General features: G+C 39.8%; 1 protein-coding gene, 1 non-coding gene and 1 pseudogene across 2 annotated transcripts; 1 reads left to right on the forward strand and 2 right to left on the reverse strand.

Annotated features, from left to right (window-relative positions):
* Positions 1–2,267: 2,267 nt before the first annotated feature.
* On the reverse strand, positions 2,268–2,633 carry LOC111545508 (annotated as a pseudogene).
* Positions 2,634–43,784: 41,151 nt separating this feature from the next.
* LOC113225110 (WD repeat-containing protein 70) lies at positions 43,785–101,625 on the forward strand. The gene is made up of 8 exons (XM_031935417.1): positions 43,785–43,884; positions 47,142–47,226; positions 48,968–49,106; positions 66,989–67,089; positions 68,734–68,813; positions 70,783–70,899; positions 72,711–72,873; positions 101,434–101,625. Exons 2-8 carry the CDS (start codon positions 47,216–47,218, stop codon positions 101,519–101,521), a joined length of 699 nt encoding a protein of 232 aa, XP_031791277.1. The 5' UTR covers positions 43,785–43,884; positions 47,142–47,215; the 3' UTR covers positions 101,522–101,625.
* LOC111545604 lies at positions 46,436–46,542 on the reverse strand. The gene has a single exon (XR_002732502.1). It is a non-coding gene; the product is annotated as a U6 spliceosomal RNA (small nuclear RNA).
* Positions 101,626–131,742: the final 30,117 nt, after the last annotated feature.

Consider the following 131,742-nt stretch of genomic DNA (forward strand, 5'->3'; position numbering starts at 1 on the left):
TTCTTCTTTATTAGTCTTGCTAGCAGTCTATCAATTTTGTTGATCTTTTCAAAAAAACCACCTCCTGGATTCGTTGATTTTTTTTTGGAGAATTTTTTGTGTCTCTATCTCCTTCAGTTCTGCTCTGATCTTAGTTATTTCTTGCCTTCTGCTAGCTTTTGAATGTGTTTGCTCTTGCCTCTCTAGTTCTTTTAATTGTGATATTAGGGTGTCAATTTTAGATCTTTCCTGCTTTCTCTTGTAGGCATTTAGTGCTATAAATTTCCTTCTACACACTGCTTTAAATGTGTCCGAGAGATTCAGGTATGTTGTATCTTTGTTCTCATTGGTTTCAAAGAACATCTTTATTTCTGCCTTCATTTCGTGATGTACCCAGTAGTCATTCAGGAGCAGGTTGTTCAGTTTCCATGTAGTTGAGGTGTTTTGATTGAGTTTCTTAGTCCTGAGTTCTAGTTTAATTGCACTGTGGTCTGAGAGACAGTTTGTTATAATTTCTGTTCTTTTACATTTGCTGAGGAGTGCTTTACTTCCAACTATGTGGTCAATTTTGGAATAAGTGTGATGTGATGCTGAGAAGAATGTATATTCTGTTGATTTGGGGTGGAGAGTTCTGTAGATGTCCATTAGGTCCGCTTGGTGCAGAGCTGAGTTCAAGTCCTGGATATCCTTGATACCTTTCTGTGTCGTTGATCTGTCTAATGTTGACAGTGGGGTGTTGAAGTCTCCCATTATTATTGTATGGGAGTCTAAGTCTCTTTGTAATTCTCTAAGGACTTACTTTATGAATCTGAGTGCTCCTGTATTGGGTGCATATATGATTAGGATAGTTAACTCTTGCTGATGAATTGATCCCTTTACCATTATGTAATGGCCTTCTTTGTCTCTTTTGACCTTTGATGCTTTAAAGTCTGTTTTATCAGAGACTAGGATTGCAATCCTTGCTTTTTTTTGTTTTCCATTTGCTTGGTAGATCTTCCTCCATTACTTTATTTTGATCCTATGTATGTCTCGACACATGATATGGGTCTCCTGAATACAGCACACTAATTGGTCTTGACGCTTTATCCAATTTACCAGTCTGTGTCTTTTAGTTGGACCATTTGGTCCATTTACATTTAAGGTTAATATTGTTATGTGTGAATTTGATCCTGTCATTATGATATTAGCTGGTAATTTTGCTCGCTAGTTGATGCAGTTTCTTCCTAGCATCGATGGACTTCACATTTTGGTATGTTTTTGCAATGGCTGGTACCAGTTGTTCCCTTCCATGTTTAGTGCTTCCTTCAGGATCTCTTGTAGGGCAGGCCTGGTGGCGACAAAATCTCTAAGCATTTGCTTGTCTGTAAAGGATTTTATTTCTCCTTCACTTATGAAACTTAGTTTGGCTGGATATGAAATTCTGGGTTGAAAATTCTTTTCTTTAAGAATGTTGAATATTGGCTCCCACTCTCTTCTGGCTTGTAGAGTTTCTGCCAAGAGATCTGCTGTTAGTCTGATGGGCTTCCCTTTGTGGGTAACTCGAGCTTTCTCTCTGGCTGCCCTTAACATTTTTTCCTTCATTTCAACTTTGGTGTATTTGCCAATTATGTGTCTTGGAGTTGCTCTTCTCGAGGAGTATCTTTGTGGCGTTCTCTGTATTTCCTGAAGTTGAGTGTTGGCCTGCCTTGCTAGGTTGGGGAAGTTCTCCTGGATGATATTCTGCAGAGTGTTTTCCAACTTGGTTCCATTTTCCCCATCACTTTCAGGCACCCCGATCAGACGTAGATTTGGTCTTTTCACATAATCCCATATTTCTTGGAAGCTTTGTTCATTTCTTTTTACTCTTTTTTCTCTGCATTTCTCTTCTCGCTGCATTTCATTCATTTGATCTTCAATCGCTGATACTCTTTCTTCCAGTTGATCGAGTTGGTTACTGAAGCTTGTGCATTTGTCACGTAGTTCTCGTGTTATGGTTTTCATCTCTATCAGTTCTTTTTTTTTTTTTTATGTGCCATTTTAGTTTTCATTAATAAAATAGAAACCTATACTCAGACAACTGCTTTATTCTTGCATCTAATCTGACCATATATTGGAGTAGCAATTCTTTATAAAAGGACGTAGGTGAGAACTGTCAATATATCAGTTCCATCAAAACCTCTAGGTTGGAATATCTTAAAAAGAGTAAATTAAATATGAGAAAGCACAGAAATCTCTCCCTCAAACAAGAGGGGCGTCCTTTAATAGTCTTTAATATAGCTCGTTTGCAATTGTATGAAAATCCATCATGATCAATCATGTTGCACAATCCCTAAAGGATAAAACTGAGATAACTCATGGATAATTTTCACAACTTCATTGTAAAGTCCGAGATCAAAAGGATGGTTATCTTCTTTAAACTGGACATAGGATGTACAGAAGATGGTGGCCTTGGCGGTTACTTTTCCAACCACTTCCATAATTCCAGAGATTTCTTCATCAAGGGGTTCCATCAACTCGATGGTTCCATTTTTTCCTTCTCCATCTGAAAAAATAAACATTTTTCCAGTGGGATGAATCTTTTGCAGCCTCCCCACGAAGCAGACAGGCTTGTCGATGAACTGAGCTAGCATGCCGGCGTTGATGCGCGACCTCGGTAACTCCATCATGTCCACCATGATTATGGTCCAAGACTATCAGTTCTTTTAAGGTCTTCTCTGCATTGATTATTCTAGTTATCCATTCATCCATTCTTTTTTCAAGGTTTTTAGTTTCTTTGCACTGGTTACGTAGTTCCTCCTTTAGCTCTGAGAAGTTTGATCGACTGAAGCCTTCTCTCAGCTCATCAAAGTCATTCTCTGTCCAGCTTTGTTCTGTTGCTGGTGATGAGCTGTGTTCCTTTGGAGGGGGAGATGTGCTCTGATTTTTTGAATTTCCAGCTTTTCTGCACTGCTTTTTCCCCATGTTTGTGGCTTTATCTGCCTTTGGTCTTTGATGATGGTGACATACTGATGGGGTTTTGGTTTGGGTGTCCTTTCTGTTTGTTAGTTTTCCTTCTAACAGTCAGGACCCTCAGCTGTAGGTCTTTTGGAGTTTGTTTGAGGTCCACTCCAGACCCTGTTTGCCTGTATCAGCAGTGGAGGCTGCAGAAGATAGAATATTGCTGCACAGCGAGTGTTGCTGTCTGATTCTTGCTCCAGAAGCTTCGTCTCAGGGGTGTACCCCGCCGTGTGAGGTGTGAGGTGTCAGTCTGCACCTAGTGAGGGATGTCTCCCAGTTAGGCCACTCAAGGGTCAGGGACCCACTTGACCAGGCAGTCTGTCCATTCTCAGATCTCAGCCTCCGTACTGGGAGATCCACTGCTCTCTTCAAAGCTATCAGACAGGGGCATTTACCTCTGCAGAGGTTTCTGCTGCTTTTTGTTTAGCTGTGCCCTGTCCCCAGAGGAGGAGTCTACAGAGGCAGGCTGGCCTCCTTGAGCTGCAGTGGGCTGTACCCTATTCAAGCTTCCCAGTGGCTTTGTTTACCCACTTATGCCTCAGCAATGGTGGGCACCCATCCCCCAGCCTCACTGCCACCTTGCAGTTAGATCTCAGACTGCTGTGCTAGCAGTGAGGGAGGCTCCGTGGGCGTGGGACCCTCCGGCCAGGTGTGGGATATAATCTCCTGTTGTGCCATTTGCTAAGACCTTTGGTAAAGCGCAGTATTAGGGTGGGAGTTACCCGATTTTCCAGATGTTGTGTGTCTCAGTTTCCCTTGGCTAGGAAAAGGGATTCCCTTCCCCCTTGCGCTTCCCGGGTGAGGCGATGCCTCGCCCTGCTTCAGCTTTTGCTGGTCGGGCTGCACCAGCTGACCAGCACCGATTGTCCGGCACCTCAGTTGAAAATGCAGAAATCACCCGTCTGGTGTGTCACGCTGGGAGCTGGAGACTGGAGCTGTTCCTATTCGGCCATCTTGTGCGCCCCGCACCCCCCGCCCCCGTCCCCGAGTGATTTTCTTAATCCTGAGTTCTAATTTTATTGCACTGTGGTTTGAGAGACTGTTTGTTGTAATTTCCGTTCTTTTGCATTTGCTGAGGTGTGTTTTATTTCCAATTATGTGGTCAATTTTAGAATAAGGGTAGTGTAGTGCTGAGAAGAATGTAAATTCTGTTGATCTGGGGTGGAGAGTTCTGTAGGTGTCTATTAGGTCCACTTGGTCCAGAGCTGAGTTCAAGTCCTGGATATCCTTGTTAATTTTCTATCTCATTGATTGGTATAATATTGACAGTGGGGTGTTAATATTTCCCGCTGTTACTTTTTGGGAGTCTGAGTCTCTTTTTTGGTCTCTAAGAACTTGCTTTATAAATCTGGGTGCCCCTGTATTGGGTGCATATATATTTAGGATAGGTAGCTCTTCTTCTTGCATTGATCGATCCCTTTACCATATTGTAATGGCCTTCTTTGTTTCTTTTGATCTTTGTTAGTTTAAAGTCTGTTTTATCAGAGACTAGGATTGCAGCCCCTGCTTTTTTTTGCTTTCCATTTGCTTGGTAAATATTTATCCGTCCCTTTATTTTGAGCCTATATATGTCTTTGCACATGAGGTGGGTCTCCTGAATACAGCACACTGATGGGTCTTGACTGTTTATCCAATTTGCCACTCTGTGTCTTTTAATGGGGGCATTAGCCTGTTTACATTTAAGGTTAATATTGTTATGTGTGAATTTGATCCTGTCATTATGATGCTAGCTGGTTATTTTACCCATTAATTGATGCAGTTTCTTGATGGTTTTGATGGCCTTTACAATTTGGTATGTTTTTGCAGTGGCCAGTACTGGTTTTTTCTTTCTGTATTTAGTCTTCCTTCAGGACCTCTTGTAAGGCAGGCCTGGTGGTGACAAAATCTCTCAGCATTTGCTTATCTGTAAAGGATTTTATTTCTCCTTCACTTTTGAAGCTTAGTTTGGCTGGTTATGAAATTCTGGGTTGAAAATTCTTTAAGAGTGTTGAATAGTGGCCCTCAGTTTCTTTTGACTTGTAGTGTTTCTGCAGAGAGATCCGCTGTTTGTCTGATGGATTTCCCTTTGTGAGTAACCCAACCTTTCTTCTCTTGCTGCCCTTAACATTTTTTCTTTCATTTCGACCTTGGTGAATCTAATGATTATATGTCTTGGAGTGCTCTTCTGGAGGAGTATCTTTGTGATGTTCTCTGTATTTCCTGAATTTGAATGTTGGCCTCTCTTGCTAGGTTGGGAAAGTTCTCCTGGATAACATCCTGAAGAGTGTCTTCCAATTTGATTCCATTCTCCCCATCACTTTCAGGTACACCATCAAAAGTAGATTTGGTCTTTTCATGTAGTCCCATATTTCTTGGAGGCTCTGTTCATTTCTTTTCATTCTTTTTTCTGTAATCTTGTTTTCATGCTTTATTTCATTAAGTTGATTTTCAGTCTTGACATCCTTTCTTTTACTTGATTGTTTCAGCTATTGATACTTGTGTATGCTTCACGAAGTCCTTGTGCTGTGTTTTTCAGCTCCATCAGGTCATTTATGTTCTTCTCTAAACTGGTTATTCTTGTTAGCAATTCCTCTAACCTTTTTTCAAGGTTCTTAGTTTCCTTGCATTGGGTTAGAACATGTTCTTTTAGCTCAGAGAAGTTCATTACTACCCACCTTCTGAAGCCTACTTCTGTCAGCTTGTCAAACTCATTCTCCATCCATTTTTGTTCCCTTGCTGGCGAGGAGTTGTGATCTTTGAGAAGAGACGTTCTGGTTTTTGGAGTTTTCAGCCTTTTTGCCCTGTTTTTTTTTTCTTTTTCTTTCTTTCTTTCTTTCTTTCTTTTTTTTTTTAATCATCTTCGAGCATTTATCTACCTTTGGTTTTGATGCTGGTGACCTTCAGATGGGGTTTTTGTGCAGACGTCCTTTTTGTTGATGTTGATGCTCTTCCTTTCTGTTTGTTAGTTTTCCTTCTAATAGTGAGTCCCCTCTTCTGCAGGTCCGCTGGAGTTCGCTGGAGGTCCACTCCAGACCCTGTTTGCCTGGGTATCACCAGCGGAGGCTGCAGGACATCAAAGATTGCTGCCTGTTCCTTCCTCTGGAAGCTTCATCCCAGGGGGGCACTTGTCAGATGCCAGCTGAAGCTCTCCTGTATGAGGTGTCTGTTGACCCCTACTGGGAGGTGTCTCCCAGTCAGGAGACATGGGGGTCAGGGACCCACATGAGGAGACAGTCTGTCCCTTAGCAGAGCTTGTGTGCTGTGCTGGGAAATCTGCTGCTCTCTTTAGAGCTGGCAGGCAGGAACTTTTAAGTCTGCTGAAGCTGTGCCCACAGCTGCCTCTTCCCCCAGGTGCTCTGTCCCAGGGAGATGGCAGTTTTATCTATAAGCCCCTGACTGGGGTTGCTGCCTTTCTTTCAGAGATGACCTGCCTAGAGAGGAGGAATCTAGAGAGGCAGACTGGCTACAGCTGCTGTGCTGAGCTGTGGTGGGCTCTGCCCAGTTCCAACTTCCCAGTGGCTTTGTTTAAATTGTGAGGGGAAAACCACCTCCTCAAGCCTTAGTAGTGGAGGGTGCCTCTCCTCCAACCAAGCTGGAGTGTCCCAGGTCAGCTTCAGACTGCTGTGCTGGCAGTGAGAATTTCAAGCCAGTGGATCTTAGCTTGCTGAGCTCCATGGGGCTGGGAAAATTTCAAGCCAGTGGAATTTAGCTTGCTGACCTCCATGGGGGTGGGAAAATTTCAAGCCAGTGGATCTTAGTTTGCTGAGCTCCATGGGGTTGGGAAAATTTCAAGCCAGTGGATCTTAGCTTGCTGAGCTCCACGGGGGTGGGATCCGCTGAGCTAGACCACTTTATTCCCTGACTTCAGCCCCCTTTCCCAGGGAGTGAACGATTCTGTCTCGCTGACATTCCAGGTGCCACCGGGGTATGAGGTATGAAAAGAAACTTCTGCAGCTAGCTTGGTGTCTGCCCAAATGGCCACCCAGTTATGTCCTTGAAACTTAGGGCTCTGGTGTTCTAGGCATCTGAGGGAATCTTCTGGTCTGTGGGTTGTGAAGACCATGGGAAATGCATAGTCTCTGGGTTGGACTGCACCGTTCCTCACAGCAGGGTCCCTCATGGCTTCCCTTGGTCAAGGGAGGTAGTTTCCTGATCCCTTTCGCTTCCTGGGTGAGGCAACACCCCACCCTGCTCCTGCTCGCTTTCGTGGGCTGTATCCACTGTCTAACCAGTCCCAATGAGATGAGCTGGGTATCTCAGCTGGAAATGCAGAAATCACCGACCTTCTGCATTGATCTCACTGGGAGCTGCTGTCTGGAACTATTCTTACTCAGCCATCTTGCCAGCCACCCCGGCCTTCATTTTTATAGAGGCATAGTATTAAAGGAGTGAACGGCTACTTACTATGAATTTCAAAAGGGTAATGAGAGGGTCTTTTATCTCTGGGTAGTTCCCTCTCCATGTCATTTATACATCATGATTTGGAGAGTTTGGCACTAAACTTGTCTTGATAATGAAAAAGGTTGAGAACCGTTCAGCCGATGTCACCCTGGGCATCAGATGCATATTGCAGTTCAAATCCTTTAGTCTTTGCCACTGGAGCAGGACCATCTGGTAAGATTGTACAAGTTGTGCCCTGTCATTAAGACCCTTGATAATCTGACTCCAGTAAGTCTTCTGTGCCTTGCCTTTTACTTTTCTATATTCTATCCAAACAAGTCTGTATAATGTTTCGAAACCATACCATGTACTTCCCCTCCTCCATACTTTTGACTCCTACATAATAAAAAATACATGTGTAACTTTTGACTCGCAGAAATTAACCTCTAGTAACCTATTGTTAACCAGATGCCTTACCAATAAATAAAGTCAATTAACACATAATTTGTATGTTATATGCATTATGTACTATCTTCTTACGGTAAAGTAAGCTAAAGAAAAATGTTATTGTCATTAAGAAAAACATAAGGAAGAAAAAACATATTTATTAAGTGGAAGTGGATCACTATAAAGGTCTTGCATCCTTATCATCATTGAGTAGTTTGAGGGGGAGGAAGAGGAGAGAATTTGGTCTTGCTTTCTCAGGGGTGGCACAGGTGGGGCAAAATCTGCATATAAGTAGACCCTGGAGTTCAAACCTGTGCTGTTCAAAGGTTAGCTGTAGATGCTAGTTTAAAAAGACACATATTCACAAAAGATACCTTTTTAGTGGAAATTCCATTATTGACAAACCTGTAGTCATATATAATGTTGAGAAACAGCAGCATGAGTATTAGGCTACCAAGCAATTGGTTGTCATTTCTGAACACAGTATGCAGTTTCCCACTCCTTGCCTTAGAAAATAATGTTCCATCTGCCTAGAATTTGTGTTGCCCCTTTCCTTGCCTGGCAACCTTCTAGTTATCTTTCAAAACTGCCCTTAAATATTATCACCTCTGTAAGGACATTGCTGTCCCCTAGGCAGAATTAGTCACTTCCTCCTCCCAGTCTGCCTGTATGAAAGCCCATATAGTACTCCTGCACTCCACTGTGAGGTCCCCTAAATAGGTGCCATCTATTTAGCCCCAGCTTCAGAAGTGCTTAGGTGCTCCAACTGTTTAGAGAATGAATGAGTTAATGAATAATACAGAAACCCCAAAATGATCAAAAGTCCAGATTTTTGACAGGAATGATAGGCTAACATCCTCCCTTACCTAACCATTTGCCAGTTGTGGTTTTTGTTTTGTATTATTTTAATACAAAATTAAACATTTGAAGTTTCGTTTTCAATGCTTGTCTGAAGTCCCACTAGAAGACCATTTAATTAAAGGGAGGGCCTGAAGAAGGGGCCTAGGCAGTTTGCATTTGGGCAAATGCAAATTAATCCCTGATCTCCATGCTAGAAATGCAAATTAATCCCTGATCTCCATGCTAGAAGGTTCTCTTTAGTACTAATCATATTTTCTGTCTGTCGGAGGAGTCTCAATGATCTGTACACAATTCATTCTATCGTTTTCCCTTCAACCAGTTCTTAGAAAATGATTTACAGGAATGTTATTATTTAATTTATTGAGGGAAAAAGAAAACATGTTCTACTTCCCCAGTGGCATATACTATATATAGATTTTAAGGTAGATACTTCTAGAGTCAGAAAATGGATTAATACTTCCTAGCAACATACTGCAATGAACTAGTAGCACTGACATTTTTGTTGTAACTTCTTTGTTATTAACTGTGGAAGTCATAATTTGATATAGATTTTTATTCCATGTTTTTGATACTCTTGAAAATGATGTTTTTAATTTCAGTTACTAGTAGATTTTGTACCTGTTTTCCTGTTTTTTTATTTTTATTTTTTTTATTTCTACTGTTTGTTACTTTCTTCCTTCTTATTTGCTCATTATTTTCTAATTTCTTAAAGTGGAAGCATAGGAATTTTATTTGAAATATCTTTTCGAATGTATACATTAAATGCCTTAAATTCTTCTCTAAACACTGCTTTGTATCTTAGCTCAGTCTTTCATAACAAAATACTGTAGACTGGGTAGATAACAGATATTTATTTTTCACAATTCTGGAGACTGGGAAGTTCAAGATCTAGGTGCCCCCAGATTTGGTGCCTAGTAGAGGCCCCCTTCTAGCTTGCAGAGGGCTTGCTGTCTGCATCCTCATGTGACTGAAAGAGATGGAGTGGAGTGGGGAGGGACAGGCTCTGTCTTCCTCTTCTTATATGGACACTAATTCCATCATAGTGGCCCATCCTCATGAACTCATCTAAATCTAATTACCTCCAAAAGGCCTCACCTACCTCCAATGCTAAAACATTGGGTGTTAGAACTTCAACATATGAATTTTGGGTGGCACAAGCATTCAGTTCATAACAGCTTCCAAAAGTTTGATATCTTATGTTTATGTTTTCAGTGAGTAAATATTTATGTCAAAATATTTTCTACTTTTGTGATTTATTTTTGAACTATGGAATATTTAGAAGTGTGCAGTATAATTTCCAGATATTTTGGATTTCTAATATTAATCTGTTGATTGTTAATTAATCTGTTAATTGATAGAAATCAATTGCTAATTGAGTTCTATTTTAATCCCATTGTAGTTTGGAACATAATTCCTATTATTTTAAACTTTTAAATTTATAATGATTTGTTTGTTGATCCAAAATATAGTTTATCTCAATAAATATTTCATTTATACTTAGCAAGAATATGTATTCTGTTTGGGGATAGAGTATCCTATCAATATCAGTGAGGTCAAGTTGGTTGATATGTTGATCATGTTGGACTATATCTTTACTGATTTTATGTCTTATTTTATCAATTACTGAGAGAGGAATATTGAAATCTCATCTATAGTTGTGGATGTGTCTATTTCTCCTTTCAGTTAATTTTTTTTTTCTGTATTTTAAATCTCTCTTATTGGGTACATACACATTTAGCATTATATCTTTTGGCTGAATTGACCCTTATATCATTATGTTACATACCTTGACTCCTGGTAACATTTCTTATTCTTTAGAGCGTCTACTTTGTCTGATATATAGCTTCTCCAGGTTTCTTTTGATTTGTATTTGCCCGGTAAATCTTTTTGTGTTCTTTTACTTTTAAACTAATCTTCAGTAAGTTTTTTAGAGATGTCTATGGTTGACTCTTGCTTTTTAAAATCTCATATAACAACTTTTGCTTTTTAATTGAAGCATGTAGATCTGTGTTGTCCCATATATGTAACTACAGTTTGCCCAACATATTTTCAGGTTCTGCATCTGCAGATTCAACCAACCACAGATTGAAAATAATTCAGAAAAAAATATAATACAACAATTAAAGAACCCCACAAATTAAAAAATAGAGTGTAACAACTATTTATATAACATTTACATTGTATTAGGATTATAAATAATCTGGAGATGTTTCAAAGTGTATAGAAGAATGTACATAGGTTACATGCAAATACTATACCATTTTATATATGGGACTTGTGCATCCTCAGATTTTGTTATCCACGGGAAGTCCTGTAACCAGTCCCCACAGATAGTAAGGGACAACTGTATTTAAATGTAACTTAGTTAAAATTAAAATTTAGTTTCTTAATCACAGTAGCCATTTTTAGTGATCTCAATATATGTGGCAGGTGGCTACAGCATTGGACAGTATGGCTCTAGAACATAGGAGGATTTACTGCCCCTTGTCTTGATGGCAGCTGAATGTTGCCTTGTGTCTGCAGGGGGTCAGAGCAAATGCTTTCTTTGTCTCTGTGAAGGGATAGGGTATAGGAGGGCTTCCTGACCCTCTGTCAGTGGCAGATAGTTTTTGCCATATATCAGAATGTAGTATCTGGCCTGTGGCCCTGAGCCAAAGCAGTGCTTGCCACTAGCAGATAGTTTGAAGGACTTCCTGGACAGAGCCGATTTATCAAGACAGAGGAATTACAATGGAGAAAGAATAATTCATGCAGAACCAGCTGTGTGGGAGACCGGAGTTTTATTATTACTCAAATCAGTCTCTTCGAGCATTCGGGGATCGGAGTTTTTAAACATAAGATAGTTTCTTTTGCTGTGCAGAAGCTCTTTAGTTTAATTAGATCCCATTTGTCAATTTTGGCTTTTGCTGCCATTGCTTTCGGTGTTTTAGACATGAAGTCCTTGCCCATGCCTATGTCCTGAATGGTACTACCTAGGTTTTCTTCTAGGGTTTTTATGGTATTAGGTCTAACATTTAAGTCTCTAATCCATCTTGAATTAATCTTCGTATAAGGAGTAAGGAAAGGATCCAGTTTCAGCTTTCTACTTATGGCTAGCCAGTTTTCCCAGCACCATTTATTAAATAGGGAATCCTTTCCCCATTTCTTGTTTCTCTCAGGTTTGTCAAAGATCAGATAGCTGTAGATGTGTGGTATTATTTCTGAGGACTCTGTTCTGTTCCATTGGTCTATATCTCTGTTTTGGTACCAGTACCATGCTGTTTTGGTTACTGTAGCCTTGTAGTATAGTTTGAAGTCAGGTAGCGTGACGCCTCCAGCTTTGTCCTTTTGACTTAGGATTGTCTTGGCAATGCGGGCTCTTTTTTGGTTCCATATGAACTTATAGCAGTTTTTTCCAATTCGGTGAAGAAACTCATTGGTAGTTTGATGGGGATGGCATCGAATCTATAAATAACCTTGGGCAGTATGGCCATTTTCACGATATTGATTCTTCCTATCCATGAGCATGGTATGTTCTTCCATTTGTTTGTGTCCTCTTTTATTTCACTGAGCAGTGGTTTGTAAAAGAAACTACCATCAGAGTGAACAGGCAGCCTACAGAATGGGAGAAAATTTTTGCAATCTACTCATCTGACAAAGGGCTAATATCCAGAATCTACAAAGAACTCAAACAAATATACAAGAAAAAAACAAACAACCCCATCAAAAAGTGGGCAAAGGATATGAACAGACATTTCTCAAAAGAAGACATTCATACAGCCAACAGACACATGAAAAATTGCTCATCATCATTGGTCATCAGAGAAATGCAAATCAAAACCACAATGAGATACCATCTCACACCAGTTAGAATGGCAATCATTCAAAAGTCAGGAAACAACAGGTGTTGGAGAGGATGTGGAGAAATAGGAACACTTACACTGTTGGTGGGATTGTAAACTAGTTCAACCATTATGGAAAACAGTATGGCAATTCCTCAAGGATCTAGAACTAGATGTACCATATGACCCAGCCATCCCACTACTGGGTATATACCCAAAGGATTATAAATCATGCTGCTATAAAGACACATGCACACGTATGTTTATTGCGGCACTATTCACAATAGCAAAGACTTGGAATCAACCCAAATGTCTATCTGTGACAGACTAGATTAAGAAAATGTGGCACATATACACCATGGAATACTATGCAGCCATAAAAAAGGATGAGTTTGCATCCTTTGTAGGGACATGGATGCAGCTGGAAACCATCATTCTTAGCAAACTATCACAAGAACAGAAAACCAAACACCGCATGTTCTCACTCATAGGTGGGAACTGAACAATGAGATCACTTGGACTCAGGAAGGGGAACATCACACACCGGGGCCTATCATGGGGAGGGGGGAGGGGGGAGGGATTGCATTGGGAGTTATACCTGATATAAATGATGAATTGATGGGTGCTGACGATTTGATGGGTGCAGCACACCAACATGGCACAAGTATACATATGTAACAAACCTGCACGCTATGCACATGTACCCTAGAACTTAAAGTATAATAAAAAATAAAATAAACATAAGATAAATGTAAATGTGGAGTGCTGATTGGTCAGGTTAGAGATAGAATCACAGAGGATCAAAGTGAGGTTTTTCTTGCTGTCTTATGTTCCTGGGTGGGATCGCAGAACTGGCTGAGCCAGATTACCAGTCTGGGTAGTGTTGGCTGATCCATCAAGTGCAGGCTCTGTAAAATATCTCAAGCTCTGATCTTAGGTTTTGCAATAGTGATGTTATTCATAGTAATTAATAGTGATTTTATCCCTAGGAGCAATTTGGGAAGGTTCAGACTCTTGCAGCCAGAGGTTGCATGACCCTTAAAATATAATTTCTAATCTCGTAACTAATTTGTTAGTCCTGCAAAGGCAGAATGGTCCCCAAGCAAGAAGGGGCTCTTTTCTGGAAAAGGCTATTTATTTTGTTTCAGAGTCAAACCATAAACTGAATTCCTTCCCAAGGTTAGTTCAGCCTACACCCAGGAATGAGCAAGGAGAACTTAAAGGTTAGAAACAAGAAATCAGTTAAGTCTGATCTCTTTCACTGCCATAATTTCCTCAGTTATAATTTTTGCAAAGACGGTTTCATTAGAAACAAATTGCACTTATGAATAGCCTTTCAGAACATGGCATATTGGTAAACAACAAAGCTTCAGTGTTTTTCCTTTAAAACTCGGGTGAGCAGGAGAGTTTAAGGGAAGATTCTGAGCTTGTGGAGGTAGCACAGTTTTACAGATAAGAAAATGTTTTCCAGGATAAAGGTAAACACTAAATACTTCAAAGATTTTTTTTTTTAATTTTAGATTTCAACTTTAGATCCCTAAGAAAGACTGATTTGTGTTCATTCCCAAAACACGTTTGTCCGCCCAAAGGAGGAAATGATCTGACCTGCCTCAATTAAAATGGTTTCAGTGCATCCCTGTGCTTGTATTTAATGATTTACTAATAAATGAGTTACAACATCTTTTTATTTCAGATTAAGACAGTTTCTTTTGTCATGTTACGTTAAGGCAGTCTCTTTCCTCCATCAGCCTGTTGCTGCAATGTGGAAATGAGGGGTGTTAGATCTTTTTGTTTATTAGGAAAAGCTGGAAATCCCTAATTTTTTGAATGCCTGTAAATTGTTGTAAATTCCTGTTCATTTCTTCCACCGTCTCTCTTACTCAAATTAAAAGTAAATGACCCCAAGTATAGTTGGGAGTTAAAAAAGATAAATGAAAATACAATTTTATTTCTTGTTTTTCTCTGACATTGTTTTTATGGTTTTTGTTGAAAGGGCTACATCAGTAGGATCAACAAATCTAGGTTTTTAACAAGGAAAAAGTGTTATTAAAATACTGAGAATATGAATTACAGTGTAATCTTCTTGAAGGCAGAGATTGTGTTTTATATCCGTTCCTACAAGCACAGCACAATGCCAGGGACCCAGAAGGCAACCAGTAAACATTTGCTTCAAATTGATTTTCTTAAGTGAGTAAATTGGAACTCTTGCTTTTTTGAAACAATACAGTCCTCATAATAAACAAAGTGTTTATACTCATTTTTTGTTAGGGCATTTTCTTTAACAAAGTGAATTTTAAAAGGGAAAATGGTTTTAGTTTTGTAATAGAGCTACTAAGTTAAAGTTGCATTATACTGACCGCGGTTTTGACTTTTGAGCCAAAAATGCAAATTTAAACCAGTTAACTCCAGAACATAGTACTTGGAGAAAAGGCAAAGGATTATTTGATTTCTGTAATATGTATTTTACCAAGATTTTAAACTGTGCTTTATTTTCTGTTTTCTACTCTACAATCCCAGTAATATGATTTCCTTGCTCATTGCTCTGGCTCTTAAGTCCGACCTGAAAAGAAGCCCACAGTTCTGCAGGGTAGTGCCATTCCAGATTTATGATTTTTATTTTCTTCTGGGCCTTCCTGGCCTTGGCAGTCTCTTTTTTTCTATGTCCAGTTAACTCTTGTCATTCATCTCATTGGGTGTTTTCAAACTTCCCAACTCTTCTCTGGTTTACGTTACAACCCCGATTTCCTACTCAATTATGTCCTCTCATTTACTTGGAAAAATAGGGACAATAGGCTGGACTTCTGGTAGACTTTGTGTCCTTGTATGTAACTCTGTGCATATACTGCCATGGTCTCTCGGCCTCCTTCCCTGCGGTCTCCAAGGAAGAGGTCTTTCTCTTCTAGTTCACCACTAATCCTTCCACCTGTGTGCCTGATTATGTCCTTCCTGCTTCCTTTGAGACCTAATTCTGTGAGTTACTCCGTTTCCTGTATTTTTGTCCTTTTCATCCCTATTGGCTCCTAGAAAATATGCTCCGGTTTCTGCTTTTTATTTATTTTATTTAACAAAAGCCTTCTCCAACCCTTCCTTTTTTTATTGCCAGGTTTCTACCCAGAGTAGACTATATTTGCAACATCCACTTCACAAATTAGCTGAAACTGCCCATGCCAAAGTCACCGACTGCAATTTAAATTGCTGTCTTACCTACTCCTCCATTAATGACACAGCTCAAGCCCTCACCTAGAACACTGCAGATGTTTCTTGACTCATCCTCCCTGCCTTCAGTCTTCCTTTTTCCAATTCATCTTTCCCACCACTGAAGGGTGATCTTTTAAAATACTCTCATGACAGTATTACTCCTCTGTCCTTAAATCCCTTCAGAAAATCAACACTACCCACAAGGTATTTAAACACTGTAGAAGGGCATATGAGGCCACTAATGGTTTGACCTCTGGCTCTCCAGTTTTATCTGCTCCTGGTCTGTTATTGAGTCCTACCTGTAGATCCAAAAGTAAGGTGCTATTTCACACTTCTAAGACTTTTTTTCTATTCGATGTGCTAGTGGAGTAGTATTTCCTTGTATCCCTAGAGATCTCCTGCTTAACTTTCAAAGACCGTGATCCAGCATCCTCACCAGGTTTTACTTGACGTCTCTTCCCATCTTCTATTCCTTTTGAACCTATCACCATTATACTACCATGATAAAGTTGACTTTTCTTGGTGTTTTTACTGTATCCATACAGTTTATGGATATTGCCATTTTTTTGTACAATTTATTGTAGATATTTGTTTTTAATGTTTGCCTCCCATTCTAGACAGATCTCATTGTGGGTAAGGAGTCATTTAACCGATCTTGACATCTGCCACACCTGGCATAGTGCCTTGCACATACCAAGGGCTCATAAATGTTTGTAGAATGAATGAATTTTAGCAAATATTAATTGGTTCTTCTTCTATAAGATCAGCATTGTACTTTTAAATTTAGATAATAGGTTTTGGATTGTATGTCTTTAGTATCACTGAACTTAGTGCTGGCTGCTGTGTCATATAGTTTCAAGGAAATCTGAAGAATAGGGAAGATAAATTTGTAGCTAATGACTTAATAAGGTAGTCTGTATGAATATTTAGGTCTTTTGTTCATATTGTCATCGTGTACCAGCTCATCCATGCATTCCTTTTCTAGTCAAATTTTACTAAACAGAGAAAGGATTTCCTGAGATGTGTGATCCTTTTTCTCCCTGGCTTCTAATCTCCCTTTCCTTCATTGCCATATAGCTGCCAGAGGACTTCATCTACAATGAAAATCTGATGATTTACTTTTTATACCTCTTCAGTTCTTCTTTCCATTCACCTATATTCTCATCACTTTGTCTCCTACTTTACCAAATTTAAAGTCTTGTTATTGATTATACTTCTTTTGAGAGTTTGTTGTCACTTACAGAACTGCTCTACATCCCCTTTGCACCTGCAGCTGATAACACTTACTATTCCCTACTCCAAGCATGTGGTTCAACAGGATAAACATAACAGCACATTGGTAATGTTTATGTTAAATAAGCCAGTCTCATCCAAGCATCTGCTGCACAGGCGCAGAAACAGATAAGTTGTTTCAGCAATTGGCTGCCAGGGGAACAGAAGGGTTGCCACAACAAAATCAGCAAACAACCCCCAAAAGTCTCTAAGAAGTATAAATTCATGCTGCTGGAAAATAAAAATCAGCGAAAAATTATACATTTTGATGCTTCACCTTGGCTTTGTTTCTCACATTCCTATGTATAGATAGGACTATTTTCTATAGAAATTGGGTTATCTTTAGAAGAGTGCATTTCAGATTCACTCAGCTTTTGAAGGAAAGTGTATTTGAAATCTCCCTGGTCTCTGGAAAGTTGCTTTGTAGTATAGTCGGATTGTACTCCCTTTGGAAGCTTTGTCTTTTTGACTGACTTTGATAAGGTCGGCTCCAAGGAAACCCAGCATCCTCTTTTCCCTGGCGCCACTGGGCCCGCCACCCTCTCCCCTCCTTCCTCACCCTCCCTTCCTTACCACCTCTCTATCCCTCACTTGAACTGGCTGCCAGGGTTCACAGACAGCTGGGTAGAGAGTGGCTAAATCTGCCCAGCTGCCCGGGAAGCTTGGCAGCCAGGCTGAGGGAAGGAAGCATCGGCTCTCTTTGAAGGTCGGCTGCCAGTGAATCTCAGGCAGCTGGACTTCAAAGGGGGGCACCGCCGGGCTTTCCCTCCCGTCTAGGCAGGTCATTCCAAGGCACTGTGCTTCCGGTGTTGGCATGGTGACTTTCAAGTTCCTCTTCAATTAAAAGCCGAATTGGGATCTGCACTTGTGTTCACACTTGTGTTTCTTATGTGATATAGACAGCCTAAGACCCCCAACCCCTGTTACCCCAAACTTAGGAGTTAAAGATAGAGAAGAAAAGGTGATACCACATAAAGGGCAACTAAGGAGATCTATAGCAGCAAGTGCGTTTTCCTTATTGCCAGTTAGTAACTGTGCCATTTGCCAAGTTTTAAATTACTTTAGGGACTCTTGGTGTGATCTTCTTGAATAAAGGCTGATCAGCCGATGCTTATGGGCTCAGTTTAGCTATGGCCTGAGATTGAGTCTAGCAATGGATGATAATTTTATCCGTTTTCAGAAACTGGGATAGTGCTAACAGCACCCACTATTCTACACGTGACTCTTGCTTCACTTCCCTTCTTTTCACCTTCAAATTCCGTTGGTGGTTGGTAACAGGATTGGCCTAGCAAGGGAAGAACAAGGCTGCTGCACAGAGTCTAGGCTCACTTTAGTTGCAAATGAGGGTCGGAGCAGAGGTAGCCTGAAGTCAGAGGAACCATGAGTACTATGTACCATGTATAGTGGTCGTTAAGTGTGCAGGCCCTGGGACAGACTGCTTGGGTTCAAATCTTGGCTCTGCCACTTACTGGTCACATGTCTTAGGGCAACTAACCTTACCTTTCTGCACCCCATACTCTCCCTGGAAAGTGGAGATAATAATAGCACTTATCTCATAGGACAGTTGAGAAGATTCAAAGGGTTATTAGATTCCATGCATTTAGGACAGTATCTAGCCCATAGTAAGTGCCCAATAAATGTTTGCTATTATTATTATGTACCAGCCACTATGATTGGGTCTAGAGGGAGGTAACAAGTGACTGGTAGGTGATTTTTATTGCCTCTGTATGGATGAAACACTACTAGCTTCTGCCTTAGATTGAATTTGTACTAGACTTTTTTGTGAAATCTAAAATAATGCAAAAAGAATGCATTATATAATTTGAAGGAGAAAAAAAGTTATTTTATGCTGTCCATCTCACTCCTTGCACTGTCCTCCCTGGAGATACAAGGAGGTGTCATTCACTGAGGGCTATTACTATAACAACCTACCATACACATCCAAAAGAAGAGGTATGGCAGCGTATTATAAAGGAATGTTTTGGTGAAGAATACAGGTTCTATAATTAGAATCAGTGTTTGAAATTTTGCTCTGACAATTTCTATTTGTATTTCTTTGGGTGAATTATTTCACTTAGCCTCAGTTTTCTTGTTTGTGAAATGAGATAATAATTACACGTACCCCAGGAGGCTTTCTTTTAACGATGAAATTAGAAAATGTATGTTTTACTGCACTGAATAGCAACATGTTCAGTAACTATAGCTGTTGCTGTTGTTATTATCATTATTATTATTGCCACTACCCTTAGTGTTGCCATTTAAAATTGTTATTGAATCACAGGAGGCCTTTAACCTAGCTAACAGTGATTTGACAAATAGAGGTCCTTTTCCTAAGGTTTTAGTTTTTTCTGGATAAAAGTGAGCTAATTGTGGGCCAAATTCAGCCTGTCCTCTTTTTTATAAATCAAGTTTTATTGGATTGCATAGCCTTATCCATTTGTTTATGTGTTAGCTATGGCTGCTTTCATGCTACAACAGGAAAAGTGAACAGTTGCAACAGAGTCTGTATGGTCCTCAAAGCCTGAAATATGTATTATAAGCCCCTTTCTAGAAAAAGTATGCCAGCCCTTGCTTTAGATATATGTTTCTCCAATTAAGGTCCAGAGAATGTTAGTTCAATCCATGCTAGTCTGTACGATCTGAAAAGAAATGGTTCTGTAGTCAAATAAGCTTTAGAAATGTTAAGGAAGTTGATTTATTCTAGGACTACTACTTGAAAGACTGGCTTTTAATATACTGATGTTTATTGTGAATCTTCAAGACAAGCCCATGGTGTGCAAATAAACTCTAGTTTCCCAGGCTTACTTGGCTGTAGCCCGCTAATATGATGATGTTACAAAAAAACCCAAACAAAACAAAACAATTCTCTGGGAACCTTTGCTTTTGGGCTTTCTCTCTGGAAGGACTTTCTTTTTAAATCATTCCTTTTGGTGATTTAGGTGATATCCTCATTTGGAGACCTACTGAATAGCATATGAAATTGTGTTAGTTGTATTAATTTTTCCCAGTAAAAATTATGTTTTTCTTAACATCAGAACAGTAAAATATACCAGATATTTAAATCATCTAATCAGATAGTATCTGCCTTTTTAAATGATTCTGTATGATGTCTCAGGATTATAAATTAGGGTCTCAAAGTCCAAGAAAGACAGGATGTTTCATTTCATGCCTTCTCGAAATTCCAAAAGCATGGGTCTTCTGTAGGGCTTAAAATGGTTTTTTTTTTGCATTCAGATTTCTGAAGCATAAATTTAGAGTGCCTAAGTGATATACCAACTGGTTTCAGTTAGGGTATTTATAAGAAGAAAGATTAATGTGAAGGTAACTTGTGCATTAGCCATAAGGGGTTTGTTTTATAGACTAAAGTAAACACCTTCAATTTCAAGTTGCAAGCACACAGGGAGCCAGAAGATTCCAGAGCAGTGGCATCATATTCTGTCTGTGACTCACACATCTCAGTGGCTGAGCTTTCTCCCACAGCTGCAGCTTCCAGCTGGTCATCAGTTAGAGTCCTAGGTAGTCACACACTGTGGTCACCTGGTTTGAGATGACCAAACAGGCATATAATTACAACATAGACCAGTTATGAATGAAGGCTGGGTTACCTCTTTGCCAAACACAGATAAAAAATAAATGCTAAGTCATAGCTGTTTTCTGAAATCCCAGTGGTTGCAATAGTGAACTTGGACTGAAAGTAGAGAACCCTCCTGGAAGATTCCACCCTGGTCATAAATGCATACTCTCTTTCTTTCATTTGTGAGCTTCCCCATTAATGGCATAGAGCATTCTTAGCCATTTTGGTGTCCTCCAAAATGCCTGGTTTATAGTTGGTGCAATAAATGTTTTATGAAAGAATATGAGGTCATACATGTTTTCCCCCTTTCCCAACTTGCAAATTGTTTGAAGAAAATTCTGTGTTTTCTCTTTATTTATATATCTCAGTGTTGTGTGTATAATAGGTTCTCAGTAAATATGGTTGACATTGTAAATGTAGATTCCAAAAACTTCATTATTTCACTTTTACATTATGGGGATGCTAAATGGACTTTTCAGAAACCTTTGTCAGATCCCACTGCCTTGTTTTTAAATTATTTATTTAAAAGAAAGGAAGGAAGGAGGGAGGGAAGGGGGAAGACATTTTGACCTGGAACATAATTATTTTTTTCTTTTTAAAAACATTTTGTTTTCTTACAGAGTCAAGGGGTCTTGCTCTGTAGCCCAGGCTGGAGTGCAGTGGTGCAGTAATGGCTCACTGCAGCCTCGAACTCCTGGACTGAAGCTATCCTCCTGGGCAATGAGTGAGGCAGTCGCAGATTCTCCTCTTACCACCTGTATTGTCAGACCACTGCTGGTACCACTTGTGTTAGTGTGGTTCCTCTGAGAAGCAGACACTAAGACAGGATTAAATGTATAAGAGATTTATTGGGGAGCACCTCGAAGGGAAATTGGGGAGGGAGCCAGAGAAGGCTGGAGAGAGTCAGACCATGAGGTAGACCATGCGTTTTTGAAGGAGAGAGGAAAGAATGGAATATGGAATGTCCATAAACTGATGAATGGATAAATAAAATGTGGTACATCCATACACTGAAATATTATTTGGCAATAAAAAGAAATGAAGCGCTGATACGTGCTGCAACATGGACGAACCTCATAAACATTATGCTAAATGAAAGAAGCCAGTCACAAAAGACAGCATATTTTATGATTTCATTTATATGAAGTGTTCAGTTTAGGCAGATCTACACAGAAACTAAATTAGTGGTTGCTTAGGACTGAAATATTAAGGAAAAAAGAGGAGGGATTGCTCATGTGTATGGGGTTTCCTTTTGGGGTAATGCAAAGGTTCTAAAATTGATTGTGGTGGTGGCTACGCAACTTCTGGAATATACCGAAAACATTGAGCTACATAGTTTTAAGTGGGCAAAGTGCATGGTATGTGAATTATGTCTCAATAAAAATGTTATATTGAAAGAAAATAAAAAGGGAGGGAGGATGTGCTGAAAGGGTCTTGGACTAAGTATGATGCTAAGTTTTGGCCAAGCTAACTGGAATTCCATTTATCTCCCACACTCAGGCCTTGCAAAGTATACTCAGTGACAGAGGCAGTGAGAGTGTCAGTCATTTATGCTTTTCACAATGGGAGGTGTGAGAGGCTACATTTCCCATAAGCCAAAGCAAGTCACATGTCCACACCAAGATACAAAGTATAGAGAAACAGACGCCACATCTTGATTAAAAAGAACAGCAAAATCATATTGTAAAGGAGTGCGCCATATTTTCATTAACTCATTAAATTTTCCCAGTAAATAATACCCAGTGGGTATTAAATAGTACCCACTATGAAGTGGGTACTATTACTATTATCATTTAATAATTGAAGAACAGGCATGGGAAGATTAGCCCAAGATCATATAGATGTGACCTTGGAATCACAAGTAATTGTGATTACTTGTAAGTGTAAGAGCCAAGATTTGATCCCAGCAGTCTGGCTGTACAGTCTGCGCTCTTCATCTTTATACTATACTTTCATATAGTATATTAATTTGAATGTCACAAAATCTATTAGAGATATTTTATTATCCATTTTCCCTCACTGAAATGAAGCCTTCATGGAATGGAGTCTATTTTGTTCACTGCTGTATCACCAGTGCCTGGGACAGACATGTAAATATTAGTTGAATTTATATGGATTTGCAAAGCACCTTTATATGACGGTTCCATACTTGTATCTGCCTTATCCTTCCCACAGGTCTCTAAAATCAGAGAAACAGGAGAAAGTTATATTCAGTCTAGACCTAGATTTATTTTATTTTTTAAATCTTGGCATATTGGAATATTTTAAATCCTGGTAGGGTTACTAACCCTAACACATGATTGAAAACAGACTTATTGGAATTGTTTGGTTACCACTAAGCTTGAAAATAGATTCCCAATGAGAAAAAAAAAAAAAAAATTCTGTTGAGAGGTCATAGGGATAGGTATGAGAGGACAGTGAAATGTTGGTATATCCAGTTTGTTAGGTAGCCTAGCATTTGGCTCATCTTACTATTGGAATTTGTGTTTTGCAGCATAGTTGCATTTTAGGACTTTCTGAGAAGAGGTACGCGTGATAGACTTAATAAGCCTGTAGTATTGACATAAGGCAGGGAAATAGCAGATTAACTGTAACTCAGTCTTTTTGTGAGTGGGGGAGAAGGGCAGGGGGGGGAGGTTGCAAGGTATATTATTTTAAAGATTAATAAACTGAGAACTGGAAAAGTCAAGGATCTTGGCCAGGATATTAATAAACTGAGAACTGGAAAAGTCAAGGAGCTTGGCCAGGATCAAACTTAAATGTAGTAAGCTAAAATTTTAGGTCAAGTAGTCCTAGCCCTAGGACTAGTAATCTTTCTATTAATATTTTCTCTATTTTCAGACAGTAATTCATTTAAATTCTTACATTTGAAATAGTTTTTCCACTGTTTCTGTTTCTTAGGCGAGGCATTTTGACCATTTTGAAGACTGTCTTTCTCCTGCATTGATAGATACACTAGAGTAATAGGCAGACATTGGTATCTAGGCAGCTACTGGATATAAACTGACTGACTTTTGGTACCACTGTAAAATGTTAAGATTATTGACAATTTCCAGAGGTGACATATTTAGGACTTTGTGGAACAGGTGTGGTGACTCACACCTGTAATTGCAATACTTTGCTGGTTTTTTTTTTTTTTATGGGGGGCGGGGGAGGGGGTTTCCCGTGGGGAAAAGAAAGATCAGACTGTTACTGTGTCTATGTAGAAAAGGGAGACGTAAGAAATTCCATTTTGATATGTAGTTTGAACAATTGTTTTGCCTTGAGATGCTGTTAATCTGTAATTTTAGCCCCAACCCTGTGCTCACAGAAACATGTGCTATATGGAATTAAGGTTTAAGGGATCTAGGACTGTGCAGGATGTGCCTTGTTAACAATATGTTTATAGGCAGTATGCTTGGTAAAAGTCATCGCCATTCTCCATTCTCCATTAACCAGGGGCACAATGCACTGCGGAAAGCCGCAGGGACCTGTGCCCAAGAAAGCCTGGGTATTATCCAAGGTTCCCCCGCACTGAGACAGCCTGAGATATAGCCTCATGGGAAGGGAAAGACCTGACCGTCCCCCAGCCCGACACCCGTAAAGCGTCTGTGCTGAGGAGGATTAGTAAAAGAGGAAGGCCTCTTGCGGTTGAGATAAGAGAAAGGCCTCTGTCTCCTGCATGTTCCTGGGAACGAATGTCTCGGTGTAAAACCTGATCATACGTTGTTCTATTCTGGCATAGGAGAAAACTGCCTTGTGGCTGGAGGAGAGATATGCTGGTGGCAATGCTGCTCTGTTACTCTTTGCTACTCTGAGATGTTTGGGTGGAGAGAAGCATAAATCTGGCCTACGTGCACATCCAGTGCCTTCCCTTGAACTTATTTGTGACACAGATTCCTTTGCTCACATGTTTTCCTGCTGACCTTCTCCACACTATTACCCTGTTCTCCTGCTGCACTCCCCTTGCCGAGATAGTGAAAATAGTAATCAATAAATACTGAAGAAACAGAGACCAGTGCCGGTGCAGGTCCTTCGTATGCTGAGCTCCGGTCTCCTGGGCCCACTGTTCTTTCTCTATACTTTGTCTCTGTGTCTTATTTCTTTTCTCAGTCTCTCATCCCACCTGACGAGAAATACCCACAGGTGTGAAGGGGCAGGCCATTCCTTCATCTTCTGACTTTTATTTTAGGTTCAGGGCTACGTGTGCAGGTTTGTTATATAGATAAACTTCTTATCATGGGGGGTTTGTTGTACAGATTATTTTTTCACCCAAGTATCAAGCCTAGTACTCATTAGTTATTTTTCCTGATCCTTTACCTCCCCCCACCCTCCTGTAGGCCTCAGTGTGTGTTGTTCCCGTCTGTGTGTTCATGTGTTCTCATCATTTAGCTGCCACTTACAAGTGAGAACATGCTGTATTTGGTTTTCTGTTCCTGTGTTAGTTTGCTAAGCATAACGGCCTCCATCTCCATCCATGTTCCTACAGAGGACATGATCTCATTCTTTTTTAAGCTTGTGTAGTATTCCATAGTGTGTATATACCACATTTTCTTTATCCAGTCTACCATTGATGAGCTTTTAGGCTTATTCCATGTTTTTGCTATTGGGAACAGTGCTGCAGTGAACATACATATGCATGTGTTTTTATAATAGAACCGTATCTATTCCTTTGGGTGTATACCCAGTAACGGGATTGCTGGGTCAAACGGTGGTTCTGTTTTTAGCCCTTTGAAGAATTGGCTACTGCTTTCCACAGGGGTTGAACTAATTTACACTCCCACCAATGGTGTATAAGCATTCCTTTTTCTCTGCAACTTCATGAGCACCTGTTATTTTTTGACTTTTCTTCCCCCCGCCCCTCCTTTTTTTCTTTCCAACTTTTATTTGAAGTTCAGGGGTACATGTGCAGGATGTGCAGGTTTGTTACATAGGTAAATATGTGCCATAGTTATTGGCTGCACAGATCATCCCATCACACAGATACTAAGTCCAGTGTTCATTAGCTGTTCTTCCTGATTCTCTTCCTTCACCCATGCCCCCCTACAACAGGCCCCAGTGTGTGTTCCCCCCCGCCCCCATGTGTCCATGTGTTCTCATCATTTAGCTCCCACTTATGAGAATATGCAGTATTTGGTTTTCTGTTCCTGCATTAGTTATGCTAAGGATAATGGCCTCCACCTCCATCCATGTCCCTGTAAAAGGACGTTATCTTCATTTTTATGGCTGCATAGTATTCCATGGTATGTATGTACCACATTGTCTTTATCCAGTCTATCATTGATAGGCATTTAGGTTGATTCCATGTCTTTGTTATTGTGAATAGTGCTGGAAGGAGCATATGCATGCATGTGTCTTTATAATAGAACGATTCATATTCCTTTGGATATGTACCAAGTAATGGGATTGATGGGTTAAATGGTATTTCTTCCTGTAAGTCTTCGAGGAATTGCCACACTGTCTTCCACAATGGTTGAACTAATTTCCATTTTCACGAACAATGTAAAAGCATTTCTTTTTCTTCACAACCTTGCCAGCATCGGCTATTTTTTGACTTTTTCATTATAGCCATTCTGACTGGCGAGACATGGTATCTCATTGTGGTTTTGATTTGCATTTCTCTAATGATCAGTAATGTTGAGCTTTTTTTTTTTCATGTGTTTGTTGTTGGCTGCACGTATGTCTTCTTTTGAGAAGTTTCTGTTCATGTCGTTGGCATTCTTTTGAATGGCATTGTTTTTTTCTTGAAAATTTGTTTAAGTTCCTTATAGATGCTAGATATTAGACCGTTGTCAGATGCATAGACTGCAAAATTTTTCTCCCATTCTGTAGGTTGTCTGTTTACTCTGATGATAGTTTCTGTTGCTGTGCAGGAGCTCTTTAGTTTAATTAGATCCCGTTTGTCAATTTTTGCTTCTGTCGCGATTGCTTTTGGCACGTTTGTCATGAAATCTCTGCCTGTGTCTATATCCTGAATCACGTTGCCTAGGTTTTCTTCTAGGATTTTTATAGTTTTGGGTTTTACATTTAAGTCTTCAGTCCCTCTTGTGTTGATTTTTGTATATGGTGTAAGGAACAGGTCCAGTTTCAGTTTTCTGCATATGGCTAGCCAGTTCTCGTAGCACTATTTATTAAATAGGAAATTATTTACCCATTGCTTGTTTTTGTCAAGTTTGTCAAAGATCGGATGGTTGTAGGAGTGTGGCCTTGTTTCTGGGTTCTCTGTTCTGTTACATTGGTCTATGTGTCTGTTCTTGTACCAGTACCATGCTATTTTGGTTACTGTCACCCTGTAGTATAGTGTGAGTTGGGTAGCGTGATGCATCCAACTTTGTTCTTTTTGCTTAGGATTGCCTTGGCTATTCGTGCTCTTTTTTGGTTCCATATGAAATAGTTTAAAATGGTTTTAAATAATGTTGAAATAGTTTTAAAATAGTTTTTTCTACTTCTGAGAAGAATATCATTAGTAGTTTGATAGGAATAGCATTGAATCTATAAATTGCTTTGGGCAGAATGGCCATTTGCATGATACTGACTCTTCCTATCCATGAGCATGGAATGTTTTTCCATTTGTTTGCATCGTCTCTGATTTCTTTGAGCAGTTTTTGTAGTTTTTGTTGTACAGATCTTTCACCTCTCTGGTTAGCTGTATTCCTAGGTATTTGACTCTTTTTGTGGATATTGTGAATGGGATTGCATCTTGGCTTGGCTGTTTTTTGTGTATAGGAATGCTAGTGTTTTTTGTATGTTGGTTTTGTATCCTGAGGCTTTGCTGAAGTTGTTTATTAGGTTAAGGAGGTTTTGGGCTGAGACTGTGAGGTTTTCTAGATATAGAATCATGTTGTCTGCAAACAGGGATAAAACTGACTTTTTTTCTCTTCATATTTGGATGCCCTTTATTTCTTTCTCTTGGCTGATTCCCCTGGCCAGGACTTCCAATACTATGTTGAATAGGAGTAATGTGAGATGGCATTCTTGTCTTCTTTCTGATTTCAAGCTCAATGCATCCAGCTTTTGCCCATTCATTATAATGTTGGCTATGGGTTTCTCATAGATGACTCTGATTATTTTGAGGTATGTTTCTTTAATACCTAGTTTATTGAGAGTTTTTAACATGAAGGGATGTTGAATTTTATCAAAAGCCTTTTTTGCATCTATTGAGATAATCCTATTTATGTCATGAATGACATTTATTGATTTGCATATGGTAAATCAACCTGGCACCCAGGGGATGAAGCCTGCTTGATTGTGGGATTGTGGTGGATAAGCTTTTTGATGTGATCCTGGTTTCGGTTTACCAATATTTTGTTGTGGATTTTTGCATCGATGTTCATCAAGGATATTGGCCTAAAGTTTTCTTTTTTTGTTGTGTCTCTGCCATATTTTGGTATCAAGATGATGCTGGCCTCATGCCCTCCTCCTCAATTTTTTTTGAGTATGTTTAGTAGGAATGGTACCAGCTGTTCTTGTACATCTGGAAAAATTCAGCTGTGAATCCTTCTGGTCCTGGGCTTGGTTTGTCTGGTTGGCTCTTTATTACCGATTTATTTCAGAGCTTGTTATTGGTCTGTTCAGGGATTCAGTTTCTTCCTGGTTTAGTTTTGGTAGGTTGTATATGTCCAGGAATTTATCCATTTCTTCTATATTTTCTAGTTTTTGTGCATAGAAGTATTCATAATATTCTCTGATGGTTCTTTGTATTTCTGTGGAGTCAGTGATAATAACCCCTTTGTTGTTTCTAATTGTGTTTATTCGGGTCTTAGCTCTTTTCTTCTTTATTAGTCTAGCTAGTGGTCTATTAATTTTTTTCAAAAAACCAATGCTTGGATTCATTGATCTTTTGAATGTTTTTTTTGTGTGTGTGTCTCAGTCTCCTTCATTTCAGCACTGATACTGGTTATTTTTTGTCTTCTGCTAGCTTTGGGGTTGTTTTGCTTTTGCTTCTCTAGTTCTTTTAGTTGTAATGTTAGGTTGTAAAGTTGAGATCTTTCTAACTAACTTTTTAATGTGGCCTTTTAGTGCTATAAATTTCCTTCTTAACATGGCCTTAGCTGTGTCCCAGAGATTCTGGTATGTTATATCTTTGTTCTTATTAGTTTCAAAGAACTTCTTGATTTCTGCCTTAATGTTATTATTTACCCAAAAGTCATTCATGAACAGGTTATTCCGTTTCCATGTTACCATATGGCTTTTTGAGTGGTTTTCTTGGTCTTGATCCCTAATTTTATGCAGTGGTCCAAGAGAGTGGTTGTTATTATTTCAGTTATTTTACTTTTGCTGAGGAGTGTTCTATATCCAATTATGTGGTCAGTTTTGGAGTATGTGCCATGTGGTAATGAGAAGAATGTATGTTCTGTTTTGGGTGGAGAGTTCTATAGATGTCTATCAGGTCCGTTTGATCCAGTGCTGAATTCATGTCCTGAATGTCTTTGTTAATTTTCTGCCTTGATCTGTCTGGTATCAAGTTGAGTTGATACTTGTTCAGTGAGTTGTTGAAGTCTTCCATTACTAATATGTGGGAGTCTAAGTCTCTTTGAAGGCCTCTAAGAACTTGCTTTGTGAATCTGGGTGCCCCTGTGTTGGTGCATATGTATTTAGGATAGCGAGGTCTTCTTGTTGAAATGAACCTATTACCTTTAGGTAATGTACTTCTTTGTATTTTTTGATCTTTGTTGTTTTAAAATCTGTTTTGTCTGAAATTAGGATTGCAACTCCTGCTTTTTTCTGTTTTCCATTTGCTTGGTAGATTTTTCTCCATCCCTTTATTTTGAACCTCTGGCTGTCATGAGTCTCTTGAAGACAACATACTATTTGGTCTTGGTTCTTTATCCAGCTTGCCACTCTGTGCCTTTTAATTGGGGCGTTTTTTCTGTTTACATTCAAGGTTAGTATTTATATTCAAGGTTAGTATCAGAGTTACGATTTAATCCTGTCATCATGATGTTAGTTGGCCATTATGCAGACTTGTTTGTGTGGTTTCTTTACAGTGTCACTGGTCTTTGTACATAAGTGTGTTTTTGTAGTGGCTGTTAACAGTCTTTCCTTTCCATATTTAGTACTTGCTTCAGGACTGCTTATAAGGCAGGGCTGGTGGTAATGAATTCCCTCCGTATTTGCTTGTCTGAAAAGGATCTTATTTCTCCTTCGCTTATGAAGCCTAGTTTGGCTGGATATGAAATTCTGGGTTGGAATTTCTTTCCTTTAAGAATGTTGAATATCAGCTCCCAGTCTCTTCTGGCTTGTAGGGTTTCTGCTGAGAGGTCCACTCTTAGTTTGATGGGCTTCCCTTTGTAGGTGACCTGACTTTTCTCTCTAGCTGCCTTTAACATTTTTTCTTTCATTTCAGCCTTGGAGAATCTGATTATTATGTGTCTTGGGATGATCTTCTCATGAAGTATCTTACTGGGGTTCTCTGCATTTCCTGAATTTGAATGTTGGCCTCTCTAGCTAGTTTGGCAAAGTTCTCATGGATGATATCCTGAAATATGTTTTGCAAGTTGTTTCCATTCTCCGCATCTCTTTTAGGTACGCCAATTAGTTGTAGATTTGGTCTCTTTATATAACCTCATTATTTCTCAGAGGTTTTATATTTTCCTTTTCATTCTTTTTTCTCTATTCTTGCCTGACTGTCTTATTTCAGCAAGCCAGTCTTCAAGCTCTGAAATTCTTTCCTCATTTTGGTCTATTCTGCTGTTAATACTTGTGATTACATTGTGAAATTCTTGTAGTATTTTGTCTGTCAGTTCCTGTATCATTTTGTTGTGATTCTTAGCTTATTTGGATTGGATTTCAATGTAGTTCTGCACACAGTGATCTTTGCTCCTATCTTTATTCTGAATTCTGTTTCTGTCATTTCAACCGTCTCAGCCTGGTTCAGAATCCTTGCTGGAGAGATAGTTCAGTCGTTTGGAGGAAAGAAGGCACTCTGACTTTTAGAGTCAAATGAAAGAAGGCACTCTGACTTTTAGAGTTGTCAAGAGTTCTTGCACTGGTTCTTTCTCATTTTTGTGGGCTGATGTTCCTTCAGTCTTTGAAGTTGCTGTCCTTGGGATTTCTTTTTTCTTTTATCCAATTTGATGACTTGAGGATTTGATTTTGGTATAATGTGGGTTCAATCAACTAGCTTCATTTCTGGAAGATTTTAGGGGACTAAGGCTCAGCTCCCGACTCCTGGACTGCATGCTGTAATTCTGGGGAACTTGTATCACAACCCAACTTTGTTTTCTGGCTCCTTGAGATTAGGAACCCATTGTGCTGGGGTGGGGGCTGAGATATCCTCAGATTTCTGTTCATTACACTTGGATGGGTAGTACCAGCCAAAGCATTTTGTAGGGTGGTGGCAGTGGGATCCATCCTTGTTCACATGTGCTGACAGCAACAGTAGCAGCATTGCGGTGGGCTGGAGAGGTGAAGGGGTGCCTGCTCACTGGCTGCAGTGCTAGCAGGTACTAGGTTGCCTGCCTCTGCGCAGGCATTCCCAGCAGCAGTGGAGGAAGCACAGCTCATTGGCATGAGGGCTCACACTGGCGAGTGTGTATGTGGTCACGCTGGTGGTAGTACCAGCATGGAGTTAGGACACTGGCAAGCACAGGTCTGTGTGCACCCTCTGTGCATGTTCATGCAGCCAGGGGTTGGCTGCTCAGGGTGGGGGAGAGTCCAATATTCTCCATCTCTGTTTTCACTCTGGCAGCAGTGTTGGCACTGGGATGGGATACTGGTGGGGGTGGGGCTGGTGGGCTCTGTGCCCACCAAGGCACTGACTGCAATGGTGGTACAGTGGGGGTGAGGAGGTGGTGTGTGCTCTTACCGATAACAGTGTCAGGACAGGTTACAGGTAAACACTGGTTGGGCAGGGAAGGCAAAATCCACTCATGCAGACACACACCAGCAGAGTGATGTAGGTGGTTGCCTTAGGCCTGGGGGAAGCTACAGTGAGGGGAGGGAGTGGGCAGGCTGGTGCATGGCCACAGGGGCTGCCCCACTGGAGCTCTTCACTGGTCAGGCATGGTCTACCAGTGCAGGAGCTATATGATACAGGACCCCAGGGTTCCTGAGGCTGCACTGCAAGCAGACCCAGCCAGGCTGGTGCCCTGGGAGAGGCCAGCTGACTTAGGGGTACTCAGGTCAGACCAGCCCCATCTGGTGGGCAAGATTGCCCCTACAGTGTTCATGTCAAACAGTTTTCCTACAGCTAAAGTCTTCTGTGGAAGCAAGTCAATCCTAGGGGTATGGGCATCCCTGCTGGTGCTCTACTACAGATGCTCCCACACCAAACTCTCTATTGGCTGGCGTGCTGCCTCTACTACTTTTCTAAGCAGCACTGCCTGCCAACTAAGTGTCCATGGTGGTTGAAGGGTCTCCTCCTGCTGGGATTCCAAAGGCCCATGGCAAGAGTGGGTTGCTCCTTGCCATTTCACTTCACCTGCTCCCCAGGAGTCACTGGGGGCTGGAAATAAGTCCAGTATGCTGTAACCCTGCACAGGTTCCCAGCTTCCTCCCCTTTCAGCCCAGCTTCTATGTCTTTCTTCCATCTACTTGCAGTGTCTTCCCTCTGAAGATCTGCTAGGAGCGTGCCAGTCATCCTGGTTCCTTGGTGGCAGCTGTTCCACCCGGCTGCATCTAGTCAGTTGTCTTGCCCAAAGCTCCCCCAACACTACAATGCCTAGGCGGGAAGATCGCTTGAGCCTAGGAGTTTATGACCAGCTGGGCAACAAAGTGAGACCACCCCCGGCCCCAGCTCTACAAAATAAAAGTATGAAAACCAGCCAGGCATGGTGGCTTGTGCCTGTAGTCCCAGTACTTGGGAGGCTGAGGCAGGAGGATTGCTTGAGCCTGGGAGGTTGAGGCTGGAGTGAGCCACGATTATGTCACTGTACTCCAACCTAGGTGACAGAAGGACACCCTGTCTCTGAAAAGGAAAAAAAAAAAAAAAAGACTTTATGGGAGACAAAGTTTTCTCTTGAGAATTTGGCAGGCTGCATCAGAGAAGAAAAACTAGATTTAGTCAGCATAGCCACAGAAGACAACCAGAACCCATTGAATAGTTGTTATAAGTGAGTCTTGGGCCCAGCTTAAAAAGTTGTTGCCAGTTAGAGCCTAGGCAGGAAGATCGCTTGGGTCCAGGAGTTCATGACCAGCTGGGCAACAAAGTGAGAACCCCCACCCTCCCTGCCCCAGCTCTACAAAATAAAAGTATAAAAACCAGCAAGGCAGGGTGGCTTGTGCCTCTAGTCCCAGTACTTGGGAGGCTGAGGCAGGAGGATTGCTCCAGAAATGGAATGATATTCCTTATAATGTAATGCATTTTGTACTGCCAGAGGCTCCATGACCATCTGCTGAGAAAAGAGGTATAGGGACAGTTTTTCCAATTGGGAATTTGTGTTGTATGATCCCAGACAGGGCCTTCAAAACTCTAGGCTTTTGTGCTTGTGTTTTCCATCTTGGTGAATATTTGAGTCTTGATATTCTCCGAATCATAGTATAAGGCACACCTAAGAACAAGAGGCCTACGAGATTGTGCCATTGCACTCCAGCCTGGGCAAGAAGAGCGAAACTCCGTCTCAAAAAAATAAAGAATAAGCCTATATAAGTTAGTTAATTATCAGTTTCAACTTCCTAAAGAACAATATTCTTTGCTTAGGATGATTATAACAGCAGTTAAAGGACAAGTTGCAGTTTTAGATTCCCGACATTATGCCTGAAGTGTTTTTCAGTTAGGTTGACATTGTTTTCAAAGTGTGAGGATATTTTTCATAATGGACTGTCCAGGTGTTGATGTTTGATGCAAATTTTAGGTCACCTTTGTCTCTTTTTCCTCATTGGAATATACTTTTGTTTCTGGTTAAGGTAAAGTTAACAATTGAGCACTTTTTGATATAAAATTTGGGAGGTCTTCATCTCAATCAACTAAAGACATTGTGCCTCTTTGTTTTATTAGGTCCTTTAAAAGAGAAAATGAATTAGATTATTTTGAGTGCATCTCTCCCTCGCCCTTGGGATCTTAATTATTAATAACCAGCTACTTATTACTTTAAGGGGGTAATGGAATATGTTGGAGGTCAGAAAGACTGGATGGGGCTTCTTTTGTAGCATATATTCACTCTTTCTGCATTATAAATAATGAATTCTAAAAGTTTCAAAACATTGCATCTCCAATATAATGTTCCTTTAAAGGGAATGCTAAATGAGAAGACATAAACATGTAGCAGATGAATATTTAGTGAAGTCCCCTCATACTGCAGTAAGACGAAATCACCTGTAGTCAAAATCCCATATTCCCATTCCATTCATTATATTGTATCTACACTATCACTTGTTAGATCTAGCAGAATTTTTTTTTTTTTTTAAATTTCAGACACGGATCACTTTTTCTTTACTTGAGAACTGGAAGGCTATATGTCTTTAAACCTTAGAATCCCACTCAGGGTAGTGAAAAGCACAGGGAAGGAAGACCAATTTAGGGAGCATCAGATTCACAGTACCATCTCTTTTCTTCCCTGGAACAACAAGTGTCACAGTTAAGACTATCAAATGGAACTGTCTGCATGCTCTGGGCTCACACTGAAGTTTGTGTGATGTGAATCTACTGGATTCTACACCTTTTAAGGTTCTTTATCTCACTTTGCTTACTGCTATATGTATCTGTACACATCTATATGCATGTGTGTACTTATATTTTCAAATATTGACATTCAAGATTTTGTCTTATTAATAAAGTATAAATTGATCAGTTAATTGAATGATAAAGTATTATGCATTTGCCTGTTTTGTCTTTTCCCTAAGGGTCATAGAGCTGTAAATGACCTCGGAAATCATTTACTTCAATCTCTTTATTTTATGGAAGATATAAGTGTGAACCAGACAAGCTAAGTAATTTGTCCCAGGTCACAGTGCTAGTTTTTGCTTGAACTGAATCTAGATTTTGTGCCTCCTGGTTCCTGGCCCAATGCCCTTTTTACTGTACTAAACTGTCTTATCACTCATGAAGTGATAGGTCTTTCTTCTATTTGGATATCTATACGTATTGATTAACATTAAAAACAAACAAAACTTTTAAAACAAACAAATAAAAAGCTGAATTCATTGAGAGCCCAAATGAAGTACAGGACTTTTGGGTAAACTGCTACCACTGTTTATAAGATCTTCCAAAAGTTTCATTTAGAGTTTAGTAGTTGGTAACTTGATGGGATATAAGCAAGTGGCAAATTTTCCTTATTGAGGTTGGTAGCAGAGTTTCATTTTTTCTAGGAACAGAATATTCCCAGTCTGTTCACATGTGTTCAGAATGATCATTTAAAAATAAGCAAATTTAGATTTCTAAGATAGCCAAATAGGAACAGCTCTAGTCTGCAGTTACTAGTGTGACTGATGCAGAAGAAAGGTGATTTCTGCATTTCAAGCTGAGGCACCTGGTTCATCTCATTGGGACTGGTTGGACAGTGGATGCAGCCCACGAAGGGCGAGCTGAAGCAGAGCCGGGTATCGCCTCACCCCGGAACCACAAGGGGTCAGGGAAATTCCATTTCCTAGCCAAGGGAAGCCGTGACAGACTGTACCTGGAAAAATGGCACACTGCTGCCCAAATACTGTGCTTTTCCCAAGGTCTTAGCAACCGGTAGACAAGGAGATTCTGTCCCCTGCCTGGCTTGGCGGGTCCCACACCCACGGAGGCTTGCTCACTGCTAGTGCAGCAGTCTGAGATCGAACTGCAAGGCAGCAGCATGACTGGGGGAGGGGCATCCACCATTGCTGAGGCTTGAGTAGGTAAACAGCCGCCAGGGAGCTTGAACTGGGCGGAGCCCACCACCACAGCTCAGCAAGGCCTACTGCCTCTATAGACTCCACCTCTGTGGGCAGGGCATAGCTGAACAAAAGGCAGCAGAAAACTTCTGCAGACTTAAACGTCCCTGTGTGAGAGCTCTGAAGAGAGCAGTGGTTCTCCCAGCATGGCGTTTGAGCTCTAAGAACGGACAGACTGCCTCCTCAAGTTGTTTCCTAACCCCTGTGTAGCCTAACTGGGAGACATCTTCCAGTAGGGGCCATCAGACACCTCATATAGGTGGGTGCCCCTCTGGGACAAAGCTTCCAGAGGAAGGATCAGGCCGCAGTGTTTGCTGTTCTGCAGCCTCCACTGGTGATACTCAGGCAAACAGGGTCTGGAGTGGACCTCTAACACACTCCAACAGACGTGCAGCTGAGGGACCTGACTGTTAGAAGGAAAACTAACAAACAGAAAGGAATAGCATCAACATCAACAAAACGGACATCCACACCAAAACCCCATCTGTAGGTCACCAACATCAAAGACCTAAGGTAGATAAAACCACAAAGATGGGGAGAAACCAGAGCAGAAAAGCTGAAAATTCTAAAAACCAGAGTGCCTCTTCTCCTCCAAAGATCGCAGCTCCTTGCCAGCAATGGAACAAAGCTTAATGGAGAATGACTTTGATGAGTTGACAGAAGTAGGCTTCAGAAGGTCAGTAATAACAAATGTCTCCAAGCTAAAGGAGCATGTTTCAACCCATTGCAAGGAAGCTAAAAACCTTGAAAAAAGAAGGTTAGACGAATGACTAACTAGAATACACAATGCAGAGAAGACTTTAAATGACCTGATGGAGCTGAAAACCATGGTACAAGAAGTTCATGTCGCATGCACAAGCTTCAGTAGCTGATTCGATCAAGTGGAAGAAAGGGTATCCGTGAGTGAAGATCACATTAATGAAATAAAGCGAGAAGACAAGGTTAGAGTAAAAAGAAATGAACAAAGCTTCCAAGAAATATGGGACTATGTGAAAAGACCAAATCTATGTTTGATTGGTGTACCTGAAAGTGATGGGGAGAATGGAACCTAGTCGGAAAACTGTCTTCAGGATATTATCCAGGAGAACTTCCCCAACCTAGCAAGGCAGGCCAGCATTCAAATTCAGGAAATACAGAGACCGCCACAAAGATACTCCTCAAGAAGAGCAACCCCAAGACACATAATTGTCAGATTCACCAAGGTTGAAATGAAGGAAAAAAATGTTAAGGGCAGCCAGACACCAAGGTTGAAATGAAGGAAAAAAATGTTAAGGGCAGCCAGAAAGAAAGATTGGGTTAACCACAAAGGGAAACCCATCAGACTAACAGTAGATCTCTCGGCAGAAACTCTACAAGCCAGAAGAGAGTGGGGGCCAATATTCAACATTCTTAAAGAAAATAATTTTCAACCCAGAATTTCATATCCAGTCAAACTAAGCTTCATAAGCAAAGGAGAAATAAAATCCTTTACAGACAAGCAAATGCTGAGAGGTTTTGTCACCACAAGGCCTGCCTTAAAATAGTTCCTGAAGGAAATACTAAACATGAAAAGAAACAACCAGTACCAGCCATTGCAAAAACATGCCAAATTATAAAGACCATCGATGCTATGAAGAAACTGCATTAATTAATGGACAAATAGCCAGCTAACATCATAATGACAGAATCAGATTCACACATAACAATATTAACCTTTAATGTAAATGGGCTACATGCCCCAATTAAAAGACACAGACTGGCAAATTGGATAAAGAGTCAAGAACCATGAGTCTGCTGTATTCAGGAGACCCATCTCATGTGAAGAGACATACATAGGCTCAAAATAAAGGGATGGAGGAAGATCTAGCAAGCAAATGGGGGAAAAAAAAAAAAAAAAAAAGCAGGGGTTGCAATCCTAGTCTCTGATAAAACAGACTTTAAACCAACAAAGATCAAAAGAGACAAAGAAGGCCATTACATAATGGTAAAGGGATCAATTCATCAGGAAGAGCTAACTATCCTAAACATATATGCACCCAATACAGGAGCACCCAGATTCATAAAACAAGTCCTTAGAGACTTACAAAGGGACTTAGACTCCCATACAATAATAATGTGAGACTTTAACATCCCACTGTCAACATTAGACAGATCAATGAGACAGAAGGTTAACAAGGATATCCAGGACTTGAACTCAGCTCTGCACCAAGCAGACCTAATAGATATGTTCAGAACTCTCCACCCCAAATCAACAGGATGTATATTCTTCTCAGCACCACATCACACTTATTCCAAAATTGACCACAGAGTTGGAAATAAAGCATTCTTCAACAAATATAAAAGAACAGAAATCACAACAAACTGTCTCTCAGACCACAGTGCAATCAAATTAGAACTCAGGATTAAGAAACTCACTCAAAACTGCACAACTACATGGAAACTGAACAACCTACTCCTGAGTGACTACTGGGTAAATAACGAAATGAAGGCAGAAATAAAGATGTTCTTTGAAACCAATGAGAACAAAGATACAATGTACCAGAATCTCTGGGACACATTTAAAGCAGTGTGTAGAGGGAAATTTATAGCACTTAATGCCCAAAAGAGAAAGCAGGAAAGATCTAAAATGGACACCCTAACATCACAATTTAAAGAACTAGAGAAGCAAGAGCAAACACATTCAAAAGCTAGCAGAAGGCAAGAAATAACTAAGATCAGAGCAGAACTGAAGGAGATAGAGACACAAAAAACCCTTAAAAAATATAATGAATCCAGGAGCTGGGTTTTTGAAAAGATCAACAAATTGATAGACAACTAGCGAGACTATTAAAGAGGAAAAGAGAGGAATTAGACGCAGTAAAAAATGATAAAGGGGATATCACCACCAATCCCACAGAAATACAGACTGCCATCAGAGAATACTGTAAACACCTCTATGCAAATAAACTAGAAAATCTAGAAGAAATGCATAAATTCCTGGACACATACAGCCCCCCACAAGACTAAACCAGAAAGAAGTTGATTTTTTGAACAGACCAATAACAGGCTCTGAAATTGAGGCAATCATTAATAACCTGCCTACCAAAAAAGTCCTGGACCTGATGGATTCACAGCCATATTCTACCAGAGGTACAAAGAGGAGCTGGTACCATCCCTTCTGAAACAATCACAATCAATGGAAAAAGAGGGAATCCTCCCTAACTCATTTTATGCGGCCAACATCATCCTGATACCAAAGCCTGGCACAGACACAACAACAACAACAACAACAACAACAACAACAACAACAAGAATTTTAGACCAATATCCCTGATGAACACTGATGCAAAAATCCTCAGTAAAATACTGGCATACTGAATCCAGCAGCACATCAAAAAGCTTATCCACCATGATCAAGTCGGCTTCATCCCTGGGATGCAGGGCTGGTTTAACATACGTAAATCAATAAATGTAATCCCTCACATAAACAGAACCAAAGACAAAGACTACATGATTATCTCAATAGATGCAGGAAAGGCCTTCAATGAAATTCAAGGGCCCTTCATGCAAAAAATTCTCTGTAAACCAGGCATTGATGGAACATGTCTCAAAATAATAAGAGCTATTTATGACAGACCCACAGCCAGTATCATACTGAATGGGCAAAACTGGAAAAATTCCCTTTGAAAACCAGCAGAAGACAAGGATGCCCTCTCTCACCACCCCTGTTCAACATACTGTTGGAAGTTCTGGGCCAGGGCAATCAGGCAAGAGAAAGAAATAAAGGGTATTCAGTAAGGAAAAGACGAAGTCAAATTGTCCCTGTTTGCGGATGACATGATTGTATATTTAGAAAACCCCATCGTCTGAGCCCCAAATCTCCTTAAGCTGATAAGCAACTTCAGCAAAGTCTCAGGATACAAAATCAATGTGCAAAAATCACAAGCATTCCTATACACCAATAACAGACAAACAGAGAGCCAAATCACGAGTGAACTCCCATTCACAATTGCTACAAAGAGAATAAATTACCTAGGAATACAACTTACAAGGGTTGTAAAGGACCTCTTTAAGGAGAACTACAAACCACTGCTCAACAAAGTAAAAGAGGACACAAACAAATGGAGGAACATTCCATGCTCATGGATAGGAATAATCAGTATTGTGAAAATGACCATACTGCCCAAAGTAATTTATAGATTCAGTGCCATCCCCATCAAGCTAACAATGACTTTCTTCACAGAATTGGAAAAAACTAAAGTTCATATGGAACCAAAAAGCTTGCATTACCAACACAATCCTAAGCAAAAAGAACAAAGCTGGTGGCGTCATGCTACCTGACTTAAAACTATACTACAAGGCTACAGTAACCAGAAGAGCGTGGTACTGGTACCAAAACAGATACATAGACCAATGGAACAGAACAGAGGCCTCAGAAATAACACATCTGTAACCATCTGATCTTTGACAAACCTGACAAGAACAAGAAATGGGGAAAGGATTTCCTATTTAATAAGTGGTGCTGGGAAAACTGGCTAGCCATATGTAGAAAGCTGAAACTGGATTCCTTCCTTACACCTTGTACAAAAATTAACTCAAGATGAATTAAAGACTTAAATGTTAGACTTAAAACCATAAAAACCATAGAAGAAAACCTAAGCAAAACCATTCAGGACATAGGCATGGGCAAGGACTTCATGAGTAAAACACTGAAAGCAATGGCAACAAAAGCCAAAATAGGTAAATGGGATCTAATTAAACTAAAGAGCTTCTGCACAGCAAAAGAAACTACCATCAGAGTGAACAGGCAACCTACAGAATGGGAGAAAATCTACCCATCTGACGAAGTGCTAATATCCAGGATCTACAAAGAACTCAGATTTACAAGATAAAAACAACCCAATCAAAAGGGCAAAGGGTATGAACACAGACACTTCTCAAAAGAAGACATTTATGCAGCCAACAGACACATGAAAAAATGCTCATCTTCACTGGTCATCAGAGAAATGCAAATCAAAACAACAATGAGATACCCTCTCACACCAGTTAGAATGGCGATCATTAAAAAGTCAGGAAACAACAGATGCTGGAGAGGATGTGGAGAAACAGGAACACTTTTACACTGTTGGTGGGAATTTAAACTAGTTTAACCATTGTGGTAGACAGTGTGGCAATTCCTCAAGGGCCTAGAACTAGAAATACTATTTGACCCAGCAGTTCCATTACTGAGTACGTACCTAAAGGATTGTACATCATGCTGCTATAAAGACACACGCTCACGTATGTTTATTGCGGCACTATACATAATAGCAAAGACTTGGAACCAACCCAAATGTCCATCAGTGACAGATTGGATTAAGAAAATGTGGCACATATACAACATGGAATACTATGCAGCCATAAGAAAGATGAGTTCATGTCTTTTGCAGGGACATGGATGAAGTTGGAAACCATCATTCTCAGCAAACTCACAAGGACAGAAAACCAAACACTGCATGTTCTCACTCATAGGTGGGAACTGAACAATGAGAACACTTGGACACAGCGTGGGGAACATCGCACACTGGGGCCTGTTGTGGGGTGCAGGACTGGGGGAGGGATAGCATTAGGAAAATACCTAATGTAAATGATAAGTTGGTGGGTACAGCAAACCACCATGGCACATGTATACTTATGTATCAAACCTGCACATTCTGCACATGTACCCTATAACTTAAAGTATAATAATAATAATAATAATAAAGCAAGTTTAGTCATGCTACGCCTCTGCCTAAACTCCTTTTGCAGCTTCCTTTTGCCTTCAGGATAAAATCTGAGCTTCCTAATATGGTATATTGGTCTGTTCTCCCGTCGATACAAAGAAATACTTGAGGCTGCATAATCTATAAAGAAAAGAGGTTTAATTGGCTCATGTTTCTGCAGGCTATACAGGAAGCATGATGCTGGCATCTGCATGGCTTGTGGGGATGCCTCAGGAAAGTTACAGTCTTGGTGGAAGGCAAAGGGGGAGTGAGGCATCTCACATGGCAGGAGCAGGAACAAGTGAAGAGGGAGAGAGGTGCCACACACTTTTAAATCTCATGAGAACTCACTATCATGAGGACAGTACCAAAGGGACTGGTGCTGAACCATTCATAAGCAGCCATCTCTGTGATATAGTCACCTCCCACCAAGTCCCACCTCCAACATTGGAAATTAAAATTTGACATGAGATTTGGATGGGGACACAGATCCAAACCATATCCCATGGCTTCTACAGCCTTGATATCTGGGGCCTGTTCATATCATTTCCCCACAATGCCTTTGGTTTCTTGCAATTCCTGTAGGTAAGAAGTCTGGCATAGTGTGGCTGGATTTTCTTCTCAGGGTTTCACCAGGCTAAAATCAGAGTATTGCCTTGGTATGTGACTCTCAATCTGAGCTCAGGGTCCTCTTTCAAGCTCGATGGTTGTTGGCAGGATTCAGATCCCTGTTTCCTTGACATGTGGCCCCCTTCATCTTTAAGCCATTACTGACATGTTAAACACTTCTTATGTCTCAAATTTCTCTGACTTCCTCTTCCATCACATTTCTGTGACTTTCTTGTCAGCACTGTAGCTCATGCAACTGCTTCAACCCCACCTGCAGTCCAAGATAATCTCCCTATTTTAAGGTCAGCTGACTAGTAACCATAATTACACCTGCCAAGCTCCTTTGACCATATAAGGTATTCATGGACATCACACTAGGGGACAGAGGTCACAAGGGTAAAAATTCAGCTTACCACACTGCAGTACCCTCTGACTGAAATACTCTTTCTGGCCCTCACCTCCTGCTCCTGCAACTGCTAACTTTTACTTTATCTGTTAGGTCTCTGCTTTATTTTTGCCCCTCTTTTCTCCCTCGTTGTCAAGTTTGGGTTAGGACCTTCTCCTCAGTGCTTACATATTATTACTCTGTATTTCCCCATTTGCAGCACTTGTCACTCTGTGTGCTGATCTGTATCCTTTCTGGGGACTGCCCAGTCTTTGAGAAGCTGTGTTTATCTCAGCTCATTTGTGTTTTCTCTGCTTAACTGAATGTCTGCAATACATACAGTTGATGTCCAATAAAAAAAAAATTGAATCAATGAATTCTTTGTGTTTATGAAAGATGGAAGCATGATCACTAATGTAAAATTCTAAGACTGTTACCCAGGGGAAGAACTGAGAAGCCAGTTTTCACTCAGTATATGCAGATTATTATTATTATTTTTTTTAATGAACTGGCCTGCTTTTGTAAGGTGGTGTACTCCTCATTACTGGATTTTTTTAGGTGTAAGCCCAGGGACTGAGTGTCAGGGATATTATTTGGAGGGCAAAGTGCACAAGCTCTGTTTTGTGACTCATTCTTCATTAAGGGTTACTACTAGAACAATGGAGATGAGCTCACTTGCTTTCCCATACCTGTGGCTCCCAGGAGGGACTCACATCGTGTCATTACCAGCAGTGCCCCTGTCTTTCGCTATGGAATTACCCTAAGAAAGTTGGTAATGGCCCAGAACCATTGTGTAATTAGCCAGCATGGCATGTGTGTGTGCATACGCAGGTACACACACATGCACGCACACATAGCTATTATAGAGGTTACTCTACTAATGACAGCTATGTAGGGGACAAAGTTTTTAATGGACTAATTGTCTTTGTTCATGTAGACCATACTTTTTGAGGTAATTGACTTCTAGTACCTTGTGCTGGTTGCTGAGTCATAACTGAGTGGCAAGATTGGTGTAGTAGAATTACAAGTCATTAACTGTGTAGAAACAACATTAGAAGTAAAAATACTATTAAGATAGATCAGTAAGAGAAGGATTATAATGCAGTACTTAAGAATAGCCTTTTTGGGTTCAAACCCTCAGGTCTACTACTTACAAACTGTGTGGCCTTGGACAAGGTTTTTAAGTTTCTGTACCTCAGTTTCTCAAACTATAAAATGGAGATGGTAATAATAGAACCTAACTTACAGAGTGATTGTGAGGACTAAATAGGCAAGATAGGGAAGACATATAGTGCCTAGGATATGATAAGCATTGTATAAGGGTTAGCTGCTGTTACTATTATCATTATTCATTCCATAGGCACATTAAGGATCGTTCAAGACCTCCAACCATGTGCAGAGTGTATGGCATATCCTAGGAATACAATAAATATTTTGGGGTAAATAAATAATGTGCCAATTTGTAATTTTGATTTATATTTGCTCTTTCAGATAAAGACAGGAAATTGACCCAATAACTTTATAAGCATAATATGAAGAAGTTATTGTAGTCTTGTCATCTTGTCTTATACAGAGCTTGCTAGGGCAATCTGGAAAAATGTCTCCTGCTAGCACTTACCTTCTCTGTTCTTTGTTAAAGCAAATGGATATTTTGAAAAGCCATTTGGTTTTTTTTTTTTTAAAGCAAGTTATAATCACGTGAAATTAGTACTTTGCTTATAGGTGTGTATCATTTTCATCATGATAAAGTGAAATGTTCTTGCCATAAAAGTGTTCTCTTCTGAATTCAGGTGAGATGTTAACACTTTGCTTGTCTTTGTGAATAGGTTCATCCTAAGTTCCACTATAAACAGGCTCATGACTCAGGCACAGACACTTCTTGCGTGACTTTTTCCTATGATGGTAATGTCCTTGCCTCTCGTGGAGGTAGGTTAAAAGCTTTCTTTTTGATGTATTTCTCCATATAAAATGATCATCTTTAACAAATATGACAATAATAACCCTAGTGCTTAGTAAAGCTTGCTGTGATTTTTGTTAATGCACCTTTGCCAGTCTTATTTCTTCATTAAAATACATTTCCAACTTTATAACATTGTTTGTATTAAAAATTACCAAGTAAAATGTTTAAATATTTACTTATTTTTTGCCTAAGTTTTTCATTTCGATTCAAATTCCATAAGAGTTTGAAGCCTCCACAAAAATGATCTTTGCTTCTACCTTGGGAAGTTTATAGATGATCACCTAGATTCTTTCTATACCATTTTATAATTCTCTGTCTGGTACTTCAAAGTCTTCTATTTGTTGCTTGACCATTGCTTTTTTTTTTTTTTTTTTTTCTTCCCCAGTTCAAATACTAACCCAATTTAGTGTTTTTTTAAAAAAGTCTATATCTAGATGAGATTTTCAAAAATGGTTCTATATGGTCATATTGTAAGTTTACTTATCCACACGCATATGCTTAGATACAGCTTCCTAATTTTTTGCTAAATCTTTATCACATAGATAGGTTGTGTATTGATAGAAGGAGATGGAGAATAGTGAAGGCAGCATTATGGGAGAGTATGGGACATAGCTGAAGATTTTCCTATAGACCCATTTGTGGGGAGAGAAAAATAGCATGGTAAGTAGGCTGGAGCCATGTTACAGAGGGTCTTAAATATCACATAAAGAAAAGAAATACTAATAGCATGGTAAGTAGGTGGGAACTATGCTACAGAGGGCCTTATATAGCCTTTATTCTGTAGACCAAGGGAGGAGCTACATTTTAGGCAGGTGAATCTATATTTAGGTATTTAGTGCTATATTTAGGTATTTATTCAGTCACTTGACTACTGTATATTGAACATCTACTATGAGCTAACATTATGCTAGGTGCTGGGTATAAACTGTAAACATCATAGACAGAATCCTTTTCCTGAAAGACTTTACAACCCAGTGTAAAGGATAGTGGAAGTGAAGAGAGAGGCAAGAGAAGTGGCACAGCTTTCCCCTCAATTTAACTAGTCCCTGTCCTTTTACCCTTGGGAACTCATTCAGATTCTCTTTAGGGAAACTTTACTATTATATCTAAACTACTCTCATTTGCATAACTTTAAAAAATCAAAGTACATATACATGTAATTCTCTATGATACACATGGCAAATGTGGATATGTACAAAATATGTATTTTGGTCCATCAATTCTAACCTGCTACTTGAGTTCAGAGATGACTCCCAATTAAAATTCTGTATATTCTTTTTTTAAAACAATGGTTCTCATCCCAAGAGTTTATCTGAATCCCCTGGGAAAGTTTTCAAATGATGAGTGCTCCACTTAGGAATTCTTACATCCACTCTTGCATCTTTGGGATGGTATATCCAAGTCTCTGAGGTGGAGTTAGGGGAGAAGAGGGGAAAAAGGGAGAGTGTAGCTTGAAAATTCTTCACAGGTGATAAAATAGGTGAGCCCATAATTACTCAACTGAGTAATTACCCAGTCGATAATTACTCCCTTAGAAGTATAAAAGTAACTCTATTTCAGTCAAAGCCGTTTTGGTGATAATTCTTACCTTTCCCTTCCAACACACACACACACACACACACACACACACACACACACACACACGCTTTTGGATAACTTAATTGGTCAATACCACATGTATACTGTATTCCATCATTTTCCTTCCTGGATGTATACAGTATGGCAGGTAGAAGTCTATTCAGCAGAGTCCTCAGGGTGTTACAAGGTGCTTCTGCTAGCTGCATAACCTGCTGGATTAGATGGAATTAATACAGGTTAATGTTTTCTTACTATTTGAAGATTGTGGGGATGTGTAACCTTTTTTTAAAGACTAAAAGTAGACGGGGTGCAGTGGCCCACACCTGTAATCCCAGCACTTTGGGAGGCCGAGGCAGGTGGATCACTTGAGGCCAGGAGTTTGAGACAAGCCTGGACAACATGATGAAACCCTGTCTCTACTAAAAATGCAAAAATTAGCTGGATGTAGTGGCGCATGTCTGTAGTCCCAGCTACTCGGGAGGCTGAGGCAGGAGAATCACTTGAACCTGGAGGCTGAGGTTACAGTGAGCTGAGATCATGCCACTACACTCCAGCCTGAGTGACAGAGCAAGACTCCATCTCAAAAAAAAAAAAGACTAAAAGCAATAAAGTAACATTCCAAAGGTGAGCCTTACAAAGTTCTCCCAGTACAAGCAGGTCTTGCATCCTACCAGTTGTGGATTAGTGCACCTGCCAAAAGTTGGGTTTCAGAGGAAGCTTCACTGTAAAAATGGGGATTTTTACTGAACTCTTTATTCTCCTAACTTGTACCTTATTCTCATTCCTTATTGGACCCAAGGGGTTGAGGCAGGTCCCAGCTGTGGGCACTGGGGAGAAAGAACAGCGAAAACATTATTTATATGAGTTTGGCTTTTGTTCTCTTCAGGAATTAGCCCTATAGAAATATTAAAAAGGGATTTTTTAAAATTTATTTTTTAAATAAATATGGAATGCTTCACAAATTTACATGTCATGCTTGTGCAGGAGCTATGCTAATCTTCTCTGTATCATTCCAGTCTTAGTATATGTGCTGCCAAAACGAGCACAAAAAGTGATTCTTTACAAATATTCATTATTCTTTAAATGGCTTGGTGAATCTGTACTCCCCAGCAGAGTGAAGAATGATAGCTATAGGTAGAATTACACTGGAGGGAAGGGAATCACATGGCTCACCCTTATTAATGTTAATGGATAGCTTTACTCACCAGTGGGAAAAGGAATCTGTTGTGAATTGAACTATTTTCAGTCCTGATAGTTGTTAAATTAAAATCTTCTCAAGAAGTAATGTATGCTCAAATACACCACAGGGGAACTACCATCTGCTCTATTATCATACTTTAGAGTAGATTCTCCAGGGTTCCTTCTAGCTTGCATCTATCTGGAAAGTAATTTCTGGAAGCCCAATTCATTATCAAATAGCTTTCAACTGTTCTTGCGGCTGCTGTTTTCAAGCTCTCTGAACAGTTAAAAAAGTAAAACATGCTTGTGTGAATCTAGCTTCTTTCTTCCTTTCTTTCTTCCCTCTTTCTCCCCTTCCCCTTCCCTTTCTTCCTTATACATTAAGTGTAGCAGACTCTAAACTGGGAGCGAGTTCTTTTTGCACAATTCACTTTTCTGTCTTTTTTTCCCCTCATTCCTCTGTCAGGTGACGATTCATTAAAATTATGGGACATCCGACAATTTAACAAGCCACTTTTTTCAGCCTCAGGTCTTCCCACCATGTTCCCAATGTAAGTAGCATATTTTAAATATTTGATCGGCATAGAAGAATGGAAAATAAGTACTTTTACCTTAATGTTAATTTATATCATATGTCTTTTAGATCTTCTGGAAAAGAGACTTGAGTGATCAAAATCTGTTTTTTGAAATATATATATATATATATTTTGCACATTCTTCAGACTTCACTTTTTTGAAGTTAAAATTATGTATTTGATTTTTTCATGTGTTTGTGTGTATTGTATGCACGCACAAGTCTTGGGGTAGTAAAATATATTTTAAGAGATTCAGTTGTTCTTTTAATATTGTATAAATGGCAAGGTAGGCTTTTTAAAATTTGTGGTTTTTAAAAATTTCAGCTCTAGTCAACCGGGTGCCGTGGCTCACTCCTGTAATCCCAGCACTTTGGGAGGCCAAGGCGGGCGAATCATGAGGTCAGGAGATCGAGACCATCCTGGCTAACAATAGTGATACCCCGTCTCTACTAAAAATGCGAAAAGTTAGCCGGGCCTGGTGGCAGACACCTGTAGTCCCAGCTACTTGGGAGGCTGAGGCAGGAGAATGGCATGAACCCAGGAGGCGGAGCTTGCAGTGAGCCGAGATTGCACCACTGCTCTCCAGCCTGGGGGACAGAGCGAGACTCCGTCTCAAACAAAACAAAGCAAAACAAAACACAGAGCTCTAATACCATCCAAGTAGTTTTTAATATTTACTGAGCATTTATGGTACAGCTCATTTTCTCATTTTTTAAATCATTCACATCAGTAATTCAGCATCCTTCACTTGTTCAGACTGTCTTGCTGAACACTGTTATCTCCTATCTACTAAACTGGCACCTGAAACTTTTAAAGATTTTCTTGAAGGAGCTGAGGTAAAACTTGACCTTTGAGTCCTATAGTTGGTACCTAGGCAAATTGTTCTATTTTGGTAGAAATAAAATAATGATCAACAGAAAAGAGCGTGAAGATAATGGAAGTGTCAAGTGAAGGAAACTGTGATAATGCGGTACTAACTCTAACATGGTCCGCTGCCCATGGCATTTTATGTTAAAACAAACAAACATGAGTTTATAACTGATGATAATTTTTTGAGCTATTATACCTGCTGCAAGTAATGCTAACTATATAACTTGTTTGGGTCATGTCTTAGATTAGTCGCAAGCAGATGGCCAGACTGCTAACAACAAGAGCCTTGGAATCATAGCCATCAATTAGGTTCCAGCAGTGCAACCTGTGGGTCATTTCATGGTGCTCAACTTGACATAACTCAAATTATTTGGGGGTGATGGTAGTGGTGTTAGTAAAAATAGTTTTTAAAAAAATGGCCAAAATAATCATTTTACTTAGACATTAGTCATATATATATCTGTCTGTAGACACTCTTAATGTCTATATTAATTTTTTTACGCTCCCTTTGCATTAAAAAACATTACAATGTAGAAGTTGAAAAGCACAGATTCCGAAGTCAGACTGCCTAAGTTTGAATCCCAGCTGCACTACTTACTTGTGTTGCCATGTGCAAGGTGTAATTAAATTATTTTCTTCAGTTTCCTCATCAGTAAAATATGGATAATAACTATCACATAGGATTATTGTGATGATTAAACAAATTAATGCAAGTGCTTGACTCATAAGCCCTATACAGGAGTTAGCTCTTATTACAGCAATGTTTATATTTTATTTAATTCACTAATTATTGCTAGATTGTTGTGGAGGTCATAAGCTTATACTCATAAACGCTTTTTTTCTGTAGGACTGATTGCTGTTTCAGTCCAGATGATAAGCTCATAGTCACTGGTACATCTGTTCAAAGAGGATGTGGCAGCGGCAAACTTGTTTTCTTTGAGCGTAGGACTTTCCAAAGGGTGTATGAAATAGACATCACAGATGCGGTACGTATATTCTTTTCTCCTCAGCCTTGAGAATACATAAAGTTTTCCTCTTACCCATCTTTTGGTTTTGTTTGTTAAATAGAACATAAGCCCTGGCCCTGAGAGCACGGTGATAACTGCTTTTCACTCTAGCATAGGAGTTATCAGTATGTTGTGAACTGCTGGTCTACCCTATCCCTTTCCACAACCCAGTGTTTCCTATGGGCCTACACTTGAGTAGGAATTTCAGCTGGGCCTGAGATGTTTCCCCCTCTCTACCAACCAAATTGAGGAGGGAAGATGATCATCATGTAGAATACAGAAAGGAGCATCCCACAATGGGCATGTTTGTGAGGATTTAGGGATTGTCGACGGAAGTGAAAGGTTAAGAAGTGACGAAGTTTAACATTGTTCTTGAAACCATGAAAACTTTGACAGAACTCTGCTTGTGTGGGTTGTAGTCATTAAAGTCAGGCTCAGCTTGCACTGAACTTAATTGGTATTTAGTTATTTGGAAATTTAAAACATTTCAGATTTAACTTCTACACTTGAAAAAAAAAACATTAGTTTTCTTCACAGATTTATATGAACACTAAAACACCAGCATTCACTTGTTCATTCATTCATTTGTTCATGTCCTGAGACTGAGACTGGAGCCACATGTTATACAATAAGAATGAAAATTCCCAGAGGAAAATTTGACTTCCTTTAAACTGTGTATTATTATTTACATGGTAAGGCAAATCATTGTAATTTTCTCAGTATGAAACAGGCCAATTAATGTCTGTGTACGTTTTCTTTGGCTCATTGTCAAATCTTTTAGTAATGTCCTGTATCTTAAACAGTGTTCTTATGTAGGTTTTTCCAGTTGTTTCAGCTCTTGGTAAACAGTTGAGACATATTATGCACTTAAGTGACTCAGACAATTGAACAACTGTTTTTAAATCACCAGCAAAAAACTCCTGTCTCTAATGTTCTAGTATTATTATGAAGTCTTAATTTGCAGGTTCTGAATGTAAAACCACAGTATAGTTAGAGTATTATAGGAAAAGTGAAATAACAGTGAGATTAATTCTACATGAGTACTTATGTTTAATAGATTCTAATCTCATGACATAATTTGAAAGGTGCCAGCACTCACATTGCTTTTTCTGGGTGTATTAGGAGCCAACTAAAACACTAGAATCAAAGAAAACAATCGAATCTATCAACTTTCATCTCAGAAAGTAAAATTATTGTAATCGTTTGTTCCAGATATAAGCTGTGTTCTACTATGCCTCTAAATGACTGTACATTTCAGTATCACACTTGATGTATTTTTAAATTGTAGCTTAAGTTGAAGTGTAAATAAATTAAGGAATGTAGACATATGATTGCACTTTTAAGGACATGCTTGGCTTCTGTAGTTTATAGGAAGAACATGCTGTTTGCTGGAAAAATCAGTGTCTCATAGTGTGATACATTTTTGTTCTCTGTGTTACTTTTATAGGTAGATCTTTTTCTCCATAGTACTTACCACCGCCCCTCATATATTGTATGTTTGTTTGATTTTGTCTGTCTTCTTCTACCAGGATGTAAGTCACACAGGGCAGAAACTTTTTGTTCACTGCAGTATCCTTGGTGCTTTGAACAGTGCCTGGCACATAGATAGCTCTTAATATTCATTGAATGAGTGAGAGATATACTTGGGAAGTGCAAGTAAGGCATATTGTAGATCATAGGTGTGTCTTTGGAGAGTGAGGCAGGAGAGAGATATCTAGAGTCAGAAAGGTAAAACTGGTCTTGTATACAATAAGAAAATGACTTTGTTGTGTTTTTTTTGTTTTTTGTTTTTTTTTCTTCAAAGCAAAGGAAGACACATTCGGATCTAAGTTTTGAAATGGTTAATTCTTGTTGAAATATAAAGTTTAGTTTTATAAGATTTGGTGAGTCTGTGTAGATGAAGCCAGAAATTTATAATTTGGGAGACTGGGTGAATGTTCATTGACATAAAAATACATAGAGATAAAATAAAGCAAATTTTGGAAGAAAGTGAATTCTGTTCTTGATATGTTGAGCTTGAAATACCTATAGGACTTCTGTGTAGAGATACTCAATATGCAGATGGTTTAATAAGTTTGGTGCATAAGAGAAAGAAGAGACAGGTTTGGTAAAAACATTTATAGTGCATAGTTGAAATGTTGATTGCTGATGGTTTGGTTAAGGTAAGGGAATAAAGGATAGAAAAATGAGCCGTAAGAAGCATCATCATTTAAGAGACGAGCAAATGAAAAGAAGCTAAGAAAGGAGAAGTTTCATTAAATAAACAGAACATACAATATTGAATCATCTTAGAAAAGTCAGAAGACAAATTATGAGATCTATTTTAATAGATGGATGAAGAGAGAACTTCAAATAGGAACAAAACCACACCCCCTGAGGAGTCCTATTAAATTGTTGATTTAGTGAGGGTGAGGGCTTATTGTTATTGTTAACATCAAATAGTATCATTTTTCTGTTTATATATTAGAATGCTATGTTAAATAAAGGGGCTTTTAACAGTGCCTTTGACCTATTGTCCCAAGTTTTACGTCTTCTTGGAATGTAAAAAAATAAATAAATACATTTCTTGGAATGAATAAAAGGTGAACATTTTGCTAGAAGAGCCAAAAGACACGTCTTTTATAATTTTGTGTTGGAAATACCACACTCCACGGTAGTAAGGAACTTAACTGTGTGTTTTAATTTGCATAAAAGGCAGCATCTCAGATTCTTAATATCAGCAGTTAGTAGTGTACTTATTTGACTAAGGCACAGACAGTGATGGTATTATGTCTGTCCTAGATGTGTTCATTTACTGAACACATATGATTGGTTACGCTCTTCCCACGCTGTCTTCTGAAACAGAATAAACCCCTACATGCTTATATTCTAGAACACCAGGCTCAGTATATGTATATGGAGCCAAACATTGTTTTCAGTCAGAAAATGTTAACGATCTTTGCAGTTATTCCTATTCCTTTTTTTTTGAGACTGAGTCTCGCTCTGTCGCCCGGGCTGGAGTGCAGTGGCCGGATCTCAGCTCACTGCAAGCTCCGCCTCCCGGGTTTACGCCATTCTCCTGCCTCAGCCTCCCGAGTAGCTGGGACTACAGGCGTCCACCACCTCGCCCGGCTAGTTTTTTTTGTATTTTTTTAGTAGAGACGGGGTTTCACCATGTTAGCCAGGATGGTCTTGATCTCCTGACCTCGTGATCCACCCGTCTCGGCCTCCCAAAGTGCTGGGATTACAGGCTTGAGCCACTGCGCCCGGCCGTGATGTATAATTACACATGTTATACATGTAACATAATTATGCATAACATAAATTTAAAGAGTGTATATTCTGGAAATGAATGTGTTAACACTTTTCATTTCACAAAATAAGTTTTTGTGTTATTATTAAGAGAGAATATTGATGTTTTAAATTCAGAGACATTGAAGAGGAAGACTAAATGGATAAAAAGAGCCATGAAATAATAGACCCTTTATGAACCTAGCTATTTATCTTTATTTATAATGTGTAAGGGACATACTGGCCATTCAGACTACAGTCATTCTCCATTATTTGTACTTAGGGAGGGAAGCAGAAAGATAATTCAAATTAATGGATATTCCAGAAGTCCTCAGAATTGGCTTTGGAATGTATCTTTGTTCTTACATTTGAATGTGGATATAGCTGATCTGGGAGTTCACTTCAAACAAATTAATGATACTATACCTGTGAAAGTTTGACTCTGAAGGAGTTGAGGAACTCATCTGTTCTTTCATTTCTTACTGGGAATAGAATAATCATCTATTTTACTGATATAAAGTCCCAACTCAGGCAGAATTGCACCTCCTTATAAGTTTCTAAAAATAAAGGAGTCAAGCATTGTCTCTGCCCAGAGTCATACAAGGAGTAGTATTATATAGGGAGAACTTGAGCTATCAGCACTGCAAATGCTAACTGAAAATAAACTTGAAAGACTACATTTGGCATTTATCTGCCTTCTAAAATATAGTGAAACCTCTTTAATGTGAAACACAAGGAAATGGAAAAAATGGGCTTTGAATTAACTAGCTTTCCATTATCTGATTTTTATTATAGAGCAATCAGGCAGCTGGTTGACTAGGGAATAGCATTTGCTTTGAATTATGTGTATTATTTTGAATAACGTGATACCAGGTTAATGAAATATTACTGTAATTCACTTTTTAAAGGAGGATTAAACAATGCATATCCTAGAGGGAACCTGAGTAACATATTCGTATTTAATAAAATATGTATATTTGCCCACAGCCAACTGATAGGACGGTATACCTAATTAACATAGGTGTGTGGAGCACTTGCTCACTGAGAACAGAAAGGTGGAGTCTCAGAACACTAATTGTTTCTTGGTCTTCCAAGATGTATGAATATTTGATAGGAAAACTGAGAGTAAGTAGAAAATGATGGAGTTTTAGTGTAAATTTGCCAGCACATGTTTCTTTCTCTGGCCCTATCTTTTTTCCAGGATCAAAAGCCAACTTCTAGCATGGCTTATTAGGACAGTGTTTTACTGTCAAGAAGTGCAGTGGTCACTTAGTACTACTATCTCTAGGAGTATTTTCTTTAATCACTGGAGAAAAGAGATGCCAGTGGAATATGGTGAAAAACAACATTGCATTTTTGCTGCCTTCATAATTTGGACTACAAGACCACCTTGAAAAACTTAAACCCTTTTTGGGGAATTTCCTAAAGCAAGCAGCACACACATTTAAATGGAAACTTGAATTCAGCTGGACTTACCTACTAAGCCAGCATCAATAAGACTTGATTAAATTACTTCTTTGATAACTCTTCTCAGCCATCTCTAAATTCACCTAGAGGTATCTATATTATGAAGGTTCTAGAACAGTTGTTCTTCATATTTGAAGAATACAGTTGAATGTTTATCGGTAGGCACACGAGAGTAAAGAGAAAAGATATCTCAGATTTCATGGTGGTTTAACTGTTAATATCTATGACATAAAATCTTAACATGTTTTCAGGTAGGGAAGATGACAGGAACTAGTTTAGTGCTGATTCCTTTTTATTATTTTAAAAAATTATGATACTGTAAAATTGACCTTTTTAAGAAAACACACAGTTCTGTGATTTTTAACTCATGTACATATTCATGTAATCACCATCAACACAATCAGTATACAGAACAGTTCCATCACCCCCTAAAAACTCCTTTTTGCTATCCCGCTATAGTTCACACACTCACCCCTTCTTTCATCCCCAACTCCTAAGCCCTGGCATTCACTGATCTGTTCTCCAACATTATTGTGTTACGGTTTCAAGAATGTTATATAAATCAGCAGTCTCCAACTTTTTTGGCACCAGGGACTGGTTTTGTGAAACACAATATTTCCACAGACAAGACCAGGATTAGGGTGAGGCAAGTGAGATGCCTTCCTCAATCACAAAGTTTAGAGGGGCGCTAAAACACTTAGTAATCAAGATAAATAACATTTTAATGCAACAATACAAAAAATGCAAGAAATCTATGGTGAATAAAATACCAAATTTTTAAATAAAAATGGGATCAGTAACAGTGCTGTGCCAAGCTGTATTACAGCCTAAGGCAAAAGGAAAACTCAGTTGGACTGATCCTGTCTTTATTTAAAATGTTGATGTTTTGTTTGTCACAGATTTTTTGTTTTTATTTTTTAATTATTATTATTGGTGGAGACTAGAGTTGGGGAAATGGTAACTCTCTTCTGCTTGAGTGATACATTGAATTCTGGACTTCTTCCCAAATCCACCTACTACTCTTTACTTTTCAGAGTCCTCAGATAGGTACCCTCTGCCTTCTGCCCTGGTTTTTAAACAACATTCAGAGGGAGAGACTGAATGGAGTATGTTTCTGCTGTCTACAATGGTGATGGAAAAAACAAAATGAAGCAGTACGGATTATAGCAGATGTACCTAGGAGGAAGCTTCTAAGTTAGCTACATGTTTGGAGGGACATTCATATGGTAGGAAATAAAATAATGTCATTGATCCTAGAATGAGTCACCTCTCTTACTTGGGTGGTATGTTCCCTTGACATAGCTGTGCCACAAGGAAGAGCTACTGGCTTTTGCTTAATTAGCTGCCATTGGTATTAAGCATACTTGGCTCAGTTTCTCAGTGTTATTTTCCAGAGCTCATTCCTCTTGTCTACCTGCGCACTATGACATAACTCTCCTGTATAAAAATTAGACTTAACAACTTCCCTAAAGAGTTCATTTCTATGTATGAAATCCCTCACCGTCAGATCATTTTTTTTCTTTGCTTTTAGCCTCACATTCTCATGTTTAGAGCTTACATCCTTTGTTCTGGTCCTCATGGAGTTGGAGAACAGCTGGTTAATATCCTCTGTTTCCTTGAAGATTATAAAGTTACTGTTCAGTCTTGTCTTTGTCTGAGGGAACCAAACTTAGTCTTTTGTTCTTTTTTGTTTGTTAACATTTCCTTGTGGATCTTGTTTTCTCCACACTTCTGTTGTCTTTGATACTCTCTTCTTAGCCATTTCTAAATTCTCCAGTGACCAAATTGAAGTAAGGGTCTCCTCAGGGCTGATGGTGTCATGTGGGTGGTAAGGGCATCATCATATTACTAATGTTTATTCACATAATGCATGGCACGTTGTAGATGCTCAGTGAAGATGTATTTATTAATTTTGCTTTACCTTTTATTACATTTTATTCTGTTACATTCTTGTTGGGACTAACTGTAATGTCCTATTCCTTACCACCTTCTCAAGTTTTTATTTTTTGGTTAATAGTTTTTAAAAATCAATTTGGAATTTCAGTGCATGTATTTTCTTTTTTTCTTTTTTTTGAGACAGAGTCTCACTCTGTCGCCCAGGCTGGAGTGCAGTGGCATGATCTCAGCTCACTGCAACTTCTGTCGCCTGGGTTCAAGCGATTCTCCTGCTTCAGCCTCCCGAGTAGCTGGGAATTACAGGCACCTGCCACCATGCCTGGCTAATTTTTGTAGTTTTAGTAGAGATGGAGTTTCACCATCTTGGCCAGGCTGGTCTTGGACTTCTGACCTTGTGACCCGCCTCAGCCTCCCAAAGTGTTGGGATTATAGGCAAGAGCCACCACACCCGGCCACATTTTCTTTTAGAATTGATGAAAGAAGTATGCATTTATTTTAATTGTCTACTTCTTTAAAACTTTAGATGATCCTTTTTTCAGATTTACTACAAATAACCAGGTTTTGGGTTCATTAGAGGAAACACAGATTTACTGATTTACTGCAGATGCTTAAACTATTGGTAATTTAAACTCCACTGAATATAATTTGTTTTGATTCTTACACTATTAATGAATATGATATGTTTCCTGGATGTATTTTGTAACCTGTACTCTGTGCTTTGAAGCAAAAGTTATTTCTTTGAATTTGATACTTTATCAGAAGTCTAATCACTACTCTTCATTAGAATACGGGACAAATACTGATGTGATATAGTACTTACCACTTTGTTTTTCTCATCTTTATTATCTCTCTTTTTTTTTTAAATTTAATTTTATTTTGTTTTTTGAAACATAGTCTTGCTCTGTTGCCTGGGCTGGAGTGCAGTGGTGTGATCTCAGCTCACTGCAACCTACACCTCCTGGGTTCAAGTGATTCTTGTGCCTCAGCCTCTCAAGTAGCTGGAATTACAAGTATGCATCACCACACCCAGCTAATTTTTTTTTGTTTCTTAGTAGAGACAGGGTTTCACCATGTTGGCCAGGCTGGTCTCGAACTCCCGATCTCAGTTGATCTACCCAACTCAGCCTCCCAAGGTGCTGAGTGAGCTGTCATGCCTGGCCTCAATTAACTTTATAAATTTTTTGTAACTAGCACATTCTTGATTCAGGTGCAGTTTTTTAGATTCTCTATTCAATGTTGTCTTCTTTGAAATAACGTTTACTGTAGGAATCGAGATTCAAACCCTGCAGTGAAGCGTCCTTTCCTATGACCACCTATTTAACAATGATCTCATTTGGGAAGTTACAATGTGAGATGAAGGGCCAATCACGTGCTATCTTAGACTTTGTGAGCAAAGGAATGAGGACCAAAAGGAGGGCTTATCCAGTTTAATAGTTTATCCATTTCCTAGTATCATTTAACCCCATAACAAGCTATATTTTAAAAATCCACTCCTTAGTAGTGCCAGCATTTGCAAAAGAAGGTTTTTCTGCTTCTATTTGTAGTCCTTTGAAACAATAGAAATAGTCAGTGTATCCCTTTTGATTAAACAGGAACTTTTTTCCCCCCTTCTCTGTATTTGTGTATTCTCAAATACACAAGAGTTTGATATTTTATTTAATAAGTATTTACATTTATTTAATAGGTATTTAAACTTGTGTAGACATGATTGCCATGAATGGCAAAGCTAAATAAGGAATTAGCCACTAGGTAATACTTATTAATTTTATTTATTATATTATTATATTTACTTATTAGGTAATACTTATTATTCACTAGGGAGAAACATACTTCCTCTATAAAATGTAAAAAAAGAGAACTTGATTTGTAGATGTTTAAAAATGTTCAGAATGATACTTTTCTTTTCATAATGTGTAAACAAATAATACAATAATGACTAGAGCTCCATTGTCTAACCCTAGCACCATATCACATCCCACTGAGGGACCAAGTAAAGGACTTTATGTCTTGTAGGATTTTCTGACAGTTTTTCTCCCTCAGCCTGAATCTGATGAATGATCTTTGGTAACAAGTTTTCCAGCTGTTGTATCAGAATTCTGGCCAAACTTTCACAAGTACGTATAGTGTGGGGAAGAACAAGGTCTATAATTAAAATGTATCCCAGGATAGTATTTTTCCTTTATGGAAATGATAGATAATGGTCTTGTAGGAGGATGGGTTGTGACACCCCCAAAGGACTAAATAAAAGTATAATATTTAAAACATCTTTACCTGTACTATAGTAAGATAAATAATATTTTACATATCCTGTGTAGTTTGTCTATACAGGAAGATTCAGCTTGTCCTGTGTTTTCTTGGTTTTACATACTTAATGATTTCCAAGATCTGATTACATATATTTTTTTATCTAGCAGTTAGAGATTTAATAAGTTTCATGCATTACTGTTTTATATATATAAACACAAGATTGGTGGTCATTATCTTTATGCCTATCTCTGCTGATAAATGAAGAAATGTAAAGGAGCCCGGGTCTGTGTAGACCAAACATAGAAAAACCAGGTGGAGTTTGGTTTACAGTGTGGGTCTTAAGTGATCAGAAATAGCCATGAGGTGCTTCTCATGCCTTTTCACAACCTGGTCTCCATAATAAATGATAATATCTCATATAAACAGATGAGGCGCCTCTTCTCTAGTAATGACTAGCCTGAGGCCCCAGCGCCTGAGGCTCCTCTTAGGCATGAGCTCCATATCTTGACACACCTACCATATCTTGGTATCCCATTCTGTGCCCACCAGTGGGAAGCTCTGCTGCATCTAAGTGGATCCCCTGGGGTGGGACCTCTGGGGTCATTTGCCTTGTAGGATGACCACCCACCTGGGTCACTCACCCTGTGGACTCCTGTTCTCAGTCTCCTGTTTGTTTCCTGCTCACAGACTATCATTGATGAGAATAATTACCAGACTTTCTTCAGTCATTACTTGTGCCTTCTTTGCCTTCACAGATTCTTCTCAAGTAACAGGGTTGAAGCAGACTTTTACTGTTTTGAATTAGATGAACAACATTGTATTTAATTTTCTTTCCCAAGAGACCTTCCATTTTCTCTGAGAACTTTTTCTCGTGATGAAATTCTTTAGGCAGGTTTATTATCAGATACAGATGGGATTCATTTAGTGCCAAGGATGACTACTAGGTTCCAGATTTTTGCTGCTTTAGTGGTTATCTTAATTTTATAGCACAGACTGTAAATGAGTTATTTTAGTAAAAGCATTTTTCACGAGTTTGATGGGAATTAATTTGATAATTAGATGCCAGTTTTTAAAACACATAATCTATACATCTGTATCAAATATGTATGACAGGTGCAAAGCAACACTTTCCCTTACTTGGTTTTTCTGCAGCAGCCCCCACATTTATGAAAATACTATGGCATTTTTTCTTTTCACCATTGCACTCCTGTCTGGCCTAGTAGAGAATTTTTCAGGATAGGGAAGGGAGAAGATTGAGAAGATTTCCGGAAAAAAAAAAAGACAGTTGCCCCAAGTCTGGCCCATGGTAGAGCTTCCTTGGAACTGGGGGAATGTAGAGGAGGGGTAAAGGAGAGGCATATGCTCACTGAGCAAGATGTGTAGAGAAAATGTCTGCCTTTAAACTTTTCTGTTGAGGGGATGTCTGTAGAGATCAGGTGGTGCTGATAACTCTTAGTTTTTGGAGACTGGGGCTTACTCATTATATTTGCTTCCTGAACTTTAGAGGGATGAAGCCAAGTCTTGTGGCCCATGCATACGGAGAGCCATCCCAAGTCTGAGAAAAGCAAGGCTTTGGGAGAGAATGGAAGGAACAAAGACAGGAAAAATAGCCTGGAAAAGTTGAAACAATTCCCATTTTACTCTTATACTTCCCTGGCCCAATATTTTAATATAGAAATAGTTGTTCTTTCTCTGTGAAGAAAATCTTGGGCTTGTGGAAATCTGAAGAAAGTTCTTTCTCCAGTTTTTTTTTTTTTTTTTTTTTTTAATTATACTTTAAGTTCTAGGGTACATGTGAATAATGTGCAGGTTTGTTACATATGTATACATGTGCCATGTTGGTGTGCTGCACCCATCAACTCGTCAGCACCCATCAATTCATCATTTATATCAGGTATAACTCCCCAATGCAATCCCTCCCCCCTCCCCCCTCCCCATGATAGGCCCCATTGTGTGATGTTCCCCTTCCCGAGTCCAAGTGAGCTCATTGTTCAGTTCCCACCTATGAGTGAGAACATGCGGTGTTTGGTTTTCTCTTCTTGTGATAGTTTGCTAAGAATGATGGTTTCCAGCTGCATCCATGTCCCTACAAAGGATGCAAACTCATCCTTTTTTATGGCTGCATAGTATTCCATGGTGTATATGTGCCACATTTTCTTAATCTAATCTGTCACAGATGGACATTTGGGTTGATTCCAAGTCTTTGCTATTGTGAATAGTGCCGCAATAAACATACGTGTGCATGTGTCTTTGTAGTAGAATAATTTATAATCCTTTGGGTATATACCCAGTAGTGGGATGGCTGGGTCATATGGTACATCTAGTTCTAGATCCTTGAGGAATTGCCATACTGTTTTCCATAATGGTTGAACTAGTTTACAATCCCACCAACAGTGTAAAAGTGTTCCTATTTCTCCACATCCTCTCCAACACCTGTTGTTTCCTGATTTTTTAATGATTGCCATTCTAACTGGTGTTAGGTGGTATCTCATTGTGGTTTTGATTTGCATTTCTCTGATGGCCAGTGATGATGAGCATTTTTTCATGTGTCTGTTGGCTGTATGAATGTCTTCTTTTGAGAAATGTCTGTTCATATCCTTTCCCCACTTTTTGATGGGGTTGTTTGTTTTTTTCTTGTATATTTGTTTGAGTTCTTTGTAGATTCTGGAAATTAGCCCTTTGTCAGATGAGTAGATTGCCATACTGCCCAAGGTTATTTATAGATTCAATGCCATCCCCATCAAGCTACCAATGAGTTTCTTCACCGAATTGGAAAAAACTGCTTTAAAGTTCATATGGAACCAAAAAAGAGCCCGCATTGCCAAGACAATCCTAAGTCAAAAGGACAAAGCCGGAGGCGTCACGCTACCTGACTTCAAACTATACTACAAGGCTACAGTAACCAAAACAGCATGGTACTGGTACCAAAACAGAGATATAGACCAATGGAACAGAACGGAGCCCTCAGAAATAATGCCACACATCTACAACCATCTGATCTTTGACAAACCTGAGAGAAACAAGAAATGGGGAAAGGATTCCCTATTTAATAAATGGTGCTGGGAAAATTGGCTAGCCATAAGTAGAAAGCTGAAACTGGATCCTTTCCTTACTCCTTATACGAAGATTAATTCAAGATGGATTAGAGACTTAAATGTTAGACCTAATACCATAAAAACCCTAGAAGAAAATCTAGGTAGTACCATTCAGGACATAGGCATGGGCAAGGACTTCATGTCTAAAACACCAAAAGCAATGGCAGCAAAAGCCAAAATTGACAAATGGGATCTAATTAAACTAAAGAGCTTCTGCACAGCAAAAGAAACTACCATCAGAGTGAACAGGCAACCTACAGAATGGGAGAAAATTTCTCCAGTTTTTTTTGTTCTTATCTGTTTTCTTATTATTTGTTTTGGGTTCACATCTTGATCTGCTTTCTTAGTGTCTGGAATCTGCATACACACACACACACACAACCCCATTCAAATGTGTTGGATAGTCCCGAGGATGTCTGTAACTCTAAGACTGCCTCTATACAAGTCTGCAAAATTGTGTGACAGTCTCCTTCACGGTCAGGTGTCAGGCTTTTCATTTGAAAATTGTGAAAAATGTTTGTTCAGGGAATCATGGCCTTACCTTATCCATTCTTGTACTGTATGATACTGTATGACAAAAACCAAACGTGAAAAAACCAGATGGAGTTTGGTTTACATTATGGGTCAGCAGCTGTGGAGGATCCGGAAATGGGGTTTCAACATAATCATGTTTAAGGTATAAAATTATGAAGGCTGTTGGCTTTCTTTTAGCATGTAGAATAAGGGCGGTGTTTAGATATGTGCATTGCAGATCCCTAAGATGTTATGCAGGCATGATTTCTTTTATAGTAACATTTGTGAACTGGGAACTAATGGGCTTTTTTTTTTTTTTTGTAAATGATTTTAGTAATTCCTGCATTTTAATACAAACTTGCTAAGGTTTCTACTGGGTTAGGTGAGTTTGGATATGATTAAATGTCTGCTACCTCCTTTCCTCCCCATCTTTCCAAATAGAGCTTTGCATGGTTAAGTAGTAAGGGAGTGAACAGTGGAGTTGGAGAAACCTGCTTACTGACCAAGCTCTTCTATGTGCAAGTTATTATGTGACCTTGGGAGAGTTACCACTCTCTACAACCTCAGTTTCTTCATCTGTGAGATGGGATGAGATTATTAATTTTGTAGTAGTTGTGAGGACTCAATTATATAAAATAATACAAAGTTCCAGTACCTAATAGTTCCCTTTCTACCATGTCCTAAAATGTAAATCATTTCTCTCTTTGGTTTCCTTCTCCTCCTCCCCTTATTTGCTTCCCTGGTTTCTCTAAAAGTAAACAAAAAAAACCACAGAAATAAATTATTTGGAAATTTTTGTGGCGTTTTCACTTTTGCTAAGGGGTAATTCCAAAATTCCTATTTTGGAATTTTGACACTGCTAGCTCGACATCGTGCTGTCTTTCTCCCTGGCCTACCCCTCTCTTTTTTCTTTGCTCTCTGCAGGGAAGAAAAAAATCTCTCTGTTGAGCACATTAAGGTCTTGTAACTCCTTCTAGTCATGCTTATGGTCTCCTATTCCAATTCTTGTCTCTTATTTTTGGGCAAATTTATGGTTACACTCCACTACCAAATTAAAAGGTTAAAATGAAAATGGGCTTTGGTTTAAAAGAATAAGCTTAATTTTGTGCTGAAATGTACAGTTCAGCTTCGACAGCTAGAGGAAGCCATTAGTGAACCCACATGTTTTGGGAATTGAAGTAGATTAGTGTAAGAATAAAACACTTGGCCGGGCGCAGTGGCTCAAGCCTGTAATCCCAGCACTTTGGGAGGCCGAGACAGGTGGATCACGAGGTCAGGAGATCGAGACCATCCTGGCTAACACGGTGAAACCCCGTGTCTACTAAAAAATACAAAAAACTAGCCGGGCGAGGTGGCGGGCGCCTGTAGTCCAAGCTACTTGGGAGGCTGAGGCAGGAGAATGGCGTGAACCCGGGGGGGCGGAGCTTGCAGTGAGCTGAGATCCGGCCACTGCACTCCAGCCTGGGTGACAGAGCAAGGCTCCGTCTCAAAACAAAACAAAACAAAACAAAAAAGAATAAAACACTTTGTCAATTTATTTAAGCAAATCAGTTTATTAAAATATGCAGACTAATTTCAGAACCTAGTTCTTTGCACTGCAGTGGCCTTTTGCTATTTGAATCTCATGATACAATGTGAGGGCTTTCTCTTTGATTCTGTAGATCTCATGTCTTGATGTTCCTGACTGGTTCTCTGGTCCTTTGATTCAAATGTGCTCTCTATGCTTTATTTGCTGTATTTCTCAGTAAATCCATAGGTCTGAGTATGTCACACTCCCAGTAAAGAAGCACTTCTTCAAGAACAGGATGAAGAAAGTTTGGGGTGGTTGGTTGATAGAAGGATTGTACTCTTTCTAAGTATTTATAGCTCATCTGTCTTCTGATGATGGTTCCTTAGGCTTCTAGCAGGCACGTGTCGCATTGTTGTTAAGCAAAGCCCGGTATGTATGTTTGACAAGTTAGCAGCGTGGCAGCTCAGCTTGCTTCCCAGCCCTGCCGCAGTCTCAGGGATTGTTTGGTTTGGCAGGTAGCCAGCTCTCTGCTATAAGATGCATTTCCTTGACAGGATAAAGTGTGGAGCCGCATTAGCTGCAAAGTTTACAAAGGTTAGCTAAACACACACAATAAATATTAATAAACAAAAAAGGCCCACCCACCTTTGACTTTAAATTTTGTTTCTTCATTTCGTGTTTTAGAATCCTTGTAGTAGTTGATTAATAACTGGTATTAGGGTAATTGAGCCTTAAGTATCCTCTGCCTAAGTCAGATTGCTCACAGGCCTCTCATTGGCTGCTTTGGTTTCTCATTGCCACAGTGCATGGGGCTCTGGAATGACTGTTTCGTTTAAGGGGTCTTATTTGCCTCTCCCTGTTTTGGCGTGAAAGGAGGGTAAATATGCTTCTCCCTAAGAACGTATATTAACCAGCTATATGTGTGTGTAAAGGCTCTGGAGGGTACAGGATGTGAACAGGAATAGAGGTGAGGTGTCCTTGGACTCCCTGGAAAGCAATCGGACCTTGGTCTGTTGGCTTGTGCAGTTGCTTCTCTCTAACATTTACACCCTCAGTGAAGAGGGAGAGAGTAACAGTAACCTGCTGCCCCTGGAAACTGCCTGTTTGGCTGGATGTCTTGGAATTTATCAGGCCTACATTTTGGATCTTTTCCAATTCTGTACCCTGCTCACTTGAAAACATATTTGAGAACTAGTAATCTTAGACTGCTTAGCTGGACCTCTAGAGAACCAAGAAAGAGAAATAACTCTAATACTATGCCCTTAATATTGTCCTGGGCCATTTATGGGTGGCTGAGATTTCTGAAAGCCTTTGATAGCCCCTTTCATTGCTCTGTGATTCATGTACATTCTCTCTCTCTAGGACCACATTAGGAGGAATCTAACCCTGCTACATTTGTAGGATACCTGAGTGTAATAATGATATGAGGAAGTCAAATTATTCCTCATGGAGTAATGATTTTAATTAGAAAATTGTCTCCAGCTTTACCTAGCAGAGCAATCGATTTAGACATGGGTGAACTGTAGCTTTTAATTCATCCTTCGGTGAACATTTGTTGAGCACCAGACACTAATCTAGGCACTTGGGATATGTTGCCAAACAAAACTGACTGAGATCTCTGCCCATGAAACATGTGTTCTAGAGGGGAGGGCAGACAATCAGCATCATTAATAAATAAGTTATATATTATATTAAAAGATGATAAATGCTATAAAAAAAGAAAAGCAGAGTAAGGGGAGTTCTGGGTCACTGTTTTAAATTGAGTGGTCTGAATAGCAACGACATTTAAGCAAAGACTAAAAGAGATGAGTCTTGACTCAGATGGATTTCTTCTAGATAGGGTTTCATAAACATGACTTCATGAAGTTGTGTTTGTGACTCTCCTCATGTTTCCATATACCTGGCTGTGACCATCTGGGAATTTCCAGTGGTCTATCTCAAATTAATCTCAGTGGTGGAGCACCTAGAAGCTGCACTTTGTAGACCATGAGCTGTTGATAAACTTAATTCCATCTTCCCAACCAGGAGCAATTTTATTAGGAGAAAATGTTACTTTTTAATGTATATATTATAAAGTAGGTTTTACAAGCATAGGTACAAAGCAACAACAACCCCCCCTCCCCAAAATACCCAAACTATCAAATTAAATATATCTTATTTTTTCAAGTTTTTCTGTTAATATTTACTCACTATTATATTTGTTTTATCATCTGTTAGCACTTGCTAACCTGAGTAGCAGGTACCATAGATTTGAGGAAAATTGTGGAAAGAAAGCCTAAATTGTGAAAACCTGCCCTTTTAACTTAATTTTCCCCTCAACTAATGGGGAAAACACAGCCATTCTGATTTGATTTTTTCTGTACAATATCCCAGTCCTCTTCAGTGGTACATAGATTAAGAACCACTCTTCTAGAGTAAGTCTGTTAAATCAGATATGAATTAAATAAATGTCTTGTAGACTCTTTTCAGCTTTCTCCTTAATTCCTCTGGAATATCAGGTAAGGGTTTGTAGCCATTTACCTATTTTTTTGCATATTTTTTTTTACCATTCACATGGGAGTCTGAATTTTTACCTTCCCTCCCTCCCTCCCTTCCTTCCCTCCCTCCCTCCCTCCCTCCCTCCCTTCGCACTCTGTCACCCAGACTGGAATGCAGTGGAACAATCATAGCTCACTGAAGCCTCAAACTCCTAGGCTCAAACAATCTTCCTGCCTCGGCCTCCTGAGTAGCTGGGACTACAGGCACATGCCACCATGCCCAGCTGGGAGTTAATGTTCTATCAAAAAGGATCTCAGAGATTTCAAGGTATTCTCTCTTAACAAAAGAGTGGAATGATTAGAGACAAGGAACCAAAGAAATTCAGCCCAAAGTAGATTTAGGAGACAGTAGTCATGATTTTCATTTTACCACTAGAATTATAAAATGCTAATATCTAATCGTACCCTTTTCCCCTTTAGTCCCTATATATAGTTTGGCAAGTGATAGATTATTAAGAATCATTGATTTAATGCTTCCACTCATATCTTGTTCTATCAGAGTGAGTTCTATAGAACCTAGTACATGGGGTTTCTGTTTACCAACATTAGCTTCATCTTTTTTCTGTTTAATTCTGTCCACGCTACCCCTCCCACCTCTGCCCTCTTACCACAGACAAAAATTAAAAACGGTATAGTTCTCACTGAGAACTTGTGGTTCATTTCAGTCCCAGAGCACCACTTATTTTCCTCACCAGTAATGAATTAATAGGATCATAACTTCCAGTGAACCTTCTCTTAAACTGCTTTTCATTCAGGTTAATGTCAAGTCTTCATATTTTGTATCTGTTTTACTTCTGCTATTATCCTGCTTTTTTCTCATAGATAGGGAGACATTATTAAATGCCTACAAATGTGTATTGTTTCTGAAAAAGCTTTATGAGATTTGGATCTTTGTGAACTAAAAACAATAACCACCTGGTCTCAATCTGCCGTCCAGAGGAACATATTGTATGTGTATAAGAGCATGAAATCCACTTCAGTGGTAAGTGTAACTGAGTTACGTGGATTTAGCATTCCATGATGCCAGCCTCACGTGGTAATGGACCTGGGAAACCCAATTTTGCGGTTTCAAGGCTGTCCAGAAAGGGAGATAATGTCAGGAAGAGAACATCTTTTTTATTTTTATGGAGTATCACCCAGATAATAAGTGATGGAATGGAACTAAACTTCAGGAACACAACTTTATGGTTTAAGCAAATGTATAAAAGTTAGAGGTAAACCATCAGGATGATATTTGATATAGTAGACTAGCCATCAGAGTACCAGCAGGATTGTTTCCATTTTTATCTGGCCTCTTTAGTCAACCACTGCACCTTTCCTTTGCAGAGTGTTGTTCGCTGCCTGTGGCATCCAAAGCTGAACCAAATCATGGTTGGAACTGGAAATGGATTGGCTAAAGTCTATTACGACCCCAACAAGAGTCAGAGGTATTTCATAAGTATTGCCTGTTTTAGATGGATGACAACAACTGGGGGGAGGGATTTCCCTCCCACCCCCCGCTTTTGTTCATTTCCCACTTTGATGGAGATCCACCCATTTAGAAAATGCAGCTGGCACAAAGTAAAGCCTCAAACTCCTGACATTGTGCTTTAAAAAGGGTTTGAATATTGCCCTTGATCCACACTGAATTCAAAGCGAAAGTTTCCTGGGGATTTGCAGTTGTTTAGCTGAAATGTTGAGTGCAAGGGGGAGAAATGTTCTGCCCACTTTGCATACCACCCTGGACAGAGGCATTAGCAGCGATACATGTAAGAGATTAACAAAGTAGGGAACTAACCACTTACAGGAAATGGAATCAGCTTGTCCATTTCGCTTCTTTCTTTTTTGGCTTCTAGCAGTTACTGGTTTGGGTGTTTGGCAAGATTATTCTCTGCCCGCAGAAAAGGACAGCACAGATACGTTTCCCCTCCACCCCCATGCCCACCCAAGTTTCAAACTTAAGTATACCACTGTATTTCAAAAGTCTGAAAATGTAACTAGAGGTTCAGTCAGTTCCTCAGTTATTTCCATTTTGCTTAGGCACAAAGACGGATATGTGTCATCACCCCAAAAAAATGGTTTTGTTTCTGTCTCTTAAAGTACAGTGACTGATTAGCTCTTTCTTTAGAGTAAGACTTGGTTAACTAGCATTAAAATTCACATGTGAAATTCACTGGGGTCCCATATAAACCTGTTTTAAGGTCCCACCTCCTTTGAGGAAAGGAAAGCCACCCTCTATTGATGAATATTCATTGGCCATAATTTTGCTCTGAATAGAAGCAGACAGCCCCGTCTTCCTTCAGAGCTTCCTGGACTAGAGCTGGAATCCTGGCCTTATACAATAAAGTATATTTATGGTATTTGAAAACAAATAGGATTTTATTTGTTTTTTAAAAAAGAAATTAAAAATGCTAATGTACTTCGGATTCGAGTCTGCTTCACTTGAGAAAATGATGAGCCTCATTTGATAGCACCCATTTAGAAGGCACTTTCTGTGGAAACTTTGCTTTAAGAAATTTACTTATTTGTATTTACTTCTCTTGAAAAGGATAACGCTCTACTACTAAGGAGAAGTGCAATGTTTGAAGCACATTTTTGGTTAATCCCACACATTCTTGGGCCGTAGCCCCTTGGCAACACTGCCAAGCCAACTCAGTTCCAGACACTTGTACTCTTGTATTTGAAAATTGGACATATGCCATTTGGGGTGTAGACCACCCAGGTTGCTTTCATCTGAGACATAAACTAAAATTTTAACCCTATGACCTTTAGAGTTAAAAGGTTGGGTAATTTTATTAAGATCTTAAAATTTCACATTATTCCTGTAGGCTTTGTAAACTTGTGTCCTGTTGCCCTGTTACCTCTCCAGCCCTCTTGCTTGGTAATAACCACTGACTGACAGACTTGCTTTTCCATAAGTTTAAGCTTTTATCCCTGAGAACCCATCTGTTGCCATCCCTCAGAAGGTCAAGGACTTGCGTAGATGAAGTACATGCACAGAGTATGTTCCTGGAAGTATCTCATGTTCTCAACATGAAATTTTCTGTTTCTAAGACCAAGTAAAGAAAACAATTTGCTTTTACACCCCTCAGGGGAGCAAAATTATGTGTGGTTAAAACCCAGCGGAAGGCAAAACAAGCTGAGACTCTAACTCAGGACTACATCATCACCCGTAAGTCGTTAACATGCCTCTCAATCATGCATCTCTCTTCTACTCTCATGTGGTTTTGATTGCATAGCTTTAGAGACAGAGAAAGCCCTCAGAATTCAGGCATAATATTACAAGATTGCCCATTCATCTGGGTGGGACTACGAGTCATGTAACAGCTAACCTCTTTGGCTTTTGTGACTCATCACAGGGACAGGGTTATTTCTGCAGCTTTCAACCCAAAAGGAAAAAGCCTATGTGAGCCCAATACATTATAGCAGTTTTTTCAAGAGTAACAGTCTGTTCTAAGTGTAAACAAGAAAGAGTGCTGGTCTTGGAATCAGGAGGCCTGGGTTTGTCCAGTTCCACCACTGACTGGCAATGTGATGTTGAACAACTTAACTTTTAATCAGGAGAGTATGGCAACTAGAGGAAGGGTCTGTTCCAGCTTCCTCTGAAATTCTATGACCGTATGCTAGACTGATCCACAGGAATTTGTATATAAAATTAACTACCTGGGGTATGAGTAGAAAGGTTACTAGGGCAGAGTGGTTTCTCTCAGATATGTCACACAACCTCATTAATCTGGCAGATACGTGTTCCCAGAGCCACAATCTCAAACCTGCAACAGGTGACAGCTAGGAAAGAAATAATGGATGCTACAGCGATTATCGTTAGCGGATGGCCCTGTGGACTTTATCAGTGACTCAGTCTGGAGCCCAGGGGGCGCTGTACTGCCGGATTTTCTCACTAGTGGTGGGTCTCATATGAGACCAAGTCCCTTGGAGCTTATGACCAGTAAAGCGATCCCATGATACTTTTTGCAAGAGTAGAAGTGTTAAAGTCACTGTCATAATCAGTCTAGCTCATGTAATTACATGCGGCCTACTTAAATTCCTCCAGTCGTTTGAAGTGAAAAGCTATTTTTCCTCCTCCTAAAAATACTGTTGTGTTGTGTTGCCCAACTGAGTGACCGGTGGCTATGTTTCTCAGCTCCCCTGACTCAAGGCAGGCGTGTTTTACTGGTGAGTGATATGGTCTGGCCCTAGTTGGCAGTATAGGTAGAAGGTAGAAGGTTTGAGGTGTTACAGACATTTTATTGATATTATAAATTCCCTTTAACCTTTCACTTCCTTCCCCTGGTCCCCTGGGAAAAGTTTCTTTTAAAGGGGGTTTAATCTGCATGTAAGAGTCAAAAGAAATTGTGCTGGTACTTTTTGGGGGCAAGAAAAAGAGAGTTATTTAATACTTCCCTAATAACGCTTTGCTTTTCCCCTAGAATATTATACTGTTTTCCTTTTAAATTCTTATAATCTTTTATATTCTGAAATTTAATTTTGACATTGAGTAAACAGCAACAGCAATAGAACACATATTGCTTTGGTTCTTATTTTCTTATTTTGCTACCATATAGCAGGAGGGATAAGGCCCCATTAAGAGATTTAGGCACCCCTTGCATTCACAGCAACCTTTATCCCAGTTTCAGTGGGGTAAGTGTTCCTCCCTTCCGATTACTCAGTGTTGTCAACTCCTCCTGAGAGGTGGTCACATTTCAGAAATGTGTGAAGTGATTCCAGTGTTTATGAGACATCTGAGGAGACTTCAGGACTGACAGCAAGCTGTTGGCATTATTTACATTTGGGTCCTGTAAGAAAAAATAAGAGGCAGTCCCAATATGTGTTTCTTTTCGAAACCTCAGTAATTAAGTTTTAACTGCTACCCATGGTTTGGGAGATGGGGAACCTCACCGATGTTTCCGTGACAATATTTAACAGTATTTCCTGAGTGCCGTTAGCTGCCAGGAGAGGTGAGCAATGAGTCTGGTCTCAAGCAAAATTGGCTAATTGGCTACAGTAAGACTGTCTTTTATTATTAGATGAAGGCTGTTATTGTGACTTCCATTTCATCTTTCAGTTAGTCATGCTTTTTAGCTATGTTTTTGGATGGAAAGATTATTCTTATAATGAAATTTTTCAAATGTGACTTCTTGTAGCTCATGCCTTGCCTATGTTCCGTGAGCCCCGCCAACGGAGTACAAGGAAACAGCTGGAGAAGGACAGACTGGATCCCCTGAAGTCGCATAAACCCGAACCTCCTGTAGCAGGCCCAGGTGACTGTGATCCAGCTAGTGACCTGCAGAGGGGGTTCAGAGGCAGGGTGGGGTAATTGATATAAAATTGGGACAGTCTTTTGGGCCTGGATGCTTCTTTGTCTTCAGAGAGATTTTACTAGTGTTTTTTAAAAATGTTTTCTTTTTAACTGCAGAAGAGCTGATGCAGAATCCGGATGTATAAAGCTGATAAAAATTGAGCTGCTGTGCTGAAATAGGGAGGAAGACTGGGGGGGCCCTTTCTGCTTGGTCTCCAATTTGAGTTTTCCTAGCTGGCCTCAGTGGAACTTGGGGGCTCAGTGGAACTTGGAACCCAGTGTTAAAACCACTGCTCTTAGTATTGGCTTAATGTACAACACTGGGCACTTTTACCAGAATCCAGGCTGGATTAGGTTTCACATAAGGCAAAAGTGGCCATCATTTAGACTTGTGTTGATATCACTAGAAGATGGATAAAAGTCTTTAGCGTTTTTAAGACGTAGGTACCAGAAGAAAGCCAACCAGCACATACCTTCATTAGAATTTCATTTTCTGTTATCATCTATGTAGTTTCTATTTGGTCTGCTCCTTCAGCATAGAAAACATTTTGCATATCTATTGTAATTTTTTTTTCATTTTTTTTCTAACACCATCCTAACTGAAGTTTCCAAATAATATTCTTTCTTGGATTATTGTGAACCCTTCTAACTAGGCACCTTAGTCTCAAGGCACTCCCTCTCTCCCACCTCACTTCTATTTGTCTTATACACAGCTTTAATCCCTAACTCCGTTAGCTTTTCATGTTGCTACAGCCTCCAAACCTTCATAACCTTCCCGCTGTCCAATTGTCTTTCCAGAGATTCAAGGTTCTATACAGTCCAAATCAAATCTACCCCTGTAGCTTTACACCTTACTTCTTTCCTGCTCTGATCTTCTGAGATTACTGTTGGTTCAGTCCTGTCCCCAAATACCCACTGAAGCAGTGTATTTTTGTACTTAACCCATTCTGCTTGTTGAAAATAACCTTGTTTACCTCCTGAACTTTCACAAATTGGATCCATCTCTTTCATAAAGACCTGTTCAACCACCTGAGCCTGAAGTGCTATCTTCCTCTAAGTGCCATAATAGTTACTGGCCATACAAATTATCTCACAGTTAATTATTTCCTGCCTTATTTAGTTTCTTCTTATCTTGTTTTATGAAATGAGTCTTTTCGTGTTATTTGGCTTTTCATACGTTTATCTTCCTAAAAAGTCCTACATCTTTCTGAGCACCAGTCACTGTACTCGCTGCTCGAGATCCGGTGGGGAACAAATCCCTGCCCTTAAAGAGGTTCCTGTTTCTTAGGGAGATTATAGTACAGCAGAGCAACATGAATCAGTATGTTCAGCTTATTTGTTTTCTCTTGTAATACTCAGCAAGGTACCTGTAAGGTATTTGGAAGATGCCAAGCCCTAAGATATGTTTATTTAAATAGCATCTAATGAATATTGGTTATTTTTATTAATTGAATTCTAAATGTTGATGCCAGAGGAACTTTTTTAAGCACATAGATGGCACATTGTCTGTAATTTTTTCTATATTGGTACCATTCTGTAAGTTTAAGCAACTGAGACATAACAAAAAAAATCTCTTCCTATTTAAAAGTGTTATGGGGAAGTTGAGGTTTGGTGATCTCTTACTTTGGTTCCGATTGTCATAAATCTAAGCTGAAAGGATGATACTCAAGTACTCTTGAGATTTGTGCTCAGATAAGTACAGTGTACACAGATATACCTGTGTATCCTCATGCTCATTCAGTTTCTAATTTGATTTTTTTTCTTTTGCGACAGGTCGTGGCGGCCGAGTTGGAACCCACGGGGGCACTCTCTCTTCCTATATTGTGAAGAACATTGCTTTGGACAAGACCGATGACAGTAATCCTCGGGAAGCCATTTTGCGTCATGCCAAAGCAGCAGAAGACAACCCATATTGGGTTTCTCCAGCATATTCCAAGTGAGAATATAGCTTTTTAAAATAGGAAAATTGTTATGTTTAATGAATTGGGGAGAACATAACAATGTTGTTTTTGAGTTCTAACTTGTCTATTTCTTATTTCATACTTAGATATGAAAAATAGGCCAGATACTTGTGGTCCTTAAACCTAGGCATTTGTTTGTATCATAAAACTCTAAAATCGTGAATTTTAAAACTAGGCCCTGTTCCATCAAAGTTGTAGCATGGTGTAAACCATTATGTGAATGAAGCCCATCCTGCCTATGATTAAAACAACAAACAAATCACTGCTTATGTGCATTATGTTAGTTGAGGAGGGTTAAAAGCAAATGAAGCAGTTTGTAGGTCTGATATTATGAACTCACTTTTATTTATAGAGCTGTGTATGTAAGTAACACTGCAGAGTAGATCCTGCCTGCTCGTATTCCCTCAGATAGCTTAGCATGGATGAATAGGTAGCGGTTCTTAAAGCCACCAAACCAACTACATTTACGTTAAAGATAGGTACTATTATAGAATTTCCCGTTTTTATTTTTACTTATTTATTTAGAGTCAGGATCTTGCTCTGTTGCCCATGCTGGAGTACAGTGGCATGATCATAGCTCACTGTAACCTCAAACTCCTGAGCTCAAAGGATTCTCCTTCCTCACCCTCCTGGGTAGCTAGCGTGACAAGCATGCACCGCCACACCCAACTAATGTTTCAATTTTTTGTAGAGACAGGGTCTCACTATGTTGCCCAGGTTGGTCTTGAACTTCTGGTCTCAAGTAGTCCTCCAACCTCAGACTCCCAAAGTGCTGGAATTATGGGGATGAGCCTCTGCACCTGACCAGAATTTTCAGCTTCTAAATTTTTAAACTTTTTGATTTAATTTTAGATTTTTAGGAAAGTTGCAGAAATAGTACAGAGAGTACATACATACTGTTCACCCAGCTTCCTCCTAATTTAACACTTTACATAATCTTAGTACAATTAATTATCAAAACTATAAAACTAACATTAGTGTAATATTATTAACTGGGCCAGGCGCATTAGCTCATGCTTGTAATCCTGGCACTTTGGGAGGCTGAGGCAGACAGATCACTTGAGGTCAGGAGTTCAAGACCAGCCTGGCAGCCCATCTCTACTAAAATATAAAAATTAGCCAGGCGTGGTGGCGTGTGCCCATAATCACAGCTACTCAGAAGGCTGAGGCAGGAGAATTGCTTGAACCCAGGAGGCAGAGGTTTCAGTGAGCCAGGATCATACCACTGCATTCTAGCTTGGGTGACAGAGTGAGACCCTGCCTCAAAACAAACAAACAAAAAACTATTAACTAAACTATAGACCTCAGTTAGTTTTTGCCAGTTTTTCACTCATGTTCTTTCTCTGTTCCAGGATTCCACATCACACTTAGTCTCCTCCTATCATAACAGTTACCTTTCCTATCTTTCATGATTTTGATGCTTTAATGAATACTGGTCAGTTATTGTGTAGACTTTCCCTCAGTTGGGGTTTGTTTGATATTTTCTTATATTTGGAATGAGACCATGCATGTTTGGCAAAAATAACACAAGAGAGATGTTGTGTCCTTCTCAGTGGATGTCTTATTACTGGTGATGCTAACTTTGGCCACTTGCTGAAGGTTGTATCTGCCAAGTTTCGCCACTGTAAAGTTGCTTTCATTCTATTTCTATTTCATTCTATTTTCAGTTGATCACTTCTTGGAAGTGATATTTTAAGACTATGCAAATCCTGTTTCTCCTCAATTTTGCTGTCTAATTTTATCATCCGTGAATGAATTTGCCTATAACAGTTTTTACTATGGTGTTTGCTTAATGGTGGTTTTCTGTTTCCCTCTCTCCTTCTGTGTTTATTAATTGGAATTCTACCTAGAGGAACAGTTGTTCCTTCTTCCACATGTATTTATTTTTCAAGTATTTTTAAAATATTGGTATGGTCTCTTACTTTATTCTGTGAGTTAAAATCCAAAACTATCATTTACTTTGTTGCTCAAATTGTTCCAGCTTTGGCCAATAGAAGCTCCTTCAGAATGGCTCCTGTCATCTTTCTCAAGCCCCTATATATATATTTTTAGTACTTCCTTACTTTCTGGCACCACAAGATATTACAGATTTATCTTTGTTTTTCTTACCCACATTCTAGAATCGACCACTTCTCCAAAGAGCCGTGGCTCCTTTTGTTGGAGAACGGTGGTTAGAAACCAAGGGCTGTGTGCTGGATGTGCTCCTTGCTACTAGAGTGCCATTGCTTCTAGGTCCCCTCTGGTGACAAAGCTAGGAAATACGTGTATGCATACTAAGCTACCCATCTACACACATCTGTGTTTCTGAATGTATCAATCTGTAGTTATATTTTTTAAAACCATGAGTTTGAATTGATGTTTCTGATTTCAGTCCTGTATCACAGGTTCCCTAACTTTCCCCCTTTCTGTATTTGTAACTTCTTTCTCCATTAATGAGAAACCCAGCTCTGATTTGTTTAGTTCTGGCATATACATTAACTAGTTTTAGAATTGCTAACCTATATCCCTGTAAGAATCACTTTTCCTATCTACATGGCATAGTTTGTTTACAATTCTTCTCGTCTTTAGCCTTAAAGTATATTTTCTTCACCACCCCAGTGATTGTGGCTATGTTAGTCATTTGAAATGCAGTTAGGTTCATTTATTAGTGTTTATATCACTTTTTTGGGTTTCCTTCACATTCTGTTTATTTTTTTGGAGTGTGTGAAATATTACTATGCTTCTAGGAGTCAGAACTTTAAAAGAGATTTACTTGGAGAAATGTCTCTTCCCCTTCATTCCTGCTCCCCTTTTCCTGTTCCCAGTCCCCCTTTTTTCAGTCCCTTTCCTATCCACCCTTGTAGCTAAATAATCTCTTTATTCCTGGTGTATCTTTCGTGTATTTCTTGAGCAGATATGTAAGTATCTTCTTACATCCTCATATTTCCTACATGAAGGATAGCATAATGTAAATCATCTTTTTTTCTTTTTTTGGTCTAAGTTCCATTTGAAAATCTTTGGTGAAGTGTAGTTACAACATATGAACACATGTGTGGAGTAAAATGTCACCATTTTCAATGTATAAATACTACCCACAACCAACTTTTATCACAAAATTATTGCTAATCTGTGATTATCCACAAAGTAGTTGGTTATCTAAATGTTTCTTCATTAACATTTTAGTATGAAATTTAACTTTAAGTGAACTTTGAGAATACTATTTATAAATATGTCAGCAACTTTTTTTGTTATGCCATTTTTGAAATTTGAATTGATCAGTTTAGTATTTTAGCTTCTTTTCATCCCCCATCTTTATTGAGGTATGATTGACTTAAAAATTTTTATATATTTTGGTGTATGACTTGATATAAATTAAGTCATGTTAATTTGCTTTTGTTGGCTTTGCTTCTTTTTCACATAGAAGTATGCCTTAGAAAACACTCTACATCAGTCCATAGAGCTCACTCTCATTGATTTTCATAGTTGCATCATACTCCATTGTATGAATTTATCATAGTTAATTCAACCATTTTTCTATGTATGGATATTTAGGTTGTTTCAGTAGTTTGTAAATACTAACAATGCTATAGTGAGTAGACTTACAGACATGTATTTTTGTATTGTTGGAGGTATGTTCAAGTTTTTTTCTTGATGTCTTTATGTATTCCTAAAGTTTTCTCTTTAATTGTGAGAAAACTGGATGCTGATTACTTTTTAAAACATTAACATGCTGGAAAAAGTCTTTTATTAACCGACTCCACCTTTATACTGCTCCCAGTCCCCTATCTACTCATTATTAGGAGCTACTTTGCTTCAAATAAAAACACATCATCTTAGCATGCATTCCTTAGAAGCAGGCCCTGAGATAAAGATTTATATAAAGATGAATTATTAGGATATGTTCCCAGAGAACATCAGTAGGGAGTAGAGATGTGTGTCATGAAGCCGTCAAGTGTGCCAAGTCTTAGGGAGGGTCGCTTTACCTTAATCCTGCAGGGTAACCCTGGAGACTGTGGTCAGAGTTGTCCTGGTCAGGGACATGGCAGCTGGAGTATTTATACCCCCTTATTTGTTGGTCATTGGTGATGGTTGGAGATGGGGTTGGGAAAGACACTTCAGGCACTGTCAGCTCTCCAGCGTTTTAGAGGTAGGTGCTCCTGCTGCGAGTGAAAGCACATTGCTCAGTAATGCTAAAAGGATTTGAGGCAGTCGAGGGGAAGCACCATATCCTCTGCTATATGTACTATAGCAGAACAGACTATGTAATGTCAATGGCGGTTGTTCACGATTTATATTAATGAACAATACAGATGGAACATCTCTGATGCTAAAAGGATTTGAGGCAGTCGAGGGGAAGCACTGTGTCCTCTGCTATATGTACTGTAGCAGAACAGACTATGTAATGTCAATGGTGGTGGTTCACAATTTATATTAATAAACAATACAGATGGAACATCTCTGAACAGTGAATTGGATAATATCAAAACAACTAAGAGGTCATATCAAGGCTGGCCAGCGAAATAGCATGCTTTAGCCTTCATTTGAGTAGTATTTATGTGTGTATAAACTAATCCATGTCAACACATCATCGGCAGTCAGATAAATTTATAGATTATGTCTGTGTTGACACTTCTGTTTTTAATGAGGTATTTGCCATTATTAGGGATTGTTTTTATACTTCAGAAACCTTGTTTAGAAACATACTAAAGATTTGTTAAGAAAACAGTCATAGTTCAAATTTCATTAAACATGGTGTACATTATTTCGATGGTTAACTGCTCCAAATATGTGTGTCTATGTTTACACACAAATCATTGAGATATCTTGAAAAATATTGATATAAATACTGTTTGCTGATTATTCATTGATATTAGCAATGTATAATATAGCAATATTAGCAATGTATAATTAGAAGGTGTCAAAGACCTAACTTACCACTGGAGAAAATGAAACATCCAGAAGATAACTTTTAAAACCTGCTGGATAACAAGTCATTACTGGAATCCAGACCAGTAACCTGGCCTTAGAATTTTCAGGGTATTGTTCTGACATCTAATAACGAGTTATTTTGATAAAGGAGTAACTTCAATTTAGTATGTGGTTTTCATGTCTGAGATCTAAAGTAGTACATACACATGGTAAAAACAAACAAACAAAAAATCCAGTGGTACTAAAGGTACACAGTGGAAATTTGAAAGCCTCTCTTTCACTTAATCCCCAGTTCCTTCATTCTACTACTTGGAGATACCAACTGCTGCAAATTATTATATATCCTCCCAGAGAAAGAGATACGTGTAGATACATTGTTTGTTTAAAAATGCAGGTATATAGCATGTTTTACAAACTGATTTGTGGTTTTGTTTTTTACTTAGTATACATTGCAAGATCGGGCCAGCTCCATCCAGACATATTTAGCTCATTCTTTTTACTTTATGTAACTATTCAATTGTATGGCTATATTATGCTTTTATAAAAACTGTACCCTCTTGAATGACAAGTTACATTGTTTTCAGCCTTTTTCTTTCATAAACGATACTGAAATTAGTATCTTTGGACATACATATTTGCCCACCAAGTGCAAAACTTGTAGAAATTTTTATCTTTGCCAAACTGATAGGTGAAAATGTATAATTTGTGGTTTTCACCAGCCTTTTTATAATTTTTTAGCATCTTTTCTCGAGGGGCTGTAGAAAGGGGGCTCATTTGCCTATTTGTCTTTTTCTTACTGATTTATGTTATTTATATTAAGGAGGTTAACCTTTGTATATCATGTATGGCAAGTATTTTTCCCAGTTAGTCGTTTTTTATTTTACTTTGTTTATGGTGTTTTTCTCATGTAAAAAATTTATTTTAGTGTGGTGAGATTTAGAAATGGGGTGGGGGGTGCACTTTTGGGGTTTTATTTAGGAAGGCATCTCCCATCCAAGATTAGTCTTGAAATTCTCTCAGATTCCCACTTAATACTTTTATGGATTTTTTTTTTAGAGTTAAATCTTCAATTCACCTGGAATTATTTTAGTGAAATGAGTGAAGTCATTGTATTCATTACCGCAAATTCGGTGTCTTAAAAAATAGAAATTGATTCTGTCACAGTTCGAGAGGCCAGAAGTCAGAAATCAATGTTGGCAGGATTGTACTTTCTACAGAGACTCCAGGGGAAAATTCATTCTATGCCTCTTCTAGCTTCTAGAGGATTGCCTGATGCCTTGGTTCATAGCCACATCCCTTTAGTGTTGCCTAGTCTTCACATTGCCTTCTCCTTTGTGTTGGTCTTCTCCTTTACTCTCTTGTAAGGATACTTACGTAGTATTTAGAGCCAACCGAAGATAATCCAGGATTATCTCCTCGTCTCAAGATACTGACCCTTTTTCCAAATGAGAGAACATTCACAGGTTCCAAGGATTGAAAGTGGATATCTTTAAGGGGACCATTTTTCAACCTACCATAGTAGAGTTCTAATTTACTTATTTCAAGTTGGTTTAACCACTTGCTGTAGCACTTTTTATTGTACATTTTAATTTTCCTCATTAAATTGAAATGGTACCTTTATTATACCTAATGTACTTATGAATTTTAATCTGTTTCTGGGTTCTGTGTTCTGTGCTGTCAGTTGGTCTGGCTCTGCAAATATCAGTACCAAACAGTCTTCATTATTAGTAGGGCTGCCTGTTCTCATTATCCTTATGAGAATGTGTCTATCTATTCTTGCAGTTCTCCATGACTTTATTAAGTTATCTAGTAACCTCCCCCTCAAAAATTAATGATGCGGACTTGAGTTATATGTATATATTAATTTAGACAGAATTTATAATACTGGTTCTTTCAAACCGAGAACAGAATTGTCTTTCTAGTCACATTGCTATATCCCTCAGTAGTACTTTTTTCTTCATATAGACCTGTCACATTTCCTTTAAAGTTTATTTCTACTTATTTTATCTTTTTGTGCTGTTGTAAAGAGAGTCTTTTCTTACACTAAATTTATAACTTATTTGTATATGGAAATACCGTGCAGCTACCTATATGTGTGTTATTTATATATATTAGTTCTGTATCAAGCTGTTTATTATATTTTCTTATGTATGTTTTAAATCATTTCTTATTCACTTAGCTTGGGGTGTACAGGTATAAAATTATATGCAAGTAGTAAGTTTACCTCCTTCTTTCCAATTTTTATACCTACTATTTCTTTTTATCTAATTGCATTGACTACTTCCAGAACAATTTCAAAAAACATCAGTGATAGTGCACATCCTTTTTTCAATTTGAACTTTAACAGGAATGATTCTATTACGTTAAACCTTACAAAATTTTCCTTTTTGTAGGTGAAAAAAATCAAATATCAGCAGTTATATTATTCAGTCTAATGGTATTTCCACATAAAACGTGATAATGTTTGAAAACACAAGATGTTAAGAAAGAATCCAATTCTTTATTTATTAATGCAACAGAGATTTACTGAACACCAACTATGTGTTAGATACTGCTCTAAGTTGTAGGATACAGCCATTTTATGGAGCTTATATGCTAATAGAGGCAGACATTAAATAAATATATAAATATTAGATGGTAATAGTATAAAAGGGGGACATAGATAAAAGAGGGATAAAAGGGGGACATAGAGTGATCGGGGAGAAAAGGCGCTATTTTAGATACAGTGGTAGGGCGGAACCTCTACGAAAATTACCTTTGACCTGAGTGAAATGAGGGAGTGAGCCATGCAGATACCTAGGGGAAGAGCATCCCATGCAGCGAACACAAGAGGCCTTTATTGAATTCCTTCGTCTCTGTGGAAGTGATCATAGAATTTTTGTACTTCGATCTATGAATGGGATGAACTATATTACTAGATTTCCTAACACTGAGCCATCCTGGCATCTTTGATATGACCATCATGTGATTGTAGTTTATTCTTTCTAAGGTGTTAGACTGGCTTCCTAAAAATTTTGTTTATTTTTCGGTTCTATATGTACCTTCAAACTGTTTTGAATACATTTGAACTTATCTATTTTATAAAGATTTGATAGAATTCACCTGTAAAATGCGAACACTTTTGTGGAGTGGAGGGTGAGTAGTAATTCCTTAATTTTTCTCTTTTCCATCCCCTCCTGGCAAATAGTCTATTCAGAGTTTTCTGACTCTTCTGAGGCTGCTTGGTAATTAATATTTTCTTGGACAATGATTCATTCAGATTTTCAACTTAAATAGGAATTAATTGAAGCTGAAAGTGTTTTTGTTCACTTTCAAAATATCTAAAGATATTTTTCTGCATTAGAGGTGATTCCGTTATGTTTACAAATGAATTTGTGCTAGCATAATAGCAGCTCTGCATGGTAGGTAGATCATGTCATATCCTCACTTTACTTGTGAGGAGGCTGCAGCTTAGAGATCTGCAATTAACAATGACTGAAACTAGCTAGACATTAGTTCTCTTGATGCCTAACGTAATGAGCTTTCCAGAGGACTGCACTGTCATCCTAATACACACCTTTCTGCTGCTGCATTTTGCTGTCATCTCTTTGCTTCCACCCAATTTTGTCACCTTGCATTTGTTGCATACTAAGTTCATGGCACTGTCTGTCTGTGGCATGTAATTGGTTAGCTAGGATTTCAGTGCTATTTCTCCTGTATTCATCTGCTGGAGTATACTGTTTACTGCCAAGTAGCAAAGTATTTGAAAGGAAGCTAATATTTAAAAGGATCTTTTCGTAAAGGTCATTGTAATTGATAATGTGTGTCTGGTTATTTTTTTTCTTCACTGCAATTGACATCTGTCAGTGATGAAATGAAGATTTATTTACTGTATCTCGCTTTATCACAGAAAAGCACAATTAGACATTCCACAAATGTGCCTGCCTACACATGATGTATACTCACCTATATCCACTGGTGATGATAACAAAGCGTCTTTGAAGAGTTTACTTTTATTGATTATTTAAGTTTCATTCCTGGCCCTAGCAATGCAATAGCCATGAAAATTTTCAAACACAGCAGGATCACAGAGGACTCTTGTTCAGCTACACATAGGCAGATTCAGTTTCATTTTCTTGTTAGAAGATGCTGCTGGAAGAAGAGGAAAGGAGCTGGCTGGGAAATGGGCAGGATGTAGATCCAGAATGCTATTAGCTTACACATAAGACAGGGATAGATGTGTGTGGGAGCCTGGACCCTGGCCACCAGCCTGACAGAATGACAGCTCTGTCAGCCACGTCACTTTTCTTGCTAGATAGGCTGCCATTTTTGCTGGTTCAGTCAATTTAATTTCCAGTGTGCATATCTTGTCTGATATTGGATATGTGAATATGTGTGTGTATGTATGTGTGCAAATAGCATTCGCACCTATAAAGGATCCATTTAAAGTCATGTTGAGTTGTAGGCAATATTTAAAGAAGCCACTCTGTGAGCAAGTGAAGGTTCATTTGTTATTTGTGTCAGGAAGAATGATAAATGCACAGAGAGAAAATATATTTTTTCCAGAGTTATATTTAGGTGACTAATTGTCACTCTCCATTGTATTCCTGTGTGGAAGCCAGTGTTTCTGAAAGTGGTTTTGTGAACTGCCTGCATCAGAGTGATGTACGTAGTTTTTTGTTTTTTGTTTTTTTTGCAGGGCGGGGGGTGTTTAAAAATGCAGATTTCTGGACTCCATCCTAAACCAACTCAAGAGGGCTTTGTGGGATTGGGGGTGGGAATCTGCATATTAAGAGGAACCCTGGGTGATTGTTTTGCACACTAATGTTTGGTAATAATACAAGAGTAATTATGAAAAACAAGCAACAAATTATTCTGTAGTACAAAAGTAATTATGAAAAACAAGCAACAAATTATTCTCCCTTAAGAAAATTCAAATTTACTGACTAGAGTATCTCAATTACAGAAATTCATAGTGAAGAAATATTATTTGCATAACAAAATTATTTCCTTTAAAAAATAGCAAGCTGCTATGTTGTGTTTAACATATAAATTAATTTAGCAAATATATTCTAATACAGCTTTTGGGAAATACATCTATTATATGAAGTGAGGAACACCTGATATCCAAAGTAAGATATATAATAATAATGATACTTTTATTTTACTTATACTCTGCCAGGCTTGTTTTAAAACTTTATATGTATTATTAATTTAATCCTCACAGCAGCCCTATGAAGCAAGTGTTATTATTGTCCCCATTTTACAGATAAGGAGACTGAGACTTATAATTTGACCAAAGCCACAGAGGTAGCAGGTGGCAAAATTGGGATTTGAATGCAAGCATTCTGGCTTCAGAATCAAGCCTATAACTGTAACTAAGTACAGTGTACTGCTTTTCATCATAAAGCAATTGGTAGTAGTTACTAGAAAACTTGAGTAATAGTGAAGCTAAAAGATTACGGTGTGATATGGTGTAATAGAGGCAACACTGGACTAAGAATCAGAAGTCCTGAGATTTAGCTCCAGCTCCGTCGCCCCTGGTGAATTACCTTCACTGAGGCTGTTTTCCTGATCCATGAAGTTGGGCAAGGCTACGCCAATGCGCAGCTTTTGTGCATGTTTTTTAATAGAAATTGTGGCACACAGTTATATATCTTATAAATGGGAACTTAGAGAGTGCTTTGGTGATACCTGAGCTGTCTTAAGCCTGCGTGTTCTTCAAAGATTTTATCTTTGTAACTTGTTTATCCATTTGGTGATAAGGTAGCTAATGGCAATTTTGTAGAATTCTGTTTCTCTTTTCCTCTCTCTTTCTTTTTTTCCTATTTTCACAGTTTCCATAGGTCTCATGTGTGCTCTTTTTTCCATCTTCACACAGTCTTTGAACTCTCACACATAGCATAATGAGTCAGTATACCCTATTTATGAGCCTGAGATGTGTTTATTTTCTAAAATATTATATGTCCATTTCATGAAGAAAATAGCAAATTCTTTATCTAGAAACATCTTGTTGCCTCTTATGTGTGCCTAATATTTAAACAACAACAACAACTTCGATTAGCTCTTCACCAAAAAAAAGGAACCGTTTCAAGTGGAATGTTTCGGTCAAGGCTTTTATTTAATCTTAATAATTCTGCAATTGTGATGATTGGGTCAGAGTTCATCTGGGCCGTATTCATTCTAACAGGGTTAACAAGTGTGTCAGATTGAAAGTCATGGCTATAATTGACTTTGGCTTTGAGGTTTTCCTTCATAATAAACAATGGGCCCTGAGCCAAAAAAGCTTGTGGTTTATACTCATGTACTGATGACTAAGTAATGCGAGTGATTTCGCCTCATATTGCTGTATTACCCTGGAGCTCACTTTATGCTTTTTGAATGAATCATATCAGAGGAACATCCGTAATTAAAAAGAATTTGACCTGTGGACTTTCCACCGCAGCTGAAAACATTTTGACGACTTCATTCTGGCCTGAGTGCTAGAGCAGGGCCATGTAGAAGACATAGGTCAAAGCTTAGTCAGAAGAGAAAGGACAGTCCTGCTAATACTTTGAATCTCTCACACAAACAATGTACCCCAAAAATGCCCTTTTGGAAGATTGCACAGGGATTCTATTCATTACTGGCAGCTCTACACAAAATTCCTCTGGATGGAAGCACTGAAGGTGGGACTCGGCTTCTGTTGAGTTTCTGTTATTTTTCTGCAGCATACAGTTGCTGGAAAAGACTCACTTTGTAAAAATAATCTTGACAATCAGTTTTTGAAAAAGTATCAAGGGGAAAATTAATCAGCACAAAGTATCAGCTATCCAGAATTTATAGATTTGAGAAAGACATTGCTTAAGCTTTTCTGTTTGCTTTATGAAATCATATTAACTATTAGCAAATGCAGAGTTACTGAAGCTAAAGCAAAATAAAACAAAAAACCTTTTAGCCTTCCCTTGATTGCTTATTTAATGATTGGCAGCAATGACCATGCTGATATCTAATCTGCTCTCCTTTTCTTGGTAACTCTAATAAACAAGTTGACATTTATAATCAAATGGAAAATGTTTACTCTTCCCCAAATGAGTTACTCAAACTGGAAAATGCAAGGTTCACATCAGCCCTCTGTAAGTTTAGGTTTTTAAATTTATCGTCAGAAACATGGGTAAGTGTGGGCCATAAACCAGTATATGCAATAGTCTGGGTAAAGCTGACTTCATTAAGGTAGATACTTCACTGGTTCTCCAGTGAGGCTTGCTAGATCCCCATTAACCTGTTGGACACCCACAGCGATTATATATTTGACTGAATGGAATGTTCCCCTTACCTACTTTTCCTTCGAGTCAATCCCTTTATAGGCTTTTGTTTTGGGCAAGGGAGATAATCTGCCATGAGGCAGTAAGCTTGAGTTGATAATTTCTTGTCTCTTGAGAAATGAGGTATAAAATTCTGAAGGAATTGTTAGAAGACAAAGAATGGGTAGGTGACAGAATTGCTTTCTGGAAGTGGTGGAATATATTTCTTGCAATTTGTTTGTGTATTTCTTATGTTGCTGTCATGTCTTTAGTGTCTATTTGATTTGTTGTGTTCCACTCTTCCTTGTGGAAGCACCCAACAGAATATTTCTTTATATATATACTTCAAGTTCTGGGATACATGTGCAGAACGTGCAGGTTTGTTACATAGGTATACATGTGCCATGGTGGTTTGCTGTACCCATCAACCCATCATCTACAGTAGGTATTTCTCCTAATGCTATACCTCCCCCAGCCCCCCATACCCCAACTGGCCCCGGTGTGTGATGTTCCCTTCCCTGTGTCCATGTGTTCTCATTCCAACAGAATATTTCTTAACTTCAATGTACAAATTGCATTTCTTCAAGCATCCCAGAAAGGAATCCATTTTTGTGGCCAGTGACAATGTAAAATAGAGGGTTTGTTGGTTGTTATTGTTTTTATTTGTTTCCTGTTAGCTTTAAAAGCAGGAATTTGTGGACTAGCTTTTAAGTGTTTTCAAATCCATTAACATTTTATCTCTTTGTATCTGTCATTTTACTTTTGCTTGATGTTGTCGATTTATTTTTATAGTAGTTTTCTGTGCCAAGGGCAAATTATGCCATCCCCCAGGGAAGAAATCTCCTGGTTGTAGTCCTAACGTTGCTAGAGGTTGCCTAATCATCTGTTCCTCATTGTTTTGATAAGGTGGTGACTAAAGAAATCCATTTAAAATGTCCTAGATAGTTCTGAATTGAATTTTTAAAATATTTCTCATATGTGGATTTCTAAACATTTTCAAAAGAATAACTGCTGGAAATAAATTCAAAGATAAAAATTGCTAAAAAGGATAGCTAGAATGTTTAAAGCTATGATTCTTTCACTGTGCTCCTACAAAACACTGGTGTTCCTTAGGCTTGGTAGAGATGTTCAGTGTGTTAAAGTTGAATAATCTTTTCTTGAAGAACCTAGTCTTTATTCAGCAAACAACACACAGCTCTTATTAAAGGTTCTGAACTATGCTGTAAGAATGTTGGTTTTGAGGGCACAATGGATTGGAATGAGAGAAAATTCCTTCCATGGGCCATACTTTGCTTCATTTCCCCATGCCTAACTCCCGAAAATCAAAGACCACTCCTTTAAGGATGGGCCTGAGAGTGCAACCCCAAATTTTATTCCTATTATTCAGTAGCGTCATACAGGACCAACTTTTCCAGACATGAGAAATATTTTCCCCAGTTGGAAGAAGCTCTTCATGTGTAAAAGTTTGTTAAAAAGACAGATTCTTACTCCACAGCCTTGTTTTAAAGCCCTGTTTTCCTCCCTTCTTTGCCAAGCTAGGGGAGGGATGGAGCTCTCAAAAGGTACTGCTCACTGTGGTCCACCAACCAGTGCTAATGAGGTAAATGTAGAATTCAGAGTAACACTTTGGATATTTTATAGCAATTTGATATATCTGCTGAATCTATTAAAAACCTAGATTTGTATTTTGTAGTCTTTAAATTTTATGTTTCTAGAAATATAATATTTGTCTGCAGGGTCCTAGAAATTAGAAAACAAAGACTGGCCCTCCACCACAGATGGTTTGAGAAGCAGTACCCTAGGCACTGCTCTAGGTTGGAGGCTAACGCCCTCTCCAAGGCACCTCCTTTTTGTCCCAGGAAGGGGATTTGTTCTTCCTTACTCCCAAGCCCAAGAATCTAGTTCTTTTTTTTTTTTTTTAACTAAAAAAAGTCTAATTTTGGTAGACTAAACATGAGATAAAACTTACCATCTTAACCATGTCTAAGTATATAGTTCATGAGTGTTAAGTGCATTCACATTGTTGTGCAAACTCTCCAGAATTCTTCATCTTGCCAAACTAAAACTCTATATCCATGAAACCAGCTGTCTCCAACCTTTTTGGCACCAGGGACTAGTTTCGTGGAAGACAATTTTTCCATGGAATGGGAAGTGGTAGGATATGGTTTTGGGATGAAACTGTCCCACCTCAGATCATCAGGCATTAGCTTCGCATAAGGAGCACGCCACCTAGATCCCTCACATGTGCAGTTCACAATAGGGTTCGTGCTCCTTTGAGAATCTAATGCCATCACTGATCTTACAGAAGGTGGCGCTCAGGTGGTAATGCTCACTCGCCCACTGCTCAGTTCATGCTGGGCGGCCTGGTTCCTAACAGGACATGGACCAATGGTAGTCTGGGGGTTGGGGACCCCTGCATTAAACAACTCTCCATTTCACCCTACACCCAGTTTCTGGTAACCACCATTCTACTTTTTAACTCTGGATTTGACTACTCTAGGTACCTCATATAAGTGGAATCAAACAGTTTTTGTCTTTTTGTGACTGGCCAATTTCACTTAGCATACTGTCTTCAGGGCTCATCTGTATTACAGCATGTTATCAGAATTTCCTTCCTTTTTCAGGATGAATAATATTCCATTTATGTTATATACCATATCTTGCTTATCTATCAATGTATAGTTGAGTTGCTTCTACTCTTTGGCTGTTGTGAATAATGCTGCCATGAGCATAACTGTGCAAATGTCTCTGTAAGATTATGTTTTCAGTTTTGGAGGGTATATACCCAGAAATGGAATTGCTGGATCACATGGCAATTCTATTTTTAATTTTTTGAGGAACCACCCACTGTTTTCCGTAGTGTCTGTGCCATTTTACATTACTATCTATAGCATGCAAGGGTTCCAGTTTCTCTGCATCCTGGCCAATACTTGTTGTTATCTGTTTTGTTTTTTTTCTCAACAGTAGCCATTCTTGTGGTGAGGTGGTATCTCATTGTGGTTGAGGTCTGCACTTCCCTAATCATTAATGATATTGAGCATCTTTTCATGCACTTTTTGGCTATTTGTATATCTTTGGAGAAATGCCTATTCAAGTTCTTTGCCCATTTTAAAAATGTTTTTTATGTTGTTGTTGTTGTTGTTGGAGTTCTTTATATATTCTGAATATTAATCCTTTGTCAGGTTATATGATTTGCAAATATTTTCTCCCATTCTGCCTTTCCACTCTGTCAGTTGTGTCCTTTGAAGCACAGAAGTTTTTAATTTTGATGTGATCCAGTTTATACACTTGCCAACACCAGGTGTTGATGGGAGCTGAGTTCTTACACTCAATTATTCCCCTACCTGACCAACAGAATGAAGAAACAGGTGGTAAACAAGCATTGGGAAAATTGCCAGGAAAATGTAGCGTTTATTGCCTTGGTTTTGGCAATCTGGGGAAAGGGGACCATTACAGCTTTCAAGTTAGATGTCATGACTTGAAATATCACATGAAATATTATGGGCAGGGCCAAGATGGCCAACTAGAAGCAGTGGTGTTCAGAGGCTCCCATCGAAAAAAAAACCGTAACAAGCATGTGAATCCTTCACCAGCAAACCAAGGTATCCCATCCAGGTTCTCTCGTCAAAATTGACTAGAAGGCTGGTGTGTCCCACAGAAGGAAGGGCAATGTGGTGCGATGACCCACCTGAGAGCCACACAGGGAGGGGGAACTCTCTCCCCTCAGCTAAGGGAGGCGGTGAGTGAGCACGCTATCCAGCTGGGGAAACTGCTTTTCCCATGGAACTGTGCAACCCACAGATCAGAAGATCCTACTTGCAGACCCAGGCCACCGGGGCCTAGCATCCCAACCCCAGAATGTGCAGATGTGCAGATTCTTATAGCCTCTCAGCTGGAATCTGCTTAAGCCTACCAAACTCCCAGGGGAAGGGGTGAGCAGCACTTGCTGTGGCTGCCTGCTGTCTATTGGCTCCTTGAGGGAGGGGCAGCAGCTAGCACTGGGACTAGCAACTGCCTAACACTTTAAGCTCTCTGGGTAGGGGAAGGGCAGCACCCATTTCTATAACTCCAGGCTGCACTTTTCCCCTGCTGGAGTCAGGAAGGCTAGACAGCTTGGTCCCAAGACTTGTCCCCACAGCCCAACACACCGGCTGTGGCAGTCTGTGGCCAGAGTGCCCCTTCAGGTCTAACCCTGACCCATTCTTCCTCAGTGGGCATGGCTTCCCTGCAGGATCTCCAATAACTCCAGCCAGAGGCTCAGGGACAGAATTGGGATCTCCCTGGGCCTGAGCCCCTAGTGGGAGGGGTGGCCTTAGTCTCTGCAGACCAGCAAACTTAGCCTCTTCGCCTGGTAGTTCTGAGGAATCCGGGTAGCCCAGACGAGTGGGTTTCCCTCCAGCGAAACACACCCTCTCCACCAAGGGACAAAGTGCTTCGTTAAATGGGTCCTGCTCCCCATGCCACCCAAGTGGGTGAGACCCTGCAACAGAGATCGTTAGACACACTATACAAGAGCAATCCTACTGGCATCAGGTTGGTGCCCCTCGAGGTTAGAGGTCCTAGAAGAAGAGCAGGCACCCACCTTGGCTGCCCTCCAGCCCCCTTGAGTGACATCTCCAGGCACGGGAGCGAATCAGATGAATGGGGCCTGAAGTGAACCCCCAGCAAACTGCAGCAGCCCTAGAGAAGAGGGCCGTGATTATTGAAAGAAAAACAAGCAGAAGGTGACAACAACAGCATCAACAACAATAAAAAGGCCCCAAAAAACCCCATCCAAGGATCAGTAGCCTCAAAGACCGAAACTAGACAAACTCATGAAAATGAGAAAGAATCAACAAAAAAATGCTGAAAATTCAAAAGGCCAGAGTGCCTCTTCTCCTTCAAATGATTGTGTCATCTCTCCATCAAGGGCACAGAACTGGATGGGGGATCAGATGGACAAACTGACAGAGGTAGGCTTCAGAAAATGGGTAATAAAAAACTATGATGAGCTAAAGGAGCATGCTTTTACCTAATGTAAAGAAGCTAAGAAGCTTGATAAAAGGTTGGAGGGGGAATTGCTAACTAGAATAGCCAGTTTAGAGAGGAACATAAACGACCTGATGGAGCTGAAAAACACAGCACAGGAACTTTGTGAAGCATACACAAGTATCAACAGCCAAATCGACCAAGCGAAAGAAAGGATATCAGAGTTTGAAGACCACCTTACCGAAATAAGACATGCAGACAAGAATAGAGAAAGAAGAATGAAAAGGAATGAACAAAGCCTCCAAGAAATACGGGACTTCATAAAAAAAAAAAAAGAACCTACAGTTGATTGGAGTACCAGAAGGAGATGGGGAGAATGGAAACAAGCTGGAAAACACACTTCAGGATATTATCCAGGAGAACTTCCCCAACCTAGCAAGACAGGCCAACGTGCAAATTCAGGAAATACAGAGAACACCACTAAGATATTCCATGAGAAGATCAACCCTAAGACACTTAATCACTAGATTTTCCAAGGTCGAACTGTTAAGGGCAGCCAGAGAGAAAGGCCAAGTCACCTACAAAGGGAAGCCCATCAGACCAACAACAGACCTCTCAGCAGAAACTCTACAAGCCAGAAGAGATTGCAGGCCAATATCCAACATTCTTGAAGGAAAGAATTTTCAACCCAGAACTTCATATCCAGCCAAACTAAGCTTCATAAGTGAAGGAGAAATAAAATTCTTTCCAGACAAGCAAATGCTGAGGGATTTTGTTACCATGAAGCCTGCACTGCAAGAGCTCTTGAAAGAAGCACTAAATACGGAAAGGAAAAACGAATACTAGCCACTGCAAAAACACACCAAAATATAAAAACCACTGACACTACAAAGAAACTGCATCTAGTGTGCAGAGTAACCAAATAGCACCATGATGACAGGATTGAATTCACACATAACATTACTAAGCTTAAATGTAAATGGGCTAAATGTCCCAATTAAAAGATAGACACAGACTGGCAAATTGGATAAGGAGTCAAGACCCATCGGTGTGCTGTATTCAGGAGACCCATCTCATGTGCAGAGACACACACAGGCTCAAAATAAAGGGATGGAGGAAAATCTACGGAAAGCAAAAAAAGCAGGGGTTGCAGTCCTAGTCTCTGACAAAACAGACTTTAAACCAACAAAGATCAAAAAAGACAAGGGCATTGCATAATAGTAAAGGGAACAATTCAACAAGAAGAGCTAACTATTCTGAATATATATGTACCCAATACAGGAGTACCCAGATTCATAAAACAAGTTCTTAGGGACCTATGAAGAGACTTAGACTCCCACACATTAATAGTGGGAGACTTTAACACCCCACTGTCAGTATTAGAGAGATCAATGAGACAGAAAATTAACAAGGAAATTCAGGACTTGAACTCAGCTCTCCATCAAATGGACCTAGTAGACGTCCACAGAACTCTCTACCCCAAATCAGCAGAATATACATTCTTCCCAGTTCCACATGGCACTTATTCTAAAATTGACCACATAATATGAAGTAAAGCACTCCTCAGCAAATGCAAAAGAACTGAAATAATAACAGCCTCTCAGACCTCAGTGCAGTCAAATTAGAGCTCACAATTAAGAAATTCACTCAAAACCACAAATTTCATGGAAATTGAACAACCTGCTCCTTAATGACTCCTGGGTAGAGCATGAAATTGAGGCAGAAATAAAGAAGTTCTTTGAAACCAATAAGAACAAAGAGACAATGTTTCAGAATCTCTAGAACACAGCTAAAGCAGTATTAAGAGGGACATTTATAGCACTAAATGCCCACATTAGAAAGCTAGAAAGATCTCAAATCGACACCCTAACATCACAATTAAAAGAGCTAGAGCGGCAAGAGCAAATTAATCCAAAAGCTAGCAGAAGACAAGAAATAACTAAGAGAAGAATTGAAGGAGATAGAGACATGAAAAACCCTCCAAAAAATCGACAAATCCCAGAGCTGGTTTTTTGAAAACGTTAACAAAATAGATAGACTGCTAGCTAGACTAAGAAGAAGAGAGAGAAGAATCAAATAAACACAATAAAAAATAATAAAAGGGATATCACCACTGACCCCACAGAAATACAGACTATCATCAGATAATACTATGAACAACTCTAAGCAAATAAACTAGAAAATCTAGAAGAAATAGACAAATTCTTGGACATATATACCCTCCCAAGACTAACCCAGGAAAAAGTCGAATCCCTGCATAGACCAATAACAAGTTCTGAAATTGAGGCAGTACTGTCAACTAGAAAAAGCCCACAACCAGATGATTCACAGCCAAATCCTGCCAGAAGTACAAAGAGAAATTGGTACCATTCCTTCTGAAACTATTCCAAACAGTTGAAAAGGAGGGACTCCTCCCTAACTCATTTTGTGAAACCAGCATCATCCTGATACCAAAACCAAGAAGAGACACACACACAAAAAAGAAAACTTCAGGCCAATGTCCCTGATGAACATTGATGCAAAAATCCTCAATAAAATACTGCCAAACCGAACCCAGCAGCACATCAAAAAAACGTATCTACCATCATCAAGTCAGCTTCATCCCTGGGATGCAAAGCTGGTTCAACATACATCAATCAGTAAACATTATCCATCACATAAACAGATCCAAAGACAAAAACCAAAAACATACTTACAAGAAAAAAAACAACCCCATCAAAAAGTGGGCAAAAGATATCAACAGACATTTCTCAAAAGAAGACATTTACATGGCCAACAAACATGTGAAAAACATCATTGATCAACATCACTGATCATCAGAGAAATGCAAATAAAACCATGAGATACCATCTCATGCCAGTCAGAATGACGATTATTAAAAAATCAAGAAGAATAAATGCCGGGAGGCTGTGGAGAAATAAGAACACTTTGATTATCTCAATAGATGCAGAAAAGGCCTTAGATAAAATTCAACACCCCTTCATTTAAAAAACTGTCAACAAACTAGATGTTGATGGAACATATCTCAAAATAAAAAGAACTATTTATGACAAACCCACAGCCAATATTACATTGAATGGGCAAAAGCTGAAAGCATTACCTTTGAAAACTGATACAAGACAAGGATGCCCTCTCTCACCACTCCTATTCAACATAGTACTGGAAGTTCTGGCCAGGGAAATCAGGCAAGAGAAAAGTATTTAGACAGGAAAGGAGGAAATAAGTTGTCTCTGTTTGCAGATGACACGATTTTATATTTAGAAAACCTCATCATTTCAACCCAAAAACTTCTTGAACTGATAAGCAACTTCAGCAAAGTCTCAGAATACAAAGTCATTGTGCAAAAATCACAAGCATTCCTTTACACCAACAGTAGACAAGCAGAGAGCCAAATCGTGAATAAACTTCCATTCACAGTCGCTACAAAGAGAATAAAATACCTAGGAATACAGCTAACAAGGGATGTGAAGAACCTCTTCAAGGAGAACTACAAACCACTGCTCAAGGAAATAAGAGAGGACACAAACAAATCCTTCCTCATGGATAGGAAGAATCAATATTGTGAAAATGGCCATACTGCCCAAATTAATTTATAGAGTCAATGCTATTCCAATCCAACTACCATTGACATTCTTCACAGAATTAGAAAAAACTATTTTAAATTTCATATGGAGTCAAAGAAGAACTCATATAGCCAAGACAATCCTAAGCAAAAAGAACAAAGCTAGAGGCATCATGCTACCTGACTTTAAACATACTACAAGGTTACAGTAACCAAAACAGCATGGTACTGGTACCAAAACAGACATATAGACCAATGGAGCAGAACAGAGGCCTAAGAAACATACACATCTACAACCATCTGATCTTTAACAAACCTGAAAAAACAAGCAATGGGGAAACGATCTCCTATTCAGTAAATGGTGTTGGGAAAACTGGCTGGCCATATGCAGAAAGCTGAAACTGGACCCCTTCCTTATACCTTATACAGGAATTAACTCAAGACAGATTCAACTTAAATGTAAAATTTCAAACCATAAAAACCCTAGGAGAAAACCCAGGCAATACCATTCCTAGGATATAGACATGGGCAAAGACTTCATGACAAAAATGCTAAAAGCTATTGCAGCAAAAGCCAAAATTGACAAATGGGATCTAGTTAAGCTTAAAGAGCTTCTGCACAGCAAAAGAAACTATAATCAGAGTTAACAGGCAGCCTACAGAATGGGAGAAAATTTTTGCGATCTACCCATCTGACAAAGGTCTAATATCCAGAATTTACAAGGAACTTAAACATATTTACAAGAAAAAAACCCATAAAAAGTGGGCAAAGGATATGAACAGACACTTCTAAAAAGAAGACATTTATGCGGCCAACAAACACGAAAAAAAGTTGAACATCACTAATCACCAGAGAAGTGCATATCAAAACCGTAATGAGATACCACCTCATGCCAGTGAGAATGGCAATTAAAAAGTCAGGAAACAATAGATGCTGGCAAGGCTGTGGAGAAATAAGAACACTTTTACACTGTTGGTGGGAATGTAAATTAGTTCAACCATTGAGGTAGACAGTATGGCAATTCCTTAAGGATCTGGAACCAGAAATACCATTTGACCCAGCAGTCTCATTACTAGGTATATACCCAAAGGAATATAAATCATCCTACTCTAAAGAGACATGTACACGTATGTTTATTGCAGCACTGTTTACAGTAGCAAAGACATGGAACTAACCCAAATGCCCATCAGTGATAGACTGGATAAAGAAGTATAGTATTCCATATGGAATACTATGCAGTCATAAAAAGGAATGAGATCTGTTCTTTGCAGGAACATGGATGAAGCTGGAAGCCATCATCCTCAGCAAACTAACACAGGAACAGAAAACCAAATGCCTCATAGTCTCACTCATAAGTGGGAGTTGAACATTGAGAACACATGAACACAGAGAGGGGAACACCACACACCAGGGCCTTTTGGGGGTTGTGGAGTGAGGGAAAGGAACTTAGAGGACAGGTCATACAGCAAACCACCATAGCACATGTATACTGATGTAACAAACCTGCACATTCTGCACATGTATCCCGTTTTTTTTTTTTTTTTCTAGAAGAAAAAAATATTATGCATACACATAATGTGGCCATTTTGCTGGCAGCATTATGATTAGTTCAAAAGTAGAAATTAAATGTCATGGAGTTTTGCAAGAAGGAGTATGATGTTCAGCTGTCTTACCTTCTAAACAGCTTAATACTCCCTACATTTTAATTCCTAGTGGGGACCGAGGAAACTGTTGTGATCTAGTGATTGGAAATGACAGTTGAAGTGACCCTGATGCAAACGTTCACTCAATGAATTGAGTTCAATGCTAGGTGAAAAAAAAAATGCAATATCTCCTTTGAAAAACAAATATTTGTCCTTTTTTATTCTTTTTTCATGGCTGCTAGGAAATTCAGTGCTAAGTTTAATGCTCAATTACCCTTTCATTCCTTGATTCTTTATTTTTTACCAATTTGTTTTTAGTTTCTTTACAAATCAACTTTATTGAAGTAAATTTACATACAATAAAATACAAAATGTACCCATTTCAAGTTTTGACAAATGCATACACCTGTGTAATCACCATTTCAGTCAAGATTATAGAACATTTCCATCCCACCAAAACATCCTCTCATGCCTCTTTCTAGCTGTTGTTATGTAGTTTCGTTGATTCTGTGCCCTTTAATGTTAGCCATCAACCTGCTACAGATACTTTTGGAAATAGGTGGAATATTAAAAAGACTATTATCTTGGCTGGGCGTGGTGACTCATGCCTGTAATCACAGCACTTTGAGAGGCCAGGGTGGGCAGATTGCTTGAGACCAGCCTGGGCAACATGAGCAAGCCCATGTCTCTACAAAACAATAAAAAAAAGTAATCAGACATGGTGGTGCACACCTGCAGTCCCGGCTACTGGGGAGGCTGAGGCAGGAGGATCACTTGAGCCCAGGAACTTAGTTACAGTGAGCTATGATTATGCCACTGCACTCTAGCCTAGGTGACAGAGAAAAACCCTGTCTCTAAAAAAAGAGTGATATAGTTTGGCTGTGTCCCCACCCAAATCTCATCTTGAATTGTAGCTCCCATAATTCCCACACTGTGGGAAGGACCTAGTGGGAGGTAATTGCATCATGGGAGCTGGTCTTTCCCATGCTGTTGTGATAGTGAATTTCACAAGATCTGATGGTTTTACAAAGGGCAGTTCCCCTGCACACACTCTCTTGTCTGCTGCCGTGTAAGACATAACTTTGCTCCTCATTTGCCTTACGCCATGATTGTGAGGCCTCCCCAGGCAGGTGGAACTGTGAGTCAATTAAATCTCTTTCTTTTATAAATTACCCAGTCTTGGATATGTCTTTGTTAGCAGCATGCAAGTAGTCTAATACAGAGAATAACCCCTTAAATGAAATTGCCTTTTCAGACTTTACATTTCTTCCTGTAATTTGCCATTTAATTTCCTTTTTTAAATTCAAGAAACCAGCATTGCAATTTCTTAGTACTTAAATCTCATTACAGCTATCATTGACGAGCTGGTGTCTTACGAAGCATTGCCAGATATCCTTGGAAGACTATGTTCCTTTTTTCCCCCTGAGAAGTTAAATTACCTAATTCAAAGGATTTTGTAACCTGGACTAATTTGTTCTTGAACAGGTTTGTCCATACCTAACTGGTCAGCATCTTTACCAGAACATGAAATATGTAACAAGCACCAATTACCTTGTTGTAGCATGTTAGAAAGCCAGTTAGGAATTCAGCAACTCATGGCCTATCAAAACCTGTAGCTGCTTTTTGAAATTTAAGAGCTGTGACCTGTGTATAGATATCGTTAACAGTGTCTTAAAGTGACAACAAGAAGTTTAACCAACTGGGTTGTGTATGGGGACAGCTTGGGCTCTAGGTAGTTGTGTGAGGTAACTGGAGAGACAGGAATAATGATCAACTTATGCACGAGCAGTTCTAGTATATGACTTATGTCAGACAACATCAGCATGAGTTGTGGATGGTTTATGCTTTTTCCCTAGGATAATAAAAAACAGCAAGAGGTAATGCAAGGGTTATCCCGGTTTTCTTGCCAATCAAAGGAATTATAGTTGTCATTATTTTTACCATTCTGGAATTACGTGGATACAACAATTGAATTCTAAATGAAAATACAAGCCGAAATATATAACCTGCAGATGTGCTTTAATGTTTCTTCATAATGTGATAGAGCTGTTTTTTTAAATAGAATCAGAGTAGCGTGACCGAAAGGGGCAGACGTTATAACCGCTTGACATTTTCTTGGAGGTATTTCTTATGTGAGTAGTGTGAAAAGGGATGTCATTGAACCAGGTATGTTTACAAAGCACAGAAAGTCTTTGTGCAGATTGCTTGATGTACTATGTGGCAATATTACAGCCATGTACCAGTGATGTGTCCTAAAATGCTTGGTATTTCCATACACTGAGCTGAGTGTGGGAATGCAGGGGATATTCATTTGTTCGCTTTGGTTTTTATTTTTGCAGACTGAAATTCATTAGATAAGAAAACTCAGGTTTTCCCGTATATGTGTACTATAAACACATATTTGGACTATTGAAGTCTAGGGGCAACCCAGAGAGCTTAATAAATGGTCTTACTAAAGATCATGTAGATTCTTGCTTGGTGACTATAGTTTGTTCTTCCATATGGTCCCAGTTACCCTGGGTCAGGTGGAGGGTGGTTAGGATGTGTGACGTTCCACTGAATTTGATGCATTTTCATTTAGTTTTTTTTTTTTTTTTTTTTGAGATGGAGTCTCATTCTGTTGCCCAGGCTAGAGTGCAGTGGTGGAATCTTGGCTCACTGGAAGCTTGCCTCCTGGGTTCACACCATTCTCCTGCCTCAGCCTCCCGAGTAGCTGGGACTACAGGCGCCCACTACCACACCCGGCTAATTTTTTGTATTTTTAGTAGAGACGGAACTTCACCATGTTAGCCAGGATGTTCTCAATCTCCTTGATTTGTTTTTTCTAAGACCAGCCGAGCGAGCGCAAAAGAACCAGAGGGTAGGCAAGTGTAGGAGCAAAACTGCAAATTTATTTTGGTCCCCTAAGGTGTGGGGGAGAAGTCTGTCGGCCTCCGGCAAAAGAGGCCGGCAGAGTCCCCCGGCGGGGCTCTCGGACGGACTTCCCACAGTCCCGACATCCCGACAGGACTGGGGCTGTGAGAAGGCCGCGTGGCTCACTGGCCAAGAGTGGCTTTTCTAGGAGTGGGAGGGCAATAGGCGGGGCACGGGCGTGTCGGGGGGCGTTCCGCAGGTGCGACCAGGTAAATCTTGGTCTCTTCGGATTGACGTCACCTGGTGCATGCCCAGTTGGTCTGCACCATCCCGGGCGCCGGCTGCATTTTCACGTGCGCGGGTAAAGCTGGTGAAGAAGAACCCGGAAGTGCGCCATCTTGCCTCCGTTCATCCAAACAGTCCAACCTTTTATTGATAATAGTGATAAAGGGGCGCCGTGGTCTGTCTGGCTACTCCCTGCTGTTAAGGGGCGTCGTTAAGGTCAGGGACCATGGTTGGTATTTGGATGCACGGATGAAAAATAAAATAAGGAACAGTGTTAGTATAGGAATGAGAAATGGAAGCATTTGTTGGAATATGGGCAAAACCCAGAAGGAGGGTCCTGGCAAGGTTGGGGAGTATGAGATAGTTAAGAAAATTTAGTAAGTTTGAGGCGAGTGGGGGAAAGCCAAACTGATTTCCACTGATTGCTTTCGGTAGGGGCCCTTTTTAGCTGGGAATGAGGAACGAGTGCGCAAAGTACTTGTTGGCCAGGCAGCAATTAAGGATTGGAGTTTTTCGTGGAGTGGATGGCTTTCCACTTACTCCTACTACAGAGATATTGGATGGAAGGCTAGGTCCAGAGAAGGACGGCAAAACAGAATAGGTAGCCTCGCTGTTGATTAAAAAATTAATTGTCTTACCCACTACCAGGAGAGTTACCCGCGGCTCGGCAAGGGTGATGGGGGTCCCCGAGTCTCGGCACCTTCAGTTGTCATCGTCCAGATGTAGGAGCTGGAAGGAGCTCCCAGGATCCTGGGAAAGGGGGTCACGTGGAGGCGCGGCACCTGTTCTCAGGGTGGGGCAATCAGACTTCCAGTTTCCTCCCTGCTGGCAAGCAGGGCAGGGGGGTTGCTGGTGGACGAGGGTTAGGACATTCACTGGCCTAATGTCCTGATGCCTTAAGGCTGCGTTGGGGCTCGGGGACCTTGCGGACACCTGTTGGCATAGTGTCCTGCCTTGCCGCACTTATAGCAAGCAGGCTCCTTTTGTAGCTTTGGAGTCTGTGGGGTGTGTGCTCTCTGGTCTGGGGTTACGACTGGGCTGTAAAGCTGCTGCTAGGAGCTGTGCCTTCTGTTCAAAGCGAGCCTGCCGTCTCCTCTCTGGAGCTATAGACCTTAAGGGTTAATTTAACTAGGTCTTGTATTGGTGCCTGAGGACCATCCTCTACCTTTTGAAGTTTTTTACAAATGTCAGGAGCTGATTGACAAATGAAATAAGATGCCAAAATGGTGGCCCCTGTGGGGGAGGCCGGATCTAACCGGGTATACTGGGTTAGAACCTCAGTCAGTTTAGGGTAGAGGTTAGGATAACCTGGAGGTCATGCCAAGTTAAGTCATAGGCCTGACAAAGGTGTCTAAATTCCTTTATGTATATGGTAGGATTAGCTGAGAAATCACCTAAATGCTTCTCAGATCGGCCAATGAAAAAGGGATATGTACTCTGACTACCCCCTCCGCCCCAGCCACCTCTCGCAAAGGTGCTAACACTGTAGGAGGGTGTGGGCAGAGATAGGAGGCTCAAGACAGCCAGTTGGGGGCCCCGAAGGAGGCACGGGACCGAGTGGATTACTAGTAGATAAGGAGGAGGAAGGAGGAGTCTGGATGGGGGGAGGAGGAGGAGTCTGGGCAGGAAGGGAGGGGGTGGGGAGAGCAGGGAGAGAAGGAGTATAGGGACGAGAGCCTAAGGCCCAAAAGCCTTGTATGTAAATTTCGGACCACTTGCCTAGCCGCTGGCAGAAATTGCTGAGGTCGATCACACCACAGTGGAAAGGAAAATTAACCGCTTCCTCCTAAGGTCTTGTTCAAGCTGTAAGGTTTTTAAATTGGCTAGGAGGCACCCTAAGGGGGTGCTCTTTGGAAATTTGGACTGGGGGGGGTTTCCCGTTTGTTTCCTCTTTACTTACACAATGGACACAATGGAAATGGAAGTGGATCTCTGCCTGGCTTCAAAGCGTCCTTTGGAACCAGCAGAGACAGACTGGAGGCTCATGGAGCCAAAGTGGAGATTACCTTCAGGCGGACGTCTCCGTCCTGAAGGGGTCTCCCGAGCCACATGGTGGCTCCAAATGGACCTCGGGCCTGCACAGGATTTCTGGCCGAGGGAGGTAAAGAGGAGACAAGGGCACTTACCCTAGAGAGGCCATGAGAGTGAGGGAAGCGGGTCTCAGGTCCTGGTCCGTCTGCGACGTGGGAGCAGGAGGAGGTTCCTCAACCCCTAGAGGCCTGAGGCAGGGTCTCCTCCTGGGTCTTCGGCACCAACTGATTTGTTTTTTCTAAGACCTGCCGAGAGCGGGCGCAAAAGAACCAGCGGGTAGGCAAGTGTAGGAGCAAAACTGCACATTTATTTTTGGTAACCTAAGGTGTGGGGGAGAAGTCTGTCGGCCTCCGGCAAAGGAGGCCGGCAGAGTCCCCCCGTGGGGCTCTCGGACGGACTTCCCACAGTCCCGACATCCCGACAGGAGTGGGGCTGTGAGGAGGCCGCGTGGCTCACTGGCCAAGAGTGGCTTTTCTAGGAGTGGGAGGGCAATAGGCGGGGCACGGGCGTGTCAGGGGGCGTTCCGCAGGTGCGACCAGGTAAATCTTGGTCTCTTCGGATTGACGTCACCTGGCGCATACCCAGTTGGTCTGCACCGTCCCGGGCGCCGGCTGCATTTTCGCGCGCGCGGGTAAAGCTGGTGAAGAACCCGAAAGTGCGCCATCTTGCCTCCGTTCATCCAAACACTCCTGACCTCATGTTCCACCCACCTTGGCCTCCCAAAGTGCTGGGATTACAGGCGTGAGCCATCGCGCCCGGCCCATTTTCATTTTATTTAAGGAAAGGATAGTGTGTACAGTCTGCCACAGTGGGTAAACCTTTAAAAGAATCTTTGGCTCTTTTCCTGAACATAATTAAATTTCCATTATCTTTTTCTTTGCCAGAAGTTTAATGATTTATATTTAATAATTGAGTTGTAATTTATTCCCCACTTTTGCTCCCACTCAATGAAGGAAGCAAAATCTAATGTAACAAATACTTTCTGACTAAATTTTTCCTTCTCTTCTTTAACTTTTCTTTTAGGACTCAGCCCAAAACCATGTTTGCCCAAGTTGAATCTGATGATGAGGAAGCAAAGAATGAGCCAGAATGGAAAAAACGTAAAATTTGAAGAATCTCATTTGAAAGCTGTTTGCATGAGTGGGAGGGATATGGGACAGGTTTGAGGTGTTTTTTTTTTTTATGCTCTTGAAATTAAAAATTCATTTTTATGAATAGGTTTTGTCCTTTGCATTATTGAACTGGTCAAAAGTTTGGTAGCTAGGCTTCACTAAAATTGTGCTTGAATTTTCTTACCTGCAACTATTAAACTGATTACAGATAAACAAGAAACAGATTCTTAGTCTATTACCAAGTACTTTAGGTATTTGGAAACTTTATTCAACAATTATTGGTCTTGTCCAGATTCTCATAACCGTAGAGAGGAAAATGTACATTGAGATGTGCATCTGTCTTTAGCAATTCTAGGATCATAATATAGAAGTAGAGATCAAAAAGTTTAATATTTCTGTATAATTTCACAACAGTTGTTTACATGACTGTAAATAATTAGGCTGAGTTCAAACCAAATGCATTGCCATACTAGGAAAGAACATGTATCTGATTATCCTTCAACAGCAGAATACAGTGGTCAGGAGTTAGGAGTGGGCTTTGAAGTCAGACTCATGTGGATTCAAGTCCTGGCTTTGCTCTTTACTTCTGGGTCATCTTAAGAGAGTTATTTACTTTTCTAGCCTCAGATGATGAAATAGTACCTACTTTGCAGGTCTGTCAGAAGAACTAAATGGGACACGCCTCACAGAGCATTTAGTACAGTACCTGGTACACAATAAATGCACATCAAATATTTGTTTTTTTTAAAATAGGGCTAATATTTACTTTGCTTGATTTTTATCAGTACTAAATTAGAAAGGTATAGAAATGCTTTGTAAATTTAAAGACTATATAAATAGAAGACATTAAAAATTCTAAAAAATCATTGTGCTTTTGTGACTAAAAAGCTAAAACAAAAGTTGGCAGTTTGTCCAAAATAATAATGCATCAATAGAATAAAACTCTGTGCATTGGTTTCACACAGACATGGGGTAGTTTTTGCATGTTAGTCACCTCTAGCCAGGTTTTTTAGGACTTGCCTTCTCCCCTCCTGCTCTCATTTGTTCTAGTGAATTCAATAATTATAAAAATGCATGATGATCCCAAAAGTATATCAGAAAACTCCTGGTTTTACAGGCTTCATGTACCCACATGTGCTTCCCAAAAAATACTTTAAAACCACTTGTACTCACACAGCTCCCTTGTCTCTACAGATTCTGAGGTGGCAGTGGGCGTTCTTTTATAGATAAATCCTTAAAAACTTCATTCTCATACACTTTCTGGGTCCTTCTTTCCTACCCCCATCCTCATCCTATTCCCCTTCTCTTGTGACTCAGCTCGTAGGTAATAGGTAAAAAGAGAAGAACTAACATTTGCTGAGTGTCTGCTATATAATGAGTACTATCCCAAGCCCTTTACTTGTGTTAGCTGATTTAATCCTCACAAAAACCCTATGAGTAGGTAAAATTGCTAAACCCATTTTCCAGATGAGGCAAAAGAGATTGAACATGTCAAATCATATGTCTGAGGTCACAGCCAGGGAGCGCCACATGACAGCACCCAAGATCTCTAAACATCAGTGATTAACAAATGGCCCCAAGTTTTTTATTCCTTTTGAAAAACACTTCATTCAAAATCAATTACAGACCAATATTTTGTTCCAGCTGCTTAGAAAGTATAAATTTATTACTTCTTGGATAAAATTCACTGAAAGCATCTCACATTTTCCCCCATCTCAACATAAACATTGCACCATATGGAAGTATTCGTCTTGTACAGCCCAAAGTTAAGTTGCATTGGAGGGTTGGGGGAGGAATAAAAACTTGATCATAGTGGTCTTGGCGGAGTCAGCTATGATGTAAGGGGAGAGAAAGGCAAATTTCGCACGAAGATGATTTTCTCATCGTTACTCACAGCACAAGTGGGCCTTTTCATGTTTGAGAGGATCTGTCTCACTCTAGAGTTTTATAAAGAATTATTTTTTCCAGGGAAGATTGGCAGCATGCACATACGGATTTCAATTTCAAATTCGGTAAGGGAGGAGCTTAGAACCAGGACTGGACAAATAGTGTGTGTTCATTTGACCTGCAATCCTGTCACCAGAATGGGCATCAACAGCTGTTTATCTTACAGGCCCTCACACTCCCCATGTCCCTCAGGCCTCATTATCTTCCACCATACAACCTTGTATTTGGTCACCTTCGTTTCTAGTTGCTCAAAGAAGGAACTGGCAGTCATCCTAATAACTCTTCCCTCACTCCCTACTCCTGCCCATTTAATTATTTATCAATTTCTTCCCGTACTGTCTTCTGAATCTCTCATATTTGCCCTTCCTCTCTTTCCCTACCACCCCTTTAGAATTTAGACCCTCTTTTAGCCTTCACCAGCACCACTCAGGAGCCTCCTGCCCAACTGATCTTCCTATTTTTCATTAGGTCTTCATCTAACCCATCTTTCATTCTGTCGTCAGAGTTGGTCTTCTAAAGTCAAAATCTGTCGTTTCATTCTTTTGCCTAGAGCCTTCCAGAGGCTCTATGTCAATAGTTCTCATTCATTTATGTGGCAGTTGAGGACATCCAGGATTCGGCCTTTCCCTGTCTTTCATGCTCTTAACTCCTGCTGATCTGGCACATGCTTCTGAGGCCCAGCCACACTGAACCCAGAAGCTACTATGTTCTTTGGCACGTGAATGGCTTTGCACATATTGTCCCTTCTTCCACCCTTGTCTGCTTGGAAAATTCCTATTTGATTTTGGAAATAGGAATAAATTTCACCTTCCCAAGCAGACAGTTTGTGGTTCGATAGTTGCTTACATATCTCTCAATTATAGCCTCCTTTTATGTTTCATTATGATTGTATATGTACGAATGGCTTGTGGGCCAGTAGTGTGTGCCCATGCATGTACATGCATGTTTCCTCACTACGATGTAGATTGTAAAAACTAAAGAGCATTGGGTTCAGTAAATATTCAGTAAGTTTGTTTAATAAATTAGAGGAGCCATGTTCTATTCACATTTGTATACCTAGACCCTAGCCCCGAGAAAGGGTTTAAAAAGAGGCTTATTCAGTCTTTGGCAGAGGGAGGGAATGAAACAGGCAAGGATGAAGAAGGAATGGGAAAAGAATGAGGTGTGAGAAGTGCTGCCTCACAGATGGAAAGGAGGATCATTAGTACTGAAGGCTGGTCTGCATCCAGGCTGCTTTACCTCTTCTCTGTGGGGATTTATTCACAGCTAACTGTGATGGCTCAAGGAGGAAGCAGGATTATCTGTGCTATTCCTGGCAGGGCACAGCAAGTTCTAAGCCACCATGACATCCTCAGGTACTTGCCTCCTGTCCCGTTGGACTTGATACTGGGAAGGTCATGTGACCCTGAGTTACCAAAGATCTGAGAGATCTCTAGCATGGGGATTCTTAACCTAGGCAGGGTGTCTGTGAACTCCCTCAAATTTTATGCAGCATGCTTTGCTTATACATTTTTCTGTGGAGAGAATCCATAAATTAGACTCAATTTGAGGATATTGGGTACAGCTAGTAGTTCCTTCATCTCCCAGGATAACTGTCTAAAATTGGGCCATTCATACTTGAAAACCAGGACATAACTCTCACACATTCACACACACACTACCAAATAAAACCAACCCAACTAAAACCTTTTATGCACTGTCTACCATTTAATCTTAGGCAATCAGTCACATTACTTTGTAGTCAGACCTTAGTATTTATTCTTTGAAAGATTATGGCTTTCTGTCCCATTAAAAAAACAAGAGGTCAGCTTCACAGCCACATGAAGGCAGCAAAAAAAATGTGAGCATTTTTCTTAATGTGATCTAAGAACAAATATGAGACTCGGGCCAACTTGAGACAAGCTTTAAAGAATCAACATAACTATCTCAGGCATGAGATAGTGTTTAATAATCAGTGAGTCAGATGGGGTAGGAGAAAGGCAGGGTATACAGGTACACAAACAGCCTGGGTCAGTAGCCCCCTAGAGGTGTTATGCCTGATTCATTTGTGAGACTTCTTGTTGTGAAAAGATCAAGAAGTTGTAGAGGGTTGTTTACAGACACATTTTGAAAACTATCTTTCTGGAATAAGGCACATGAAACTTTAATGTTTGATTAATAAGTCCTCACCAAAGAAGTGAGAGGAGGACCAGGCCAAGGGAGAAGTGCCTGAACAATCAACAGGAGATCTTTGTGTGTGGGGTGTGTGTGTGTTGAAGTATGTAGCTGGAGAAGGAACTTTGAGGGCAAAGAGTGGTGAAATTGCTATTCTAAGTAGTTTTCTGAATTATCAGTTTATATTACTGGTCTTCAAATTTTTTAATAAAAGCATTTTAAAAGATACTTCACATGACCCCGGTTGTAATAATACTCTAATGAAACTTTTGGAAATGCTGACTTCTAATGGTCGATTAAAAATAGCCACAAGTTCATTGACACTTCTCTCCTCTTAAATCTGAGCAGGCTTGGTAACATGTAGACCAATAGAACATGGCAGAAATGATATTTTGCAAGTTACCAGGCCTAGACCTTAAGAGAATTACACCTCCTTTCTTTCTTTTGGGACACTTGTTCTTGAATCTTGGCTGCCATGCTGTGAGGAAGCCCAAGCAGCCCCATGGAGACGCCCACGTGGAGAGGAATTAAGGCCCCTTGCCAACAACCCCAAATGAGCTCCCACAGCTGTCAACTGGAAGCAACATGTTATTGAGCCATCTTGGAAAGCAGATCCTGTAGTTACAGTTGAGTCACATCAGCTCTTGTTACATGAAGCAGAGATGAGCCAATCCCTACAGTGCCCTGCCCAAACTGTGGATTAATGAACAAAATAAATGGTGTTGTCATTTGAAGCTACTAAGTTGTGGGGTTGTTTATTATACAGAAATATATAACTGGAACAACTTAAAAGATAAAAATTATTCAACCATTCAGATACAAACAATGCTACTATTTAATGAATTCCCTTCACATTTTTTTCTTTTTTATACAGTTTTCAGATTTATTTTCTCTTCTTAAAAATAGAATTATTTATGAACAATGTATATTTTTCACTTATAAAATAAGCATGCAAATTTTCCATATTATTATAAACCTCATATATAATCTTAGTAGCTACATAGTGGCTCATTATATACATATATATTCTAAACTATCCTATTGGAAATACAGATTATTTTCAAATTTGCTATTATAAGCAATGCTGCTTTGGATAGTTTATGTTGAATTCTTAGAATTGGTAAGTAACCCAAAATGGAATTATGTGGGGTCAAAAAGTATGACTCTCATTTGTTAGATAGGGTCATCGTAATCCTGATTATGGGTAAATGCCCGGTTGGAGAGGACAAAGTTGATTCTGGGCAATATTTCTAGTTTACTGGGTTGAATAGTGTTCCCTTAAATTCATGTCCACTGTGAAAAAGTTTAGCTGAATTAAAAAAGTTTAATTGAGCGAAGAATGATTCATGAATCATGCAGCCTCCCAAGCCTGAGTAGGCTCAGAGACTCCAGCACAGCCATGTGGTAGAAGATTTATGGACAGGAAAAGGAAAGTAATGCACAGAAAATGGAAATGATGTACAGAAATAGCCAGATTGGTTATAGCTTGGCAAATGCCCTATTTGAACATGGTTTGAAGAGTTGGACATCTTTAGCAAAACTTGGTAATTGGTACAAGAGTAGGCTACAGCCTGTATACAACTCCATATAGGTTATAATTCATGATGTACAGAGAAATCTTCAGGCTGAACTTAAAATATGTAAAGAGGCAGCTTTAGGCTAAACTGGATTTAACCAGTCCCTCCTTTTGGTAACCCTTTCAATTTTGAGAGATTCACCAAAACTTTAATCATTGATGTCCCTATCACCATTGTAAATGTACTTATTTGGTCTTGAAACCCACTGGGAAATAGCAGAACAGTAGGTTTTGTAAGGAGAAAACAAAGACCTGAGGTTACTTTTTTTTTTTTTTTTTTTTTTTGGTAAGGGTTAGAGTAGAGGGTACCTCCTTATGCTGGAACTTTCTGTTTACAGGAGAAGAACAAAACCCATCTGTTCTAGGAGCTATGTGTTTCTGAAGTCTGTTTGATTATGTCACATTTAGCATGAGTGACTCCATTTTAGTTTGGTCTGGTCTGTTGGGGCTTAGTGCATGAGCTTAGTCCAAAACAATGGCCTCCAGTAACTTTGTTTAAAAATTACCCTCTTCTGTTCAGGTTTTCATCTAAGAGTGTGACCAAACTTTAAGGCCTTAATGTCACTCTCAGTTATTTGATTTTTTTTACTTTTCATTTTTTTGGGCCAGGTGCGGTGGCTCATGCCTGTAATCCCAGCACTTTGGGAGGCTGAGGCGGGTGGATCACAAGGTCAGGAGTTCGAGACCAGCAGCCTGGCCAACATAGTGAAACCTCATCTCTACTACAAATACAAAAAATTAGCCAGGCGTGGTGGCAGGCGCCTGTAGTCCCAGCGGCCTGGGAGGCCAAGGCAGGAGAATTGCTTGAACTCGGTAGGCAAAAGGTGTGGTGAGCCGCCGAGATCGTGCCACTGCACTCTAGCCTGGGCAACAAGAGAAACTCCGTCTCAAAAAAAAAAACAAACAAAAAAATTATTTTTTGAAACGAAGTCTCACTCTGTTGCCCAGGCTGGGGTGCAGTGGCACGATCTTGGCGCCACTGTGATCTTGGCTCACTGCAACCTCTGCCTCCTGGGTTCAAGCAATTCTCTGCCTCAGTCTCCCCTGTAGCTGGGATTACAGGTGCCTGCCACCATGCCCAGCTAATTTTTTTATTTTTAGTAAAGATGGATGTTTCAGCATGTTGGCCAGGATGGTCTTGAACTCCTGACCTCGTGATCTACCCGCCTCAGCCTCCCAAAGTTATGGGATTACAGGTGTGAGCCACTGTGCCCAGCCCACTCTCAGTTATTGTACTATCATTTTGGGTTTCCTGTCTCGGCACATAATTCATAGGTAATGATGTCCTCATGGTCACATATTTCTTTTAGCTCTTATCTGGTTGAAGAGAGATCATTTGACATTCTAAAGATGTCTGCATGCAAACATTGAAAACTGTTGAGAGAATACTGCACACCAGGGAGACTATTATGACCATCAGGAGGACAATACCAAGAGTTTGGAGTATGTGCCTTAGCCGGTGTCTCTAGAAAGCAAACCACCTAAAATCAAATAGATCAGAGAAGGAGCTAGGTAAGTAATCTACTCACTTTAAAGAGTCTCTTCATTAATCACCGACAACTGAACTTGTATAATACCTAATGTGATGTGTTTCTCCATGGGCAACAAGAAGTGCCAGCAGCTGCACAGATATTTCTCTGTTTAGCCAATAAGTAATGTAGAGCAATTATATTATTTAGCATAAGTTTCACAAGATAAAGTCCATTGTGTAACCATAGCCTTTACAGTAGAATCTGCTATAGAGCCTATCATGAAGGATAAATTTCTAGTTATTGCCTCATTTACTCCAAATCATGAAGAAAAAAAAACGACCTAACAAATGATATCCTTCTAGAACAGTGAAGACCTCCTGGCAAGTTCTCTTTAACCTATGAGGCAGGTTAAGAGGAGTGGACCAACGTTCTGTTTCTGACTGATTATGAGGCAAAGTATGTACCCTTAAAATTTCTCACCTACATTGGGCCTTCCATCTATTAAGACATAAGGTTATCCATATAGAAGGCTGGCTGCAAAATCCTTCACAAGAAAAATTATGCCTCACGAGTGCACACAACAGACCCCCTTTTCACTTCTATTGTTTGCAGAGGCCTAAGCAAGAGGGGAAAATGTAAAGATAAGAGTCTTACGGTAGTAGAGAAATCTTGATCTGTGATCTTGGGGAAAAGCTGCCTACATAAAGGTTGCCATCTTCTTCTGGGGAGAAACTTCCCTGTAGCATTACTTTAAGGATTCCAGTGGGTGTATAGTTCCAAGAGTGTAGAGGGACCCCTCTGACTTGTGAGATTGTGAACCTAAGGTTCAAGGTCCTGAAGTTTTGCTACTGTGTGGATGGCAAGGGCAGTCTTTCTCTGATGTTCTCAGAAGATCCAGTCTTTGGATTCTAGATTGTGAAGGTGTTGATTGTCTTCAGTCAGTGAAGCATGAAAAGCTTTCTTTACCTGGTGAAAATACACTGTTGCATAATGAGCTAGTGTATAACATCAGCCCTCTTGCATTGGAAAGCTTTCATAAAACCAGAAAACATGCATTGAAAATGACAGTTGAATGATCTCCCTCTATAAATGTTTAAATGGCCCATCAGGGAACAGAATGTACCTAAAAGTTTGAATGTCTTCCCAGGAATATCGGTTTGACAATAAGGTAGCAAAATATACCTGAAGTTTTGATTGTCTTCCCAGGAATGTGGGTTTGACAAACCAAACACTGGTCATAAACTATTTTGACAATTTAGAAATAATCACACGGATATATGTATTTAATTTGGATTACTTTACCTTTTCCATGATGAGTCATGGAATGCAGAATTTTTAATGACAAAATCTTTAAGGAATCAGGAAGGACAAGGCAGCCATTCTGGTTCTCCATGAGTCCATGCTTAACATTGGACCTGTGTCTTCTTGAATACCAGTTCTTTCTCCAATTTAGGTGCATAGCACTGATAACCGATGGGCTATCATGAGTAACTTGACTTAGACCATGGAGTTCATTCAAAATGTATATCTAAACATTTTCAGGATTGGCTGATTTAGCATGAAAATCTGGCAAAGTTATCTCCTTGGTATTCAATTAATTTTTGTTGTGCTTGGGTTAGCAGTTTTATAAACTGCTTTTCATTAAACATCTTTTCATTGAAGTTCTAGGAATTCTTACCCAGTCCAAAAGATATCATTCTAAAGTTATCAAAGCTTGTTTTCAAGAGTGCTTTTCAGGGTCCTTTCCGTCCTTTCATGAACCTCCTTAAAGATATCATAATCTAGGATTTTGCATGCTTGTGAAGGTTTTAGAAACTGCATCAAAATTAAGCAATTAACTGTGGAAATGACTTCAGTCAGTTAAAAACAAAATTGACAAATTTGATTATTTTTGTGGCCTACAATAACTTAACCATGTTATGATCAATAGCATATACTCAGACATATTAGAATTTTAGAAATCCCATACAATTTTGGAACAGATAACATTCATTAAAATATAACCTGAAGAAGGTTAATCATTATTTCTTATTTGACAGTGCTTCCCATGTAACTTAACATGAAAGATAATCCTGTTTACCTCTCTTTTGGATGCCTCAGGGGCCTTCTGCAGCATCCCAAAGTTAGAAGTGAAATAAATACTTAATTTTGAGGCCAAAGTTTGGTTTTGGGAAGCTTGACAAATATGTCAAAAGTTTAAAATATTGACCAAAATAGGATCACAGATCATTGTAGAACAATATCATTCGTTTAACCAAAGTCATAATTAAAAGATTTTTAAAAACAAAAACCTGTACTTTTTAATAAAGGAGACTCAGTTTTCTAAACAAGCAAAAGACCTAAAACAGCATGAGGCAGAATCCATTTCTTCTTCTTTACTCTCTCCTTTTTTTTCCTTTTTGCAGTTTACTCAAAAGGTGAATGAAAATATATTGCAGTGTCTTATTAATACTACACAAAATTTTTGTTTAAAAGAGAATACCAACTTTTACTTATGTGTATTAATACTAAAACTAATTTTAATAAAACCTCATAAATAAATTTATCAAATCTGTCATCTTTTAACCACAAGATTTCCATAAACCTTTCCATTTTACATTTTCCCCAACTTTCTATATTATCTCGTTTTATCTTTTTTTACTGCTTCAATTTGAAAACTTTAATTTTAAACCAGGCAAATTTTTTAACATATATTTTTATGCCTTTATAAGTTTCCTCACGAAATGTATATTTTGCTTTTGCTTACATACTCTGTATACAGAATTGTTTCTCTCATATCTAGTAGTTTTTAACTCTTAGTAGCTGTAATTTCTAGTGAAAACCCTAGAAAGTAATTTTGAGCTGTTTTATATCAGTATTTGTGATTAAAAAATTTTAAAATTTTGTAGAAAAATAGTTCTTCGAGGCCTGGCGCAGTGGCTTATGCCTGTAATCCCAACACTTTGGGAGGCTGAGGTGGGCAGATCACCTGAGGTCAGGAGTTCAAGACCAGCCTGACCAACATGGAGAAACCCCGTCTCTACTAAAAATACAAAATTTGCCGGGTGTGGTGGTCCATCCGTGTAAACCCAGCTACTCGGGAGGCTGAGGCAGGAGAATCGCTTGAACCCGGGAGGCAGAGGTTGCAGTGAGCCGAGATAGCGCCATTGCACTCCAGCCTGGGCAACAAGAGCAAAACTATCTCAAAAAAAAAAAAAAACTTCGATTTGTTGTTTATTAATATATCCATATTTAAATTTTCTATACCATATAAAAATAACCTATCAAGGTATGTAACTCATGTATAATAATATTTCAGTATCTTAACTTACAGATGATTCAGACATTATTTGATTACATATATAACTTAATTTAACATAATATGACTTTAAGATTTTAAATTACTGAAAAGAATTTTGACACGGGTAGCTTCCCTAATGTCTTCACCCAGCCATTCTAGGTCCCACGTGGCCACATGGCACCCAGGAGGTCTCTGCAGATCAGGGCCTGTCTGAGTCCATCAGGACAGAAGACAGAGCTGTGAAGACTTTACATGGAGGACCCAATCCCTCCCAAAATAGCCAGGAAGCAAAACAGGAAAAGCAGAGGAAGAAGGGGCCATATTGGGCTTGATTCTGGCATGTGGCTGCCGGTCTAGGCTCTAAGAACAACTCTCCAGACCTCATCATGGCCATCTATCCAGACCCATGAATTCAGAGACTCTACACCAAAGACATAAGCTCACAGTCACATCAAGCAAGTATCAAATTATATTTAACTGATAATTTTGAAACCATTTCTATTTTGCCAACAATTTAAAAACTAATTTCATTTACCAAATGTCACATATACATAACACATACAGACATACAAACACACAGAAGCAGATCTTATGGTTCTCATAAAGGATTTTCATTTGCTGGCTTTTAAATAGTTTTTATTTTCCTTGTATGATCTATCAGTCTTCCAATTACCAGTTTCATTGCCCTAAGGAATTGTTAACTAGCAATAAATTTGCATTTCTATAGGTAAAACTCTTAGGTGGAACAAAAAAATTACAATTCATAAGCACAGACCCAAGATTTTAGGCCTAAGTATTTTATCATCATTTAAACCAAGGGGAGAAAACACCTGCTCAAGTAAAAGTTCACTTAAGATGTGAAAAGCAGGAAAGCACCTTAAACAAAAGTATGAATTTTTTTTTTTTTTTTTTTTTTTTTTTGAGACCAAGTTTCACTCTTGTTGCCCAGGCTGGAGTGCAATGGAACCATCTTGGCTCACTGCAATCTCTGCCTCCTGGGTTCAAGCAATTCTCCTGCCTCAGCCTCCTGAGTAGCTGGGATTACAGCCCTGCGCCACCACGCCCAGCTAATTTTGTATTTTTAGTAGAGATGGGATTTCTCCATTTCTTATGTAAATTTAAAAGAATGTAAGAGTTTGTAATGTAAATAGGCAGACATTCTTAAAAATGGAGATTTTTGCTTATAAATTTATTTTACAAAAGAGTTTCAAGGCAGGGCGTGGTGGCTCATGCCTGTAATCCCAGCACTTTGGGAGGCAGAGGTGGGCGCCTCACCTGAGGCCAGGAGTTCAAGACCAGACTGACCAACGTGGCGAAACCCCATCTCTACCAAAAATACAAAAATTAGCCAGGCTAATTTATATTTAAATATATATGTATGAATATATATAAATATATATTAAATTATAGTTCACAATGCACAGAGAAACCTTTAGGCTGAACTTAATGTATGTTAGGGAGGCAGCTTTAGGCTAAACTTGATTTGACACCACCCAGAGCCTCAGAATGTGACCTTATTTGGAAGCAAGGTCTTTGCAGATACAATTAGTTAAATTAAGATGAAGTTACACTAGATTAAGGTGGGTCCTAAATCCAGTGGCTGGGGTCCTTATAAGAAGGACAGGTGAAGACACTGAGACTCAGAGGGAAACACACACGGAGGGGAAAAGACCGTGTAAAGATAAAGGCAGAAACTGGAGTGATATTGCTGCAAGTGATATTGCTCCAAGAATTGCCTATAACCACTGGAAGCTAGGGAGAATCAAGGAAGGATTCTTCTTCCCTAGAGTTTTTGGAGGGAGCCTGCCCAGCTCTGCCAGCACCTTGGTTCAGACTTCTAGCCTCCAGAACTCTGAGAGAATGAAGTGCTATTGTTTTAAGCCACCCAGTTGCTCGTAATTTGTTAAGGAAGCCCTAGGAAACTAACACATCTAACAACACAATGTGAGGAACACTTGAATCCAGATGGAGCTCTTTAAGGTTGCATATCCCCACAGTTCCCACAGTTCACGAAGGGCTGAGAAAAACAGAAAATCACAAGAAGATCCTCAAGTTTCAACATCAAAGTCTACAATTCTCCCCTCTCTCCCTCAGTGTGGACTTGGGTTGTGATTGCTGTTGTGAGCCACTACATTCGGAGTAGTTTGCTACACAGCAATAGAAAATGAATACAGTTTCTAATGCAGCTAATTCATCTTATATTTTGAGTGTCCAGAGTATCTTTCTGTTCCATCTTCTGAGGATGAACCGATTAAGAACTTGTCTTAAGGCCATGTGTTCACTTTGTTTTTCTTGACGGATTAGGGGTGAGAGGACAGATTTTATTCTGTAGGATGGGAAGACTGTCATGAACTACTTAGGTCAACCAGAGATTAAAGCTACAGGAAACGATGGTAATATTCTTTCCCTTGGTTCTGTTGAGTCAGTAAAGTTGCTGCCCATTTCTCCTCGGTCAACTTGCCTGGCAGTGGTTACCCAGGCTGCTGTGGCTTCCAAACTTAGTCTAATCCGCCCACCCCACATCCTCAGGACAGACAGATGTCCAGTATTGTAGCTTTCTAATTCAAAGTCTCCACAAGGCTACAAGCCTGTAAGTCTTCCTCACCGCTTTTTTTTTTTTTTTTAACTCTGCGATGTCTATGGCTGAATTACCGATGACAGTTTTTGTTTTGTTTTGTTTTTTATAAAGTAACTTTGAAGCATGGGTGGCTGACAACAACTGGCCTCTCTCCTCCTATCTGCCTGACAGAACTGATGTGACCAGATATCAGGTGCTGCTCCTCAGATCTGTCAAGTTCATCAAGCAAAAGAGAAACAGATGATGGAGTAACATGTGCTACATTAACCAAGGAGTCTTACTCAGTGCATGGCTGATATCTTGGAAGTAGCATGAAATATGAAGTCAGAAGTTTTGGGTTCATGTTTCTGCATTGATATTTAGTAATTTTGTGAGTAAAGTCACATGAACTGTGAACCTCAGTTTCTTCATCTGTGTAATGAGGACAGTAGTAACATACTAAGCAGCCTATGTCCAGAAGGGTGTTTTATGTTTCAAATAAGAGAGCGTGTATGTGAAAGGGCTTTGCAAACCATGAAACGACTATATGTTAACATAGTTGTTGCCACCTGAGATTATTTATGATTACTATTTCAATGAATGTATGTGAAGGGCATATTCTTAGAAAACAAGCTCGAGTCTGCATCGGCCCCATTATTGAGAATCACTGTGAGAAGATGCTCCAATAGGTAGAATTTGATTCTGTGCGTTTGAGAGGTTGCCATCCAATGTGGAGGTACGTTATCCAAGACTTGGCTAAGGTTGTCTTGGGCGGGTGGCTCTGGTCCTGGTTGATTCAGCTTCTCATGGAGCCAACTGGGACCCTCCTCTAGCTGCTGTTGGCCTCACTGTTGGCCATGTTCAATACAATGGTCCTTATGGTGCTGACGGTGACAGCATCTGAAATCTTTCCAAATTTAGAACAATGGGAACGTTGTCTTCTGTATTTCTCATAGGCTATTTTGATATCTTTTTTTTTCTTGTTGTCCTTGTTTCTCCCCAGTATTACAAAGTATTATGTTCACTTTGTTGGGTACCGAATGGTCTTTCCCTTTGACTCGATTGCCTCTTGTTTATGAAAAATAGCAAGTCAACCATGACAAATGACCAGCAGTAATCTTGCCTCCCAAGTACAGAGACTGTTTTCTTCCCCTGCTTTTGTTTGAAAAATTAGAAAGCTTTTTTTCCTTTGGGGAAACTAGTCTTGTTATTCAGAGATACATAGTATAGAGAAAAACTCTGGAGTCAGGAGACCTGGGTTCACATTCCAGGTTTGGCAAGTTACATAATCTCTTTGGAGGCCAGTGACTCTGGGGGTTGCTATGAGGATCACAGTGTAAAAGCACCTTGTGAGCAATAAAACAAATGTTCTTACGACTGCGTGTCTTTTCAGAGGACCCTGCAAATGCGGTAGTAGGCAGGCATTTCAGAGATTCTGGTTCAGGATATTTCTTTTTTTTTTTTTTTTTGAGATGGAGTCTCACTTTGTCACCCAGGTTGGAGTACAGTGTTGCAGTCTCAGCTCACTGCAACCTCTGCCTCCCCAGGTTCAAGCGATTCTCCTGCCTCAGCCTCCTTAGTAGCTGGGATTACAGGCGCATGTCACCACACCCTGCTGATTTTTGTATTTTTAGTAGAGACAAGTTTCACCATATTGGCCAGGCTGGCCTCAAACTCCTGACCTCAGGTAATCCACCTGCCTCGGCCTTCCAAAGTGCTGGGATTACAGATGTGAGCCACTGTGCCTGGCCTCTTCAGGTTATTTCTTAGAAGTGATACATTGTAGCATAATGTGTGCTTGAGCAGAAACACTGAGTCCTGAAGAAGGTGTTGCAGATCTATTTGTTCACTTTAAAAATTTGCAACCCTGTAGTCCCAGCTACTCAGGAGGCGGAGGCAGGAGGATGGCGTAAACCTGGGAGGCGGAGCTTGCAGTGAGCTGAGATCGGGCCACCGCACTCCAGCCTGGGCGACAGAGCCAGACTCCGTCTCAAAAAAAAAAAAAAAAGAAAAAAAAAATTTGCAACCCTACCTGCTCAGTATCCACCAACAGTTATAGCTCCTCCTGGAAGCCTGTGCCCTGTAGCCTATGCCCTGAGCCTTTCTCCTGCTGCTCTACCCCAGGGACCATGTCCTCTCTCTTATCCAGCTCCAGACTGGCTGAACCTCACAAGGATCACACATGTTGACTTTCTCTTTCGCCTGCCAGTGTGGGCTGGAGGTGAGACTTGTGAATCTGCTTCAGGGCCAGATGTGGGGTCCCACCTAGCTGTGACTGAATTTCCTTGCATCTTCCAAGATGTTTTTCATCGTAAATGGTCAACAACAATCAACGTTATTCCTTTAATTTATGTGCAGTCAGCCTTCAGTTCTCCTTTACTGAGGATCACAGAGCGGTAAATAATGAGAAGACAACAGCACAAAAAGCAAATGTTATTCCTTTTATCTCTGGAGATGTCTGACAAGTGGTCTCTCACCTTTGTCTCCATATGCCTTGGAAACTATGTCATAATGTGTGCTGTGTCAAATAAGGCACTTGTCAAGCAGATTCTGTTTTACCTATAGGAACAATGTTGCAAATGGGATGCCAAGGAAGTCAAGACCTAAGCATCCTGTAAGTCATAGCTATGACCAAGCATGCATGTATCATGAAATATAGAGAAAGCAGTGGAATTATGTGAAAAAACAAAGCTATAATTAGAGACTGTTAGACCTGGAGAGCATGCAGAAGATCATCTAGTCTGAGTCCTGTGTTTTACAGATGAGAAAATGGGGGCCCTGAGGGTCAGCCACCTGTGCCAGGATGCACTGTTAGTTAATAGCAGAGCTGGGACCATAACCAAGGTCATTGACACTGGCTCAAAGCTCCGTTAACTCTACTGTACTTGGGGTCAGTGTCCTATGATCACTGATTGGGAATGAGACAGACCTAGGCTGGGATCCCAGCTCTGCCCTGTATTGTGTGACCTTGGGTAAGCTATTCCACTGCTCTGAGCCTCAGTGTTCCTCTAAAGGGCTGAATTGTGTCCCCTTCAATTTTACATGTTGAAGCCCTCACCCCAATACCTCAGAATGTTACTGTATTTGGAGATAGAGCCTTTAAAGAGGTGATTTTGTTAAAATGAGACTGTTAGTGGGCCCTCATCTAACCCAGCCAGTGTCTTTATAAGAAGAGGAAATTTGGACACAAGAAAAGACACCAGGTGTGGGTATGCACATTAAGGAAAAACCATGTAAAGACATGGTAGGAACGTGGCCATCCGCAAGCCAAGGAAAGAGGCCTCAGGAGAAACCAGACCCGCTGACCCCTTGTTCTTGGATTTCTAGTCTCCAGAACTGTGAGGAAATAAATTTGTGTTAAGCCCCCCACTCTGTGGTATTTTGTTATGGCACCCTGAGCTGACCAATGCAGTCGCCATCTATAAAGCTGAGATATGAATATTTAACTCTTGGGCGCTGTTGTCCAGATTAAATGAGATAATTAATCTAAAAAAAAAAACCTTAACCAATGGCCAAGATGCAGTAAATGCTCAGCAAGTGACAGTTACTATGGTTATGCAAAGAGCCAATAAAATATACGTAAATCACTCCACTGTAACATAAATTTGACCTCATTACAATGAATTGGCCAGCAGTTCCAGGCTAAGCCCCCAGTCTTCTCAGTTTGGTTTGCCTTCTGCTGATCTCTGAATGACTTTTAAAGGTGGACCTAGATTGTTTACCCATAGGTTTTTCAAAGACAGTCCAGAGAAACTGAGATCAGTCTCTTCATTTTATCTTGATAACATTCCCAGCCGTTGTTAGTCATATTGGAGTCTTTCTTTTAAGCTGAGACATCTATTTAAGATTCAGATTGTTCTTTTAAAAATAGACTTTGGAGAATGCAAATATTTAGAGGCCTCATTAAAGAGTTCAGATTTTTAAGGATTTTGAGTAGAGAGAGATCACTCTTGAATGCACTCTCTCTGTTCTCTTTTTAAACCACTAACAATTTCAAGACTACTTTGCAAAGGGTAAACATCAAATGAAGAAATCTCCCAGGACCACCTGAGAGGGAAGTGCAGAAGTCAAGAGGAGGGGCTTGCCCCCAACACCTAGGCGGCAGCATACAAAATCTGGTGTGTCCCCACAGTGATTGCTGAAGCCACCTCCTTCCCCCATGCTCTCCTGCTGTATAGTGTTGGCAGTGGCCACCCTGGACTAAAGGCACCAACTGTGCAGGAACATGGGGCTGTGCTGAGGGAGTAGAGTGTGCAAGTCCAAGTGCTGAAATGCTGGAAGTTCCTGTGTAGGATTAGAAGGGGCAGCTGGCTCCCCGTCGGTTCTATTCTCTGGGTGTGCAGGCAGAATGCATGCTGATTTTCACCTAATTCCCAGATTGCATAATTCGCACAAGGGCATCTGATGTGGGCTGAGATTTCTCCTCTGCACCACTTAGCTTTCTGCAAATCCTGCCTCTTTATCCTGGCCACTCCTCTCAGACAGGACAGTCAGAGAGTTTCTGTTTTGCTTCTAAAGAAACCGAGGCACTGGGACTTAACCTAGCAGGTACAGCTAAGCTGACCCAGAAGCCAAGAGTTTCTGTGCTCCCAAGGCAGTGTTTCATGGGCATTGTTCATAAATATCTTGTTAACCCTCAAATACAGGCTCAGAGAAAGTGATCTGGTCTTAGAAGAATGCAGGCCAGAGACCCTGCAAAAGGCAAAGCCATGACTGGGGCGTAAGTCATGCACAGGGGCAGCATCTGTCTGGGTGGAACATAGTTGTGGTCATGGCTACATTACTAACCTCTTGCTCAGCCATTGTTGAAGCAGTCTTTCTTTGGGAAATGGGAGTTGGACCCTTCCCCTTTCCGAAATCCAAAATGCCATCAGTGATATCCTTCTCCTTTCAGCCCGTTCTGATGGCTTGTGGTGTCTTACAAGTTGCTGAAAGAATGTTGCCTGGAGGGAAGCTCTCTGGGTAAAAGACACGCTATGGGTTCAGTCTTCCAGTGTAGAGTCTCTACATAAAAGGGTGATCAAATATGAGGCAAAGCAATTCTAAAATGTTAGCCTCCATCAGTCATCTGGGGGGAATGATTAGAAATATGGAATCCGGGGCCCCATCCCCAGTCTTTCAGAGAGTTCCTGGAACAGGGTCCAGGGATCTGCATTTGCAACCATTGTTCCGGGTGACTCTGAAACAGGAGGTTATGGACACTGCTCTGTGAAATACTGCTCAAGACAATATAGAGTATTCATGTTTCTTCTGATTCTGAACTTCAGTGCATCTAGGCATCTGGAAGTGCCTCAGGTGCCTTCCAGACCTTGGCTGATCTAGGAAGACTGAAACACTCTTGGCCCCACTGCAACCTCTTGATCCTCTGGTTTTCTGCCTATAAGATGAAACACCCCCATACTTTCAGTTTTAAGGGAAAATATACAGTATGATAATAGCGGTAATGTTGATTTTTAAAAGTGTGCTACCTTAAACTTAGATATAATTTAACAGTAGCTTTCACTTTTCTTTTGATTTTCACAATAACCTCCATATAATTTCACAGTATATCATTTCACTTATGAAGAAACTGAGGCAAAGAGATATGTTCTGGAGCCAACAGTAACAACATTATCCCATTGACTGCATAGCTGAACTTAAGTTTGGGGTCCTGGTCTTTAAACTGGCCATTAGAGAAGGGTGCTTGAAGGCCTCACCAAGGAGTTTGGTTGTGGTCTTTAGTTATGACAGGTCTCTTGAACTTGGTCCTGACATTTTCCTGTTTTTGCTCTCTTGTCTGTCCAAGCTCTTACAGCACTAGAACTGGGACTGGAACACCATCCAATCACCAGGTTGGCAGTCTTCCTAGCAGACTGTCCTGCCTTTCTGTATAAAATCCATAGAGTACCATGTGGCTGCTGGTGCTGATTAGTGGATAGGGTTTGTACTATTACCTTAATCCAGAGATTTACCAAAAAGACATTAAAATTACCAAGAAAAACTTTTAAGACTTTTATGTGACCAAAGTCTCCTTCCTGAAACTGGACCAGCTATAGCTGAATAGTCTGCCTTCATTCTCTTAATGAGGGTGTCTTATGTGTGGCAATAGATTATGTTAGGAGTCAGGAGACCTGAGTTCTGGTCCAGGCTCGGCCAGTAATTTGCTGTGAGCTTGTGAGATTGTACTAATCTCTTGGAGTCTCAGTTTCCTCATTTATAACATGAAGAATCTTACTCTGCACTTTCTAGGTCTAGTATCCTTCAATCTAACTCCTACCAAGCCACTGGGAATGCTAGGGATATATGAATGAATGCCTTCTCTAGGATCCATTTATCTGGGGATGAGACATTTCCAGGGGCACAGAAACTAGAGGCCTCATGGCTTGTAAAAAAAATCTTGGGAGTGGGTTATGTTTATTTGCTTACCCACTTGGCATATACAGATGCCCACTGCCTCCACCATTCATTTTGCTTTCAGCTTTTGTTTTGCTACCTGAAGGAAGCCCAGAACCTCTTGCAGTCACAGCAAGGCATGGCAAGGAAAAAGCTAATATGGTGACACTGCTTTCATGCCTGGAAGTGAATGAGAAAGGGTGGGCATGTCTAGCTACAAGCAGTCTTGCGGTTCCCATGTGGCCTGTTGATGATCTCATGACCAGGCATAGGAATGTTGCTAAGGACTGATGAATTATAGAGAGCCTGGGCCTTAGCAGGCACCTACTCTGCTTCAAACTCTAAGTATATTGGAAGTACATTTACTAGAATCTGGATTTAGAGTAAGTCAAGGACAGATATTACATTTTAATGATATCTTCAGAGCCTCAGGAGTAGGCATTCAATCAATACCTACTGAATAAATGAACATGCCTGCAGAATGGGATCATAAAACTAGAGAGAAACAAATTATCCCCAAAGCTGTTCTGAAGACTAGACCATGGAATGCCAGGACCAAGGATGTGGGTCTCATTTCAATTTTTCTTTGTTCTACTTTATCTTGTTTTGGTGCCAGCTTTCTTCATTACAGGCTACAAGGAGCTCTGAAGACAAAGGGTGGCTGAGGACTATTTCTCTGGTTTAAATAATATATTTTAATGTATATAATTATACATTAATTTTATTTATATAATATATAAATTAATTTTACACAATGTATAATTTTAATATATAATATATAACATAATTTTCTATTATGTTAAAAAACACATAACATAACATTTGCTATCTTAATATTTTAAAGCATATACAGTTTGGCAGTAGCAGATACACCTCTCATATTATTGTGAAATAAAGGCCATATATATATATTTTTTGAGACAGCATTTTGCTCTTGTTGCCCAGGCTGGAGTGCAATGGCATGATCTTGGCTCACTGCCACCTCCGCCTCCTGGGTTCAAGCAATTCTCCTGCCTCAGAGTCCCATGTAGCCGGGATTACAGGCATGCGCCATCACGCCCGGCTAATTTTGTATTTTTCACACAGATGGGGTTTCTCAATGTTGATCAAGCTGGTCTCGAACTCCCAACCTCAGATGATCCACCTGCCTCAGCCTCCCAAAGTGCTGGGATTACAGGCGTGAGCCACTGTGCTCAGCCAAGGGCCATATCTTTTTAAGAGCTACTCCTGAGACCTAAAAAACACACAGATTTTTCAGAAGTAAAATGTTACAGGAGATCTTGCCTACAGATCTGCTTTCTAAAGTTTAAATTCTATTTTCTAAAAAATTATTAAGAATTAGAGCTATGTTTTTATAATTTTTAAAAAACTCTTCAGTAGTTTGAGTCGAAAAGAAAGAGTTAATATGGTGGCCATGACCATTACAGATGCCTTTGCTACATCTTACGATGTGGGGCTTTCTCCTATGATACAAAATCTGTAGATATTACATTTTTATTTATTTCCCCTTTGGTTAAGTGAGCATGTTCCAAGTCAAATAAAGCTGGGTTGCAGTGCCACATACCACCATTAGGTGCCACTGTTTGACAGGATAGTAAAGGGACTGAAAGTAACTGAATAAAACTTTTCTTTCTCTCCTTTCTCTTTTTGTGCCTACTGGGTGCCAAGCTCTATGCTAGGCCCTGCAGATACAGCAATAAACAAGACAGGCCTCTGAGTGAGGTAGACAAGTCATTACAATAGGAGGGGTATGTTTAAAAGAACAGTATATCCGTGATGCCATGGGAGCACTTGTTTAGAGTCTACTGTAGCAAATCAGGTGAAGCATGAGGTGAGTTGAACCATGGCAGGAGCTATGAGGGTGGAAAGAAATTTGGGCTTTTGGGGCCAGGCGCGGTGACTCACGCCTGTAATCCCAGCACTTTGGGAGGCTGAGGTGGGTGGATCACGAGGTCAGGAGATCGAGACCATCCTGGCTAACACAGTGAAACCCCATCTCCACTAAAAATGTGAAAAATTAGCTGGGTGTGGTGGCATGTGCCTGTAGTCCCAGTTACTTGGGAGGCTGAGGCAGGAGAATCGTTTGAACCTGAGAGGTGGAGGTTGCAGTGAGCCAAGATCACACCACTGCACTTCAGCCTGGGTGACAGAGCAAGACTCCATCTCAAAAAAAAAAAAAAAAAGAAAAGAAAAGAAATTTGGGCTGTTGGAACACCTTGATGGGTTTATATTTTTGTGGTGGTCGTGGATACAGATGGCCCTGAACCCCTTGATCACTGATCTTGCACTATTCACCAGTTTGTAACATGGCCATGGGCAAACCTTTGGCTCATATGGCATTTTTTTTATGTGCATTATTTGCCAAATGAAATACAGATTTTTAACTTCTCATGAAAAATCAGAAGGTCTAGCAGCAATTGATTAAAACCAAATCATAGCTGCCCTCTTAATAGACCACCAATTCTTCAGCCGGCTTGTATCTCTCACCTTGGTTCTTGTCTGGTCCCTTTGAGCAGGGCCAATATTTAGTGGGTGTGTACTGGGGTGAATTACATCTGTTCTGATTGGTGACTAGTTTCCCGTAGCTCCCTTAGTGTCTCCTATGCTCCAGGCCATTCCCCAATAGCATCTCCCCAATGCACTTCCTTGCAATCTGTCTATAAAAAGTTTCATTTGGCACTGCAGGGCCTCTGGCTCCCTGCTCTAGTGCTAGGTCCAACATCCATTTTCTGATTACACCTTGTCCTGGGCCAAAGGGATTGTTCAATATTTTGAAATCACCCCCACCTTTAGGGGATGAAGTCTGCCTGTGACCTCTGGACTGGATGATTCTTGCCTTCAGGGGAAGGAAAATACAAGATAGACCCCAAGGCAGGGGATGTGTTCACTCACAGATGGTTTTGGGGTTGGGGTTTTTATTTTGCTTTGTTTTTACAAACTTTTAATTATAAAAGCTGTTTTATTTTCAGAAATGTTTACATTTCCATAGCATGCTGCTGAATGCATCAATGTGGAGAGGATTATGTAAATTTTTACAACCTAAGGGAGACAGGATATTAGTTTTTTATTTTTTGCAGCTCCAACACATTAAAATAATGGGATTTCTTTTTTTTGTCCATGGAATGCCATTCCAGAGGCATAGTTAAGTTCTTTGTGGTCAGCCTCAGGTAGCAGGACAGCTAAAATGGATAATAGTAATAATTAATAGTTATAATAAAACATATTTGTACTTTTGGAAACCAGCCTGTTTGTGATTCCTTCACGTACAGCTTATCTATGTGAGACCTGAAGGCCAACCTTAGAGGAACCCATTGTTTCTCCTCCAAGAACTCGTTCTGTGTCTAGAGAAACACTTGTCAGGTTTTAATTAGAAACCAGTGGGGCTGTGGGCTGGCTGGCTGGCTGCACCACATGCTGTGAACCGGGAGGGCTGAGTGGAGGCCAGGGAGTCTGAGCATATCTTCAGGGTGAGATATTTGATTACACAAGGGAGAGGAGATGATTGCCAGTCCTCCCATCTGGAGAAAAGTTTCTGGGTGGCAGGAGCTAAGGATAGGGTGAAAGAAAGTGACCCAGTGAGGAGAGTGGGGTGAGGCAAGGAGAGGGGCTAGGCCGGTGTGTGTCAGCTCCAGGAGGCTGGCCCTGCCTCTGCCCTGTGTTCATCTGACACAGAACAGAATATGACCCAGTGCTTGCACGCCTCAGTCAGAGCTCTTTCCACTGCTCTGCAGCTCACTCTCCTCATGCTTACCTGGACAAACCCACTTCTGGCCACACTGGCTAGAGCATTAACCTATGGGTTTTCCTCAGATGATGGAGTTGAGGGAAAGGCAGGTTTTTCTTCTGAAGTCAAGGTAGGAACTCCCTCTGTCTTTTCCTTCACAGCTGGAATTTTCTGCTTGTATAGCTCTTAATACCTCAACTCCTAACCAGGGCTTACAGGCCTCTCTCTCCCCTTGAAATGTGAACCCTGCAATGGGAATGACCATACCCTCCATTTTTTTGTAGAACATCCAGTGCAGTGTCTGAAAGATTCTCCCCGTGGCTTGAAAGCTTAAGGGAATGAATAACTTCTCCCTCCTCAGGCCCAGTCCCAAGGCACAAGGCCACTTGCACCAGCAGCATGTGTCAGCAAGATAGCAGAAGCAGGAAGAGAGCTGGCCGGAAGACACATACCCCCTGAAGATCGAGAGGGAGGCCATCCGGGTACCGAATAGCAGTTACATCAGACTGAGACATTTCCTGTTTACAGGAGACTATAAAACCCCTGCTCCGTCCTCATTTGGTGCTGACGCCATTTTAGGCCTCAGCCTGCCTGCACCCAGGAGCTCATTAACACAGCGTGTTGCTCCACACTGCCTCATGTTGTTTGTTGGCACCATCTCGGGGTTTGAACCGACACAAGAGCCTTGCAGTGTCTGGCACAAATAAATGTAGCAAAAGCCAGGAGAGGTCTGAAATTACTGTAAGCCAAAAATAAGATTCTAAGTCCCCCTCCTGGCCAAGCTGATTCCAAAGAAAGCTGAAAAAATCAGTTCAGGTTGTAGCAGGACAAGCCGCAGACAAAACCCCTCAGATGCCGAGTTAAAGAAGGAAGGGCTTTATTTGGCCGGGAGCTTCAGTAAGACTCACATCTCCAACAACCAAGCTCCCTGAGTGAGCAATTCTTGTCCCTTTTAAGGGTTTACAACTCTAAGGGAGTCCACATGAGAGGGTCATGATAGGTTGAGCAAGCAGCGGGTACACTACTGGGGGCTGCATGCACTGGTAATCAGAACGGAACAAAACAGGCCAGGAATTTTCACAGTGCTTTTCCATACAATGTTTGGAATCTATAGATAACATAACTGGTTAGGTCAGGAGTCGATCTTCAACCAGGCCCAGGGTGTGGCCCTGGGCTGTCTGCCTATGGATTTCATTTCTGCCTTTTAGTTTTTACTTCTTTCTTCGAAGGCAGAAATTGGGCATAAGACAATATGAGGGGTGGTCTCCTCCCTTATTCCCCCATTCTGAGAATCTCACTCAAGTGGGAGTTCTCACTTTCATTCTCACTACCCATGTCTTCTTGGAAGACAGATCGATAGTGATTCATATAGTACACTAGTGCTAAAGCATTTTGGTGAACTAAGGTAGCGATGAAGCTTTTTATTGTTTGAGGAAGTACAGGTAGCAAACAAGGGAGCAGTAAGCAAGTTCCTATTACTATTATAACTCCTATTACAAGAGTTTTAAATCCTCCTAGTGCTGGGAACCATTTTCTAAACATGGCCCTAGGATCAAATCCATGCTACCCTTGCACATTTGGCACATGACAAATTCATGTGCCAGTTTTGTCATATTTCTAACTATGTTTTCAACTACTTGCCCTTGATCATCTATGTATAGACAGCAATTAATAAGGTTAAATTTTCTACAGACCCTTCCTTCAGCTGCTAGCAAGTAGTCAAGAGCCAATCTATTTTGATAGATAGCATTTCTCATCTGAGTTTCTTGCCAGGCCAGAATAGTCAAGGCTCTGCCGGTTTTGTTAGTGATTATTTCTAAGACAGCTTGTAACCATATGATTTGGTTAAGCATGTAAATGGGGGTCTGGTATCCCCATGAGCCATCTTGTGCCCAAGTACCAGGCCTATAATATTGTATAATTCTCTCAGGGGGCCATTCATCATCTTTCCAATTTCCTGTAGCTATGCTTCTCTTTTCATGGGAAGCATAGACAGGGAAGCCCAGGAGTCCACCTGTCTTTATGGGCAGTAGGAAGAAAGATGGTTTAATAGTGCCAATAACACAACTACCTGCCTACAGGTCGGGTAATTTGGCATAAGATCTCACCCACATATCCAGTATAACCCAGTGGGGGCTGTCCAGTCCCAGTGGGACTCCGGGTGGGTCCACACGGTTTGCAACTTTGGGAATTTACCAAATGGATTTTTCTTAGTGTGGTTTGAACTCCACGAGGTGGCTGTTTTTGTGGTACTATTATACAGTTTTTGCTCAAGGCAGCTGAGTCTTCCCACAGGAAGGGTGAAATCCTTCCCCTCTCCTGCTATACAGTATTGTCTAATGATTGAGGCTTTTAGAACCTCGAAGTTATCAGGGTGATTCTTTTGAGTTGAGAATTTATCAGGAACTGGGTCTGTAGGTACTAATTCTCAGGCTTGCCATGGCCATTGATCTCCCATTACAGTTCCTCCACAAACATAATATGAAGTGACACTGAGAGACTGGGCTACATGCTCGGCTAATTGCAAAAACAAATTTCTTGTTTCTCCTGGAATTTCTGGTACTGGCACATTCAGTTCATCATAGAAGGTTTGAAATACTGACTCAGGAGAGGGTTTATAAACTCCTCCTCAAACCACGATATTTACTCGAGGATCCAGTCCAGCCCTATCAATTCCTAGGGTTACAAGCTCCCCTTTTTTTCCAGCGAGGATCCAGGGGGTTGGTTATTACTAGTTCTAAGGGGTTACACTGATCACTGGTATGGGAAGGGCCACTTTTCCCTTTCTGAAGGTGGACAGGATGCTTTTCATTTTTTATCCAAGTAGCCTAAATGACACAAGACCAGGATCCACATTTGTTTCCACACAGTCCTAATTCATGACAAATGTACTTATTTTCTGCCATAAAGCCTCTTTCCTAATTAAGAGAACCACATCCTATTCCTAACTTATTGCTATTAATGACAGCACAGGCATCAAACTTCAAGGTGACTTGTTTGGGCACCCCTTTTTCTTTCATTTTGGCTAACACTTTACTCGTATCATTTATGAGCCCCCACCAGTCCTCAGTCCTTAATCTTATTTCAAAAACTGTGATCATGGGAGGCTCAGACGGGTCATAATACACATCAGGTTGGTCATTTCCTGGGCTACACACCTTGTATAGAATAACATTATACAAACAAGTTCTTTTTAGAGTCCTGGTACACTTATAATAACCATAAAATAATAGAACTGTAGCAACTTTTTGTCCTACCTCAGTGACTTGATGTATACACTGGGAACAGCCCTCAGTCTGAGGAAGGTCAGTTAAAGTCCTTACTGTACAAGTCCAAATTTTAAGGAAAATGAGTCCCTCAATGAGTTTTCTCATGCTTCGGCCATGCAAGGACCAATCAGCTTCAGGGTGTGACTGGAGCAGGGCTTGTCGTCTTTTTCAGAGTCACTTTGCAGGGGCTGGTGAAGCTGCTCCCATCCACGTACTGCTCACAGTCTACTGATGTTTAAGGATGGTCTTGGAGGTTGGGCCAGCTAGAATAAACTGAGTCCAATATCTCTACACAGTTATGTTCAACTGGGCTCTCTGATACTGGGAGCAAGGTGGTGGGGTTTAGGATGTTGCAAACTTCAATGGTTATGCGGGTATTTTCACATAGCAAGCTTTGGTGCTTGGTTAATCTAGCATTTGTTAGCCAATGATGTCATTTGGTATTCATCAAAGTTACCACGGCATGGGGGGCCTTTATATTCAGGTTTTGCTCAGGATTAGTTTATCTGCTTCTTGTGGTAAAAGGGCTGTTGCTGCCAGGGCTCTTAGACATGGGGGCCAGCCTTTAGAAACCCTGTCCCGTTATTTTGAGAGATAGGCCACTGGCCTTGGCCAAGGCCTCACAGTCTGGGTTAAAACTCCAATTGCCATTTTTTTTTCTTTCTGACACATAGAGTATAAAGGGTTTTGTCAGGTCAGGTAGCCCCAGGGCTGGGGCTGACATGTTTCTTTCAACTGATGAAAAGCTTATTGCTGTTGGTTGTAACAGACATACTTTATTAAATTTACATTTGTATTAACTGTCACCCACCAAAATATTGACTCAAATCCTGCAGCTATTTGATTTCAAGCTTTAAACTGATCTAGTATTCCCTGTGGGACTCCAATTGCATCTAAACGGATGTGAGAGTCAAAAGACCCAGAAGGGGCATCTCTCGCTTTATGATGTCTTTAGTTTTCCTCCCTCTGGTTGATGAAATGCCAGGGTGAAAGGGATAGCCAACTGGACTAAAGTACAAGTGCCACTCCAGTTACTTGGCAGAGTGCCCAGTAAAGGTCCACCACAATACCACCACACATTCACTTGGGGATGAACAAGGGCTGACTGATTGATAAGCTGTTGAAAATTCTTAAGCTCACCGCATCCCTTCAGGTCTCCAAGGAAAGCTGTCTCCTCCCTGTCGTGAGAGACACGAAGTGAACTTAGTGTTGGGGAGATGGAAGCTGGATGGCTTTCGGGGGCTGACCAGCAGGGTGCCAGACTTTGGGATATAGCAGAGAGAGCTTGGCATGACTTATTACTCCAGGCTGTAGAATCCTGGAAAAGAGCTACCATGCAGCCCAGGCCTGCTCAACTGGGGGACCACCTTAGTGAAAAGGGGACAATCTGGGCCTCTGGCCTGCCATGTGCACAAGCATAGCAATTGCTTTTGTTTAACATTTGGATGGAATATTTGATCCATTGGAATGGGTCAAATATTCGCATCTTGGTATCCTGTCTTAATTGCCAGTTTGTTTTAAGTCTTTAACTTCTATGATCCTCTAGTAAAATGAATGTATGATTTTAGGAAATTACAAAAAATGGTTGGGGCAGTTCATCCTTGCTCTTTAGTGGTCCACAGAGTGTTGGACCAACTATGACATAAAAACTCTACATTGAGGGGCAAGACTCCTGGTTGGCACTGGAGTCTTTATCAAAATCTCCCTGCATTAAATGGTGCTATTTTACTAATGCCCAGTATGAGGAGAGTCAGGAGGGACAGAGATACTTTTCTGAAGTAGAGATCTGTCTTTGACTTGGCATGTCCTCACAGGGTATAACAAGGCAAGCATTAAATGCAATAGTTTGAGGCAAAATTGACATGGTTATGTTAATAACCAGATGGTCAGCAATAGAGTGAGGAAAGAAGGAAGAGTAATAGAATAGATGAAATAGTTAAATTTTTCTTAGCTTTAGTTTGGTAGGGTATTCCTGTGGGACTGTGGCCCACAACTCTGGAGAGGGTGGCGCTTTGACTTGGGTGTGATGAGTCCACCCTTTTTCTGCTGTACAAACAGCAGTCTCTTGGGGTAGCAGCACAAGGTAGGGTCCTTCCTAGGCTGGCTCAAGTTTTTCTTCTTTCCACCCTTTGATAAGAAGGTGATCTTCAGGCTGGTGCTGGTTTACTGGAAATTCTAGGGGTGGTACCTGTGCTAAAAGACTTTTAGTTCTGAAGGAAAGGAAAGTGGAAGATAAACCAAGAATATAATTTCTAAGAAATTAAATTTTTGTTTTAAATGTGGGAACATCAACAGCAGACTTTATAGTCTTTGGTGTCTTCTTACTGAGAAATTTCCTTTAGCACCTGTTTTTATTAGTTTTTAGGCCAAAGAAAGCCACATGCCATTTTGTATTTAATAATGCTTCTTGTATGATTTTTTATACCAGATAAGCTAAATTTCACCTTTATATTAGTGTATTATTAATGTTAAACTTAATTTTAATAAAATCTTGTATATATATTTATCAAATATTTAATGTTGGACTATAAGGTAAGATTTTTATAGACTCTTTTTAACCTTTTATAATTTTTGTTAAAGAGTAGGTTAGTGCTTTAAGAAAAACCTGTTGTGTTTTTACTTTAATGTCCAGTTCACAGAAAAACTGGATGATACCCCTTTAACTTTAGCTAATATGTTTACACACAGAATTTTCTTTACAATTAATGTTTTAAATCTTGCTTAAACCTTCAACAATATATATTTTTTTAACCTTTTTATGTAGGTAAAAATTCATATTCTTATGTCTCCTTATAATCCTTTTACCAAAGGTATATTTTAATTTCCTTACATACCTTGCACATAAACTGTTTTTTTTTTTAATAGTTTTACATTCAGGAGGCCTAGTTACTTTTAAATTATACAATATTTCTTGCATAAATTCTTTTTTTGTAACTTTTTTTTTTCTCTTTCATGACTTTTGCAGACAATTCTTCGACCTGCCTCAACTTTCGGAGTTATTACAAACATTTATTTCTTTAAACAACCAGTTAATTTATTTCAGGACAAGAATTTACCATATAACATTCTTTTTACATAAATTCTGTTCCCGATGGTAACCATTCTTTTCCAAAGCAAACTTCCTTTATGTCTGTGGACTAGACTGTCTAAGGCCACAAGATTAGAAGTTACAATAATACATGTTACACTGTTGACTTTTAGCAAACTTTACTTTTGTTGAAAACCTTGTAAGTTTGGGATTTCAATTATCTTTTGCTATTAATAAGACCTTGTTTAGTCCAAATTGACTTAGAATTTGGTATAGATGGCTTTTTTTTTTCCTTCACTTACCTGGAAGGAACCATAGATCTTCCTGTCCTAAGGGGAGTTCCTCTTAGGTCTGGTTGGACCTTTGTATGGTAATTAAGATTTCAATTCCCTGTTAGGAAACCTGCTGGATTAAGGGAATTTTCAGTGGTTAATGTTAAATCATCCTTTTTTTTTTTTTTTTTTTTTTTAAGGATACTTTTGAACTGATGAGGTGTGCTCACAATGTGGTTTCCTGTAAAAGTTATTTTTTTTTTTTACTTTCTTCTGTTAGTAAAGCAGTTGCCACTACAGATTGAATGCATCTGGGCCATCTGTGGGTTACCGGGTTAAGGATTTTTGATAGGAAGGTCTCAGTGCTTTTGGGATATGCCCTTATTTACACTGACAACAAAGTGGTATTAAAGTATTATAGGGTTACGGAAAATACATTTAATTATCAATTATAGGTTTTAAATTTACAGTGGCTTTTAAAGGAATGGGGTACACTTTTTTTTTTTCTTAACTACTCGTATATCTCTCTCTTTCTCTCTGTTTTTCTCTTTTTCTCTTTGACTTTCCTT

This window comes from Piliocolobus tephrosceles, chromosome 4, assembly GCF_002776525.5.
Source record: "Piliocolobus tephrosceles isolate RC106 chromosome 4, ASM277652v3, whole genome shotgun sequence".
Taxonomy (NCBI): domain Eukaryota; kingdom Metazoa; phylum Chordata; class Mammalia; order Primates; family Cercopithecidae; genus Piliocolobus; species Piliocolobus tephrosceles.

Bases quoted from the DNA above. Each gene is read 5' to 3' on its own strand.
- LOC113225110 (XM_031935417.1), top strand. The intron at 49,107-66,988 runs GTACGTATATTC...TTTCCTTTGCAG, and splicing joins AAATAGACATCACAGATGCG to AGTGTTGTTCGCTGCCTGTG. The intron at 72,874-101,433 runs GTGAGAATATAG...CTTTTCTTTTAG, and splicing joins GTTTCTCCAGCATATTCCAA to GACTCAGCCCAAAACCATGT.